Source organism: Pelmatolapia mariae, linkage group LG18, assembly GCF_036321145.2.
Source record: "Pelmatolapia mariae isolate MD_Pm_ZW linkage group LG18, Pm_UMD_F_2, whole genome shotgun sequence".
NCBI lineage: Eukaryota > Metazoa > Chordata > Actinopteri > Cichliformes > Cichlidae > Pelmatolapia > Pelmatolapia mariae.
In genome coordinates this window covers 8,725,873-8,844,847 of record NC_086243.1, presented here as the reverse complement: position 1 = coordinate 8,844,847, position 118,975 = coordinate 8,725,873, and the positions used below count along the sequence as shown (strand labels likewise).

At 40.5% G+C, this 118,975-nt stretch overlaps 3 protein-coding genes across 3 annotated transcripts; 1 reads left to right on the top strand and 2 right to left on the bottom strand.

The window, feature by feature from the left end:
• Positions 1-6,956: 6,956 nt before the first annotated feature.
• LOC134617301 (annexin A13-like) lies at positions 6,957-14,624 on the bottom strand. Its single transcript, XM_063462513.1, has 11 exons — positions 14,455-14,624; positions 13,734-13,809; positions 11,530-11,624; positions 11,275-11,445; positions 11,020-11,053; positions 10,715-10,794; positions 10,236-10,304; positions 8,691-8,792; positions 8,487-8,562; positions 8,294-8,406; positions 6,957-8,174 (listed from the first exon to the last, which is right to left on the bottom strand). The coding sequence occupies exons 1-11, from the start codon at positions 14,467-14,469 to the stop codon at positions 8,055-8,057; spliced, it is 951 nt and encodes a 316-aa protein (XP_063318583.1). The 5' UTR covers positions 14,470-14,624; the 3' UTR covers positions 6,957-8,054.
• Positions 14,625-16,333: 1,709 nt separating this feature from the next.
• On the bottom strand, positions 16,334-98,685 carry LOC134617131 (metabotropic glycine receptor-like). Its single transcript, XM_063462324.1, has 13 exons — positions 97,383-98,685; positions 90,636-90,741; positions 59,507-59,609; positions 50,241-50,452; positions 47,685-47,753; positions 40,281-40,390; positions 36,500-36,738; positions 32,069-32,207; positions 27,796-27,901; positions 24,711-24,857; positions 23,425-23,668; positions 22,390-22,946; positions 16,334-19,097 (listed from the first exon to the last, which is right to left on the bottom strand). Exons 1-13 carry the CDS (start codon positions 98,237-98,239, stop codon positions 18,138-18,140), a joined length of 3,849 nt encoding a protein of 1,282 aa, XP_063318394.1. The 5' UTR covers positions 98,240-98,685; the 3' UTR covers positions 16,334-18,137.
• Positions 98,686-104,359: 5,674 nt separating this feature from the next.
• dis3l2 (DIS3 like 3'-5' exoribonuclease 2) lies at positions 104,360-116,061 on the top strand. The gene is made up of 21 exons (XM_063462190.1): positions 104,360-104,453; positions 104,998-105,736; positions 105,825-105,955; positions 106,173-106,226; positions 106,331-106,432; positions 106,867-107,029; positions 107,802-107,866; positions 108,230-108,459; positions 108,542-108,715; positions 108,846-108,925; positions 109,737-109,849; positions 109,966-110,073; positions 110,167-110,400; positions 110,586-110,665; positions 110,851-111,034; positions 111,132-111,218; positions 111,326-111,473; positions 111,834-111,964; positions 113,591-113,695; positions 113,978-114,082; positions 114,281-116,061. The coding sequence occupies exons 2-21, from the start codon at positions 105,004-105,006 to the stop codon at positions 114,380-114,382; spliced, it is 3,129 nt and encodes a 1,042-aa protein (XP_063318260.1). The 5' UTR covers positions 104,360-104,453; positions 104,998-105,003; the 3' UTR covers positions 114,383-116,061.
• Positions 116,062-118,975: the final 2,914 nt, after the last annotated feature.

Genomic DNA, 118,975 nt, shown 5'->3' with positions numbered 1-118,975 from the left:
ATGGCAGCTGGAAATGGCAGTCTTCTTTTGACTGAAGTTTAGTTGATTCATTTAGAACTTAATGCACTTGCGGAAAAAAGTGTTTTATTGTAAGGTTTATGAGCCTTGCAATAAAAAGGTTGATCACAAGGTTTGTCAAAGCAAAGGAATTTTTTTTTTTTTTTTTACCAGTGGACCATATTAGAAGCAGTAGGCCTTTTGGTTCAGTACTTTTCCAGTGCTTGCCTGGAGTTGTTGCAGTATCTGCATGCTACTTTGCAACCCATCTCTTTACCCTACTTTCCAAACTGAAAGTTTCCATTTGTTTATTACAGGACAGAGATGAATGTCTTGAAATAGCTGATCTGTGCGGAGGTCAACAGAAGTGTCTCAACACTCCAGGTGCTTTGAATTGTTTTAAACATTTGAATATTTTTGTTATGTCAGTGCTTCTTGATTTGCCGCACAACTTATGTATTATTTATTATCATAAATAGTGCTTTCAATAGTTTAGTCAAACATTATATCCATGTCTGAGAATAATTGTTTGTTCTTTTCTTAATTTGTGCTTACCAGGTGGATTCAGATGCCAGGACATGACAGAGGGAGAAGCACACTCAGGAATGTGCGGCCACGGCTACTTCTTCAATTCAGAGATGGATGAGTGTCAAGCCTGCAATGAGTGTGATGGAGACACGGTGGTCTCTCCTTGCACTTTTACCACAGACACTGTCTGCTCTGGCCATACTGCCGGCCACAGTGCCCTCTCTCAGTCCTGGTCTGGAGATGTGACTCTCCAGGGGGAAAAAGGACACATGCTGGCTCAAGCCTTCCTCGGTGTGCAGCTTCACATACAGGGAAGAGGCGATGATCTGGTGTCCACTGAGAGTGGGCAGCTGGTTCTGAGGCAGCATGGTCTCATATGGCTGGATGAGAATCTCTCAGTGACCCATGGTTGCCGCAGCTTCATCCAAGTGTGTCTGCGCATGAACAACACAGCCGGATCTGAAGATCGTGACCTCAGTGGGGTTCGTGTGGAGCAGCGGGAGGGTAGGTCGCTCCAAGGTGTTAGCATCAGTGGGGTAGCAGAGGTCGCCCCAGGTCACATCATATCCCTCTTCCTCCGGAGTGCCACCCACCACTGTAACCAAAGCACTGAAGGTCTGCAGCTGTTCGACCCCTCCGTTGCCCCACTCAGCCTCCTCTGGCTCTCTCATGACACCGGTGCAGTTGCCATGACAGCACAGGCAATGGTCTCTGCACATTACCACACAAACTATCGCCCAGTCTTCCGTACCACCGCCACCTCTGACCCTTATGTAGTAGGACTTACTCATGATGGTCGCGGGATCCGGTTTGCAGAGAGTGGCACTGTGCGTTTTGTATTCCAGCAGGCATTGTACTCGATGGGCCAGGCATGCGTGAGTGAGGGCTTCCAAATTTTGGCATACCTCAACCGTAATGGAACCAGCATGGAGCTGCTCCGTGCCTTTAAACCAGGTGTCCATTACCGAGACACATCAATAGCACTGTCTGGAGCAGCTCAAGTTGGCCCGGGAGACACACTGGGTTTTGAGATTCTCTCTCCTGCGCAGTGCAACGTTCGCTTCTTTGGTGACGAAACGGGTATCAGTATTCTCAGTTTGGTTTGGGTTCCCGCTGCCATTTCTTCATCTCTTTCTGCCTCTGTGGCTAACACCGGCCTTCTCTCTGGAGCAGTTCGTAACAAGCCATTGTTCTTCCACCAGACCAGTCCTCAAGTGACCCAAATGGACCTGCTGGCGAAGGGATCCGCAGATCAGAGACGAGATTTTGTATTCAGAGAGAGCGGTACAGTCAGTGTTGCTCTGGATCTCAAACTCATTCACTCCTGCAGTTTGGTCAAGGTGACTCTGCTCAGACGAAGTGATTTAGAGGGTTCAGGAGAGGGATCGAGGCCTATCCCAGTTGCCCAGCAGGTATCTGGCCAGATGTCTGAGGGCAGCCAGTGGGCCAGTGTGAGTCTGCGAGCGTCCTTCCAGGTTCACAATGGCACTGCGGTTTTCTTTTTACTAGACTGTGTGCGTGGACGAGTAAACCAGATCAGCCATCAAACAGGAAGTGGGGTATCTGCCCTCTGGGTGGCATCATAATGAAAGCCAGATACTATGATGTTTATTCTTATGGTCAAAAACGATTTGACTTTTTGGAGACTTATTCACTTTCCAGAGAGTTACAAAGGAAGATTGACACCACTTTCATCTATTTTAACAGAGAAGCATTAACTAGTAGCTTGTTAGCTTACCCTGACATTGTAAACTAGTGGAAATAGCTTCTAAGATTGTCCACAAGTAATCTGTGAGCACCTTTAAACCTAATACATTTGTTTAATGTAAAAAATAACCAATTAAAAAAATCAACACTTTGTGATTCTTATGGAGTGTTGTGTAGCTAGACTCCCAGTCTTTGTGCTAAGCTAAGCTAACTGACTTTTACTTAAATTGCAGACGTCAGAGCAGTGCCAGTCTTCTTGTTTTTTATTATTTTAGGTCAGAGTTAACTGTACTTTCCAAACCTGAATTTATTCCTTGATTTTTGTTTGCGTTTAAAAGAAAATGTCTTTTAGAAAATGCTAAATGTGGACTGTAGTGTATTTAAATGTAACATTATTCTTTAGCTATATTTATATAATATAACTATTGATATTGTGTCATGATTTCTACATATGATAGCACACAACAACTGTATTCACGCGATCATTTCTCATCCTCCAGTTAGTTCTTCTTTTTTTAGTTCCAGTTTTTCACGTTTCACATTTGTCTGTTTTTTATTTATGTAATTCAGTTTACTCTGTTGACGCCAAAGGAGTTTTAGATCCTGCCAGTGACTACAGCATTTTCTGCTGGCACTGATTCTCATTCAGGAGTTTTTCTCAAGAGCATGTGTTTCATGTTAGCCGCCATTTTCTAAATGGCTGAATATCTACTGCATGCTTTGTTTAATGACCACTTTGTGCATATTATGGACTTAAAGTCACTAAGCCTTGTTGAAACTAAATATTTTAAATAATGTACTGGCTTTTAATCTTAACTGAACTGTAATGAAGTGTATATTTGATGTTTTCTTGTTAATCCAATAAAATCACCTTTGTTGTACTGGATTTTTCTTTATTGCAAACTTTGTTTGGCATGAAGTAAAGTCATTTAAAGTGAGATAAAGTTTGAAAGAAGAACGTTTGGTTCCTTTAAATTAAAACTTTTTATTCTTAATAACAAAGCTTTTTTTAAGCACACTTTGGGGATTTACTTTTACAACATCCCATGGTAATAGCAATAGCTAATGGTAGCTAATGTTAGCCAGCAAAAACTGACACGACACAAACACTGGGATATCGGATTGTTACCTAATTGTTATCTAATCAGCCACTCACATGGCACTAACTCATACATTTAGGCCCCTAGACATCCTAGAGATCACAGGAGTGGACCATCAGCTCACAACATAGATACTGGACTACCTCACCGACCGACCACAGTATGTGAGAACTCAAGGCTGTGTGTCGGACAGGGTCGTCTGAAGTATGGGGGCCCCACAGGGAATGGTTCTGGCTCCGTTCCTCTTCACCATCTACACTACAGACTTCTCCCACAACTCCACCCAGTGCTTCCTACAGAAGTTCTCTGACGACTCTGCAATAATTGGCCTCATCACTGATGGGGACAACAGGGAGCACTGACTGGTGGAGCTGGAGCTGGTGGTAGACGTCCGCAGGCACAAACATCCTCCACTCCAACCACTAAACATCCAATGTATTTACACTAATAGCGGATAGCTACAAGTATCTGTAGCTGATTGTGTCTTTTTTTAAGTGTGATGAGATATTTTGACTAGAAATTAGACAAATATACTTAGTAAAATTTTGAGTTTTTGCAGTGTATGACTCTGTGGTGGCCTCAGCCATCTTTTACGGTTTGGTCTGCTGGGGTGACAACATCTCTCCTGGGGACAGGAAGAGACTGAACAGGCTGATCCGGAGGGCCAGCTCTGTTCTAGGATCCCCTCTGGACCCACTGGAGGTGGTGAGTGACAGGAGAAAGATGGCTAAGCTGTCATCCCTGTTGGACAACATCTCCCACCTCATGTCGGAGACTCTGACAGCACTGAGCAGCTCCTTCAGTGGCAGGCTGCAGCGCCCACGATGTGGGATGGAGAGATTTCGCAGGTCTTTCCTTCCAACTGCTGTCAGACTCCACAACATGGTCACTGCAGATGACCACACATGTGCAGACAGACACACACACATCCCATACACAATTGTAACTGTCTCCCTGATGTGCAATACTACCAAGTGCAATTTTTCCTACTATAACAAAGCATTTTATTCTATTTTGTATAGTGCTTTATTAAATTGTATATAGTATTTTATACTTGTTGTATAGTATGTTATTCTATTTGATCTTATCCTGTTCTATTGTGTTTTTCTTAACGTTTACTGCTCTTAAACTTTCTGCTGTGACCAAAAAATTGCCCACGTGTGGGACTAATAAGGGTTTATCTTATCTTATCCTCAGGGTGTCCTGCATCAGAGTAAGAATGGTTGGTGGTAAGGGGTAACCCTTAACCCTAACCCTATTGCCTGCTCTGATGAGTTTCAATTTCTGCTGAAGTATTCAGATGGCAGGGTCAGAATTTTGCGTACACAACATGATAGCAGGGATCCATCCTGCCTTGTATCTATGATGTCTGTGAGTCACGCTGGTGGTGGTGGAATAGTGTGGGGGATACCACAGTGACCACAGTGTAACTATAGTCTGATAGGTGTTTACAGCATGATAACACATCATGGCACAAAACTCAAAAAAATCTCAAACTTGTTGTCAGTGACAATGTATCAAAATCACCTCGACATTTCCCAGAACTCAATGCAAGTGAGCACCTTTGGAATACAGTGGAATCATCAGTGTGCAGTTGACAATCTGCAGCAACTGTGTGACGCTATCACGCGAATATGGACAAAACTTTTCAGGAATGTTTCCAGCAACTTGTGGAAATTATGCCACAAAGAAATTCGAGGCACTTCTGAAGGCAAGAAACGGTCCAACCTTTGAACAAAGTGTACCTAATAAATTGTCTTGTGAGTGCATATAGGGCTCTTTATATTCTTGCATGCACTAGTCTTATCAAGAGCTTTACATGCTTCAGTCTGAGATGTGGAGACTGAATGCAAAACATGTTTGCTCTGAGTGGAAGTTGCCAGGTGTTTCCTATTACACATCTAAGAACAGAGGATCTTTATCATGAATTTAAACAGTTGAAATTATATTAGCCGGGTAGTTAACCTCCTAATGGATTTCCTATTCACTTCCACCAATGACCCTCAGTCCCAGAGTGCTGCACTTCTTTGGCACAACATCAAAAAAGTGCATAACGATCCTGGGCATATGTTCTATAAAATCCGATAGACCGCTTGATGTTATTATTTCGCTCTTTGAAGTCATGACCCTCAGGTTATGTGTGCTATAGATTATTCATTAAATCAAGACTCACAGGGGATCGGTGTTTTCTTCACCAGAAACGAATAAACCTGAAAAATGAAAAGTTCATGCACAGCTTCTGTCAAAATCCTAGCTGGGAGGCCAAAGAGAAGACGCAGGCATCCGTAGGCTAACATAACAGAAGGAGAGTATGTCTTGGGACAAATTGAAACCACCCGCAGGCCGATGGGTGACTGACTGGATGAGTTACGGTGGGCTGAAGAAGATAAAGGTCAGGGCACTGCAATAGACACTGGAGCTGCGTCCAGCTTGGCTAAGAACATTAGCACTGTGGATAATAGATTACAGATGGATGATCGAGCAAGCAGGAGTGTGGCAGCTAGGTATGGATGTGTCATTGGGCAGTACATGATTTTGCACGGAGACTTTATTATATAACCATAATTTGTTTTGGTATTATCAATTTTCCGGGCTTTCAGAATATGAAAGGACAGGAAATAAATGCCATAACACTAACTAACAGCACATTTATTTAGGGACTGCACAAATATGAGCAGAGACAGAAGAGAGTGAGAAATTAAAGAGAGAAAATAAAAACTATAAAGGTTTAATTTTATGGCTAAACTATCAGAAACTTTTAATGTTTTATTTCACTTATAAATGTGACTTTCAGTCTACATCCCACCCACCATCACACTTCCCCTACCACAACAACCAGCACCAGTAATTTCCCAACAGTCCCTCATTGAAAAATGTTGCAATAGGATCGCTTTCCCTAAAAAAAAATTCAGTATTTCAAAATGTTTTGCACATCAAGCTTGTGTCTATACATGCATGCATGGAAAACAAACCTCCACCTTTGTGCTTTTCTGTGGCGAGTACACAAACCTCAGGCAGACAGATAAATGGCCTGCCAGACCCCGAGCGTAGCACGAGGTGGAAGGTAAAGTGGTCGACATATGGTGCGCAGACTGCAGACGAAGAGGTAGCAAAAATGTGCGCAAAGCAGGTGCACTCTAAATTTTACCCTGATACTGAAACAAACTTCACATCAAGAGAGGAAAAAGGAGAGAGATACAGAAAGAAAGAAACTAAAGTTAGGGGAAGACAAGTGAATAATCGTCCCCTCGTTGTGTCGCTGCATCTGGAAGCACTTCTCACTTGTTTTGAACTTTTTATCCCCACAATCCACTCACAGTTTCTGTGCTCGGAATAAAGTCCCGCTGTTTAAAAGGTGTATGCTGTAAAATCCAAATTTTGTGTGATTTTTTATACACCACACACACATAAACTCTTAAATGATCTCCAAATCAAGGTAAACGTTAAAGCCCAAATATGGAAAGTGGATCATTAATGAACTATTTATTAGATTTGTTATACAAAGCACATTATAATCGGGGGCTAAACATTACCATTAATTTCACTATGATTTCCTCTGATGCCAGTTTCCTAAAAGGAAGCGAATACAAGTGATGCAACACTGCTCTCTGCAGGAAATAAAGAAAATGTCAAATATTTTTGGTGTTACAGTTAAAATTTATTATCACTTCATATTCTGTGTATGCATACCACGTTTATACTTACATTGCAATAAAGTAATGATTACTTACTCCATGTAATGAACTGTTTGCTAGTTAATTTGCTATATGACAACACAGCAACAGTATATTCTGTCACTATTTAATCAGTCAGGTTAAATTATATACCTCAATACAGACACTGAGACAACTATCAAGGGGACTGCACTTCAGGGGTTACAAAACAACGTCTTGTTCAATATTTTGACGATCACCTGTCCTTCTGTGTGGTGAGTTTAGTTTACTGAATGAAAACAGAAAGAAGTCCAATGTGTATAAATGTGAGACCAAGGCAACTTGTGAGCTGCGACTGAAAAGAAAAACTGTGAAAGGTTAAAAATCCCATTTAACATTTAGGGACGTGACTACAAAAAACTAGTACTGTATACTTTGAAACATTCAGGGCTTTGGCAATACTGTAACACATGATTAACAGTGCATTCAGATACAAGAGTTCAGATGTGAAGAATCGGCACTTAAGTGGAGGGTGTTGCAACAGAAAGTAAATTGCATTGCTTTAATATTAAGAAAGGCATCTTTTAGTCAAATAAATAAAGTGACATATCACAGGAAGCTGTATGCTATACATAGCAGCAGCAGCAGTAGCTCCTTAAAGTTTGCAGCTTTCAAATATGCTTGAAATTAAGATGCTGCTTGATGATATTATGATATGGATAAAGACATGAGCTTCACTATGTCCAGTGCACTTGTTGTATTCAAGTTCTATAATGCTGCTATAATTCAGTCAAATAAATATTCAATGCATCTTAACTATATTGGGCTATAACGGTAAGGAAATTCTCCGGTTTTAATGATCTTTGCAACAAAGTGTGTATATAGAGACTATAATATTGTAATGATTGAGTTGTTTTTGGTCCATGCTGTAAAGAGAACTGACAGAGTGAGAAAGAGAGGAAACGGGATGGATTAAGAGAGTGGATGAGAGAAACTGGTAAAGAAGGGAAAGTGTAAGTGTGTTATGTTTCACTGTGGTTAACTAAGGAAGGAGCAGGAGGAAAGTGTTTTAGTGCAGGATCTCAATGAGGAGGCGCTTGAAGTCTCCACCGCACTCAGAATCCAGTGCATCTTTCAGGGTTACGTCGTACTTCTCCAGGTACATGTCCTTCACTGTGTCCAGGTCAATCTGTGGGTTGGCGAAATAAAGAGGATGTCGCACACTTTTAGACTCTCAGACCTTATCGAGGGTATACTTACACTTGCACACTAGGCCATACACTCACACACACAGAGACACACACTTGCCTCAGAGCGGCCTACGATGATACGAATCAGTGTGTCCTCATCGGTGCCCAGTCCCTTCATGGCAGCGTTAAGGCGCCGAGCAAAATACAGCTGTGGGTTCTTAGCGCACCTTACTAAAAATAACACACAAACACAGAGTTACTGAAAATCAAAGATATTTCATTGGCTTCTGAATGCTTGTGGTCTTGCGTACCGAGAGTAATGTAGCAGTCCTTAAGTGTCCCCGTGGCCTCCGAGTCAATGGTGTCCAAAATGTCTGTTCCTGAAAGCTGCAAGACAGCTGGTTAACATGAGACCTGATAACAACAATAAGGAGTGAATGAAATGACAAACGAATGAATAAATGAGCTAGAACAGCAAAAAACAAAAACGTGCAACGATTGAATATAGTACATACCGCCTCATAGGCTTTGAACGTGGCCTGAAGCTGCAGGTAGTTCCTGTGTGTCAGGATGTAGGTGAAGGTGGACTCGTCTGTGCCAAACCTGCCTTCTCCTGCCTGATGAGAACAAAGAGAAGAAAAAATACAACATTTCTAAGAGTATGGATTATCCCTCAGTGTTTTTAAGCAACATAAATTGATCTATTTTCTTCCGCTTATCCAATTCTGGATGTAGGCTATCCCAGCTGTCACAGGGCGAGAGGCGGGGTACACCCTGGACAGGTCGCCAGTCTGTCGCAGGGCTAACACACAGAGACACACAACCATTTGCACTCACATTCACACTTATGGGTAATTTAGAATCACCAGTTAACCTAACCCCACTAACTGCATGTCTTTGGTTCATGTGAGGAAGCGCTGGATTCAAACACAGGGCTGTCTTGCTGTGAGAAAACAGTGCTAACCACCATGCTAGCATCAACATAAATCCTTGACACTTTCAGTCATCAGTTACGTAAGAAATGATGAGAACGTGTTAATTTGCTCAGATGGGGGACAAGAGTAAGTTGACAGTGGTAACATGTGTATTAGAATGACTATAAAAGCTATTTATGTTATTAGACTCTGTAGAGCCATGTTAGTAGCTCTGTGTAACCCAGTATCACAGCAACGCTTGCGTGTAATAAACACGCCGGTCCACCGTGCCTATGTATGAGCAGAAGGAGAAATTTTATTTCAAGCCAACAAGAAAACAATCGAGGAAAAGTGTTTAAAGAGACATTATTAACACATTTACATGTAAATATATATTAGCCATATAGCTTCATCATTTCTGGTATAGAAGGAGGCTGGAATGTCTTCATACTTTCCTTTTATTACGACTTTTTGGCTTTAAATATATTACCTGCCGGTATTCCAACTTAAGCGTGTAACTTAACTTATGCTTGTCCATTTCGCGCTTTGGAGAGGCAAAGCAAGACATGCACTGTATTCCTATTGGGCAGATAATTCTAAATATCGATACTATCTAAACCAACGCTGGTATTGGTATTGGATCAATACTACCGTGATAGGATTGATATTTGTTTCCATAGCCTATAAAACATTTAACCACATTTCCAAGCCTCAACTCATAAAGGGAGGGTGAAAAAGTTCAAGTCTTGATAATGTGACTAACCACTGGTTTTATATTGTCCGTGGCTAAATCATGGAGCCTAATGCATTAGCAATGTAAAATTTACTAAGGACATTAGGTTTCCTAAGTTATTTAGTCACATTTTTGAGGCATTCCTCTAGAATCTTTACTAAAAAAACACTGAGATGCTTCCGTCTGGGGTGGTGGACTGCTCAACCGACATCTGTAGTCAGCGTCTATTCTTTAAAACACTGCATAAACTCTAACTGAATAATATGTGTGATTCTGTGATGTACATGTGATTCCAGGATTACATGCTTATGCATCTAAATCAGGCATCCGCTTACCGACATCAAACTACATCAGTGTGATTAAAAGGGCAAACTGTGTTATGGGCTTTGATATGAAAAAAATTCAACACGCACCTCAAACAGAGATGCAGCATCTTGTTCAGCTAAATCCTCGTCCACCTCATAGCCCTCGTCTCTGCTTGCCTGTAGACAAAGAGATTGGAGGATAAGAAATTAGGAGGGGTTTAAAATGAAAGATGAGGGACAAGAACTTAATGAGATAACAATGATGTGCTCCTGTTTAAGTGGATAAATTGAAAGCCACCGAGCTCTTTGGATTGGCATTGCTGTAGAACTTGAGTCACTTCATGTTTGTCATTTTTTCTGGGGGAAAAGGAAAAGAGAGGGGAAGCAGGAGAGGGTGGGGGCCCTGAAAAAGCTGGAGAGGGAAGCATGCCTAACAATCTAATGAATGTCTCAGTGGGTGAGTCACAGCATAGAAAACAATTCTTCGAGCTATAACCAAAGACAAAAGCTTCTATTTGTCTGCGAAGCTCAGAGATTCAAGAAACAGTGCAAAAGACAATGCATTTCCTGGTTGGAACCTTTTTTACCTGCAGCAGTGAAATTAGGAGGTTCCTCACATCTCCACTGGTATCATCCTCGATATCTGCCTCCAGGTCACGCTCGTTCACTGTAAGGGAAGTGTGCAATGTGAAGTCCGTGCAACAACAGATTTTGTAATGTGATCTAAATGTGGATAAATTCAGACAGCACTTCTGGAAAGAAAACGTGGAAAACACAAGTCACTACACCCAGATGAAATTATAACATTGGTATTCCGTGTGTTAGTTAACCAGCCACACTTTCCAGTATGAAAGGAAAGGAACACCCTGAGGTGACTCAGAGGAAACGTTACCCTGGGCATATGCCTCCTTGTAGCTCAAGATGTCCTGTTGGGTGAAAAAAGACAGCATTAAGATGATGTTTCTGTTTTTCTCACATCTTAGAGCATCTGTTTTATCTTCCTCGTGTCATATCTTCTTATGTATTCTGAAGACAAAACGCAGCACTGTTGCCTTTACTTTGTTACCATTGTGATTTAACTGTCAGCTCTAATAAAAACACACTGCACCAGAACACCGTTTATCCACAGCACCGTCGATCGACAGACCTGATTCGTCGCTGTGCACAAGATCTCGACGAGCACGGCTTCATCCGTGCCAGCCCCCTTCATGGCCTTCCTCAGCTCCTTGGCGAAGTAAAGGCGAGGAGGGTCCAACATAGCCATGACGGCTTTCTCAAAACTACCTGTTAGTTCCTTCTTCAGGACCTCCTCTAACTCCTGAGGAAATACATAGGTCACATGATTTGCAGTTATTCTGTGTGTATGTGTGTGTGTGTGTGTGTATAACATCCAAGTACGTACATCATCATATTTTTCAAAGTAGGCCTGTTTGATCTCCACACGCTGAGCTGCAGAGCGATTGGCCAGAATCTGGATAATGGCCTCCTCATTTGTGCCTGGAGAAAATACAGCAGAACAGACCTGAAGGACTGACTTAGCAATTCAAATGGCTTTATTATCACAGCAATGTTAGACTATTACTGGGCTGATAACATCACACTGACTGAAGTCACCAGGACAGACCTTTTTGTTTCTGTTAAACGACTTTCAGATGAATATCCTTCTCTTAAACATTGGGATAAAGAGCAGACATAGAAGTGCAGATATACACACACAGCAAAGACGCTGTTCTAAGCACTTGCATCAACTCCTGGGGTGGCTGTAGCTCAGGAGGTCAAGCAGGTCATCTACTGATTAGTGGTTAGTGGTTCAATCCCTGGCTCCTCCAGTCGGCATGCCAAGTATCCTTGGGCAAGATACTAACCCCAAGTTGCTCTCTGATGCATCCATTGGAGTATAATTGTTAGTTAGGAAGCCTTAAAAAGCTTAGAAGAAAGTGAATGTGGCATGTTGTATAGAGTGCTTTGTGTACTCTGGGAGAGTAGAAAAGTGCTATATACAAATCAGACCATTTAACTCTCAACCAGGAAGTCTGGTTTGCTGTGAGACAACAGTGCTAAGCGTTGCGTCACTGTGCTGGCTGCTAACACTATAGAGGACGTAACATTTTGATTAGTATTGAACTCTCCAAGTAGATATTTTATTATCCCTAAATCCGCTTCTGCCACACTTATTATAAATCTGTATTTTCTAGAGAGGATTTGCTTATTTCAGTTTGGATTTTATTGAAATAAGCAAGTTTTATTTAGTTTATCTAGAGGTTTACACATTTGCCTCACACGGAAAAGTTTCCCTGTTTAATCTCAGCAAGAGGCATCTGCTGTTAATATCCAACATGCAGAACGACCTGCTGGGATGAGCACTTGTGAATAACGGAGCCGCTGAAAACAGCTTTCAGTTTCTTTATTTTCTGTCATATAAATCCTAGTGTTAATGTCATAATAAGCATGGCCAATGTTTCAAATAATGACATGAGAAAATGTGTAAGTAATCCCAGTGAGCCAAAAAATCAGGTTTCAGACTGCTTCAAACTCTCTTACTTTTGGGTGATGCCACCGAGAGCAGTTACCTGATGTGGTCATGTGAGGCACACAGCACTGGCTGTCAGCACAGAAGCCCCACCCACCTAATGCTCAAACCCTCTGTTTTACAAGGGCAAGCCAATCAAGAGGAGGGTGGTCATAAAGGATGACGAGCTAAAACTGAGAGGCTGCACCAATGCCCAATACCAATAGTAATCAATAAAAATTGAATTGTGAATCATCTGAAGCTACTCTACTAGAGTCCTAGAAAAAAAATAATAAAAAAATAGAGATCTGGAAATGAACAAAAAAGGTCCAGTTAAAAAAAAAAACAACAGTTTGAAGATGTACTCAACCAATGTACCTGAGATATGGATTCTGATATAATTGACCTCAAATACATTATAATCCCTGTAAATGCTGTTTCATAAGAGAACCAAACATACACATCAACAGGGGAGGTTATTAGCTGTGCAAATACTCTGATGCATTGTTTAACGTCACTTTGTTCACAACAGCAATTGTAAGCTGTGGGGAACACTGCAGGCTTGGTGAGAAGAACAACAACTCCAGTGAGCAGGTAGCAGATAATGCCAGTGAGGATTTAGTAACCCAACTGACTGAAGCTTATGTCCACGCTGTGTGAGAGGCAGGCTTTGAAACCTACACCCACCTATCTTGTGAAAGTACCACTGCATAAAGATCTTTGCAGACTATGACATTTGCCTCTCTGTACCAACACCAGTTCTCAGAGGAGTACGCCTCGTACTGTAGTTACATCAAACTTAGCAAGTGTTGAAATTAACTCTCTGTAACACATACAATTTAATACTTTTGATTTTTCTGAGTGCACACACTAAGGGCTGTTATTAGTCTGAAAACTTTTAGTCATAAAAAAACAAATCCCCTTCTTTTACAAATGCTTTAATATCAATTAAATTAGGGGCTATATTATGACCTTACTAAACTGCAATAATCATAATCATAATCAAACACACAAAGAGAGTCTTCACATGACTACAGCATAACTTAATATACATTTCCTGACACAGTAGTTAAAACAATAAACTCGTATGTACTTACCTAAACCTTTACAGGCTTTTCGAATAGCTTTTATATCTGCTGTAACATCAAAGTCCTCACATGGGACTATAGTGGGCTGGAGAACACACAATCGCAGAAAATATTGAATATTCTTAGTGATAAATTCATTCACAGTTCATTCAAAGCAGCCATAACAGGTAACGCAAATCAATCAATCAGTTAATCAATAAGACTGACTCATAATGTTACATTTGAAAAGTGTCGGTATTTAACTACAACTGTAACCTTCTCCACGCAGATGAAAGGGTGAGGTCGTTCAAAGGAGTTAATATGGTGTTACATTCAGGCTCCTGCGGAGAAAAGGGTGCTGCCTGTGCGTGATCGCTGAGTCATGGGGCAGCAGCAGCAGCAGCCTCCTCTCCTCGCCCACCCTTGGTCTAATACAATGCGGCCTTATTGATATGATCTTACAGAAATGCCTTTTTTTCCCTGGGCCTGGCAGGGCACACTCCCTTGCTCAAGTTAACTGCGCCAGCTCTGTCTGTCTTTACACACCACAGGCCACACAAACACAACAAAACTGAAGAAAATAATAAAAGTGACGTCCTCGCGGAGGCTGTAGCTCAGCGTCTCTGCTTTCAGAGTTTGGACCTTCAATATTCATCCTAACACCAAACTTTTAGGCACTCTTATAATACATTTAAATAACTGCGTTTCAACTCGGCTGAGCTTTTGTCATTAGTTATAGATGACCTCTTACCTGCACGTTGCCCATGTCCTCCACACGCACGTCTTTTAGCTATGATCGAGCTGAAGCTAGATGTGGAGCGTCCTGATGTTGTGCTGCTGTGGAGCTGATGTGATGCGTGTCAAAGAGGACTTGCTGTTCCTGCAGGGACGCAGCCCTGTCCGGTGCTGCAGCGATGACATCACCGCGGCTCATTGAATTAGCAGGATGAAACAGGGTGCTGCTGCTGGAGGTAACCTCCCAGTTAACCTTCAACTTACCGCAGCGGTTCTTTTCCTTTAATTCTTATCATGTATTTAATCTGTAACCAGTAACTCTTTCAGAGTCTAAAATTGCACTACAACACCACTGCATTTAACAGTACATCAAGATATTTTAAAAATTTACTAACTTATAAAGTGTGATACAATATTAAATACTGTCCCGGTACCAAAGAGCATTAACATGCTCACACCTCAATGGAAATACAGCTGTTATGATACCAAGTTTGTTCTTCTACTCAGGTAAATTTGTTAAATCTTAGATTTTTATGTTTTGTACTTTGATGCCACCTTGTGCGAGTAAATCCATAGAATATAACCCCAGTCCATTTATTAAGCGGACACTGGATTAAATTAAATTCTGTTTTATTTACATAGCACCAAATCACAACAATCGACTCATGGAGCTTTATTTTGTGAGACCCTACAGTTTTAACATTCATTAAACTGTTTTTTAAGAAGAAGAAACTTCCTGCAGAACCAGGCTCAGGGAGGGGCAGCCATCTGCTGCGACCGGCTGAGGGTGATGGAAAGAAGAGAGGACATTGAAACTCTGTAGAAGAGAGTCAGAGATTAATAATAACTAATTATTAAATGTAGAGTGGTGTATAAACTCATAGTGAGTAAAAAGAGGTGAGAGAAGGAGAAACACTCATGGGAAGCCCCCAGCAGTCAAGGAATATTGCAGCATAACTAAGGGAGGATTCAGGGTCCCCTGATCCGGCCCTGACTATAAGCTTTGTCAAAAAGCAAAGTTTTAAGCCTGATCTTAAAAGTAGAGTGAGTGTCTGTCTCCTGAATCCAAACTGGAAGCTGGTTCCACAGAAGAGGCGCCTGAAAGCTGAAGGCTCTGCCTCCCATTCTACTTTTAAATACTCTAGGAACAACAAGTAAACCTGCAGTTTCGAAACAAACTGCTCTATTGGGGTGGTCTAAGAGGTGTTTAAGATAAGATAGGACCTGATTATTACAGACCTTTTATTTCAGGAGAAAGATTTAAAATTAGATTCTGGATTTAACAGCGAGCCAATGAAAAAAGCTAATATGTGAGAAACATGCTCTCTCTTTCTAGTCCCTATCAGTACTGTCACTCCAGAATTTTGGATCAACTGAAGGCTTTTCAGGGAGCTTTCACAGGGAGCAGGGATTGTCACAGTATAACAGAAAGTCACATAAGTCAGGGAGAACAAGGAGAACTCAGCGGTCTGTGGCCACTGCCTGCTAAGCCATTCTGTCTTTGTGAGTTAAACTTTGTGTCTTATTTGGCAGTTTTATACATGATTGCTACATGCATTCTTATTTTAACTCTTATCAACAACTGATGGGCAAAATAAATATTATATCTCTCCACAGGGTGGCAGTGTTGAATAGCATTAGGATAGGATTTACAGGAGGCTAAATTTAGAACTAGAAAGTGGTAAACACAAGGAGGTGTTTTGAAAAGAAAGGAATGCTGATTTTTTTTTTAATTTAAATTGAAAACACTACTTTTAATGAGTAAAGATTAGCAATTATGTGTGATTTTGTTTGGTTTTTGTTTTCATTTTGAATAGTAAAAAATCTTCAAACATTCAAATCACAGTAAAAAAAAAATAATCAGGGAGAGCCTGGATTTCATAGAAACATTTAATTCAGAGTTGATAACAGAGTATTTACTGTATGTACATGCAACACAATATGGAATGTACAATATAAATAATCCCAGGTGGATGCTACGACAGCTTGCAACTTCTTGGAGCAACACTAGACAGTATAACGAGCATAAAATACACGTAGGTAACGTTCCGTTTCAAGCTGCCTCAAAACATCTGACAGAAATGTGAAAGTCGGAGTGGTGGGTCATGTTTGTTCATCAAGCTTCTTTTTTTTAAAAATATTTTTATTTTATAGAGCCAGACCTCACACAGGGAATTCTTCCCTACGATGCTAGATAAATACAGATTTGAAACAAATCCCACATGCTTTCATAAGAAATGCAAACGTGAATTCTAGTGCATCACGTTCCCTAAATTTTCACTGTCATGCACACACAACCCTCGTGAAGCTGAACTGACTATTTGGTGTGACCATACTGCTTCTAGGTGCCAGTGGTGGGTGGCTGATTACAGGACAGAAAGGCTGGCTGTTGTTGTTGTTGTTGTTGTTATTGTCATTTCTGGACACGATGCTGAGATGGTAAATGACTCATATTCTGTCAGTGAGAAAATGGCAAAGAAAAAAAAAGTTCTGGTCATGCATCGTTGTAGCTTTAGAAATAGAAAATGTGCAAAGATTTAACGGAAGGTGCATTCAAGCAGATGGTAAATGGGCAACTAAGTGATGGGGTGGTGAGGGGAATGCATTATTCACATCATCCACTCTAGTCTTGGTCCTGGTTCTTGAAGGATCTCGTCACAGTTTCAGTGGATGTGTAGATACTACAGCCTCTGATCCAAGAGTCTTTTTTTTTATTGGTTTAAAAAAAGGGGGGGGGGGGCATCCTGGGCAAGAATACAACAGTAAACAAATATCAGCAGACAGGAGAGCCTGATGGATATTTTAGTACTCCTCAACTGTAACTGCGACCATTTGAAACACAGTGCACGTCACTTTGAAAGCATCATGTAAGGAGACGAATACCATAGGCACGACATCGAAGGTTCCACTGTCTTATTTGAGAACACGCTGACCCATAAACATTTAGCTACTGGATGCTCGACAGTATGCCACATGCGATGGCTTTTTTTTAGAAAAAAACATATACTGTATATGGAAAGCTTTTACTAAAACACACAGCTTGTCTCATTTGGCTGCGGTACAATCCTCTGTTATTCCCACGTTTCTCTAATTTAACAGATCATCTTGGTGCCATGAATTATGCATTTGGCCTAAAGATAAGGCATTGCAGCTGTGTCTGGGGCTTTGGTCTTGCTTCTCAGATCTCATTTTCTGTTTATTTTTTCCTTAGGTCTTTTCTCCCTGCTGCTGATCTGATATAAGTAAGTCTCCACTGACTCGGTGCGTAAAGTAGAACATCGTCGGCATAACACGTGAGACCGACAGTGAGCCCAGGTTAAGAGTCGACGGTGCTTTGTGGTGAACGATTGTCTGCTCTGCTCGTAAATACGGGTATTCTTTTTTTTTTTCCAAATGGACTCAGTGTGAAAAAACATACAGAATATGTAACTTTGACAAATGTGCAAGCAAAAGTGTAAAAAAACAAACCAAAAAAATCATTTAAAGTGTTTTTAAGGTTGCATTACTGCATATAAGAACAAGATGGTTGCTGTGTAGCAATTAATTATGTCTGGATTACATCAATAGGCAGCAGAGTAGATGTTCCTTTCCTCACAACATACTTCTCATTAAGGTGACCCACAGGAAACCCTTCTCATGAAATGCAATATCTGTCATCTGGATATGAAAAAAGTACGTTCATTCGTCCCCCAGCAGTCATCACGCCCTCTCCCCAGAGTCCTGAAAGTCCCAGGGGCAAACGTCAACCATTTTCGCCCCGGGTTTATAACTAGTGCTCAAAGAGCCGTCTTTCTTCTTCTCTGGTGATTTTCTAGTCTGAGCCAAGCTGCCGTGCGTGAGCTCGGTCTCCCGGGAGAAAACCTCCGCCCTCCTGACCTCCATCACCTCTGGGTCTCTTGTTGAGCTCCTCCGCCGCTCAGAAACCAGCCCGCCGCATTCCGAAGACTGGCTGACCCTTCTCCTCTCCGACGGAGGCTTGCTGGAGGAGCTCCGCCTTTCTCTACTCTTCTCCCTCCCTTTCTCCTTCTCAGCTTTGTGGTTGGATGAGCTGGAGCCTTTCCGTTTCTTCTTGTGTGAAGTGGGACTGTTGCAGGTCTTCTCCTGCTTAGGTGAAGGTGGGCCGGTGTAGTCCCATGGGCAGATTTCGACCATCAGAGACGGGGGCTGTAAAAGGCTGCCTGTGGACTTGGAGTGGTCTGAGTGAAGCCCTTTGGGTTTCCCATCAGTAGGCGTGACACTCTTCTTACGCCTGATTCTGTCTGGAGAAATGGAATCCGAATCTCCTTTCAGTATGGGTTGCTCATCGAATTCCCAGGGACACACATCCGGCTTGAGAGGAAGAGGTGACCTGGGTGCCCGAGATTTCCGTGTTTCCCTTCCTTCCTCCTTTTCTCCTCCTTTATCTTTGGCGCGGCGTCTGTTGGAAGGAGACTGGCCCGTCTTCTGCCTCTGCTGGGACCGACCACCTTTGGTGACTCCAGAGCTGCTGCTGCTGCCTCTCCGGCCTGAGGTGGTTTCTCCAGGAGCAATGGAAACGTGCTTCTGGGTTTTTGCTTCTGAGGGAGTCTGTGGTTCTTCCAGTTCCCAGGAACAAACCTCGGACACATCATAAAGGTTCCTCCCCGTCTCAGAGCAAATTGATGGCTGGCTCCCACTCACCTGTTGGATAAAGGAGTAAAAATCAAAATGAATGCCAAATCAGTTAATACTACAAGGGGCTCGAGCAAACACTTTCTTAATGTAAGAATTTTGGGGTTAACTGGTTGATTGTCCCTACCAGTGATCAGAGAAATCGCTTTATGTCTGTCTGGCTGTTCTGTACCATCATCATCTCATCTACTTTAAACCTGGTGGGTGTATTGCCTGGCCCTCCAGTGAGTGCAGGGCTGAGTTCAAGACTGTTTTGTTGAGTGGTTCTCATATTTTGGTCAAAAGCTGCTCTCTGTTACCAGTGTTTCCTCTTGAGCGACTTCTGCCTGCTCCACTCTGTGTGGGTGGAGGTGCACACATACACATACATGCATGTTTGTTTGGATATCTGTCAGGACATTCATTCAGATTAATGCATTTTCAAACCTCCTACTGCAAACCTAATTTGAACTTCAACCATAAAAACCAAGTTTTAAATGAAGACAGGTGGACATTTATATTTGGTTCCTATATCACATGACTGCAGTCCCTTATTTTTGTTGTTTGGGCATAAGTAAAAATGTAGACTGTATAAAAAGATGAATTTGTCAACATTACATCACACATTGATTTTTTCAGTCCTGCTGTGAAGCCTCAAGGTGGGTGTTTTCAGTGTTGCCCACTGGTGTTTTGCATTGGATCAGACAGGTTAGAGTTGTGTCTGCACCCACATATGCTTGTTACTTGTCAAACAAAGGCTGAATTAATACATTTGAAAGAGAACATCAAGCAGTAACTGTAACTTGACACTGAATTTAAAAATGTAATTAGGAGATTGTTTACTGAAGTCACAGTGAAAGAGAGATGAAAGCCATTTTCCCTTAGACTTCCTGTCTGCTTATTAACTCAGAAATCATTAGCTATTTCCAGGTCCAAAGAGCCTTCTGTTCCCAAATTTAAACAAATACTGAGACACAACTGAGAGTTAAAAACTGTCCAAATTCTTTTGTTTGTGTATGTCTAGGCATCCATGAAAAAGAGGATTTAGAAGATTTAGCAGCATTAGAAGTTAGCAGAAAGCTAGCTAGGTAGTTTCCATTATAAAGCTGATATATTAGCTATTTCTTAAAAAACTAAAATGTTCAAATTTGCTAAAACTTTGGAAGCAAACCATGACAGAAAAATAAATATCTGCAACATTTGAGCGTTGCCATAAAGATATGCTACCTGTTGGCCTGCTACAGAGCTATTGTTAGGCTAATATAGGGGTAGGGAACGTTAGTCCTCGAGAGCCGGTGTCCCTGCAGGTTTTAGATCTCACCCTGGGTCGCCACACCTGAATCAAATGATTAGTTCATTACCAGGCCTCTGGAGAACTTCAAGACATGTTGAGGAGCTAATTTAGCCATTCCAATCAGCTGTGTTGGATCAAGGACACATCTAAAACCTGTAGGACACCGGCTCTCGAGGCCTGGAGTTCCCTACCCCTGGGCTAATATAAACATGTTAGCATAGGGACGACCCTCAATGCTTGGACCTGGAAACAAGGTTGATATGTCATCACTTAACAAGCTTTTACAACAAGATGTCTTCTTGCAAACAGATGAGTTTTTGCCTCTTGGCCATTAGAAAGAATGCAGTTTATGGCATTTTTGCACTGGCTTCACTTTTCAGACCCAGCAGCTATATCCACCCTTTATATCCACTCTATGGCAGCAACCTGCAATGTGCCTGTTCTGCACAGCCAGGTTCTGAGCAGGTACAATCAATGACTGTTACCTCATAGCCATCCTCAGGGATACAATCTTCCAGAATGGAAACTGTACTGCTCTATTAAATGCAACAAAATGATAATAATAACGATAAATGCTCAAATGTCCAAGGTGCTTCATTTGCATGTCCAGCCAAAAGCAATATAGGAAAAATGTAATGCAAGTTCTAATCACTTTATGGGGAGCATGGAAGCGGTTTCATAATGCTCATGTGCTCCCTACATGTCGTATTTGTAATATTATACACCACTCCAGCTTCCCTCTTGGGGGGGGGGGGGGGGGGGGGGGCTTCCTGTGTTCAGCGTGGACCACCAGACATCCTAATTTGTTAAATGGTTTGTGGTAAGTGCTGGCTTCCTGTAACTTGGTGCTGATATAATCAATATTTTATAGGATCGAGTTCCTAACAGTTACATAGCAGACTCCGCAGATATACGTACCACCTGAGTCTGTAGTGTTTCTTTAGGAGAAGTCTTTTGGTTTTGTGATGTGGGGTGGCAGCCCTGTGGTGCCTGTACAACAGGGACAGACACTTCCCTTCACGCACTCCTTACTGGCGTCCCTGACGTTTGAATTCGACACAATTTAAAGATGTAAAAAGAAAAATACACTTTTGACACACACTATAAGAATGTCCTGAATGTGTTGACAGCTCTCTGTCCTGAATGTGGAAGTGTGCAAAACAACCAGCAGTCTCTGACCTGCTTCTTTCCCTACCTTGCCATTCATCTATGTGTGCCATCTGTGCTGTCTGATTGACCCAAGAGGGTGCATGGCGTCTTTTTCGGGGGGGGGGGGACTGTACAAAAGGAAACCCCATGACCAGCAAACATTTTTATAAACTCTGACCCTGCACTTGACCCAGCACTACTGGACTTGATCTTGCAAGGAAAAATGTTTTTAGGTATTGTTTGAGATCATTTTAAGCCCTGGACTATTTTACAGGAATCCTCAAAACATGACTTCAAATGACTGCTAGTGTAGTCCGTGTCTGCTGCGTGCCATTCACTCCTCTCTGTCCTCCAGTCTTTGCTTATCTCTACTGCTACTGCCCTGTCCTTTTTTGGACATCTGGCCAGATGTTTAAAGAATCCAGCAGTGTCAGTCTTTTAGCGGTCGATTTACCAAAGTCCTGGTCTCCAGGCATAGTCCGATTCTAGTAATCCACTCTTTGCATCTCGTGCCCTGAGTAGCCTGCTTGATAAATTTCCCACCTCATTAACAATCATGAGGAAAACCACTGAGCTATACTGTAGCTTTAGTCTTAGCAAAGGGTCCACAAGGCAGACATGGCATCTTCATTAATGTATGCAACTGAAAATAATGTTATTCTTATTGTTATTATTAAAAAACATAAAATCTTTGTATTCAAGGACGCATAGAAATGTTAGGTACTTTTCTTGATAAATGACTTTATTAAACAATTAATCAGTTAATAAAATTAAACCTGAATAAGTTTCTGTCAGTGGGCTAATCGACATTTAAGCACAAGAGCTACACATTAAAGCTGAATCAATTTCTATTAAGAATGTAATTATGTAGAAAAGCACCTGTTGCTTCATTATGCCCATCTTCAAAGGTGTCTTGGAGTACTCCACCGATTGGCTGACTGGCATCTTGGGGTAATGCTCAGGTGTCTCGTCCACCTCTGACAGCGTCCTCCCTTCCAGTCCCTTCACGCACTTCTTACTGGCATCCTCGACGCTCTGAGTCTTGTTAGTGAGTCCCGGCACCTTCTCCTTGGCACTCGCAATCACGCTCAGGGATTTCTGCATAATGGAAGTGCGCAGGTGCACAGGCTTCTTCTCGTGTGTCAGGTTGTGAGCGCTGGCTGATTTCCAGAAGAGCGGCACGGATTCGGTGGACACGGCTGGCTCCAGTCTCGGTGGAGTCGAAGCTGGTTCCAGCTGCTTCTTGGCATGTTTACGGCCAATGAGAGAGCCCAGAAGAGATCCTTCCCCTACATTCCCAACAGGAGTCGTTTTGTCTCCCGCAGCTGAGCCACTCTGGCTTGCGCCTTCTTCATCCTGGTCGCAGACGTGGTCATAGCTGAGTGACTTTTTCAAGCCCGTGACTTTGTTCTTCAGGGAGTCGTCTCGAGGTTTTCCTGATGGGGGATATATTAATAGACAAGTGTTTTGTAATGTAACTTCTCATCTTTTGACCTGTAAACTCTGGTCACAGCAGAAGATGAAGTTTGATATTTTTTAATTAAGCCTTCAAAGAGATTAAAGATTATAAAAATAGACCATTTATATTTAAATAAAATAGAAGCAAATCTGATCTTTTGCCAGTTTAAGAATTCATATTTAATTTACATTGAGGACGTGAATATGACTTTTTAATCCAGTGTTATTAAACCTTTCTGAAACAATCCTTTATATCAACTATAAAGTGCCATTTAAACCCCATTTATAGAGCTTCTTAAGCAAGACCCAACCAGTCATTGTAATATTATATATAATACACGTTACATGAAGTTTAGGAAAGCATAGTTGGAAAAAAAAGCATGCAGGCTCTCACAATATTTTCTTTTGAAATGACTAATTGGCTCTCTTCATTTCCATGCTACAGCCGGGGCTTACCGTGGTGGCTCGGCTCAAATGGATTTCTCCTCAAGGTGCTGCGGTTGCTGCCATGTTCGCTGCCATCATCACGACTGCACTGCCGGTGTAGGTGCATAGTCTCTGGGATCTCTGTTATCCGTTTCATCAGCGAGCGACCCAGACCCTTCTTGGAGTTGCGCTTCTTTTGAAGGTGAGGGTTGTTGGCAAGCATCTTCTTACATTTGTAGACTTCCAGCTGGGCGTACAGCTTCTTCAACTCATCCTAAAATAAGAAAAAAGTCTTAAATCATAATTTATTGCAACACTCACTTACTTCTGAGTTTAGGTAATAGTTGTGTGGGTGCCAGAAATGAACTTGTGGGCCTGAGCAGGTGTACCATGACAGAAAACTCCTTCTTTTTAAAGAAAAATATTGAAACGTTACTGAAAGGGAAACCAGGGCCACCTGTTAATGGCTTCCAACCATATGTTGCCTGTTTCACCCTTCACTGGCAATATCTTAAGGGAATCGCTTAAGGGAAAAGTGTACATATTTGGAAGAAACTGTGCTTATGAAAGATGGACAAAGTGTTCAGACCTAAACAAAATGAAGCCATTGCTGAAGTTCTTTAAGCCCGCAATATTACAAACGGGGAGACTACTGTGGTCCCACTGGTTTGATGTTGAGAAAAATTTTGTTAAGTTAATAAGTTGAACATTTTATTGATACACTTACAGTCTCAGCAGCTCATTTTAAGTCTTCTTCAATACATCATAGTGCTCATTTTGTAAGTTATGGACCCATTTAATGTCACTCTGATCCAATGAAAGTATGTATTTAGGCAGCCCCTACCCTTTAACTGACAGCTCATTCCAGTATGTGTATACAGTTTCCTCAAATTTGTGTTTAGTTGTACTAAAAGGGGTACAAGTAGGCTGTTTAGGTTTTCTGCTAAGTACCCTTTAGTATGTTTTCTTCCAAGTTTCTCAGTTATTGTTGCAGAGACTGATGGTTGCAGTTGTTAACCAGTTTAATCAGCTAGGGCTTATGTTAGCTCAACTTGACCTTTTTGTCCAAATGTGGTCTCACCCAGTTTCACAGTCACGCATGTCGTGCCACACAAATGCCATGCACCAGGCTTAAGATTGGACATTTACAAACCAAAAGGTAATGTGAGAGTGGTCTAACACTTGTGCTGTGATTTCTGACTAAACCGTGGTACACCAGACATGAAGAGTAAGACAGAAGGTGCCCCATTAAAAATATATGTTGCATTCTGACTTAATGGGTCGATATCTGACAATGATCAACAAGGCCGCTTTACCCGTATATCCTCTGGGTCCAAACTGTGCTCGCTCCAGGCCGAGGTGATGCTGTTGTTGAGGTAGGAGCCAGATCTTCCTATGTCTAGCTCCTCCTCGTAAGCTTCGGTGGCTATATCGTCTCTCGCCTGCGTCCCTTTGTACAGGAACTGAAACAGATCAAGAAGAAGGTTATAAAACGAAATCATTGAAACTACAGGAAGACTGACAAAAAGTTATCATGTGACATGCTGACTATAGAGGACATTTAGTGAACATTATATTGCACTAATTTAGTGACATAGTCAAGACACACTCTATTATCTGTTTAATATATTACTGATTACAGAAGTCAATATTTGCTAGAAAATGATCTTTTACTCTAATTTTAACTTTAATTTTGTTACTGAAGTCAATTATTTTATAATTGAAATTTCTATCTGTCGACAGCAAAACTATCAAAAGTTTAGATTAAAAACCCCAATAAAGAAAACAACTATAAAAAAATGATAAATAGCTCCAAAAGTACTGCAGTATATTTTATCTTGCTATTGATTATTATTTTAATCTAATGCAACTGTGCAAATTGTGCCTAACCAGTTCAAATTTATACAGTTCAGTGTATGCAGGCAGTAATCTCCTCCTCATATGTGATTCCTTCCTGCAGAAAGCACGTTAGTGCTGCAATATTCCAATAATTCAGTAAATAAATGATAGATTGCACCTTGATTTTCATGCTCAAATTGTTTAACTTTGTTCGAATAACAAATTTAGGGATGGCGAAAGGCCAAATATTTAGCCCAGTTTGAAGAACAGATGCAGTTTGAGATTAACATCCTCCCATTGTGCTTAATTATCCCAGTGTACTCAACTCACTTGCACTTCTGAGGTGCCTAATTAAGAAAGAATGAAAGAACAGAGAGTGTTGATGGTGTATTTCATTTCTCACACTGCAGGAGAATTAAATGTTTTCCATCAGACTTGAGAGATCGCACATAAAGACACCCGCGAGAGCGCTGAGCCAAATTACAATAACCGCTAACGCAGTTTGATTGAGTTTAAGGTAATGGTAGCAAACGTGCCTGTGTACATCTGTGTGTTTGCCCATTGCTAATAACAAAGGAACTTAAGATGATTAATGAAGTGTTTTGTGTACAAGCTACAATGCAGTAGTAGCCACAGTGGAAATCACTCTGTAACGCTGGAATGCTTTCCCAGTAAATAAGTCGCACTTACACCCAAGCTAAGAAACGACACATTCTGCGCATGGCTAATGTTTCAGCTGTACACTGCACAAGTTCATTTGGGAGCCTCAAAATCTATTCTGCGCTCACTGAATATATTAGAGTCTTTACACTTACCCATTTAAGTGCACTAGCTCTCAGCATAATGAGAAAAATGTACAGACCACTGAAGAGATTTTTGTTTTCCCAATTGAAGCTACTCTTGTGTGTCCCACAATATATGCGGTATACAAAACAAAACTTGGACTTTACTGGAAGAACGGTCTGGCTTTGTCCAAAAACGTGTTGAAATGAGGATCGTTAAAAGTCTATTCATCTCCTGTACTATTTCTTGATCTCTTTGGTTTGCAGAACAACAAACAAGGAAGATAAATCTTGCTCGTGGATCCTCCAAAATGCCCTTTACACATTTACTGTTACAGCTTAGGAGCTCAGACCTAAAATCAAGGTCAAGTCAAGCAGTCTGTTAATTTTAGTTAATATTATCAGTGCTAGCATCGTGTCATGTATGTGAACCCTGCGTTAATTGAAAAATTTCATTTGCATCACTGTGTGCATCACAGTGAGCATGGACGGGAGAAAGAAAAGACATTTCTAAAGAGATAAGGAAGGAATTTACCGCCAGGCGTTCATGACTGAGGTAAAGGTTACAGAACTATCTAAAAGCAGCCTGATATTGTTGTGACCCCAACTGCTAATATTATTAAGAAGTTTAAGTGTTGCTGGTGGAGGAAAAAAAGAGAGGAATAAAAAATGTCAAAGCATAAAGCAGCTGACCTCTGGGGTAGAGCCCCGCCAGAGCAGGCATGATAGAAGCTTGCTAAAAATATGATGGGAAGTAACACTGCTTCACATCACACAAAATCTAGTGTGGAAACGCCACAAAGAAACTAGGGGTCATCTGTTGCCATGTCGACAGGCTTATGGCTCGGCTCACAACCACCACAACCTGCCACTAAGGATGTAGTTACACTGTAATTAAATGGAATTTTTACGTGTCTTTTATTTGAAATTACAATGTAATAATGTTCACCTACACATACGTAAAGGTAGACTTGCTAGAATAAGAAGGGTCCATTTAATTAGAGGGGAACTACTCCCTTAGTCAAGCTCCATATTACAAAAGTGTTAGTCCATCTTCAGACTCACCCTGTATTTCTATTTCAGGTACACCTTCATTAAGTTTCTTGACTGCATCTTGCACATTTTGGACATTTGCAAACGGACATCTACCCGACTGCCTTAAATCACCTCTGTGGTAGGTTCTCCTGCAGTAGGGGTCTCTAAGACCATGTTTCACCATGACCAGGGTTTGTGGTTTATCAAGGGAAGCAATAGGAGCTATGCTGTCAAATTAAGCTTGGAGATAAAAAACATCAGCCCCACTTTAAAACATTGAGGAGGCTCAGCTGTGTTATGGGGCTGTCTTGAATCTGTGCTGGGCCCAGTGAAATGACAAGATTATGAAAGCTCCTGAGGCCAAACATACTGTCCAGCGTCAGGCAGCTCTTTCTCTTTCTCTCTCACGCTGTCATAGAATCATTTGGATAATAGATTTAACCGAAAAGAGTAGTGGAAAATGTACCTCGAATTAATCCTGTGATCAGCACATAAGTTAAAAAAGTGCTAATTTTAACTTATGTGCTGACTGCTTCTTCTGTCAGTAAAAATCCCACTGCACATTTAATATGTGAAATACACTTTTTATATGTTTTTAATGAGGAGCTTGGTGCTAAAGCCCTAGATTATTATTAATATTTTTTTAATTTGTATTTATTTGCTGAATGTTTTGTTGATCATTAACACAAAGCCCATGAAACTCATAACTGGTGAGATCTGTAAGTAACAACATTGAAGTATTCACCTTAGGTATCAGCAGCAGGGCCAGAGTCACAGACACAGTCAGGTGAGTGTGAGCAAAGAACAACATGAGCATCCAGTCTGGGTGCAGTCCCGGCACCAGAGAGAACCTGCAGAATAGAAAAAACATCAACGGGAGAAATTCTGCATACTCACCAGCAGCCAGAGTGCTCGGCGCATCTGTAAAATACGCTCAGACACACGTACAAACGCAGCATTTAGTCACTCTCTGGACAGCGAGAACAGAATTAAATGTACCACAACCCGAGGCATTCCCCGCACTGTAAACACAGGGATAAACGCACAACTGAGGGAAAATTATAAAAGCGTCTGTTTGCTGGAAAGAAGCTGGCTCTTTTTAAAAGGCGACTTGTGTAGATATGAAAGATCTCTGCAGCCAATACTGCTTTTGAAGGCTTTGGATGCTTCATGCTGTAGATCCACAGGCGACAGGCAATTATAGCCAGCGGGAAAAATTGTCAACTTTGTCTCGGTTGTTAATTAGCATTAATGAGTTAACATAAACCAGTGTAACATAACGGTGACGCTTGTGTGCGTGCTTGTTTTTTAATCATTCAATACTGTTTCCAAGTTTTCCCACGCTGCTTTGAAAAGTTTCTCTAAAAGTTCACAGCACAGAGGAGAGACATTGTTTTCTGTCGCCGTCAACAGAACACCAAATCATTTCATTTTACATGAAAGAGCCAAGTCCCATTTTTGTCACCAGTGACAGCACACAGAAACTATGTCAAAGCACACAGAAGCAATTCTGGTAGCTTGTGGTTCCTTTTAAAAGGTTCATGTCATCATTCCTGTTTATTAAGGCCATTTTAAATCATAGTCGGTATTGTATTCACAAGAACCAGCATGGCTGATTGCTCCCATTATTGTTGGAGAACGTGAATAGTGCACAAAAGCCTAACAAGAGGATCTGAGTAGCAGCATTTTGGCACCAATTTTCCACAAGCAATCAAAGCCAGACACCATGACAGATAAATCAATGAAATTATTTAAGCGGTATCAAGCTGAGTCAAGTGCATTGTGAGTAAAAAAAAGTGTGAAAGGCATTAAATACTTGAACGTGTGTGTTTGACATTGTTTAGAAATCCACCAAGGTGGTTCACAATTCACTGGCTCATTATCTTTTGTCATAATAATCCCAATCATGAGTCACATTAGAATTAGTCCAAAAGAATAGCATGTGTCTGTTTTCTGTGTCCCAACTCCCAAACACACACACACACACACACACACACACACACACACACACACACACACACACACACACACACACACACACAACATATCGAACAACTCCAGCCTTATCTCTGGACTGCAGCAGCATATAGACTCAAAAAAAGGAAAAGAAAAAGGGGGAAAAAACACTCACGAAAGCTCACAATGTTTTATTCTCCAGCAAATGAGAACAGCTTGATTCATAAGTTTCCCAGAGCTGATGAAGGTGTACCCAGTGGACTTTTCAGTTTCTCAACAGATTAAAAGGATGTGATCTTTTCCTCCTTGTACCACAGAGCACAATAGACTGCCGCCCAAATGAAAGAATATTCAATCAGAAACAGTTTTATCGGAGAATGTGTGACAAATGGAATGTTTTGCCCGAGGCTCCTGCGGGCTCTCTGTAAAAGCAGTTTTATTTCTGCTGCAGCAGGACTGACAAAAATGTTCTTCGCTTTGGAGCCTCGTGAGGTCAAAGCTCCAGTAGCGCCTACAGTGTACACAACAGCTTTATTCCTTGACCAACACGTTTTGGCCTTCACCGGGTGTCAATGTGATGACCCTGATGGAGGCCACAAGCCAAAACTGGTTGTTAAAGCAGCAAAGTGTTAGCTAAAAACTGACTAAACGCTCCAGAAGTAACACAGGAACATGTTCACCAGTGCTTGTTTCTGCTGCTTTACAGTGCATCACATATATTTGAGAAACCATTGAAAAAAGTCAATATTTGATATGAGCACCTTTATTCTATAACACAGCCTGAACTCTCTTAGTCAAGTTTTCCTGTCATTTCTTTCAGTAGACTTAGACTTAGAGCTTTTTATTGTCATTCTGCAGTTTCTTGCACAGCGAAATTGGGTAGCTGGACTACAAAGGTGCAAAAGTAAAGAAGAGAAAACAATATACAACGAGGGGAAAAAAAAAAAGCAATATATATGTGTACATATATGTGAGTGAACTATATACATGGTGTAGGCGTAAGAAACACTGAAACAGAAACCTTGTGGGGCTGTATACAAGGGCCGTTGTAGAATATAATAAATAAATAAAAAAGGCTGGAGGGGCTATGGTCACTCAGGGTGGGGATGGTTGCATTAAGAGTTCTGACAGCCCACAGGAAGAAGCTGTTCTTTAGTCTGTTGGTTTTGCACCTGATGGATCTGAACCTTTTTCCAGAAGGGAAGGATGTTGAAGAGGTGGTGGTTAGGATGGAGGTGGTCCTTTATGATTGCCCTGGCTCTGGGGAGACATCTTGAGCTCGCAATTAAGTCCGGGGAGGAGAGTGGACAGCCGATCACCTTCTCTGCAGTTCTTTGGATGTTCGCTGCCTTTTGTTCTGTTCTCTATCAAGATGGTCCCACACTGCTTCAGTAATGTTGAGCTCTGGGCTCTATTGAGGCCACTCTTGTTCCAGTGTGTCTTCCTCCATCCCGTTGTGCTTTTACTGCATTGCAGTGAAAAATGAAGCTCTTGCTATTTTTCTGTGTTCATAATTCTATCAATTTTGATTAAGTGGAGATATCATCTGAATGTCAGGAGCGGTACCACACCTCATTCATGCCCCCACCGGTTTCAGTCTATATATGCCCCCTTCGCCAATACCTGCTGTCCTCATTTTCATGCCCCCCTTTTCCTCCTTTCTTCTATTCTTCCTTTCATTCACTTCTCGTTAGTACATGAGGATCTGCCCGGCCCGGGAGCCACTGCCAGTCCCCTTCAAGGCCTTCCCCAAACCGCAGCACCAGTACACGATCCCTCATCCATCATCGCTCATCGTAACTGAGGATGTGGTCCCAGCTAGTAAAATTATCGACAAGATGCCCAACACCACTGGCTGAAATGCAGTCAAAAACCATGACAGAGCCTCCATCGTGTCTCACAGATGGCTGTAGACACTCACTGCTGTACCTGTCTGTTGTGCCTGGCCTTGTCTGTATATACTGACAACAATTTGAACCAAAAATTAAACATTCGAATTCATTACTCCCTGAGATCTGTTGCCACTGATTTTAAGCCCAGTTCTCGCCGAATTTGGCATATCTCCATCTTTACTCCCCGTTTCCCTTCCTTAGGAATGGCTTCTTGACAGCCACCCTTCCACTGAGACTATTTCTGATGAGGCTTCAGTGCCTCTCTCAGGTCCTGTGTCAGGTTTTGCTGTATTGTTTCTGAAGGCCATGACCTTAAGAAAGTTTTTTAGACCTGCTACTTCTTCTGACCTAGCTGCCTGGTAAATCTGTCATATGAAAGTGGTGAAAATGACACCAATGAATCTGGAACGCCAAAACAATAAATGCTATAAAACATGCTAAAAAGCTCCATGGAGAGATGGAAAACTTCCACCAGGACAGCCCATTGTAGAATGCAATAAACCTTAGGCTGAGTAACTTCAAGGTATTTTTAAGAAATTATAAGACAACTGCTAAATGAAAAGGAACATCTAAAATATTCAGAAAATTGAGCTACATCCCACCTCTGTAAGACACAGAAAGAGCGGCAGGCACAGTCAGCGGCGGGGCACAGAGTTTATTTTAGGCACTGGAACAGTACATCTATGCTGTGTCTCTGCTTGGGGAAGACATTTTTTATTCACCTCCTTTCAACTGGCTTACCCTGCCGTCTGCTGACACTGTTCATTTCCCTGATGAAGGGGGCGGCTGAACTCTCATCTGACATGCTCTGCAGTTGTGAAAGGCGCTCTAACAGACAAATATCTCTGTGATTATGATTAAACAGGTTGTGCTGTACAAAGGGGTAAAGCCATTAAGCTCTGTGCCACTGTTTGTGCCATCTCCTTATTACTCTCAGCGAGATTTTCATCAAGTCAGGGTAAGATGCTCGATTGTTCCGCATTCTTAGCTCTGTTTCATGTGTCTCTTGTACCTTCTGTTCCCACATTTTCCTCTTTTCTTTTCTCTCTTTCAGTCAGTATACAAGAGAGCATAATTGAGCCATTCACATCAGCATATCTCTTCTCTTCCCCCCCCCCCCCCTCCGATCATGACCACCCATGCTGGTTCCATCAAATTTTCTCCACCCACCTGATAATGTGGAAGATGGCCGATATGAGGAGCTCATTGTAGATGGCTACAGCCATGTAACGTGGCTCGTGAAAAGCCGAGGGTACGGTGCGGACAGCGTAGCACAGGTACACGCCCCACAGCAGGAACAGGAACTCAGCTGAGCAACAAAAGACACAAAAATGTTTGAATTTTAGTTTCTATTTGCCACCTAAAACAGGGGGGGGGGGTCATATTTTGTATGAAATTCATCCGCTGTAGCTGACAGTTGCCTTTTGACAGAACAATATACTAAACTTACCCTAAACCTTTAATTTAATCGTCCAACATTTTGGGAAATGATCTAATTTGCTTTCTTTCTATGAGTGAGGTTAGAGGGTCGATACCTTCCTCACAAAGCTGGAACCAGGAGGCAATTAGCCAACCCAAGCATAAAGACAAAAAGTAGGAAAAGAAAACAACTAAAGTGCCTTCCAGCACACCCTAAGCTCACCAGTCAAACATGAATATCTCAGTTGTGAAATTTATATAACCCCCCCCCCCAAAAAAAAAACCCCTGAAATTTGTGTTGTTTACGTGTGGGTGGGTTGTTTTTTTGATTTGCTCGGCTACACTGAAAAAGTAAGCCCTGATGTTAGACTGTGACAAAAAGGCAGAACACCCACTGAAACCAAAATCGATTGCTATTTTTGCGTCTGTGCATGGTTTAAGCGAAATGAGAAACAACACGTTAAACAAACGCCGAGCTCTAAAGGTTGGTTGGACACCACCAGGCTAACCTTTCTACACTTATAGAATTGTACAAGAAAGATTCAACTTCCAAAACCTTAATCTTTTTGTCACAGACTCTAAAATATTAGTGAAAAAAAAGAGAGAAAGAATTTAAAGCTCCTTTCAAACTCCTTTCCATTAATCTGACACCATCTGAATGTGTCAGCTTAATGTCTGAATGAGAACCCTGTGGAGGCTTTGGGCTGACATGCAGAGACTGTAATAAAAGATAAGAGGGGCGTATGAGGGAATGTGAAAAGGCCACGCAGAAGGGAAAGGTGGACAGAAATGCATGGGAGCTTTTTAAGAGTTTCGACCCAGACGTCTCTTTTTACTTCACCACCTCCAACAGCAGCATCTCCCACCATGGGTGACAGCAACACAGAGAGCAGCTTATGGTGGGGCTTGTTTTCTGAAATTCCTTTTTTTTTTTTTTTTTTTACTAAAACTGGCTTTAAAAAGAAAAAATCCAGGAATGAGCTCAAAAGAGTAAGTCAGCCCTGAAAAGCTTGCATATATGAGTTTTCACTTTGTTTATTATGTTTTTTTTGGTCTCACCTCTTCCTCAAAAAGAGAATGAACCACATCATTAGATACCCCTTGCTAGTACCAGTGTTGGATCCCATCTTGCCTTAATTTGTTCTGGTATAGATTCAGAAATGCATTGGAAACGTTACTGTTACTCAGAAATTTAAATGCATGATAGCATCACACGGTAGCTGCAGAATTCTCAGCTGCAATTCCATCACATCCCAAAGATGTTGGGATGCTCTGCTGGAGTGGATCTGTTGACTTAGCAACATGTTCCAGTCTTCCACTGTCCTATTTCACTCTTACCTGAGATGAGGGGTGCCTGGTGTGGTCTTCTGCTGCTGTATTGTGAGATGCTCTTCTGCATACCTTGGTTGTAATAAGTGCTTATTTGAATTACTGTTATCTGATTTACCTTTGCCGTCTATTCAGCATAAAGCAGTCTGGCCATTCTCCTCTCACCCCCTTCATCAGAAAGGCATTTTCACCCAGAGAACTCTGTTTTTTATCATTCTCTGTAAAACCTGCAGATGGTTGAGTGGGAAAATCCCAGCAGATCAGCAGCCATACCACATTCAAAGTCATTTAAATCACCTTTCTTCTCCATTGAACTTTAGCAAGTCATCTTAGTCATGTTCTCATGCCTAAATGCACTGTTGCAATGTGATTGGCTGACTAAGTATTCGTATTAGTGAAAAGCTGAACAGGTGTCCCTGATAAAGTTTGAACTATTCTTCTGGGTGTTGATTTAGTTACTATTTTACAGCATTTGTATTGCAAAAACAGAAATCATTTCTCTAGAAAGGTAAATTAGGAGAAGATGATTCTGAACCGTGGTTGGCTCTTGTGTTACCATGGCAATAATGACATATAAAATGTACAAGTTTCAAATTTTGCATGACTTCCTCATGTTTGCGCTGTTTTCCCCCCTCTATAAAGCAGCTGCTTCTCCGACATCGCGGTGACACATTCCTGCTATCACTGAGTCTCATCTCTGATCTCGGGTCGACAGCAGTTTATGGGAAAGATGTATTTAAAACGCCAGCTGTCTCCACCGTCACAGTATCAACACTTTACAGAATATACAGTGCAGTACCTGTGCACGGCTACAGTAGCTCGTTATCATCGAAAGTGTCAGTGTAATTATATTTTAAAGAACATCAGTTACAAAAATCAATAGTAATTATTTTGAAATGTGAAGGACGGGATTTCTACAGGGTTGCTGCATTATGGAGGTATGAAATTATGACTGGGAGCAATCTAATATATCTCTGTCTGCAGTAGAACAAAACATTATGCATCTTTTACTGCCAGTAAAAAACAAAAAAACCCCCCCCAAAAAACAAGCCAATTTTTCCACATAAAAAATACTTTGTTTTTTATGAGAACTCTAAATGAATATAACAAAGTCTGTCACAGGTCCTCCTGTTTGTTTGAAAGAGCACCGACACCCATGCCAAGGATCACACTGGGATATGACTCCCTAAAGTCTTTACAGTGATTACAGACCATTAATATTTATGAATAGGTCGGTCTATAAACTGCGTAGTGCTTAGCCTCTGAATCGGGATGCATGGAGATCTGCTTCCAAGACGGAAACGATAACAACTCCAACTATAATACAGATTAATTGAGGATTTACAATAAGCGCGTCTCGGTGACATAATCGATAATGTTTCGCATCAGCTCTGCTTTGCTTCACAATTTAGTGCAAAATATTATGTTATGTTCATTTTTGCGCTGACATGCGTTCTCATGTCGAAATTATGACAGGACGAGGGAAAAAAACACAGAAAAGCAATTAGGCTCATTTTCATGAGCATGAAACGCACTGTTGTTAAAATCCTCCAAAGCAGCTTTGCAGGATGCGTCCTGTCCTTCAGTGGAGGCTCAGCACACCGCAGCATGTTTATGCCTGCTGTCAGAGCAGACAGCGGGGCTCCCTCATTTCCCTTCTCATCAAGAACGCACCCCCTAAATACACAACGACACACGCGTGGATGCAAATCATTCCCGCGGTCGGTGCCTGTTCAGAGCGGGGTGTTTGTTAGAGGCTGTCACCGCTAACATACAAACACGGCAGTTCCACCGTCCTGTCTCTGGAGTATCCTTAACTGTCCTTCCTTCACAGGCTCCCTCCTGTTTCCTTCTCTCAAATTCTCCACTCCTGTGATGGTGCAAAACTCTCTCTGCATCGATACCCACATCCCTACAAGTTTCATACTTCACAGGCTCCTTTCTTCTTCTTTCCTGCCACTTCCACTCTCCCTGCCTGCCTGTCTATCAGTCTTCACACACAGGCCGAGCATCTCTCAGGGATCCATCCATTCCCTTCTTTCCAAACAAGATTAGTCTCCCCTGCTGTCAGGCCGGCTTCAGTGAGGTGCACATCACTGCCTCCTGCTTTAAGAATCTGTCTTTAAGAGATTTACTGTAACATACATTCAAGGGCATGTGGGCCTTCACTAACCACGGCTTCCTTCCAATTCATTTACTCATATATTTTTTATTATATATATAACAGACATTTTGACACTATGAGTAAGGCAGAAGATGGGGTCAGAAAAGTTGGGGGACATACCTTTTCTTTACACCACTCCTTTTTGGGTACACGGGCAAGAGGACTGTCTAAACTCAACTAATGAAGATATGGAAATGCACTGTTGCATATTTAAAAAATAAATTCATCATTTAAATGTATATTTCTTTATGAATTTAGGTTGTGTACAATGTTACAGTGAATAATTAGGATAAACTTTATGTTGCATTGAGTACCAAAAAACAGATTTCAGAAACATTCTTGAGTTGAAAATGTTTGAGATCTTTTGCTTTAAGTTACTCTTTAATGTCTAAAATACAAACTTAAATTTAGCAAAACATCAGTTCTCCTCTGGACTACTGTTGCCGGGCAAGTTTTATCATCAACATACATGCTGCTTTTTTTTTCTTTCTAAAAATAAAGTTTCTAAACTGAACTTAATCTTAAGGCTTATCCAAGCAGCCTGAACTTAAACTGTAAGCTCTAAAGCCCCTTCCAGTTAAGTGGTAAGTAGCACTTTCTTTCTATCTGGAAAACGATGCTGTTTCTTATTTGGATTTACTTAAAGTCAGACGTGTGTAATTACAGGAAAGCCGTACAAACTTACTCACCGACTGCCATCATGTAGTCCCATCGGTCCAGCAGACACATGCTGAACTGCAGCCCCTCGGGAGTGAGACCCGCAGCGATGAGAACCTGACTCAGCTCCGGATTCTGGCACACGGAGGACGTCCAGGCCACCAGGAACCACAGCACCACCAGCAGAATGACTAGCAGCAGCCGCAGGACCCGCCAGCTGGTCATGTAAGGTGTCCTCTGGGCCGTGCGGGACAGGAACACCTTTAACACCCTGTGTGGAGCAGGGAGAGAGCGTGAGGCACAAGCCTGAATATCAGAAACGACTGAGAGAAATCGTATGTAAGTGCTGCTCACGCCCCTGGCTGCTGATCACGTTAGCATGCTCATTTGAAATAAAATGAGCAGGGAGAAACTGCTAAATCAGTTCAATTCATTCATGCTTGGTAAATATGTTTGGTTTTGATTCATGCTGTAATTTCCTTTGAGTTTCAGGGAGAAGAGCAGACAGCACAGGAAGTGGGGAGGAAGGATCTGTTAAAGGAGGCCCCTGTCATTTTTGAGTTGTGCTTACATGTCCAACAGAAATCATGCATACATAGTTTATTGTGAATTACTTCCTGATGTCACTGCATCTGTAAAAGGAGCTAAAAATGCAGCATATTAGGCTCATCAGTTGCAGCAGTGTAGGGAACAATATACAACAGCATGTTCTTATATCACCATATATCACCATCTGGACATAGAAAAAAAAGTCTGTTTCAATTTTTTACCCTGCTCATTTGCTATCTTTGGACCAGACTGTGACAAATCTATCTCATCTCTAATATATTCTGTGGGCCTGGACTGGAAGATCTTGCCCCTGGGGCACACTTCCCACTCAGCGAGCTCGGAAAAAAATCAAATTGGTAATTTTGCCAAGGGAACACTCTGGCCGGCCTTTGACCTCCTTCTCCCATCTCGGTAACACAGCCCGGAGCCGAAGAGCAAGAAGCTAAAGCGCGTGTGTGAATAAATACTTCAGCTGGCACACGCAGTAAGACCTGACCTGATGTGAAATTCAGATGTGCTTATTGCCAAGATGGCACACATGTGTGCATACTAAGAGATGGCTGAATTATTGAAATTAAGACTAACTCATGGGCAAGTTAATAGAAGGAGAGTAGACAGGATGTAAGGGAGAGGAGGAGACCAGGAGAGGCTCGAAGAAAAGAAGGGACAGGAGAAGAAAATGTATGAGGCGAGTTAACAACACAGGCAGAGGCTTTTTAACTTTTATTTTTTGCTTTCAGTTTAGTGTTTTAAAGTAAAATCATACTATAATGATCCAAGAGTATGTATGTATATTTGTATCTTCCCTATTTCCTCCTACATAAGAACCAATCATAATAAAACTTTGCATAAACATTGCATAGAGCACTGTGAGTTCCAGCATCTATAAGGCACATGCCTTATAGATGCTGGAACATTTATAAGGCATGTGAGATTTTATATAAATCTCACAATTTTATATATTTGCTTATTTGACAGTTCAACTGAGCACTGAATTGAATTTGAGATTAGAATTGTGTGTCATAATATAATGTATCATAGTGTGATTGTAGCAAAAGTGTGTGTATTTGTATGTTCCATATCGCCCATGTGTTGCACAGGGGTTTGCTATTTAATCATAATCCTTCATAGAACAGTCACAAAACAAACAGGAAATGTCATCTCAAATGGTGATTTTGGTTTTAGTTTACTGGAAGCAGGATTGAAATATTAAGCCAACGCAGAAGTGCCAAAAACAGCATTTCCTTCAAATGGGCGGATGGCTCCAAAAATGAGTCATTTCCCACAGACATCCATGTTAAACTTCCCAAATTCAATCATAAAAATAATAATTTTTCTGCCTGGTACAAAAAATGGATTTGGTCTCTCTATATAATCTGCCCCTTCAGAAAAACTGCTACATGTCCAGCCTACGGTATTGTTTCCGCTGTGATTTTAGTCCATCATTAGATGGTTGTTAGACAACATAATGATGTCATAATATATGTGGCATAATTCATTTTTTGTGGATGTAAATTTGATGTAAAATTAAATTAAAATTAAAAGGACACAGTTAAGTGCCTTGTGAGGCAACTGTTGTTGTGATTTGGTACTGCATAAATAAAACTGAATTGAATTGAACAATGCTGTTATTAAATGTGTGATGTTTATAAAATGATGTGGAAAATGTCAGGGACATATGGACACAGTTCCCATTTGATGTCAATAAAAATAAGATGTTTCGTAAATCATTTCGTAATAACATGACAAACGTTTATGTTATAACCTCATGATGCTTGGAAATTCAGAGCCTTTATCAGGACGTCATGGTCCTGAGTCTGTTGACTCAGTGGTTTTTATTCTTATTACTATTATTTTATGTTTCAGGTTAATTCTTAAGATTTTCTTGTTCTTAGGGTTTGGTTTCTGTTCTGTGTCTCTGTTTCTCCCTGGTCCCTCATCTATGTTTCCTCCCTGTTGCCATATCTGATGTCTGTGTTAAGCTTACGTGTCTTGAGTTTAGTCTGTGTTGCTTCCTGTGTGTCGTTAGCTCTGATTTGTTCCTGTTGTGTTATCATCTGTTCCCCATCCTTTCGTTGTCAGTTTGTGTATTTAAGCCTTGTGGTTCTCTCTGTCTGCGTCGCATCGTCAACGTCATCCACACCCTCATGCTTTGTGTGTTTCCCTCCGTGCTCCTCGTCCCTAGTCTCTTGTCTCCAGGTTTCCTAGTGTTTTGTATTAGTTTCTAGTTTTGGTTTGTTTTTGCAAGTTTATTGTTTGTGGAGTCTTTTTCTGCAACTGCAATAAAGCAGCCTCTTTGAGTTTATTCCTCCGTCTGAGCGTCCTGCATTTGGGTCCTGCGTCCTGCCTGCCACAGACTTATCATGACAAGGACATTTAATGACCACTTTCTGAGACGCTAACAGTTAGCCACATCACATACAGGAACCTGTTTCCAACATAACATTCAGACGGGGATAACATTGTTAAGAACACATTAACACTAACACTCTCCAACAGTTTACACTACAGTTAACTGAATCAACCTTAGCTTTGGTGTATGACAATTATTATGATATTTAGTCAGCTAAAACTAAAAGAATTTAGATAGCTATATTATGACCAAAGCTAAAAAAAACTAAAGCAAAACTTGCTGTCAAAATTAATACTGATTGTGGGACAATCACTAATTGTGGTTAAGCACTAGCGGGGTGGACAGCCTATCCATCCGGTGAGGCTTAAAAGACATAGGGCGATCGTGGTTCAGGGGGTTAGGAAGCTCATCTTGTAACCGGAAGGTTGCCTGTTCGATCCCCAGCTTTGTCTGTCTTGGTCGTTGTGTCCTTGGGCAAGACACTTCACCCTAGCGACCAGAGGGGCCGATTGCGCGATATGGCAGCCTCGCTTCTGTCAGTCTGCCCCAGGGGTGCTGTGGCTAAAACTGTAGCTTGCCTCCACCAGTGTGTGAACGTGAGAGTGAATGAATAGTGGAATTGTAATGTAAAGCGCTTTGAGGGTCTCGAAAAGCGCTATATAAATGCAATCCATTATTATTATGTACAACTCAGTATCATCGGCATAGAAATGATAAGAAATGCCAGAAAGGGTTGACTGTACTTGCGTTGTTCGTGCTTTTTGGACTGATAAGTGGTGTCTGTGGTTGTGCTTTACATGTTCACCTTATTGAAAAAGCAGCTTCAAATTGTGGAGTCTAGAAACTAATGGGCTGCTATGTCCACTGTTTTGTTTTTGTTTTGTTTTTTTATGGCCTGTTATTTACGGTACCTGTAGAGCTTCAGGATGATGGTCCCGTACATGATGGCAAAGCCCAGCAGGCGAACCCACCTCAGGAGGATACATCGAAACACACTGGGATTGAAGTACAGGATCATCACCTACAAAAATGCACAGCAGAGTTAATTTTCACACATCTCATAAACACATCATAGGACTCTGATTATTTTTCATATTTACAGGAAGGAAGTCAGAGACACAAATAAGGTAAGCACACGAGAAGCAGAGTTGGAGGTGGATTTGGCCTCACGAATATCTAACGCCTCCACAGTTCCCTCATCTGTTAGCTTTATGCGGCTCATATGTCAACTTCCAGAGCACGTTTGATGTGAGGAATTTGAGAGCTTATTCCTTTATAGGTCTAGGAGCGTGTTTAGTGATGTTTATCTGCACATTGATTTGCATGTATAGACACACTTGTGTTTCTAAATGTGTACGGTCCAACCTGTCACGATTTGTCTCTCTGAGCGGTTTCAACAAAGCAATAAAGAATTTGCCGATGGCTGATAAAATGTCAGCCTATCATTTTCTGCATGATGTGAAGTTAATTCACACCTATTACCGCTGCAGAAGAGGTTGTAACAGCAGAAGCTGCAGAGACAAGGCTCATGCTGTAAGGATCCAAGCTTCCATTTGCACTTCTCTTTCTACGGTTGCATTTCATTTCATTAGTGTGCAACACAGCGGGAAGCCACATGTTACATTTTCGGTGACCTGAATCCCAGCTTCTGCTCTGAAGATTCAGTCCTGTGACTCTGGCAACGTTCCCACTGAAGCAAAGAAAATACTATCGAAGCGTGACACCTTTCCAACTTGGGGTAATCTCTCCGTTCAGTGTGGTCTGAATGAATACACAAACTTTTTTTGTAACGGAAGGAATTTTGTGTGATCTTTTGTGAGATCGTGCTACGATTGCCAAACTGTTTTGAGACTTTGTGTTGAGGTAAACGCTGACCCTAACCCCGCCTATCCGCTAAAACTATATACATACATGAACAGTAATTAATCAGTAACTACCACTTTCCACAGAGCCATCTTTTTGATTACAGGTCTAGAACGGGTTTCTTTTCAGTCTAGCATAAGGACTAAAAATGTTAAATGTGGTTTGAAAAGCAAACGCAAGTGAGAGTGAAAGACCTGCATCACACTTAGTATCTGTTTCAACAAAATTTCAATGTCTTTTTTTATGTTTTGCATCCGTTGCATATGTTTACATTGCACATGTAAAGTACTTTTGGTGTTATATGTTATAGCTTAAAACTGGGTAATATGTAGATTTATATACATATTGTGCTGTATATAGTAACCATTTATACATAGTATAGTATTTGGAAATATAGTAATATAATATAGCATATTATATTGTAATATAGTATTTGGACAAGTGAATTTCACCATTGAGGGATTAAATAAATTGTACGTCTGTGTCTTTATCATAGCCATGCCATGTTTCTATCTACCCAGCTGTGTCACACTGAGTAAACTATCCTCTGTTTATATCCAATCCTAGTTCTTCCCCTTTATTCCTTTGTCAGATCCTCCTGTTGAACTCACCCCCTCGTTCTGTTTTCTTTCCCTTTTCTGAATTTGGTATTTGCTGAACTTTTGCTTTAGCCAACAAACGCTCATCCTACTTTTATTTTCAACCTGCATGCGTGTCTTGCAGTTGGATTTTCTCCACTACACACCTTGACAATAACTGCTCGAGTAGAAAGAAGACTATACAATTACTCCTTTTTATAAGATGATGCTTTTTTAAAAATATATATGTGAGCCCTATGCTAGACTGCTGGTCCAGGTCTTTAGGTACTTTGTGTGCTGTGGCTGGATTGAACTCAGTGTAGTCAGAACAGGATAGGGAGCTGAAGTGACAGTTTTTCAGTCTGTGATATAGCGCAGCAGAGTAAACAGTGTACAGGTCGAGGAGCTTGTTTGGGGATAACAATGTTATAGCACAAAAATACTTTCTGAATTATATGCTTGGGTTTTTTATATATGTAAGTTGTTTTACAATAACCAAAAACAGAAGGTTATAGCTTTCCAGCTTTTTGTAATCACCACATAATTTCAGACTTATTGTGGTACAACATAATAAGCGGCATAAATGCATCTCTGAGGCGTAAGGCGAGTGATTTATTCCGGCTCTTACAATGCTTTGGTATTCAAAAGACAACAGCCATTTGCTTTAATTAAGCTTAAGTAACAACAACACCTGTAACCTCTTTTCCTTTTTAGAAAAGAAGCAGAACATCTGTGTCAAACCCAGCTGAGCAACCAGCCAACCCCGAGGCTGTAACCGTCTGGCTGTGAGATGCGTTAACAGAGAAGAGAAGCTAAAGTGTAGTGGGGAATATGAATCACAGTGTACATTATTTTACCCACGGAAATGAAGAGCAAAGACTATGGTGCAAAGACAGAAAGATGAAAGGACAGAAATATTCAATCTCACAGCATCTTATGCAGGTATTCAGGAAGTTGAAAGCAGAGCCAAGTCTCAACGTGACTCATAACAAATGTCACAGGAACTAATCTGCAGCTTATTACCTCCTCATCACTGATAATGTTGCTGTGATTGTTTCATAATCAAATACAGTCTTAAAAGTGGCAAGATGAATTTCAGAAATGTGGTTCAGCGAGCGGTTAAACTGTCATAACATCCCTATTTTCAGCCTTCGCTCTGTTCACACTCACTTCAGCTCCGGTATACAGACATTTCTCTCACCTCTTGATTAAAAATGTGACACACTGAGTCAAAGCATGGAGCATGGCACTCACAGGCTTTTCCTTCCATCTGCAATCATCATCACAACCTTGCGGAGTCTGTTATTGGTATGCCGGTCATGAGACACTGGGGAGCAGAGTCCATCTCAGACCCAAGAAAAGGAATTATTGCTCTTCCTCTTTAATACTGCAGCTGATAAATTAATTGATATTGGAAGGCAGGCAGGTGTGTGTCAGAATTGGGGCACTTTAAGGGAACAGCCTGAACATGACTCACTTATCGATAAGAGGCTTGAAGGAAATTTGTTATTTAACAGCTTAAAGTTGCTAACTGCATGTACTAAAGTAAATTTGAATTTTAATTGAATTAATAACAGGTAACATAACAGCATAGACACAATACATGTATAAATAATCCATATATTAAATAAATCCATAAATACACTTGAATGGAATACTATTGCTGAAAATAAACATTAATTAATCCCCAGAGAGGAATCCAAAAGCAAGCCAGCAGTACATGTGATGTTGATGTTAATGTATTGTTATAACTTAAATATAAAAATTTAAACATTTTCTAACAATGTATCAAGTGAATAATTATTGCTTTTTTGTCAGCATACTGTTAAAATAGGAATCTGACGTCTATCAGTTGCCAGATTTATATATTTATTTTAATATAGACTTGGTGTCCATGGTTACATTTGCAGAAATGGTCCTGCATGGGTTTGCATTAACCTAATCCTAATGCAAACCCATCAGTTTCAACTGCAGCTTCACCGTGGAAGCATTTAGCTGGCAAACCACAAGTTCCCAGTGAGCTTAGCACTAACCAGCCACTGCTCATTAAAATGTGCCTGCAAAAGAAGACATTGGTCATTTTTTTCTTTCTTTTTTTGACAGTTTGAAATATTGTATGGAGCAATTTATCTTGAAGACATAGCTACAGTGAGCTGTTATGAAGAACAGCAGCTGCCCCAGCTTCTCAGCAAGGTAACCAACTCCTTTTGCTCCTTTTACTGCACCCTACTGTTAGCAGACTAATGCCACATGGAGCATAAACTCAAATCACTCACAGCTGCTCAATGATGGAAAAAGGCCAGTTGCCTGACTTCCTATAGCAGTGTGTTTTTGCCATCCCAAGATTTCTGACACATAAAGTATGAAACTGCAGTTACGGTTACCAGCGTTAACTAAAATTAACCAAATTAACCAGGACTGAAGACTTCACTTCCACTTTAAGTATACTGTATGCAGTCCTGTAAAAAACTAAGTATACCCATAAGAATGAACGTAGCAGCCAGAATCTGCTAATCAAAGGCACTCGCTTAACTGATCATCAGCAAGTGTGAACACCTAAAAGCAGAAATTTTGGCAGTTTTCTGGTCTGACACATTCAGATGTGTGTTAGCAAAATGACACGATCTTCCCAGCAGATATCCCAGCAAATTCTCGGGAGACGAAAGTGCAGATGTCTGACGATGAAGCACACGTCACATTTGGAGAGAACCAAACAGCATATCACCACAAACACCTCATTCCAATAGTTAAGCACGGTGGTGGAGGGATTATGATCTGGATCATCTTGCAGTGATAGCCTCTGTATACCAAAGTATTATTCACTCAAATGTGGCCATCTTTGTGACAACAAAAGCTTGGCTAAAATTGATGTACGAAAGCAAATCTGCAACCGAATAGCTTAAAAAGAAAAGAATCATCGTGTCAAAGTTCAGACCTCAGTCTAATTGAAATTCTGTGGTGGGATCTTGGAAGAGCTGTGGATAAACAAATGCCTGCAAACCTCAATGAACTGAAACAACGTTGTAAAGAAGAGGAGATGAGAAGAAGATGATTACTACAAGTTATTACTGCTAAAGGTGGTTCGATAGGCTACACAATAATGGGGTGCACTTAGTTTTTCTTGAGTGTACCGTGAAAACGCTCTTTTTCACACTTCACAGTATTTTGAAGGTGATATTAACAATTTGAAAGCATGACTTTTAAATGTAGCATAACATATAAAATCTGAGCACATCCTCCAGCCCTGAGGTTAGTAAAATAGTTTTGAGCGCTTGAGAATCAAAGTTTAAGAGTATAAGAATGCTAGCGCCAGTAACACAGCAGAAAAATACACAAAGAAAAACTAGTTTTTGGAACGGATTGAAACAGACAGAAGTAAAGACGGAGCAAACGTGAACAACATCTTAACTACTCAACAGGTTGTTATTTTTCCCTCCTGTTTCAGTGTCTCTCCTCCTTATGTCCATCCGTCTCTCCTGCCTCAGTCTCAATATAGTCTGTTTTCAGGGTTTGCATCCTACTTGGCATCTTCACCTCATCGCTTCTTCCAGCTTTCTGCTTCACATGACAGCAAAACAATAAATCTGAACATAAGAGCTAAAAGTAGCTCTTATGTGCTGCTCCTTCCACCTACATACCGTGCAAAACAAAAACATGCAAATGGCAAATCCATGCACATGACCACGGGAAAATATGAAGCTTTGAAGCTACCTAAACACACTCATGATCCATCCTCCACTCTGCCTACACACACACACACAATACAGGCAGACAGACAGCGTCACAACCTTCTGCAGTACTACTCATGTGGACTACAAAATCACCGGGGACTGCGATAAAAAGCCATATTTTTATATTGCCTAGAAGAGAAGGTGGCCCTCCTGGTTTGCGTCCAACCTCCCAAGCGTCCTCCATCAATTAATCAGTAGAAGTATTTTTAAAACAAGTTGTGCTAGAACTTGATGGACTGTTTAAAAATGCATTGAGCACCAGAGCAGAGCAGCTGCAGCTGAAGAGGTTTGTGGTGGCAGCAAAAAAAAAAAAAAAAAAATAGGCAACAGCAACAAACGTTAAGGCTGGGAGAGGGAGGCAGACACAGAGGTGAGATAGAGAGAGAACATGCAGAGGAGGTAATCAAAGGAAAACATGAAGGGAGGAGGGGGGTGGGGGACAAGGAGGTAAGGTGGGGGAAAGGAGACCTTCATGTGTGCGAGGATGACAGAGCGGCAGAGTGTTTTGCGGGTGGGGGCTATTTTTGGAACTGGATTATCCTTGGGGTAAACTGGAGTGGATGGATGAATGCAAAAGCAAGAAAGGTGTGGTCACATAAGGATGCAATACCTGCAGCTCTTTGTCTGCTGCAACAAAAAACAGCTTCAGGTTTTTGTTGGTTTTTTTTCATTCAGGGGAAAATGTCGTGCATACGGTTACACTCCAGTAACTTTAGAATAAGAACAAAATCTTTATCCCCAGACTTAGCCGAGCGATTGGAACTTCTTTCTTTCTGGCTGATTTTTTCAGCTATCAGGCTTTGTGTTTGAGAAGAGCAGTGGCTCCACTGTTGGCAGTCTGTGCGAGGATTTGAAAGGAGTGAATTCCCTGGCTACATCAGATCTCTGTGTTATACGGCGCGCAGGTTTCTTCCATCTGCCTCCCTTCTAAAGATGGGCTCCTGACGCAGCACTCCAGGTGCAATGTGGGCTGAGTCCAAAAGTGTAAATACACACATATAGAACGCACGCTGTCACCCGAGCACACGGGCTGGCTGGCACATACAGCCGACGCAGACAGGCAAAAGCACACATGGAAGAGAACGCACTTATTCTATAAGTACGCACCAACTGTGATGTCCAGCTCTCTGTTGTTGTAATGATCCTAACTATAGTACTACTATACTATACTACTACAACATCTAGCTACAACTGAAGAAATGAGCTTTTTTTTAATGGGATATTTTCATATTACTCCAGTATTCCAGTCCTGGGTTGTTGACCCACCGCCTTGTTTATGGACTTTCCAGTTTTGTTCTGTTTTTAATATTTTCTGGTGATTCTTAGTTTCCCTTGCTATTTGCCTCATCACATCTTCCCTGTACCTTTTTGCATTCACCTTCTTTTGAAGTATTTCCATGGACTATCAATAAAACTGAGCTTTGAGTGCCTAAGCCTGCGTGTGGGATCCACATCCACACACTACATGACAAATAGTGGACACTGAAAAATGATTTTCTTTCTTGAAAAGGTTTTTTTTCTCAGCCAAAGCAGACCTTGACCACTCCTTCCCTCTTTTTAAACCTGTAATGCTTAGGATTTGACCATCACACCTCTCTTTTGATATTTACTTTATGGCCAATAACTGCATTAGAAGAGCTTCATAGATGGTGAAATCACGTCTCAAACCTATTTCCATCTGTTTGGATGTATGTGGGGTTTGTTTTTGTTCTCTATTTTTCTTTTATAACACTATAAATGTCGTCCAGGAGAGACTTTTACCAATGCCCATCACTATTTCTTCTCCATCTCAGTGACAAGGGGCTGTTCATGGTGCTCTACAGAGTGGCCTTTAAGCTCAGGTGCAAAATTTTGCCTGCAATGTGCGGACAAAAGCATGCATGCCTCATGGTAATTCATGCAACTGGTCCATCAGTTATTTATCAAATAAAACCTTAAAACTAGTCATCATTTCATGATCACAACGAACACATGCTTTTGTTTGCAAGTTTGTTTGGGCGCACTCTGTCTCTCTCCTGACAAAGCATACCCAGACGTACCCAGCTGCTTGTTTCCCTGAGACTTCTGAGAACTTTCATATTAAAAAAAAAATGAAGTAGCAGTAAACTGGTGGGTGGCATGCAAGATCAATATGGACACTTACTGGGAAGTAGAGAAGTAGCGCACCAAACAAGATGGCTTCCAGCAGAATGAGACCAGATGTACGAATGCTCTGTTAACAAGGAGAGAGAGAGAGAGACAAAAACTCATGAATCAATGACAGGGAGAGCTTGGTTATTTATGGATTGCTGAAGGATACTGAAAAAGAATGATTGGCCTGATGGTATCAGACGCTGAGGCTGCTGACGGGCATGCAAAAGTATCTATAATGTTGCTGCTGCTTGTATTGATATTTGTTCTGGATTTGCAGTGAGCCTTTCTTCACATTCATTTTCTCTCTTGTATCTGCTTTGTCCTTTGGGGCCACCATAGTTTACCTTTCAGATTCTGCTGCTGCAAGTCAGACATAACAGCCACGACTTGCATGCAACTGCAGGAAAATACAAATGATACATCGCACAAATATATAAAATATATGTCTCTGAGTGACGACAGAACTTTTCTGGGTTGTATTTAATTACCACATTACCACATATAAGATTTTTTAATGTCTTTTATGTTAATCCAAAGGCCTCCAGGGACATCTCTTGTGAAGTGAGGAAATATGGGAGATTCTGAGGCAACAACACGAGTCGCTATAAATAGATCACCAGGAAAGATTTAAATGCCAGAGGAGTGATTGTAATTATTATTCTACACTGCAAGGATGTCACATTAAAATGAAGGAGGGCTGGGTATGGTTGATGGTAATGATGTCAGTGTAATAAGACAATAAAAATTACATTAAATTAAAATAAAATAAGATAAAATCAACTGGTCTGTCTTTATTTGGCTTTATTCTAGATGGTGTACAATGGAAATTTGTGTGAATTTGCAATGCTTTAAGAAGCAGCTGTATATCGTAAATGTAGCAATATATTTTTTCCAGTTTCTAAGTTGCATACTGAAATTGTTTGAGGACAAAATCTCAAATGTCCTCTTTTAATTCGTTGAACTGCATGCTGCCAGTGAGGCCAGGGAGGATCTTTTGCTACCGTTTCTCTGATGGCTTAGTACTGTGAAGGCATGATCAGCTATAACACAGCGGTTCCTATTTTCAAAACTTCGTGAGTTTGTCATAATCATTCAGTTTGAATTTAATCCCTGAAACCTTCGTCTTTATTTAATTTAAAATAATTTTCCATGACATTTCACTGACATTTCCAGTTAATCTTTGATATGAAGGAGGTTTCAAATTAGGCCATTTGGCTTTGCAAAACCACAAAAAAGACCAAAATTGAAGAGTAGGGGAGACTGTCAGTGTGTAGTTCGGGATAAGCTCTAAAACTGTTATGCCGTACAATTTCAGCATCCATCCGCTTATTACCATATGCAGCATAGCGTCATTGTGGACCAAATATCCAGGTACACTCTGGAGAGGTCGCCATTCCATGACAGGGACAGTTTAATGACACAGTTCAGTATTATCTTCCTTGTGCGAGTGTGGTCACTTTAGTCTTTAGGTGAAAAAAAAGTATAATGTAATCTTGCAATCTTCAGGTATTCTTTGGGTATTCTTCACCAAGGAGGTTATGCTTTTAGTAGTGTTTGCATATGTGTGTGTCATTTTTAATGTTTGTACTACAGCTTGAAAGTTTTTGAATGAATTCTGATGAAACTTATACGGGTGTAGAGTCAGGTCATGTTAGCACTCTATGAAAATGTGCGTTATTTTCAAAAGCTGACAAAAATTTTATAGCTTCCACATTATGATTCTTATAAGTGTGGTGTGTATTGTTAACATAAAGAAAGTACCTTATAGAGTAAAATAGCATGTCACATGTGACCTCTGACCTCTCCTTCAAGGTCAATAGACTGATCTATAGGTCAAAGTGATTTATAGAGCTATTTTAAAAAAAAAGTAAAAACTATGTGTATTACTGCCGTTGTTTTTATTGACAACACATAGGATTATAGGGAATATATATGTGGATTCTAATATGTTACTTTAGCCTCTTCTTTAAGGTAAAATAAGCTCAAACCTTCATAAAATGTATCTTATCTTTAAATCGTTGCTTGAAATTCTGCTGCCTTTCTTTGTATTTTCAGCATTTAGGAAATGATTCTGGTATGTGGGGATTCTACATATCACTTTATAGTTTGCATCCAAATAGCATGTCTTATTTGACCTCTGACCTCACTTTTACACTTAAAATCTGCCAATTATGTCAAGTATATATTAAAATGGGTTTCAACAAAGCCTTTGCACTTGTTTTTACTGCGCTACAAACGTCTTGAAGTACATTTAAAAAGAACAAAGAAAGCAAAATGAATGTATACAAAACACAAAATGATTCCCTCAAATGTAAAAACTGCCCACAGAGCTAGCTGCCTTGGTGGAGGTTTCCTCTCTCAGAGTGCTTCTAGGCTTTTGTCTATTTCAAATTCTCTCTAAACTTTGCACTGAAAAAAATTGAGATTCTGAGCTTTACTGACTCTACTGACATCACCACACATGCCAAACTCCCTCCAAAGTCTAAACTAAGTAGTAGAATAAGCTGTTAAGCATGTCCCTATCCACATTAGAAAGCATGCAACCGATAATTTGCATTCTCCTTACCTTGTTTCTCCTGAAGTGGTAGACCACCACCATACTGGCCAAGTCCAGCATCATGCAGAGACCCTGGAAGGAGGCCACAGAGAGCCTCAGGGCACCGTCCTCCTGCACCAGGCAGGGCGTGTCATCCCGGCAGTAGGGACAGCCCTCGCGGCACGGCAGGCACTTGCTGGACACGTCGGAGGATTCGTCTCTGTGAGAGCCCTGCTCCTTACCTGAAGATGTGAAAACACTTTAGATTGGTTTCATTATCACTTATCTTATGTTGTTCAAGTTCAAAGAAAGAAAGCCTTTGCAAATTCAAATCTAATCACATCTCGGGACACAGGTCTGATTAGCACTGCAATTAATTTGCATTTAGCTGTCACAGGCTGACTCCTTATTAAATGCTCAGTTAATCAATTTCAAGGCAAAGAAAGCATCAAGCCAATGAATCAAAAAGCCTTGGGGAGATAATTACAAGAATGCAGCCTGTAATTAAGCAAATGATGGATAATGAAGGCGAGGAAGATACAATATTGTGTCACTGCTCTCTTCCTCAGTCTTGTTTGCGTAATTGTTGTAATATCAGCATGTGACACACTTGGATTTGGATGGGGTTTATCAATTCTATCCATGATTTTTTTTATGTTTTTCCCTTTGAGAACATTCATTTTTAGCATGAACTGGTTCCTTTAAAACCTGAATTTAATCAATTACGTGTAAAGACACGACAGATGATGCAAGAAATATAATTCTTAATTCCAGGATATGTCAGCTGCAGTGGGATTTGCAGTCAATCTGTAGCTGAAATCCTTCATTTTTTTCAAACACACAGACATGCAGCTCCTCGAGCAAATGATGTTTGATAAGCATGTAATTCCTCTGTAGGTCCCAGAGCTCATACGGTATGCAAATGCCGCGCAGTTGCACAATGCTTCAGCAGAGCGTGATTGTAAGAGAATGTGCTGAAAAAAAAAATTAAGCAAGAAGTGAATTTATGTAGCCACTGAAGTGGTTTCATTTGGCTGAGAAAAGAATGCATGGTGGTAACTGTGATCTGAGACTCTGTATTTTTACTGTGAATCACAGAGAAGCTGAATTTCAGCTAATATATGTTTACATACGCACAATAAGTGTTCACCATGACAGGATGTTATTTTCTGTGTTTGCGTCCTTATGCAAATTCATAATGAACGTGAGCGTGATTCATGCTGCAACTGGCACAGACTGTCTCATCAATGTCTGCCCTTTAAACTCCTCATACATAGATATGTACATTTATTTACATATCTATTATGTACATTTGTTCAACTGGTCATTAATGCAGATACCTAATCAGCCACTCACATGGCAAAAACTCAATTTATGCCTGCAGATATGGTCAAAATGAGCTACATCAAACTGAAGCAGAATAGGGAAGAAAGGTGATTTAAATGACTTTGAATGTGGTTGTAGGGCTGGACTGAGGATCCCAGAAGCTGCTGATTTACCGGGATTTTCCCACACAACAATCTCTAGAGTTTACAAAGCCACCAAGATATGCAGAAGAGCATCTCTGCACAACACTTGGAACCTTGAAGCAGATGGGCTAAAGCAGCAGAAGACCACATATGCTGTCAGCTGAGAACAGGAAACTGAGGTTCACCAAAACTGGACAATTAAAGACTAAAGATTAAACGTTGCCTGGTCTGAGAAGTCCCAATTCTGCTGCAGCATTCAGATGGAAGGATCAGAGTAAAGAATGGATCCATTCTGCCCTTTCTCAGTATTTCAGGCTGGCATTGGTGTAGTAATGGTGCGGGGGATTTATTTCTTTGCATACTTTGTGTTACTTGAATACCAGCACCTACCTGACTATTGTTGCTGACCATGTCCAGCCCTTTACGAACACAGTATACCCATGTTCTGATGGCTGCTTCCAGTAGAATAGCGCACCATGGCTCAAAGCGCAAATTACCTCAAACTTTTCTTGAACATGGCAATGAGTTCACTGTACTCAAATGGCCTCCACAGTCACTAGATCTCAGTCCAATAGAGCGTGACTGTTAATAAAGGTCTGGGTGGAAATCAATAGTGGTGAAAAAACAAGCAAGAAATGTCTAAAAGTGTTTAAATAGAGTATTGTGTTTACAAAGAGACTAAGTCCAGATAGGAAGAATGTTTTAATATTTAAAAAAAGATAAGAAGATGTCTAAAAAACACTCCGGAGGCCCATGCTGCGTGTACTTTTGACAGTCCCTAACCTCAGCTTGTCAATTTCCATCTACTTTCAAATGCCAGATGTCAATAAATAAGCACCAACTGTGGCGCATGAGTCAAGCTGAGTCAAACCGGACCTTGTTTTAGCCCACAGCCCATTTGTTGAGTTGTTGTTGTCAAACTACTGAGCTTACTCCATTACTGAAGAAAAATGTCCTCGATCGACTTGCTGTAAAGACTGAATTTCTCCGAGTGTTATAAGGTGTGTGTGGCAGGTTTACATTCGACAACCACAGCCCATTGAGGATTTTTGGCGGTGTTGGTTTAAACAAATAGAAAATAACTTCTGGCCCAGCTGTGGTTCACACCGCACACATTATTCTGGTCTACATACTGAACCAAATGGCACGACTGTGACATCTCAACCTGAGGATCACATGCACAATCAATTTAGTCTAAAGTATTCACATTACTTTATTATTGCTTTATTTAAAAGATGAAAATATAAACAGCTCAAAGATGAAGTATGTAGTTACATGCTTCAACAAAGCCCTAATAACCAAAATCAGACGAATGCTGAAATGAATACAATACAGCCACCACCCTCTCTCCTCTGTATCCCAGGGGCTATACAGAGAAACAGCATATTACCTTATGCTGGCACAAGTGCAGTCTTTGCTACATTTCTGTAATACCCATTCTGCCTCAATTGCAATAATGGACATAATGTTAAGTACAAATTAGTTTTGAAAAATCCAATTAAAAATAATACATAAGTACATCAAATGCAAAGGTTTTAAAGTGGGTACTTATTGCAAGATTATGGTGAACTATTTTTTCTTCTTTCAGCTACTCAAGTTAGAGGTTAGCCAAGTAGATCATCTGTTTTCATCTCCTTCTGTCCCGTGCATCCTTCTCTGCCACACCACATTTAGTGTGCATGTCCTCCTTCACCACATCCTATTTCCTCTCTCCCAGCAGCATCATTCTCCCGACACACAGCTCAGTCTTTTCCCTTGAACCCTCCAATCTAAGCTGTTCTTACACTCATTCCTGAGTAACAATGGAAATTAGCATCATCTACATCTGTGTTTGCGTGTGTGTTACGGCTGCCATGATTAGACGACTAGTCACGATTACGTCGACTATCAAAATCATCGACGACTAATTTAATAGTCAAACGCGTTGTTTGAAGCTGTGTAAGATCCTGAAAGACGCAGGAATAAGTAGCAGAATTTAAGAGTGTAATAATGGACTGAAACAGAAGATGGCAGCAATGCATCTACAAGGATGCCAGCTGCCGTTAAATGCTGAAGAAGAAGAAGCAATCTCTGGTATAGTAGCTGTGTCCAAATTTGGAGGCTGCATTTGTAGGCTGATTATGTTACAGCGACGCGACGAAGGCTGTCCAAATTCGAAGGCTCCTCCAAATGCGGCCGACAAATGTGTCCTCCTTTTCCCCAGATTTAAAGGATGGGTCAGGTGTATCCCTCGTGGCCCAATATATCCCAGAATTCGTAGCGCGGCTCAGCCAATTCCAGTTTCCAACAATTGCAGCAGCTACTTAGTTTTAATATTACTATTTCTGGGTCACAAAATAAACTTTTAAGATATTTTAAGGCGAGAATACAGATGTGTAAACTTCAAATATCTGCTCGGTTTATCAAGACATCACATATTTGCAAAAGTGCTCTGACGTTTTCAGAGACGTCTGTTACCCCGCTAGCTCGATAGCTGACCAGGAGGTCAAGGCTCACTGGAGCCGGCGAGAACAGCGAACTCCCGGCACATCGTTTTCAAACCTCCCGCGGTCTTTCGCTACTCAGATTAAACATGATATATAAGTCACTTGTATAACTTATATAGTTATAGTTTTTACACAGCTGAATAAACGTCAAACAGAAAACTGATTAAACACAAGTGTGATGGTAGAGAATTTACTCCAGTGTCCTGTTATATTTTAGGAGCAAAGAGCAGACGGCTAATTTTATTAAACTCCACCGAGACAATCTGCAATCAGTTAGCACATACCTTAAACACTTCGAGCTGTAAGCTAATGATAGTTATATAAAAGCAAATGCATGCTGGTGCAATAAGCTGTAGGTTTTACGTCCAATGGATGCCTGATCTGATTAGTCGACTAATTGCAAAAATAATCGGTGACTAGTCGACTATCAAAATAATCGTTTGTGGCAGCACTAGTGTGTGTGTTATCTAAAATTTTTGTATCATAAATTTGTGTTTGCATTGTCTTTTGTTTGATTTGAAGATCGAATCATTCTCACAGTGGCTTGAAGGCAGACAGAAGAAAGCTTGATTCATTTTTCACACATCTGTCACAGTGGCCAGATGTTCACAGTGATACCACGGCTCTCAGTTTGAGCACAGGCGGTCCTTCCAAACCACTTAAACTACTGCAAGTAAAAAGTGCTTTTCAGTTTGTACATTCTTCACAACTGTTGGTTTTTCTCCCTAATGTTGTTTGTTTTTTGTAATTTTATTTATTTATTTATTAATTTTGCAAAACTGTACTTGCACAGCTTCTTCAGTTCATTGAAGCTGCTGCAAAGCTCACTGCACGCTTTAGGCATTTGCATTTGTAGTGCATAAATTGTATACTCAAATTTCTTGCTTTGGGTCTCTTTGTGTATAGCTGCACAAAGACTAAGACTGATGTTCCACGAGTGGAAATCCGGGTTGCAACCGCAATGCAATCTGAGTCACAGCGATTTTTAAAGAGGTGATCTGCATGGGGTTTGGAAGATGAGTCTCTTCACAGACTGAGCGTTTTGACTACATCCTTCATCACACTGCATTATAATAAAGCTCCAGCTTAGCATATCAACCCCCCTAGGGTGCTGCATTGTTGGAGTCGGGGATGAGAACCACCGCAGTTGAATGATTATATTGCTCATCAGGGCCAGGCTTTCTGTCCGAGGACACTGCAGCGCTTTCAGTCAAGAAAACCGACATTCAAACCCAAAGCACGATCGGGGGGGCCAAAGTTAACGATATATTTGAAAAGTGCAAGTCTGAAAAGCAGAACATCAGCAGAGAAATGATCCAAGGCCAAGAGGGTGTGCAAATTTAGTTTTTCTTTTCTTGTTTCTCGCACCTGAATGAAAAATAAGGAATATTGGGAAAATAAGATCGATTGCCAGAGCTGTAGGACAGGCAATAACAGCTTACTGTTCTCTAAACTGCTCTCCTGAACATCAATTGTCCATATGCAGCGTAGCAAACGCCCCATAAAGCTTAAGATTTCCTCATATATCTCAGAAATGTGCATAGTGTTCTGTTAGGAGATATACTTTAGTGTGCAAGGAGTGCAGAAGGTTGTGTCCTGTGTCCTGATTAGTTGGAAAACCAGACACTAGACTTAAAAGGAATGAAGTAAATGAAACAGTGTGTTTATGTGCGCTAACTGAGGCTGGAAACTTACCTGGCTAACTAGTGCTTCTTGCTGTCTTTCGCTGTGTAATGCTTCCATTACGAGTTGATCTTTATGATGACATTTTTGGTGCTCTTTATTTTTGTTCTTATTGCATGCACATTGTTACAGTCCTAATATGTATATATGTGTTAATCTTTGTGATTGCATTAGAATAAAATAAAATAATTCATCTATCAAATCTTCCCCTTCTCTTTTCCCCCTTTTCTGTGTTTTTATTCACTTGTTTCGTCTTTTACTTTGAGAAACTCGTCTCTCTTGTTTTTCAGTCTTCCTGCCTTTGTGTGTTTTACCTACAATATGTTGTTCCCTGAACTGTGTTACCTGGACCTTGTTTTCACCTTTTAGTATTTGCTCCATATCTTACTTTTCCTCTATGCCAGTTTTCCTTTGTAGATTGTTGCAGGGAATTCATTCTCTGCCTTTTGCTCATTCTCTCTGTAAAACCTAAAATTTGCTGGTTTTCTAGGTTGACCCTTGCTTGCCTGCTCCTAACATACTCTGACGTCTGATTGCTTGGACTGGGAATTTGTGCAGTGAAACTTGTAAAGACTGATTTTTGCTCATAAGTTGTGCTTTTGAGTCCTCATTTGCCTTCATCGGGTGTTACATAATTTTTTGTTAATCTCAGATTTTGGGGGTTATTGAATTATCGCAGCTCTCTCCTCCTATTTATTGAACCTAGCACATTACAAATTCCACCCAAAGCAGAGCTGGACAGTGTTACATTAACAAAACTCCTTTCTCATTATATCTCAACTCTTATTTGCAAGCATCCTTTTAAATGCATCTTTAGTTTGTTAAATGTTGAATGTTTTCAACAAGAAGCAACCAAACCACACAGGGTGCATAGGATTATAGAGTTTAACTGAATGATAGAATGACAACCTTTATAAATATTTTTAGAAAAACATTATAATACACCTTTTAAATAACTTTTCCCCCAGACATGTGACTTTACTGCTCCACTTGTTCCATGTATTATCAGATGTAAATATCCTGTAACTAAATCACCTAAATATCGGTAAACTATCAGTCTTGCTGACTGATGTCCCACTGATATCAGTAAAAAGATTACATTTACTAATATTTTTCAACAACTTTGCTAAAGCTTCAAAGGTATTGAAAAATTATATTATATTATTGTTATATATTATATTATAATTATTGTAATTGTTTGCCTGGAACAAATGAAGGACAGAGCACAATAAAAAAGAAGAAATATTGGCATCGCTATCAGGTAAAAGACAAATTTGTTTTCAGCAAACTTTTTATTTTAAGCATCTTTATTGAAATTTACAAGACAGTTTTTTATAATTTTACTGTCTCTGCATCTCTATTATTAGAAGTCTGAATGTGCTGAGTGACCGCATGAGCAACTGGTGAGACCCTTTTTGCCTGCTCCACAAGCACTGGTCATAATCTTTCAGCATCATATCAGGTAGGTAACTGTTAGCTATATGCTTTCAGCTACATAAAACAGACGTCATGCTTTTCCTTATTTTCTGTCATTCTGTAACAATGATGGATGCACGTATTAAACATGACCAAAATGTCAAATAATGTGATCAGAGCCAGAAGCTCAGACTTCAGACTGTTCTAAGCGCTCTAATCTTGGCTCTGTATCATGTCAGTGAGATTGGATATCCTTAAAGTGATCATCTCAGGCACACAACACAGTAGCCTGCTGTTCAAACCTTCTGTTTTAAAAGGGGCAGCTGATTCAAAGAAAGCGTGATTGAAGCGAGCTGAAACAAATAGTTTCAGACACAGGATAAACTAAGGCTCAGTATATAATATATGATTATTTTGAGCTTAGAATCAATCAATAGAAAACAAAAGAAATATGTTCCCTGTAATATGCTTATACAGCTTTCTTAATTCATTTACGGCCATCTGAGGTCAAAGATGCTGTTTCAGAGGAGCTAAACTGTCACGGCCCCAGGGTTTGCTCTGTATTTGAGTTTCTGTCTCAAGCTTGGGTTTCTGTTTTGCTGTTAGAGTTTAAAGTTTGATTTGTGTTTTCGTTGGATTTCCCTTCTCTGTTTCTGCCTTGTCTTGTTTCTGTGTTGATGCCTTGGTTCCTGTTTGTTCCCTAGTTTGACGTCTCATTAAGAGTTAGTATTTACATCTGTATTAGTTCTCTTATTTGCTGTTTTACTATGAAGGTTTTTTTTCCTGTCTAGGTTAGATATGTTTCCTGTCTGTCTGATTGCCTTGATTACTTTCACCTGTGGTGATTATGCACACCTGTGGCTTTCCCATTTTATGTCTATTGCCTAATCAGACCTCTGTGTATATACACTCACTTGTCACTTTATTAGGTCAAACCTGCTAGCACCTGATTGGATCCCTTTTGACTTCAGAACTTTCCTAATTCTTTGTGGCACAGATTCAACAAGGAGCTGAAAACATCGCTCAAAGATTTGGGTCCATATTGACATGATAGCGTCACACAGTTGCTGCAGATTTACGTCAGATTGACACCACATCCCAGAGGTGCTCTACTAGATTAAGATCTGTCATTTGAGTGCAGTGAACTCACTGCCCTGTTCAAACCATGGATAGATACAGGGCAAAATGGATCACTGGTTTCACGTCGTTTACTCAAAATTCCAACCAAGTTGCATCAGTAACTGAGAATCATGAAGCCAGACAATAATTTTCCAGTCTCCCATTTTGGCGATCCTGTTTGAATTCGTGTTCGTGGCATCTGGTGTGGTCTTCTTCTGCATGTGCTTCAAGGTTTGAATGTGCTGTGCATTTAGAGATGATCTTCTGCATACGCTGGTTGTAAGAAGTGGTTATTTAAGATACTGTTCCTAGAGACAACTATGCAGGAAAATCCCAGTAGATCAGCAGTTTGTGAAATACTACTTTAACCAGCTTGTCTTGATTGTGTCTACATGCCTAAATGCATTTAGTTGCTCTGGTCAATTGATTAAATATTTGTGAAGGAGCAGTTGAACAGTTGTACTTAATAAAGTGGTGTTCTTTGTGAAGACATCTGTTAGGTTTCCCCCTATTTTTGCACCTTGGTTTCTGGTTTTGGTTGCATGTTCATGTTTCATACGGTACTTTTCATCGTCCACAAAGGCTTGCCTCAGTGTGCAGAATCTTGCATTAGGTCCTCTCTACTCCACACTGTGACACTGCCACCGTACGCCCTTTGAGAACAGAAAACCTGACAGGCATAGCAACAGTAACCGTGGAGGGGTACGCAGTCTGGCAAATGGTCAAATAAAATGGGACTAAACATTTATTCTAATTTATTCCACCTTGTGTTCTACGTCTACACAGCCGTCACACAATCCAACAGGTCTGTGATTCGGAAGCCACCTGTGGCTCCCACTAGAGCTCAGAATAGAAACGTAGTAGACATTTCAACATAAGAACAGTCAAACTCCCTTGACTGGAGCTTGAGGTTTCATAACCTCACAAACCCCAGGATACCCTTTCAAAGCTGTAACAAGAATTTCAAACAAAATGTGTGACTGTCAGCTCAAAAAAGGTGGTTGTTTTCCTCTTTTTTCCATAATTCCCAGAAGCTTGCTTTTGCAAGACTCAAAGTTTTGATCTGACAGCTCACTGCAATATGCATTATTTTATTATTATTACAGAGAGCTTTGTAACCTACTTTTAAAGCCATTGAGCGCCACTCGGCTCGGATGGTAAAATCCTCTCCTGCACTGGCACTTGTACTTGTCCAACACAAATCCATGGCCAACAATGGGAGTGCACTGGAGGAAAAAGAACAGAGAGAGACAGGTGGAGATTAGTTTAAAACAAAAAAGAAAAATCCCTTTCCTTTGGTTGTAATCAACAGGATTATCACAGGAATGAGTTGCATGACTAAGAGCGAGGAGATGGTGGAGGAAATTACGTGAACATGAAACAATAGGATGGAGGAGGATGAAGATGATCGCTCAGCCGACTCAGCTCTGTTTGCTTCTTGAATCCAAAAGCAAGTGGGCGTAAAATCATAAATTCTCTCTGGTATTTTCGATGTCAGAACCAGAACAAAACACACACACACTGCAATAATAAAAACAGATGCAAATATGAATCTATTTTGTCCCTGAAGCTGAAATGATTAGTTAGAGAATAGATTATCTGATCAGCAAACATCAGCAACGCTTTTAAGCAATAAAAGATCCAAATTCACTAGTTCCAGCTTGTAAAGTTATGCAATAAGATTGTTTATTAATTTCTAGAAAAATTATCTGCAGTTATCAAGTCAGTGGTGCAGCAAGGAGGTCCTGGGTTCAAATGTGCCACCTGGGGCCTTTCTGTGTGGAGCAGTGTTGCCAAACTAGCGACTTTGTGGCTATATTTAGCGAGTTTTCAGACCCCCTTAGTGACATTTTTTCTAAAAAGCGACTAGCGACAAATCTGGCGACTTTTTTGGTGTTATTGGAGACTTATTTATGACGACTTTTTGATGTGAAAGCGCATATCGCTTTTACTCTCAACAAGCAGCGGGTGCTGCCGTGGGCACCTCGCCCGTTCCAAAGCGCTCACGGGCGGAGGATAGTCCTCCCCCAGCTGCTATCAGGGCAGAAGATGTTCACACCTATGCGTCCAAACTGCAAATGAATCGCGCATGAGCGAAACCGCTGCTCCCACACTGACTGTAACGCAGTGAGTTCTTCTTTTACTGTTATGCTGTTTTGTGGATCACAAGGTTTAAAACTACTTATAAACAAACATACACAAAGTAACTCCACCAGAGTGCCTATTTCGGGTCACTTTTGCCGGTCCAAGCCTGGACAAAGGAGCAGGGTTGGAATTGTGACATTAAAAAAAACAATAATTACTAAAAGAAATTTAATTTGTAGTTCTAAATAAACTCTAAATGCATTTAGGACGTTTTTTACTCCCTTTATGTCTCTTCCACGATGTTATTTCTCTCTCCAACAACGTAGGTTACAATTACATTAGCACGACCAATTATGCAAATTAAGCGATGACGTCATTTAACGACTTCTAGCGACTTTTAGGACAGCCAATAGCGATTTTCCTTACTGAGGAGTTGGCAACACTGGTTCTTCCTGTGCCTGCATCCAGCCTTTAAGTCTGATGTCCCTAAGTCACACGATCACTGCGGCATCACTGAGAGTTAAAAACTGTCTAATTTCTTTCATCTGTAATAAAATGATCAGTGTGGGTGCTTTACCAGGTGTAACAATTAAGTTTAACATCCATGCATCCATGAAAACCGAATTTATGAAATTCAACAGCGTTAGAAGTTAGCAGGTAGTTAGCTCGCTAGCTTCTATCTAAATATAATATACCATGTTCTGACTGAGGGATTTCCAAAACAAATTAAGACGTACAGCTCTGCTATCACTTCTGACATAAATGAAGACAGGAAAGTAAACAGCAGTGACGTTTGTAGGGTTACTGAAGTTTGGCAAGCTGGTATATAACGATGTGCTATGTGATCACTAGCGACACAGCTATGTTAGCATAACATAAACACAGTGAAGCTGGAGGATGAACGCTAACTTTTTTCCACTCAATAAAAGTTAATGTGAGGGTTCCCGATGGTTAGGGACAAATACAATCGCATGGCAGGATGCTGTAAACGGACCAATCTTCAGTCAGGAGAACAACTGAGATAATCCATCCACAATACGAGGTTAGTCATTAATAAAGTGCTGCATGGGCCTAGTTACATCTTAAGGTTTTAAAAACTGAGCTTTAAAATGAATAGCGGTAATAAAACCTGAGAGAGGCCGACAGTGATCACTGACTGTTTTTAGGGGCTTGTTGAGATTAAATAGAACAAGATACAACGCATTAAAACATGTTAAATACACAACAGCCTTATTAAATGCTGAGTACTTTGGGCCCGGAAGCAGGATTCATCACGTCATCACTTAAAGACCGGATTGGTTCTCTCCTGGTACTCGAGCTTCCTGCCACAATCCAAAGACATGCACATTAAATTAACTAGTGATTCTAAATTGGCCATAGGTGGTTGTCCTGTCCATCACAGGCTTGGATTGGTGTATCCCACCTCTTACACTAAAACAGGTGGGATAGGCTCCACTTGCCCTGCCAACCTGAACTGGACCAGCGGAAGAACTGAATGGGGGATAGTTAGTAATTACATGCCATCTCTTTCTGATAATAAAGCACTGAACTTTGATAACTAATCGAAAATCACATATTTGTTGCCGTCTACATGGACAGAAAATTTAATTATTACGTTTATGCTTGGGAACCGTACTGTTGTATAGGAATATAACCAGAAAACAACTGGCAGCCAGCTGTGTTCAGTGACAAAGACTCATTCAGACTGAAGGCAAAATGTTGGCAGTCATCTGCATTTATAAGTTAGACAGCAATTATTTGCAAGCTGTCAACAAGCAAGTCAAATTGTATCATTTGATTATTTTGGTTGCCTCTCATTAGGCGACCTATGCAATTGCCTTGCGATGAAAAGTGGTTGTGAGCATGCAACATCCTCGAGCTCTGGGCAACCATTAAATCACCACAAGTTGCAATCAGTCGCAGAATGTGAAATAAATTCAGTGTAATCACCAACCAGTTAAGCCGATGTTATCTAAAAATGGCGGTGCATGAAATCGGCCCTCTTCTTCATGTATTCCCAGACTGTTTTAGTTTATTTAATAAAAAGTTATTTGGTGTCCCTGTATCAACACGACATCGTACAACACTGTCACATAAAATATATGTGACCCAACCCCATTATTTAGATAGTCAGTCTTTTGATGTATTAAACACAAGAATTTACACTAAGTAACAGACGCCCCCAGGGGACAATTATAACAGTGGCACTAAAAATATTAGAATAAAAACATGCTTTAAAGTAAACATGTGATTTAGCTTAATGTATATACTGTAGTTTAAATTCTTTTAGATGTCTGGCATCAAGTTGTGTGCTTTTTTAAATTTTGTTTTTATAGAAGCTTTTTAGTTCAGCTGAGTCTTATGCAATCACCTACAGGTATATGTCATCAGACTTTCTATCAAAGTTGTTTCAACTCAAAGAGATTTTATACTATAAAGTATTCAGCGATCAGCTGCTTTATTTTAATGGACGCATTTGATATAGCACAGCCTTCTTTCTAAAATGTTAGTAGAGTACAAGATGCTTACATTGTGCCCATGTGGCTCAGGGGTAATTGCAGCCCTGTGTTACCACAGCAGATCTACCACCCCAGATCAAATCTTGTATGCTACCTAGCAACAGACTATATTTGGATAAGTTGCTCAAGTTAATTTTTCACCAAGAACCTAAAGATTAACTTGCTGCAGTCACCTTTAACTTTCGACAGCAGAAGAAAAATACTGTGTATTCAAAAATTAGATTTTATACCTCAGTGTAGTTTTTTTTGTCTTTCTTTCTTTTTTGTTCAAAACTTCTGCCATAGTAAAATGAGCCTGCGGCAGAGACACACAGACAGAGAATCCTACCGAGCATGTGCAGGTTCAATTTCATCTTATTTCTGCTTGGAGATGGAATTGCTCCAGGTCTTTCCTAATATGAAATCAAAACTAGAGGCACTTTTATTGTGTTGAAAGTATTCTTCAAACATTAACGCTTTTAGCAATTCTGGCTTCAAAATAAGCATTAGCTTCCCATTGTAGTAAAGCTATGTAGAGCTTCCGAAATATTTGGACTTATAGCAAAATATATTTAAGATCTGGCTCAGTTCTAGCATGAGAAAAGGGTGCACAATTTATAATGCTGAAGACTGCACACGGGTTTCAGTGCTTCACTGAGTTTTCATCTATCACTGAAATGAAAAATCAAAGAATCTGAATCATATAATGGGTCCCAGGAGTTAACACAGATGGCACTATCTTAATATAGTTTACTGTTCCTACTGTATGTGTTTCTTCTCATGGCCGCTGCGTTTGGTCTCAGTTAATAAAGTTGTTTCATTGGTGTTATTGAGTCTCCTACATGTTTCTCTGCGGCACAAAGCAGCAGACGTCCCAGTTACAAACATTTCCGGTGTCAGGGGAAATCACAGGCCCTTGCCAAGTAACAGGGAAACTAATTAATATCTAAATTAAGAATTAAGGGTTGTTTGCAGAATTTAAGTGTGCCTGCATAATTCCAGCTTGCATTTATGACTGTGGGAGCAACATGAGCTTAGAGACCTTCTGGAGCTTAAACACACTTAACAACACACATACACACAGGCACCACTGTGGACACTATACACTCATGTGAACGCACATACTTATACCAAATAAAGCTGCAATAAATTTCACATGAACATTCATAAATAGTGTATTATGTTGCATGCCTGGTAAAAAACAGCATCCCCTGCTGCTGTGGAGAACAGTCAGATTGTATTCACAGCCCATGAATCACCCACTGACTAATTCATTTTATATTCATATTATTCAAAACTCAACTCCTGCTTGAAGTGTGTTTTTGAGAACAATACTTATTTGTCTTTTGGTTGTGAGTTGCTGTTTTCACTTTATTTAGCTAATCAGTGGAACCAGGAGGAAAAAAACTAGCATAGCTATGTAAAGTTCACTTTTTTTAACATCACTGGTTAACTGTGCAAGTTAAGGGTAACATAAAACACGATGTGTCTTTGATATCATCTGTTTTAAATGATGATTGTAGGTATATCTTTTAAAAACAAGGACACAGTAGCTCTTTTTAGCACTCTTTTACTATTTATGCTAAGCTAAGCTAAGCTAACTGCCCCCTGATTGTAGCCATACTCTGGTTTAAGCTTTCTAATATGTGCTTAACAATTCAGAAATAATTATATTTTTTCAAACTAATTTTGACTACAAAATGCATCATTGGATTTTCAACCTTGCTACTTCAACATTCAACCTGATCAAGGTAACGGGCGATTTGGTAGTTCGTTTGCACAAAGCCACGCTTCAGAGAAATGCATTTCTGATTAAAGGTTATATAAATCTAGTATAAAAATATTAAAATGTGGCAGTTCAGCTGAACTCTACTTTAACAACATGTCCTTTTGGATAATGTTTAGTTTATTTTTTTCTAAAGTAAGCACAGTAACTGCATGCCAAGGCTTTCTCCTGAACGAACGCACTGATCAGTTTTATAAAGCTGACAAATAGCCCCAAATCTCCAAACTGGGGAGCAGCAAGCAGCAGGGATGATCTGCAGAGGATATAAATGTCTGAACTGAAGTTCAGTGGTTGGGAGAATAAACAGGTACAGTAAATCATTGCTTCCACGGTGCATCGGTGTAGACAAACAGACCTGGGAGTTACGATGCTTCCATGTTTTCTGTTTTTGGAAAACAGTATGTGAGCTTTACACCTCAGAGACTTCACCTCTTTCTGGCATTTCTCCTATGAGCTACAGACTGAGTGACTGATAGAACTTAGCAGGTACTGCTTCAAAATGTGAACTGTGCCAGATGGGTATACTTACAAGTTATTTTGGGTTTAGTGATGGAAACCAAGGACATTTGTGCCATGTACAAATGTCCTGGTAGCATGATATGTGTTTTCAGTCCTTTTTCTTTTCCCTCTCAAACTTTTCTACCATCTTTATTTTTATTTCATCACAACTTGTATCATATATATGTTTCGTTTTATTTACATATATAACGCTAGTTAACAACAGTCATCTCATTTCATATAGTTAAGTAAAGATCCTGCAGTGGAGAATCCCACAATCTGATGATTCGTTACAAGCAGGTGCTTGTGAGAAGAACTCTCTTTTAACAGGAATCAGCCATCTGCTTGGTGAGTGAGAGTAAAGGATCATAGAGAGACAACTAAACAACAAACAGGACAAAACACAAACTGAGACAAAAGTAGACAAAATAAAATGTGGCATATAAACGCATGGGGAAGAAAAGAGATGAGTGCAAAAGAAATGATCATGGCATCAGAATCCTTGGTACAGTAATTCATGACACTGTTTCCATGTTTATCGTGTATATTTGTCAGTCTGTCTATGTCATGAAATTTAAGGTTACAGGATCCAAATGCAGATTCAGGACTCAAAGGGACAAATATAATCAGGCCTCATCTTATCTTAAAGATGTCATAATCCCATATCATTCCAAATGAGCCCTTCACTCTCAGAATCCTGGTTTACTTGTGGTTCCTGAAATATTTAAAAGTAGAATGAGAGGCAGAGCCTTCAGCTTTCAGGCTGCTCGTCTGTAGAAGAGCCTGAACCTGAATCCTCCCTTTGTAACACTGCAATAGGCCTAGACTGCTGGGAGCTTCCCAAGATGCTGTGTTTCTTGTTTACTCCCCTTTTTCACTCACTATGTGTTTATACACCACTCTGCATCTTATCATTAGTTCTTAATTTCCATCTCTCTTGTACAGAGTTTCTTTTGTCCTGTCTTCTTACCATCATCCCCAACCAGTTGCAGCAGATGGCTGCCCCTCCCTGAGCCAGGTTCTTCGTTTTTTTTTTTCCTTAAAAGTTGTTAAAAGAGTTTAAAGTTGGAGCTTTTCCTTCCCACTGTTGCCAAGTGCTTGCTCAGAGGTGGTCATTTTATTGTTGCTCTTGTCTTCACCTTACAATATAAAAGCACCTTGAGGTCATAAACTGGTAGTTCCTGTCCAAAAAAGGCAGCAAACAAAAGGTAGTCCAAGAATATAATGTTGATTTCCAAAAGGCAAAAGCAGACGATCTGACAAAAACTGAAATGCAGACAAGGCTGTTTATACACATGAAGGCAATCAGGAATCAGGTACAGGAGGGCAATGAGACGCAGATGTAGACAATAAATAAATAAAACTAAACACATCCCAGCAAAGACACATTTCATTTTGATAGAAATCATCTTCAGATATTTCAGCAATCTAAAGATTTTAAGTGTTTATGCTCAAAATATTTTCAGTATTACAGCTCAACAAGCAAGATGCACAAAGTATCTAGTAAAATTTTCGGAGCATAGTGTAATACATATTACACATTTTACTTGCGTTACTGTTTTGTAAGACGTAACAGTACTATTGTTGACTAAATGAATGTGATTTCAGTTGCACAATTTATGTTTGTCAAATCCTTTTAGAATATGGAACAAAGGAAATGGTCAAAGTATTCCGATGACCCCACTCTGTCATTCTAGTTACTAAATGATTAAATTAGTACGTTGTCGTTCGGAAAAAGGTGTTTCCACGTTTCAGAGTATTTGGTGTTTCCAGCGTGGCAATGTTTGCTAATGATCAGTAAACACACAATATAGCTGCTCATGCTGAAATTATTCATTCTGTGTGGATCATGAATGCCTGTTAAAATGTTCATGGCAATGCATCCAGTGCTGCTGAGACATTTCAGTTTGGACCAACGTGGTGGAGCAAACAACCAACTGGCCAGCGCTGTCACCCCTCGTGCCATACTGCTCGAGCTAAAAATAGGTTTGCAATAGAGGAGAGTGTCTCATTCTCTCTCTAAAAGTGGCAAAGCTGATTCACTATATCTATGCAAATAAAGTAAATTTAGTGGCAAACACATAGTGCAAAGAAAGCATGGGCACGCACACACACACACACACACACACACACACAACAACACACACACGTAGCATTAAAGGTGTTTGACTTCTCTACATCCCCGTGGGTAGATGAATCATATTTCATGGTCTGGGGATTTCTAACTTCAAATGTCCCAGCAATTGTGTTGTTGCTGCTTGAGTGACTAAATCCTTCAACAGTGTTAGGATGCTTTCTCAAAATATGCCATTTGCATGCAAACCCCTTCCTTTGTTTTATCAGGTTTTCCATACACAATAGCAATGGGAGCCCAGCACGTATTAAAACTGCAAACTGAGGCAGAGCAAGCTACAGTTCATCTACTGCTGGAGTAAATCTGTGAGCGTTTATTTGCCTGGCTTCTCTCTCAGGAGATAAGCATACCTGTGGAATTAAAGTCTACAATACACAGGAAGAGGCACTTTTTTTTATTCCTCCAAAAAGGAATTAGTCTGGATCATGGCCAAAATGTTTGGATGGATGGATATCAGCCACAGAAGCAGACTAGGCATGTGTTATGAACTTTTTTTTTTTTGCTTACTCCAAAGGAAGTGAAGACTCATTAAGATAACATATACCCCGGGACACTGAGGTAGGCAAGGATGAAATATGATGCTTTTTTTTAGATCTTTATTGGGCTCCCAGCATCCAAATCGTTGCATTTATTAAATTCGACTGTGCTTTCACAGCAGAAGCCGTCTCTGGTTCCCCAGTGGATTGTAAGACACAGCAAACAAGCCTGTAAAATAAGTTAATTGCACATGTTTTAGGCCTTGTATGAAAGGTATGGTATTGCTGTTTTGTGAGAAGAAAAAGCAACGTTTGAAATGTTCGATGGGTGAATTTAAAATTTCACACGTGGAACAACCTGCCGCAGTTATTATCCCGTGCACAGAAGATTGAACGAAATCACTCTACAGGACTTTAGGGGTTCTGTGCATTTGCCCATAAATCTCTCAGAACTAGTTCCCAGGAGTATAATACAGAAAACACGCATGTCGTGCAGAAGATTGACATGGACCATCAAAACTAGATTAATGTCACCAAGGACTTCTAAACTGCCTCACAAGCACACAGCTCCATATGTCTCCCATCACCAGAGCTGCTCCTGCAAAATTATATATCCCCATGCACACACACACACACACACACACAGCTAAAGCCAGAGAATTTAATGGGGCCAAGGCCAGCCTGGCTTTTTTTTTTTTCCTCAGCCACTATTAAAGGGCTGTGAAATGGTCGCTTGACGTGTCTCACTTTGATGGATTACCTTGATCAGACTGCGTGCTCAAAGTGAGAAAGTATTTTATAATTGCATCTTACTTTCGGCAAAATATGTGTGTGTGTGTGTGTGTGTGTGTGTGTGTGTGTGTGTGTGTGTGCGTGTCGGAAGTGGGGGGTCAATTTCACCTTTATATTTTCCTGGAAAACTTGTCTTGAATTCAAGGTTGCATTGCCAATCACAGAAAGCCCAAAAGCTTTATTTATCATGTGGAAACACCTGATCTTTGGATTTTCTCAGATCAATGTGAGCTACTCAAATATAAATTATGACAAACTTTTGAAAGGAATGTGTTTTTTTTATTTTACAATACAAATGAACTATTGCTAACATAGGCTTTGGAAAAAGAACCCTTTGAATATTTGAGCTCGGCCTGTTTTTCAAGAAATATACTTTTCATGCCACTGCACTAATAAGACTGCATCCGTTTGTCTTTTTCTGATCCAATACAGGTTTACAAGGTGGGGGTGACATCCAGGGCACTGAACAGGCTGATAGTCTAACACACAGAGAATGACAACCATTCATACATACAGGCAATGTGGAATCACCAAGTAGCCTCATAACCCCATCCATGTCTTTGGACTGTGTGAAGAAAAAGAGTACCCAGAGACAAATGACAAAGACACTGGGACTAGATTCAAACCCAGGACCTTCTAACTGGGAGGTGACGGTGCTAACCATTAGCCACATCTAACATCCTAACATTCAGTACATCAACCCTGCTTGCAGATGTTCATCATTTTTCGTGCTTGTGCAACATAATGACATCTGTTTGCATTCCTGAGCGAGCTGCCAAACATCTGAGTTCAGTGTGATTATCACAATGTTGGCAAGCTCCAAAAAAATAACAGAAAAATCTGTATAACTGATTTACTGTGAGAATTCTATTACAGGCAAAGTACTTTATTTTCACACGACATGTAGTTCAACTACAGTGATGCATCATTTTCACTTTAGTGGATTTATGTGATTATTTGCAATTTTCTACTGGTACAAAATGATTAAAAAAAACAAAAACAACAACTGATGGGATGCAGTGAGAAGGTCTGAGGTTTGGCTCTATTGGCCTGCTGGGTCCTTTCTGTGTGGAGTTTGCATGTTTTCACTGTGCCTGTGTGAGCTCTCCACGGGTGAGCTGCATGTCTTTAACTCCCACAGTTAAAGACATGCAGGTTAGGTTAAACAGTAATTCTAAATTAGCCACACTGTAAAATATAACTTGTTGTTTCAACTTAAAAATATGAGGTAAAGGGCTGCCTTAAAATTTTAAGTTAAGTCAAGAAATAGAGTTTGTTCTTATAACACAAGCAATTGTTATCTTAATGAAAAATCACATGTTGTCTAAACTTTCATCTTAGTTTAGTTGACTGAGATTTATTAGTCAGTTCAACTCCTTTAATTGTCATCTTTACTTGGGAAAACCCTTTCAGCTAAATTAAAATAATCTATTGTTTAAACTCTTGTCCTAGTTCAGTTGACTTGGGTTTTTTAGTTAATTCAAATACTTTAGTAGTTCTTTTAACTTAGGAATCTATTTTAGCTTAACTAACATAATCTGTTAGCTAAGTTGATTTAAGTTTATTAATTAACTGAGCTCCTTAAGGTAGCTGAGTGAACTTGTAAATCAGTTTCATTTTAATTATCAGAGTTGATTGACTGGATGTAAAGAAAAATGTGTATTAAACATCTTAAGTTTTGTTTTGGTTTTTTTTTGGCTTTCTAACATCCATTTCAGCAAAACTACCTGTTAGGTTTATCTTAGATCTCAGGTTTAAATATCTACATTCCTTTAAATTAATTTTCTGTTGTTTACAGAAAAAAAATAAAACCCCACAGATTCCATTAAAGTCTATCTGATCATTTCATACAGAAAGTTTGTTTTAAGAACATGACAAGACAATTACTCATGAGCACCCAACATTCACCATTTATTGTGCCATCTTAGTCATCTGAGAAACAGAAAAATCAGTGACGTAGCTCATCAGGCTCACAATCCATCAAAACTCAAAGGCTGCTCCCTGTGAAACAATAAATTTGAACTTGGTCTTGAGCCCAGTTTGGGTGAAGATGAAATTCTGACCAATACTCTAGGAGCAGTAGTGATTCTTGTGAAGTAACAACATAAAGTCTGCATTAATGTAATGTATCAACGGGACACTTGCTATTTTAGAAAAGTTATTCTTTACATTTACAAAATTTTTAAACTTCATTGTGCTCAGTCACACCTGTTAGCATAAAACTTGAAATATTAAAATAGTACAAAACCTTTGATAAGTGACAGTAAAGATCAGTTTATAACAACTAAGACATCAAACTCTTGTATTTGTCTTCGTTTACAATTGCAACAAATTCCACAGAACCAATATCTCTGAAAATGACTGCATGCTTCTGAAACATTTGATAATATGGATATTTCAGAAACATTAGTTTGAGTCTGCTCAATTGCAAAACAAAGGAAAAACTACTGACTTGCATGAGATAAGCATCTGCAAAGTCCAGCATTATATTGTTGTTCACATAAGTTTCTTAAACCATGAACAAATGAGTAATTGTCTAATCTGGAATGTAAAGTGTAGTCATTTAGTGACATACAAAAGTGAGAATGAGAACTTGCAAGAATAAAAAAACAAACAGTAAAATAAAAACTGTCCTTAACACTAAGGATCATACAATTACAGTTCTGCATGGCTTTCTGCAAGAGTCTGTTTCTTAGACCATGCACTAGTGAGATGCACTGCCTTCCACCAATGTTCATTAGGATGTTCTGAATGACTTCAAAGATGTCCTTAAGTTCCTTTGGATAGTGTATGTTGAGGGCAAAAAGAAGGCCCATCAGCATGGAAATGGCACTTGAGACATCCCTCAGATTAGACAGGATTACTGCTGCCTCAAGGACAACCAACACATCGATGTCTTCTTCTTTCACCATCGCAATGCCAACTTTCATCCTCTTAGAAAACGTGTCTTCAATACCTGTCGGCTATAAAAGGGTTCAAAGACAAAAAAAAAAAAAAAAAATTACACAATTACAATTACACAATATCCCGTGTGCTTAACAATTCATGTCTTTCCAAAGAAGAGCCATACTGATGCTTTGGATGATGGTGATTGGCTTTGGGTAACACTTATTAGTTGTTAAAGTTTTTTCAGAATGAGATATGCACCCCCATGTTACAAATCCATTTCTTGCTTTAAACAAAGACCATGTTCATAAATAACTGAGCATGTCTTCAATTGCAGAATTCAAACAAAATTTTCAATTTAAATGGTAAATGGCCTGTATTTGTATAGCGCTTTACTAGTCCCCTAAGGACTCCAAAGTGCTTTACACATTCAGTCATTCACACACATGGGTGGATGACTGAATCGTGACTCAAGAGTTGACAGTTCGTCTTATAATTGGAAGGTTGCCGGTTCGAGCCCTGGCTCCGACAGTTTCAGTCGTTGTGTCCTTGGGCAAGACACTTCACCTGTTGCCTACTGGTGGTGGTCAGAGGGCCCGGTGGTGCCAGTGTCCGGCAGCCTCGCCTCTGTCAGTGCGCCCCAGGGTGGCTGTGGCTACAATGTAGCTTGCCATCACCAGTGTGTGAATTTAAATCTACTTATGCTAAATATTGGCTGTGCTCTAAACCAAATCTGGCTGAGAATACATGAAATGTGCAAACTGCAGCTACACTACAGGATCAGATTATGGCTCCATAGACAATGCTTCTTTAATCAGTTTATTGATTAAAGTTTATTTTTTCCCCCTATATTAACAGCATGAAAAAAGAGCATATAGACATGGCTGAACAGGTTGCATAATTGGCACTGAATATCAACATCCACCTTTACCCAGCTGCCCAGTGACTCTCGGCCAGTAACCTTTAATTGCTTACCCAGTCTACACAGTCTCTTTTCCAGGGTCCAGGACATTTCACCAAAGTATTGCCCCCCACAGCTGTAGCAGCCACTGCAGCCCCTTAAATATCCTAATATCTCTGCCATTACAATATACAATGTGAGAAATCAAACGTAAAGCTGAAGTGAACAGTACAGCAGCGAAATGTCAAAGACCCTGGTGAAGACATGAATAAACACAAGACACTAATAATATCAATGCTAGCTTGCCAGTTAGTTTCTCTGAAACCCAGACCAAATCCAGTGTCAAAGATCTTGTAATAATACATTTGGTGAGGAAAAAGTACACATGTACTTTTTAATTTAAAATCCACTGTGGTGCTGTCATTATTAAATTTACTAAAAGAAACAATGCTAACCTTCACAGTCTTGAAAGTGTGTGAGGGATCTTCCTTTAGAAAATGAGGTCCTCTGTCCTCTTCCTTTGTGTAGGGCTCTGGTCAAAGAAGTCAAAAAGAAAACAAAAACACTTTTTAAACAGTGTTTATGAAGCATGTAGACAGCTCCAAATTCACAGCTTTTTGATGCATAATTCCATCAATATATGATTATCATTGGAGATTTTGAATCAGGCTTATCAGGACATTCAAGTAGAATATGATATCCAACCTACCACCAATATACATAGATTCTGTAAAAGTTACCACACTAAATGTCCAGTTGTGAAATATGATGACGGACTTTACTTATCAGCTTTCTTTCAATGAGTTCATCAGTTGAACTGGATAACCTAAAACTTAAACAAAGGATTAGATTTCGCAGTTGAACACTTACATCATCTCCGAAGCATCTTATGAGCCTAGTTAGCCTTTCTATGCCGCTCTTGATTTTGTACAGCTCCACGAACCTCTCCATAATGGTCAAGCACAGCAAAAAGGAACCCTTTCAGGTCAACAGATGTAAGACGGGCAAATTCTGCTTCAACCTGAGCAATAGAAGAAGAGGGGTGGAGAGTACAGGCAGAATTAAAAAAAGATTCTTTGAGACCCAAATTTAAGCAAACAGTCATCTGAGGCCCATTAGAGAAAACACAAACACACAAAAGCAAACAAACAAAAAGATGCACTTTACCTGCCGTTCAGCAAACAAGGAAGTTCAGAGAACAATAAGCTCTGTCTTGAAATCTTTTAAAGTAGAATGATTGTGAAAATGACTTATGTGATGTAAAACTTTAGTAAACGTGCGATTAAAAGAACACTGAGTAAAAGGACAAGTAACAGTTTCCTTATTCCTCAGATGTTTACCTTGATGAGCAATACTGTTTTAGTCCAACTGCCTCATTAAAGTTACACAACAGGCTTTTTACATTAAAGCCAGCAAGTCCATTACATACTCCCTTTTTAGATCTGAAATACTGTGCAGATTCTGTGTATATGTAGTGGACAGCAATTTACCCCAAAGAGCGCAAAGTTTGCAAGTCCACCTCATTTAAATGACAAAGTCAAATGTGATCATCTAGACCTGTGAAAATAAATTAATGACAAACTTGCAGTTATGGATGTTATTACAACCACAAGAACCTAAACAGTCTGCTCCATTGCTTTTGTTAATGAATCATTTGTTGGTAACACGTCTGAATATTTAGTTTATGCCACCTGCATGTGATCATCAATAGTGCCATATTACTTCTTAAGAAGTACCCTGACACTACAATCTTTATATCATTTGTTCTACAGAGCTATTAAATTACAATATAATCTGAGGTGTTTCCAGTATGACAAAATGCACAAATTGTAACTTACCATTTGACTCCACTGACAAAAATAAATCCCCAGCATCAAGTTTGGCTTCACAGACCTAAAATAAGTAAAATAAAAATATATGTTATAATTATATTGTTTTCGCCATTTATTCATGTTTGCTAATTTTCTGACATATAAACAATGTTAGTTTTGTTACAATACAGAGAATGCAGTTTAATTAAAAGGTAAATTATGCAAAAAAAAAAAAAACTTCTGCAGTATACCATGCCAAAAATCAGTGTCTCTGATGCCAATTATTTTATCACTACAGCTCGTTTAGTATGGAAACTCACACAATCTAGTCATACTGATCACAAGAGTTCAAAAATAAGTCAAAATAGTGAACTGTTGTTAAGCATAAAGCATTTCAGGGTAACAAATAACTGCACAATATAATTAAAGCAAAAAATAAGCACACTGGAGGACTATCTGATAAAAACTAATATAATGCTGGTTTGTAGACCATATTTTGTCTCTGTCCTCAGTGCACTCTTGCAGCTTAGCATGCAGCAGTTAATAACACCTTAAGTGATTACATAGGGATAAACAGATGACAACAAGCATCCGAGTCCTGCCAAAAAGGTCTTTTTGAACCCAGCCAGTTATTGGAAATATTGCCAAAATGAACTTCCACCAAAATACAACAGCCTGTGAACTTGAAAGGAATTTACAAGTACAGAGACAATATGAAATAAGCTTTATTAATTAGCTGAGTTAGCTTGCTAATATCGCAACAGTGGTTGAGTGCACAACCTTAAAGCTAGCGGCACAATACTTGTGATTTGCTCAGCGCCACATTAAACCCATAAAAAAGGCCATATGTCAGTTTATTAGGTCAAGTTTGGTCATGACACACAAGCTGGACCTTGTCGGCTAAAGTTACATTAGCTAAAGCAAACATTTCGGTAAAAGAGAAAAACACACGTCATGCCATAAATTCAAAACATGTTCCAACTTTTGTAGCTCTCTTTCCTTATAGTTATAACCAATGTTACTCACCTTGAAAGCATATTCCAAAGAAGACGATTAGAAAACGTCCAAGTAAAGTGAGCATGTCGTTAACCGCCAATTCCCCATGATGCACCTCGGTAGCAGTCACGTGAGGCAGTTTTGAATCCTGCTGTGCTCAACTTACCTGCATTGTCAAGTTCACATAAGTTTCTGATTTAGCTGGACATGAGTTTTCAAGTTAGCTTTTTTTGGTGTAATTGGGACGTTTTTAACTTGTAATTCTATGTTATAACAACAACTTCAGTCATCTATCGTCAAACTGATATAGAATAATATGTTGAAATAACAAACAGCTAGAATTACATTTTACAGTGCAGAGCTGTGAATGTGAGTGTCAGTGTCTCTATGTGTAGAGCTTATACCCCACCTCTCGCCCCATGACACCTGTGACAGGCTGCAGCCCGACCACGACCCAGAATTTAATAAGCGGAGAAAAATGGATCGATGGATTGAAAAATAACAATGTTTTTATTCTTTGTTTTTGTGTGCCAATCTGTAAACATGTTGATTTTATCATGAATTTGGACGTTTATGAGTCTATGGGGACTAATTCCCTTTCGTCCTGTTTCCTTACCCTCACCTGAAAGCCCGTCGCAGCAGATGGCCGCCCCTCCCTGAGCCTGGTTCTACTGAAGGTTTCTTCCTGTTAAAAGGGAGTTTTTCCTTCCCACTGTCACCAAATGCTTGCTCGTAGGTGGTCGACTGGCTGTTGGGATTTTCTCTGTATTATTGTAAGGTCTTTATCTTACAATATAAAGTGCCTTGAAGTGTCTGCTGTTGTGATTGGGTGTTATATAAATAAAACTAAATTCAATTAAACCTTCTGAACCAGTTTTTGGCAAGCTCTAATTACTAGAATCAAAAAGAGCAGCAGCATTTTCTTTGATCAGTTAATGTATTTTTCCCAGTAACTACCAAAAAAAGCTAATGTGGCGGTCTTCACCACCTGTACAGTAACATCTCTCCCATCCAGCCTTCTTCTTGTTTTTGCAGATATTGCAACACTTAACAGCTAGCTAGATAGCTAAAGATGATGTCCTCTACCTGTCCCAAACATATAAATCCTCATACAAATTGTTAACATAGAGGGGTGATTCAAAGGTATGGGTAAAAAAAAGTCAGATGAGAATTGATTGCATAATGCTGGCTTTACATGAGGACCAAAACAGGGCCCTAGGAAGGGAAACTGTGCCTGCAGTTGTCATTCGATAACAGCGAATCTGTCGTCTTTAATTCCAGGAAACTAACTAATGTTTAAATCTTGGTCTTCTAAGTCATGGTGTACCACAAAAATACACGTTAAGGCTGCTTTTGCTTTAAAAATGTTTGTGAGACGAATGTCCAAACTCAGAAAATACTGTTGCATTCATAACAACCCACTATCACCTGGTGAGTGCAGTGTATGCCAATCTTTCCAACAAACAAAACCACAAGTCGTAGTGCCAACCTGAGAAAAATACCACATGACGTTATCACACGATAGACTAGGTATCAAATGCAAAACATACAACATGGAGGTGAATACAGTTTTTTTTCCTTGCTGAAGTACTGAAACCTGAGAATAAGTTATCTGTCACTTTCACATAGAGGCCCCCCATGTTTGGACTGCAGCCCATGGTACCTGTTTCACATTTCTCACTGTGCAATTTGATAAAAAGCTGTGAACACGACACCAAGATGGGAGTTGGCAAGAGAGGAAAAGAGGCAGAGAGAAAGAGACAGAGAGAGAGCACTCAGCGTCCCTCAGAGATCTATAAATACCCTGAAAGCATTAAACCCTAAAAGCATTACAATCACTCTGTCCCCTGGGCAGAGAAGCTGCCTGCTGTTGTTTCACAAGACTACCAGCTACTGAAATACTGGATGTCTGAGGAGAGGAGACCTTGGACTTAAGCCTGTCTGGAATTTCTCCACCAATTTAAGAGGCAAAAAGTGAGATATACAGCCAGTTATTGATTGGTGGCATGTCGCTGTTACAGACAGTGCTATGACTATGGAGAGAGTCACCGGGAGGGCTGAGCTGAGTGACACTTAAAGAACATTAAGAGGGACAGAAATGATAGGTCTGTAAATTCAGAATTTAAGGGCTGTGATCTATATTGAGAGCAAGAAATTCACAATGTTACCACAGATTTTCTGAGCAGCCTTAGGAAATGTATCAGGAATGGAACGAAAGTCTCGCTTGGCATTTTAAGACTTATGAGATGAACCCTCATGTTTTCCCACACAGACATCTGGGTGGGTGGTCTCCAGCTCCCCACATGGACTCGTCTGGGAGGCCTTACTCAATTAAGATCCAACTGCTGTTGCCGACTTGACAGGCTCTTGCGTTTTGCCGTGGCAGCCGCCGAGCTGCGGGCAGCAGATTAGAGAGTGAATGGTGTTTCTCTGTGGAGGATGAATCCTCCCTGACGCCTGTCCCTCTCTGCTGTCATTCTTAATTCCTCTCTCCCCTTCTCATCCTCTTCTTATTCCTATAAGCGTTTGTGTCTTCACCATCCCTACTCACTTCAAACCACGCATCATCAACCTAATTAAGGATTAAAGAAAATTATTTAAGATGATTTTGTAATAACAATATGGAGGGGAAAACTGGTATTAAAGAGCTACAAAGATCTGCTACAGAGTTTATTTCAAGTTTCAAAGACACTACAAAACAAGCCTTGAAAATTCTAAATATAGGAGAAGAACATCAAGCCCACTAAAATCTATCAGAATAGGACTGATACACTGCAAAATGTATGCCTAAATCTTAGAATAAGGCAAAAAACACAAAGTTACAGTATGTCAATTCTCCCCACTAGATGTCAGCATCCTTCCCAATTCAAGTGCAAATTCCTAGCTAAGGTGGCTGCTGGAGGACAAACAACTCTTGCCCCTGTAGTGAGAGTGGGTTGAAAGGTCACTGTTTACCTCAGCTGTCAATATATATCCACGGTGTTAGTGAAACTTTCTCTAAAGTGGTTCTGAACTCTGTGCACTGATGCTTAGTGAATAAACTCTCATACAGCGTGATTAAGTATTAAAACTGTTTATCAGAGGGAAAGCGTCATTTTTAAGACACTCAAGCTGACACTAGCTGTCATAACATTAACTTATAACCAGCTGTTGTTGTTGTTTAGCTGGCTTGTCGCCAGCTGTCGGGAGATGGGAGGGTGGTATGTCTACTCTGCTGATAATAAGTAACTGCAACAATATTGGGAATCTTCTTTGATGACGGGGATCACTTCTCAGATGACAAAACATAGGTATGATCCTTCATATCTTGAGTCTGAGGGTGCAGACATGAATTAAAACTTGTCTCTACGGCAGACAAACGTCTCCGAGTTCTCGTCTCCTGCGCCTTTGGTGTACTACGTATATAGCCACAGACAACATCTCAACCACTGTATTCAAGGTGGCATGGTGGCTCACACAAACTGGCGAAACAAACAGTTTTCCTTTTTTTCTATTAAATAAAGTCACAAAACAACTGACTGTCCCTTTAAGACAGATGCTACTGCAATTGCTAGACCCTGGGTCCTGAACTCACATAGCTCCCACTTGCATAGCTGTCAAGCAAAAATAATATGACGTAAATGTTTGTTTGTTTGTTTGTTTGTTTGTTTGTTTGTTTGTTTGTTTGTTTGTTTGTTTGTTTTACAGAATTGGAAAATAGAAAAAAATAACCAGGTATAGAACGCTGACGGATGACCTCTGCAAAGCAGCTCATTACGACTTCCTGGATTCAGTGCTAAAGTCCAGAAATACTGGATTCTAAGTTCTCAGTACAACTTCATAAAACCTTTTCCTTTTTTAAAAAAACTTCTGGTCCCACATTTGTAATGTTTAGTCTCTTCATTTACTTCAATTAACATCAAATGAGCTGAGCACAACATCTTGCAGTGAATATTGAACAGCTGTTACATTTACTGAAATTAAAACAAAGAGAGAAGACTGATACTGGCATCTATGGCATCAATAAAAACACAGCAGTTTGTTATTAACTAATAATTAGCTACTGCATTAGCATTACGAGGAAGCTACATACAATTACAGCCTATTACATATCACATTTTTTTATGTTCTCTATTTATGAAGTTGATTTCTGTTCAGATCAGTAACATGTCTCTTGGGAGACATGATTACAGAAAAGAATAATTTTACTGTTAAGCTTTTGTGAAGTCAAATACTGTAAATCCTGTTAACCGCACAGAGCAGCAACAGCTACTTATTAAAACTTTATTGAGCTGGCATGCCTGTTACTTTCTGACATCTGTAAAATGACATACTTGAATGTCTCTGTGCTCCATACTATTTTCACTGAAATGTTAAATTGTAAAGCTTTTTATTGGTGACCTTGAATCTTCCCTTAGTTATGTTGCTATAGGTTCAGGCTGCTGGAGAACTTCCCATAATGCAATAAGCACTTCTCTTTCACAACCCTCTTTTAACTCTGCAGTTGATTAACTTTCATCTACTCTCTCCTGTAGTTTAGATTTTGTCCTGTTGGTTGCTTGTGGAATCACTATTTTCCTTTTCAATCTTTTTTTACATTCGCCCACTAATAAGTTGAAGTTGGGGGTTAATTTAAAGATGGCTGCCCCTCCCTGAGCCAGGTTCTGCTGGAGCTCTCTTCCTGTTAGAAGAGGGTTTTTCCTCCCTGCCATCTCATCATCAGATTGATGGGGTTCTCTGTAATATTGCAGGGTCTTTGCCTTACAGTATAAACCATTTTGTGATTGTAATATAAATAAAACTGAATTGAAATCTGTTATTTTAAATAACTGAAATATGTAACATTTCAAGCCCTGTGATACCGTGGCAACATGCACTCTAGCTGGAAGTCTCAGCAAGCTAGTTCTGTTGAACTTAATAAAAGCTGCTGATCATTTTTTATCAGAGCTTCTTCTAAAGTTTGTTTCCCACTGTAATATTTTCTTCAAATCATGCATTTGGTAATCTGGACTGTGTCAGTCAGACACAGCCATCGATGCTATATAACATACCTAATTCAATAAGATGCGTCTCAACGGTATGAGAGGGCTCATTTGGAAAGAAACCGTTAACTTTAAACAGTCATGAATGTTTATAGGATCACCCAAAGTGGCAATACTCTGTGATGATATGGTTCAGTCCATTAATGTGAATTTATGCTTATTACATTGCCTTCAGGGCTCTGCAGGAGGAAAAAAGATTTTCTACTATAAAGCAAAATTTAGCTTAGCTCCACAGCAAAGCTTGCTTCATTAAATTGAGGAATTATTTACCTTAGCTTGAACTTCCTTAATGCAGCTTTGAATTTTACTCCTTATGGTCTCTTTGATGATGAAAAAAGCAAAAAGAAATAAATGTAAACATGTGCATGGATTGCCGAATGGTGTACAGATGCACTAAGTCTTCAAACACTTCATCACAGCTTAGGCTGTAGAGCTTCACACTTCCCTGAGGAGAGATGGAGAGCCTCTGGCTGAACAAAACAGACAAAGGACTGCGAAACAGGAAAAGACTGAGCAGAGCAGGTTACATTTTGTCTTCTCTGCTCCCAAAATCACCCTTTTTTTCAACTTCTACTGTTAAAGCAAGTAAAAGGTAGTCAGGCGTCTTCTTTTTCTGACAAATAAAGTACTTTGTATTGTAGAAAAATTTGCATAATCTTTACACCTGAACATCCTTCAGTGGTAACATCTGCACAGGCTGTTGCCGTTTCCCATTTAGCTGGGTATCCTTTTCCTTACATACAGTATTTATACTGAGTTTTAGACTTGTGAAGCTTAAATCCTCTTCTTCCGCAGCAATGTGCCAGGGTTGATAAGGACACCAAATTCCACACAGTGAGGCAAAAGCAAACATTTATGTTCATGTCCCTTTTTTCTCACCCCATACGGTCTGATTGTATTGCAGAATGGCCACATGTGTACAGGTAATTAATTTTTGAGAATAGAAGGACTCGAACATCATTATAAAAGGTAGCTGAGCAGCAGCCAGAAATAATGGTGCTCCTCTGTCCAGCAAGGTTGCTGAGAATGGTGATTTCCCTGTCTCTCCCTGGAGGTAAACCCACAAATTAGGGTCTGCAGAGAGTAAGTGTGAGCACTGGAAGAAGTTTCAACAACCGCCACAGCATTTGAAGCAGCGGATGAAGAATGGTGAATTCAGTTGGCCACTTCATACAGTTATTTCATGTGCAGGGCTAACAAAAGCAAGCGAATCACATGTTTTTTTTTTCGCAGGTTTTTTTTAGCCTGTCTTTTTGCCCTCCTCTGAGAAATTGGCAAGAAAATGGAAACATGGATAAGCGGTACGGCTGTTAGAGTAAGCAAAATGGAAACAAGAGTGAGCTACACGGCAGATGAGTGGGGTGTAATAGAGAAATTTGGGAGAAAGTGAAGAGCCACGGAAGAAGAGAGTGTGGAAAAGAGGAAGAAAGGGAGAGGAGGAAGCATGGCTGATTGAGGAGAGAAAGCCAGAAGAGAGACAGAGGGGGTAACCCTCTTTGGCTGTCACAGCAGTTTACACTCATTAGTAGAGCTCTGCCTTTGAAGCGCCTTATCTCCAGTGGCACAATTCACAGGATGGGCAGAGAAAACGCACACACCGACAGGCAGATATGCAAACATCCCGCACACACATTAACATCTACTTAGATTAAAAAATAGTACACACAAAAGAAAATACATAAACCTACTTATCTGCATCCAGTCACAAATCACCCACACTAATCATCCTCTAGTCTTCATCTAATTATATAAGCAGTGGCTCCTTATGTAAGATGCTTCCCCTACGACTGACTATCCATAATGCATGAAGTCTTGTATTTGGTTCATGGTGACACATCCTACCTTCCTCCTCAGCTGCTGTATCTGGGCAGACCGGGAAAGAGACCAAGGAGAAGGAGGGGAAGAACAAAGCTTAACTATATAAAGGAAAGAAAAAGAATGACTGCCAGCAAAAAGTTGCCTTAAGGATAAATAATTCATTGGTCAGTTAATGTACACTTACAATCATGTTTTGAGTATATTGTTTGGCATTTTTACATATTTTGATTATTGGAAATATAATAATAATGACTTAAAAATACAATATAAATACGTTTAAAGTACAAAATATGATGCTGCTATTATAAACAACAGCATAATTATGGAAGTTAATAGAATTATTACAACATGCACTTTTGTTTGGGGTTTTTTTCAACTCAAATTTACAAAGACATACTTAAATTAAAGGCCATGTTACTGTTTTAGAATCACTGGTTAAATGCATCTCTTACTATAAGTATCGCAGCATATGTATGTATATCTGTTCCTTTACTCCTCCTCAATCTGGCTAAACTTTAAATTTAAACGGCCAACGGCACCAGGATAGTCAACACCTATAAAGCTTTTGTGTTTGCTTTTTAAAAAAATAATTATAACATTCAAATCCTTACGAATCATATATGCTGTGTGTAGTAGCTGATCTGAAAATGAACACCAGCATTACGTATACGGTACATGTGTATTTTGTTGATATCACATGTACCTTATGTGTAGCTTGCTTTTAAATATTTTTAGGTTAAGTAGTTTTAGTGCAGGGACAATTTAGGATAACTGTTCCTACATACATATATATTTATCATGTAATTAAGCAGTTAATAAGCCTTCTTCAAAGGGTGATGCTAATAGTGCCTGCAATTGATTACTTTGTCTTATACATTGAGTATGCAGCTTGCAAAGAAGAAGAACAATAAATATGTTTTTATTATAAATTTGTTTGATGTTTATTAACAGTCATTTTTGCCATCTAACTATATGCAGCTATCTAATGAACATCAGAAGAATAAGATGATAAATTAACATAAATATGTCTGTCTTTTAAGGCAGGTTTTTAGTAGTGGAAATAATATAAAACTGCATATGATTAAAATTTTAGTCATATAGAGCTTTTCACTCCAAGTGAAATTTTTTGAACAGGAACACGGAACAGGAAGGTTTTTAGTGCAACACCATACACTGCTTTACAGTCAGTTTCACCCAGGAGCTTCTAGCAACCACACACGAGATATACAGTCAGGTCCATAAATATTGGGACATCGACACAATTCTAACATTTTTGGCTCTATACACAACCACAATGGATTCCAAATGAAACGAACAAGACATGCTTTAACTGCAGACTGTCAGCTTTTATTTGAGGGTATTTACATCCAAATCAGGTGAACAGTATAGGAATTATGACAGTTTGTATATGTGCCTCCCACTTCTTAAGGGACCAAAAGTAATGGGACAATTGGCTTCTCAGCTGTTCCATGGCCAGGTGTGTGTTATTCCCTCATTACCCCAATTACAATGAACAAATAAAAGGTCCAGAGTTCATTTCAAGTGTGCTGTTTGCTTTTTGAACCTGTTGCTGTCAACTGCCAGGATGAGATCCAAAGAGCTGTCACTACCAGTGAAGCAAGCCATCATTAGGCTGAAAAAACAAAACAAACCCATCAGAGAGATTGCAAAAACATCAGGCGTGGCCAAAACAACTGTTTAGAACATTCCCAAAAAGAAGGAACGCACTGGTGAGCTCAGCAACACCAAAAAACTAGGAAGACCACGGGACACAACTGTGGTGGATGACCAAAGAATCCTTTCCCTGGTGAAGAAAACACCCTTCACAACAGTTGGCCAGATCAAGAACACTCTCTAGGAGGCAGGTGTATGTGCGTCAGAGTCAACAATCAAGAGAAGACTCCACCAGTGTGAATACAGAGGGTTCACCACAAGATGTAAACCTTTGGTGAGCCCCAAAAACAGGCAGGCCAGATTAGAGTTTGCCAAACGACATCTGAAAAAGCCGTCGCAGTTCTGGAACAACATCCTGTGGACAGATGAGACCAACATCAACTTGTACCAGAGTGATGGGAAGAGAAGAGTATGGAGAAGGAAAGGAACTGCTCATGATCCTAAGCATACCACCTCATCAGTGAAGCATTGTGGTGGAAGTGTCATGGCGTGGGCATGTATGGCTGCCAGTGGAACTGGTTCTCTTGTATTTATTGATGATGTGACTGCTGACAAAAGCAGCACAATGAATTCTGAAGTGTTTCGTGCAATATTATCTGCTCATATTCAGACAAATGCTTCAAAACTCATTGGACGGCGCTTCACAGTGCAGGTGGACAACGACCCAAAGCATACTGCAAAAGCAACCAAAGAGTTTTTGAAGGGAAAGAAGTGGACTGTTTTGCAATGGCCAAGTCAATCACCTGACCTGAATCCGATTGAGCATGTATTTCACTTGCTGAAGACAAAACTGAAGGGAAAATGCCCCAAGAACAAACAGGAACTGAAGACTGTTGCAGTAGAGGCCTGGCAGAGCATCACCAGGGATGAAAGCCGGCGTCTGGTGATGTCTATGTGTTCCAGACTTCAGGCTGTGATTGACTGTAAAGGATTTGCAACCAAGTATTAAAAAATGAATGTTTGATTTATGGTTCTTATTCTGTCCCATTACTTTTGGTCCCTCAAGAAGTGGGAGGCACATTTGCAAACTGTTGTAATTCCTACACCGTTCACCTGATTTGGATGTAAATACCCTCAAATAAAAGCTGACACTCTGCAGTTAAAGCATGTCTTGTTCGTTTCATTTGGAATCCATTGTGGTGGTGTATAGAGCCAAAAATGTTAGAATTGTGTCGATGTCCCAATATTCATGGACCTGACTGTACATTTTTGCTGAGCGACCTGCCATTACTGACTGGTCTTTAGGCCTGGGTGACTGGGGCACTCTTTTTTTTAAACTGTATGTATATGCTTAAATCAGAATCAGAACACTTTAATAATTAATCATTTAAAGCATTTTATCTACCTCATATCCACAAGCAAATTTAGAATCGCCAAATAATCACGTATTAGTTTTTATATTTTATATGTAACATAAAAAATCTCCACACAGAAAGAGTGGGGTTCAAACCAGGAACCTTCTTGCAGTGAGGTGACACAGTTTACCACTGCACCAATTGCAACTCGTAGGCTAACATGAATACTTTTTACAGCTTGGCTGGTGATAATTACAGTCCAAATGATGCATCATGACATAACATTTTACAATTTGCAACTCAGATGAAGTTCAAAGCTGCAGTAGCAAAGGTCAGATAATCCAACTGATAACCACCCCCTAATTCTAAGGGGTACTCAAAGTTAATTCTATTGTTGGAAGATACAGTAGTACTACGGCAAGCAAAAAGGGGAAAAAAACTTAAAAAGTGCCAAAATAGTTCTCAGAATTGCAATTTGGCGATAGAGTTCATAAAAAAGCAGTCAAGCTTAGTTTATTAGATATACCATTTGGATACATTACAGACAATAAACCTGCCCAAACCTGTTTTGCAAAACTGCCTCTAAACAAAAAAAGGCATTCCACTGGAAAAGCTTTTTCTCCCGTATGCAAAATAAAGAGAGGAGGAAAAGCTGCAGTGTTAACATAAAAGTTGATCATCTACAAACTGACTAAACCATTACATCACAGCAACAGTGAGAAAGTGGGTGTTGTGCTATTACTTTCCAAACATTCTGGAGGAGACACGACGCTCCATCACATTACAAGAGACTGTTTCATTATTATGGTTTCACTGTGAGACAAAGCCTCGGGGTATGTTTGTACTGGATGGTGGAAAGCAATGAGCCTCACATCAACTTTCCACACCCCATTTCCCACAAAAATGTATTTAGCAGGATTTAGAAATGAACTGTTGTTTAATAGGGACACTGGGACAAAGAAGCACTTTCCCCTTGCTTGGTCCTTATTGTGACTGTGGTATAGCTGCTCAGACACTATATTAGCAGCCAGATCATTTTCGTTAAGGCTTAAGCCTGCACTCTTTTCAGGCTTTGATTTGAAAAAGAAAATTGAGGTAAAGTCCCCAAAGAACTACATCCAAATAGGGGTAATGGGCTGGCTGAATTGTGCTCGGCAATAAGCAATTAATTACATCAGGCAGGAGAAAAGAATGAAATGAAGAAATGAAATGAACGAGACACTGAGAAAGAAAGAAAAGGGCAGGGGTGAGAGTGAAACAAGAAACTGGACACGTCGCATTGGAAATTGAAAACCGTAAGAAATTGCTATGAGATAAACACAAATGCACTGTTTGTAAGTCATGTGCTGCCTCGCAGAGTATTAAGTCAAAGACAAGCAACTTATATTCCCTAAGTGCTCAGTAGCGTTTAAAGACCAGCTAGCAGCGTGCTGTTGGGTTATATTTACTGCAGAGTCCCTTTCCTTTGCTACCATGACAGCTCTATATCACAGTTTCACATGGTTCTCACGTCTCTTTATTTATCCTCAGCTATCTTTATTTATCTGACAGTCTGTGCATCGAACACCTTCAGGGGAATTCAAAATGCCACTGAGCATTTCTACATTAAAGATACATTAAAAGAAATATCTACAAAATGCTATAGAGGCATGCTAAAATGCTAAGCTTATAGCGTGCAGATTAAATATTAGTTTATCTCTGAATATGCAGATAAAAGTGGGCAAGAGTCAAGATTTGTTGTACCAGATACACTATATTGCCAAAAGTATTCACACGCCTGCCTTCACACGCATATGAGTGACATCCGATTTTTAATCCATAGCGTGTGTGGCTATAACACCTGAAACTGTTCTGGGAAGGCACGAGGTTTAGGAGTGTGTTTATGGGAATGTTTGACTATTCTTCCAGAAGTACATTTGAGGTCAGACACTGATCAGGACTCTGTGCAGGCCAGTCATGATCTTCTACACAAAACCTGCTCATCCATGTCTTTATGGACCTTGGAATGTGCACTGGTGCGCAGCCATGTTGGAAAAGGAAGGGCCTATCCCCAAACTGTTCCTACAAAGCTGGGAACATGAAATTGTCCAAAATGTCTTAGTTTGAAGCATTAAGAGTTCCTTTGACTAGAACTAAGGGGTGAGCCCAGCTCCTAAAAATCAACCCCACACCATAAGCCCCACTCCACCAAGCTTTATACTTGGCACAACGCAGTCAGACCGTACCTTTCTCCTGGCAACCGCCACACTGCACTTGTCCATCAGATTGCCAGAGAAGCATAACCACTGCTCTAGGGTCCAGTGGTGGAGTGCTTTACATCACTGCATCCAACATTTGCATTGTGCTTGATGATGTAAAACTTGGATGTGGCTGCTTGGCCATGGAAACCTATTCCATGAAGCTCTCTACACACTGTTTTTGAGCTAAACTGAAGCCCGCGTGAAGTCTGGAGGTCTGTCGCGATTGACTCTACAGAAAGTTGGCAACCTCTATGTGTGTTAGCATTCCTAGCCACCGCTCTGTGATTTTTCCATGGGCTGCCACTTCACGGCTGAGTTGCTGTTGTTTCCAATCAGCTTTACTTTGTTATAACAACACTAACAGTTCACTGTGGAATATTTAGTAGTGAGGATATTTCACGACTGGACTTGGTGCACAGGTTGCATCCTATCACTGTACCGAGCTGGAATTCACTGAGCTCCCGAGAGCGACCCATTCTTTCACAAATGCTTGTAGAAGCAGTCTGCATGTCTAGGTGCTGGATTTTATACACCTGTGGCCATGGAAGTGATTGAATGCATGAATTCAGTGATTTGGATGGCTGAGTGAATACTTGTGACAATATAGTGTAATTTATGCTAGACTCATTGGCTCCACACTGCCCTCCTTTTTAAAGTTCTCAGAGAGCAATCAGCTGTAGCGTGTCTAAATAAATCCTATAAGAAAAGCCTGTTCCAATTGTGGATTTCATTACTCTACGAAATCATCCGTGGACAAGATTGATGATATTGTTTCTTGGTCAATATTTGCTCTCTCTATGAAAACATTTGTAATATAAAGTTTTAATTCTGTGCTGTTTGCCAGTGTCTTAATTTCTGCTCTCTAAGCTCCTCAGTACATTTCAAACAACAAGAGAAAAACAGCACTGCGGATTCAAGATGGCACTGAATCACTGGCTGCCGCTTGGCCAAAAATATAGTGTGTGAAGGAAATTAATCATAGAAGCTGTGAGCTCTTCGATGGCCGTCTCAAACTGTCCCTCCATGACGTTTTAAGTCCAACTGTATTGACAGCATTTTGAAAGCAAATGTTCTGAGCAAAAAAGTAAAAGCTTACAAGTGTGCAATGGCACTGTGACTTATTTTAACACACACAAAAGCCGCATGTGCACATATAAACAGGGCACACACCTAGCGTAATTCAAAGCATTTTGATGACAGTGATCAGACTCGGACAGCTTAGCCTTGCTATCCTTGGCAATTAAAAGGCTGCCAAACCTAAAGTCACAGCCACAAAACAGAACAGAAGATTCTATCAGCAACAACACTGAGATTTCACTAGGCAACATACAGGAGACACTAGTTTATATAAAAGTGTAGAAGAATGCAAACATAGAGATCTGTCTCATCTGTATATCCCCCCCACCTACCCGCTCTAATGCTCCATGACAGACTGGTGATGAGTTGGGGGAGAAGCGCACGCAAACAAAGAGCATGGTCAATAATTCATCTCATCTTGCTGCAATCCATTACACTGCATTTATTATACATCATATGGGCAGCAACATGCCATGCACGCCCGAGCAGTCACTCTCCCATGCTGGAGTCAGACAGGCTCCCTGCAAAACATCACGCGTTGGCACCGACACAAGCGAGGTGGCAATTACAGAGGCGGGCCCGTGCACGCCGCACCCGGACGCTCAGACAGACACAAATACAGAACTACCTCATCGTTCTCTGTCTCTCTGACGCTTCAGAAAGAGACAAATGTGATGAATGTCTGCCGCCGGTTCCGTCACACCGGTCACACAGATGAGAATGCTTTAGTGTGGAGAAGGCACACACATCGCAGACAGTCCTGCAGGACTCTTAAGTCAGTAGGCGACAAACTACTTTGTAAATTAATGAGTTTTGTTCCACTTATCCCCTTATCTTGCTTCTACCATGAGGTTCATTTTTGTTTGTTTGTTTATTGCTTCATGGCTACTAGAAAAGGTACTGGCCAGTGGTACCCCTCAGCCTCCTAGTAGATACACCTATGGTATCAATTTCAAAATCCTAGATGACTTCCTTGTCAAGTTATCCCATTCAAGGTTTTAAGAAAACATGACCTCTGAACCATGACCTTAAAGCTGAGATCTCTCAGATTTGGACTTGTCTGAGATTTTTAGCAGATGCACCTGTGGTAACAGTGTGAAAGTCCTGCATCCCTTTGTTGTCAAGTTATTACACTGACAACTTGGGTGTCCATATTGCCCGCCTGCCAACTATCCACCCACCTGACAGGGTGACAACAATACACCATCAGCCTGTTACTGCAGAAAGGTGAAAAGGGATGTGCATCAAAGACAGTGTTTTTGCAAGTGCTGTGCTCAAAATGTTCGAGATCAATTAGGAACATGGTAGTGTGTAAAATTAGCCTTATTGTTGTACGACGGCCATGAGAATGGTTGTGAGCAAATTTCTGCAAAACCAAGTATCATTCCCTTCAGCCTTATCTACACCTTCTGGGTGGTGCGAACCTAAGCTGGAGAACAGGGAGCATAATACCAGAGATGTTATAGAGAAATCAAAGAGAGGTACAACGTTACAGAGGCTGCTCTTTTAACATAGTCTTTAATGAATAGGAGTGAATGGAAAAAGAGACTTTATTTTATTGACGTTTTTTTACTAATGTACTGTAGCATCAATTGCACATTCAAAGTGAAATGAAAGAACCATTCATCTCCACACAGAGCAATCTTAGAGATTTTGCTGCTGCCTGCTTATTGTATGGTCAGCTCGTCAATACACCCTTCCTCTGCATCACTCTGATGTTGTTTGTTTGTGCCTCATGGTGAATAATGGAATGATGTCAGTACTTATACTTATGGAGAGGTATTAAACTGCAGTTAAAAACTTTTTTTAAAATATATAAATAGAAATATAGTATGCATGTCGTGTCCGAGAAAGGTTTCAAAGGAGGGCCAGCACAGAGCAGCATAAAACATCCATTCTGTACCACTCCTCACAGACAGTTTCACACATTTACAGTAACTGTGGCTGAGTGAATGGAGAACATTACTCTTTGGGTTTTGGTCAGTTATCTGATGCTCATATTGAAGGCACATGATCAAAGGCAACCTGCGTTGAGAGGAAAGGCAGCGAAGGCTCTGTGAAACAGCTCATTCGAGCCTTTAAGTAATCCTTCAAAGGTCCATTTATAACTCAACTGTTGCATTCAAATTCAATGCGAGGGCTTAGAGAAACAAATAGATTTTGCTAGAATTAACAAATAGGTGAATGTAACTCCAAAATGAATTGCTTTCTTTGGTAATACACTAGAATGACAAAATGCATAAGAGAAGTAGCAGCAGACCCACCTCCATGCTCGTGAGATTACAGCGGTGGGTCCCGCCGAACCAGCCACTGTTGGAGCACTGGTCAATGTCCACATCCTGCAGGTTCACGTCCACGCGGACAACGCCCCTGTCAGAGAGAAGGAAGCGGGGAAAGAGTCAGGACAAGAGTGCAGAAGAAAAGAGGGGAAGAGGGAGGTAGAAATATTGAGAAGAGTAAATAAAAGAAACAAATGAAATTGAAGAATCAAATGTGTTCAGCAGAAATGGAAGAAAAGTGAAACAGAACAGGAGGGAAGATGAGAACAAGCAGAAAGGAGGCGAGCGGAGTAAACAGATGCAGGTGAGGTCAGAATGAAAGGGAAGAAAATTAAAAACAGGAAGGAAGAGCAATGCTCAGGGGAAGCGAGGTTAAAGGTTCAACAAGCAGGAGAAGGGAGGTGTAGCCGAACGGGAGGAATATGAATAAATTGAAAGGGAGAAGAATTAAGAGTGATGGAGGTAAGTAATGAAGAAGAAGAGAGAGAGAGACAGAGGTAAGGAAAAAGAAAAAGAAGCAGGGTCAGGTTCATAATGTGCCACTTTTCTTTCCAGACACTGAGAAATTAATAACTAATGCTTTTAGTGTCAAGACTGCATTGCCTGTTGCCTCCAATTTGAGAACGCTAGCTTTCATATTTTCTGAATTTGGTTTCTTTGTTCTTGTTGCGCGTTGAACACTTTCACAGATTTGTGTGGACCTTTTGGGTTGCTGGGAATCCTGTGCAGGATGCTGACTGTGAAGGTTGCCCCGATATGCCTCGCTGCAGTTTAGCTAGAATCTGGTTGTCAGGCCATTTCGCCTTGACTGATGGGCCTCATCATGTGCCTCATCAGCTCTGCTCACTACAAATACTGTATCCTGCCGCTTTATTTTCTGCTTGTTGAGCCGCGGACAAGTCAAAGACAAACAACTTTTGTTCCAGAAGATCATGGCTTCTCTTTTCTGTCAACAAATGCAACGCGATGACTAATGCGACGAGTCAGCTGAAGCACGTTTGTGGCTAATAAGCGCATAAATCTGAATCGCAAAGTTGCCATGACAACATACTGATGTTTAGGAAGTTAACTAAGAATCATTAACACTAAACACAGTAGTTTAGGCTAATGGAAATATCAGCAGTTTTCTCATTTTGAGAACATTTTTCACCTGATGGTAACTCAAAATTAAAAATTAGAGGTCACCCAAGCTGCTATACACAGCTTCTAGTTCCACGACAGCTGAGTGCTATAGTTTTTAAGCACATTTGTTGGACGGCTTTCAGCGGTGGATTATTGCACATTTGGTGCTCTAGTGAGCTTTGAGGAAGCAGGCTGGTATGTTATGAATAAAAGTAAACTACAATCTGATCCCATGCTTCCCTGTGCAAATGCCAGTGTAAAGTTTTTAAAGGCAGTATTTATGTGGGGTGTGTTCTCTGCTCCCGGGCCGTGTTCACTATCAGATTCTGAGGATTTTCACACCAAAGGTGAGAAATACTCTTGTTTTCTTGCTGCGCCTGAGACCCGAACAAGTTCAATACACGGAGACTGCTGGCCTGTGCAGCAGTGAGCCACTACAGATTCAGACTGTGGAGTGAAGAAGGTTAAATAAACTGGTGAGGGATGTGACTGAAATACAGCACAGCCCGAGACTTCAGCTGGTTCACTTCAGCTAAGTCAGTGTAGCCCACAGTGAATAGATATCTTTGTTTATGACTCTCTATCTCCCTTTTATCATGCACACTTATAAATAATGCCTGGTTTTCTTTTATTAAGCCTTTTATTAAACCTCGCTGTCAATTCCTCCACTCCTTTGTGGTGAAGTGGTGCCTGACACCTGTTACCCCCCTCCCCCATCTGCCTGGTGGGAAGTGGAACAAACAACCGCAGAGAGAGGCTTTGGCTACCACCTCTACTCGAGTACACAAGAAAGAAAAAGAAGCAAATTTGTTTACGCCTGTATGTATTTGTGTGCACTCGAGTCCTTTACGCAGGTCAAGGCTTGGTGGAACGCAGAAGTAAAAACTGAGAGATGTGAAAAAGCTTGGACGTGTGCAAGTTAACATGAGGCACAAATTTCTTAGAGTGAAAGAAACATCAGGACAAGCACTGCATGGGGGTACAATTTGATCATTTCTGCTACAACATAACAAATGATTTTGAAGACAAATGTACGCCTATGCCTGAGTACCACTAAAAGAGTGATTCTTTACATTTACACAGCATAGATGGTCCTTTATTTCTCTGGGATGATTTATTCTTCCTCCTCTCACTAGCAATCCATCAAAACCATTTAGCCACCCATTAAGGCTTCATGATAACCATCAGTCACTTCCAAGCTATTTACAAAGTGCTGCTCTATACTGCTTAAATTCTGATTTCATAAATCCAGCTTCTTCACAGCGACCCTTCCAATGAAATGATTTCAGATTAGGCTTAGGTGAGCAATAGATGGATAAGCTGCTCTCAGGTCCTGTGTCAGGTCTTTGCCGAATTTTTTCGTGTTTCTTGAGGAGATGACTTACAGATTCTGTCTGCTGTAGACAGTTTTTTTAGGCCTGCCACGTCTTCTTTTCTCCTCCACTTGTCCGGTTTCCTCGATTTTTTTTTTCCGCACACAATGTGGAGATATACCAATTTTCCAGCTGATAGTGCTGCAGGAATCATCATTTTGGTGCAAAAGGTATGATTTTATGTCCATCAAAATGTGTTATCTTTGCCATTTTCTGTAGATTCAGGTAAAGAAGCTGGAAAAAATTTATGTGTTTGTCATAGTCAGTGGAAGCAGACTGTGTGGAGTGTGAATAGTGGACCCAAACGCAGACACAATGGAACATGGAACGTAACTTGATTTAACAAAAGGTGAGCTGTTTAATAAGGCTGATGAAAAGGTACAAACAAAGGGCAAGGTAAACTGATGCAAAACAAAACATTAACCTAAACTGAGTAAACTGAAATAGAACATGAAAAACCCTGACATGAATACATGAATGCATGAAACCTGGAAGCATGGCGTGAAACAACAGACGACCTGACAATGAAACATGACAGCAGACCATGAAACACAGGGGAACACAGCTTATACACATGAACATGACGCCACAGGGGAAGCAAAACACACTGAACATGGAACACATGACTTTCAAAATAAAACAGGAAACATAATGGGATACAGACATGAAACACAAAAAGGGTGAGGGAGACATAAACACAAGGGGGAATCTGATAAACAATGAACTATAACTGGGCAACCTAGGCAAAACAGAAAGAGCTTAAGATAACTAAATGAACTTAAACATAAACCATAAACCATCATAATACACTGAAACTCAAAGCGCCGAGTTAAAAGACCCAGGATCGTGACAGTGTTGCAACAGGCTACAGGTAAGAAAGTGCCTAAAGACAAAATTTAAAATAGGTGCTTTGCTAAGTTGTCTGCTGTGTGTGGTTCATTCCTTGAGTTAGGTGCCTTTTTCTATGCTTGAATGAATTTTTGCTTGAAAAAGTGGTCAGGTACGAGGGCTGAAAAAGCAGCTAATGTCCAGAGAAAAACAAAAAGACCTTCAAAAGCATGAAGAGCTACGCTCAAGGCCACTTTTAAAACTTACAAGAAAATCTGGCTCATTGGAAGCAAAATATAAACAAAGGAAGGGCGTCACAAGACTTTTGCACAGTACTGCAAGATAGAGACGGTGGTTATGCAATGACATTATCTGTGCTGTTGTGTTGATGACAAATAGCAAAAGTGAAAATTTAGAGAAAGTCTTTATTTTTGTTTTTCTGACAGATTTGCACATGATCATTTATATCTATGTTAGCTACAATTCAGTGCCGCTCTTTTCTGAAGCGAAACAACTTCGGGTATGGTTTCTATAAAAGAAAGAAAAACATGAAATGAAATCTTATAGTATTTCCTTATAATGACACAATATCTTTTTTACCATCCTATATAAAAGTGCTGGAGGTGAGGCTGCTGGATTCTTGTCGGGATTGAATTATTTTATTCTGGTTTTGATTTACACATGTCAAACTTTTGCTTCTTCCACTGCCTTGTGAAAGGCAGAGCTGGAGCCTAGTCTGAAAGACAGACAAAAATCATTGGACAGAGCCTCTCCTCTTCCCCTCATTACCTCACAAATTTACATCAGACTCAAATAAGAAGAAGAAGAAAGAGCAACAAGGTTTCTTTGACACAGAAAGTAGAAGACATGGAGGCTCTGGCTTATCATCTCCACTACCTTATGCGTTTCTGTCCAGAGCCAACAAACTTTCTATTTTTAGAAATGTCATCGCAGGAGTGAGATGAGTCGAAGAAACAGCATAGCACAACTCGCATTACAGAAAGTAGAGGGAGGAGAAAAACATCATGAATCTGGTTGTGTACTTGCAGCCAATATTTATCCTCAGTTACAGACTGTATTTCTCTGAGATACACACTCAGGTTTTAAACACCCACTTTATTATTTTCCCTCTTAACTTGACATTTCCCTTGGCTCCCTTTGCTGACTCCACAGTCAATTTTGACAAATGCCAAACTATATTACTAAAAGTACGGCAGTTATTTCTTGATCTTGGAAACTGGAAAGCTCTGGGGGTAAAGACACTAAGTGGACCCTGAGTTTTGACTTTTTCAAAATCGCTATTTCTGAGGTCTTGACTAATTTTAATCCTTACCTTTACATCAACAGGTCAAACCCCCCCTAACAGTGCATACCTCATAGAGTTTCCATCTCTATTCATTACAGAGTTTCTCTAGAATCCAGCATCCCCTCTATATTCATATGAAACATCACAAATGGGATTCAGTGCATGACTTAAAGTATCTGACTTGCCTTCTTCTAAATGTCACAAATCACAGTGACTTGTAAAATGTCACAATCATTTAAACTCACTCAAAACCCTCTTGGCTGGGCTGGAATAGGCAATTGATTTAATTATGAATTCATTCACTGAACTGATTTAATCACACTTAACATTTTCCAGACGCCTTAGGCGACTGACACAAGCGCATCTCCCATCTTTCTCAACTAGTTAAACATCCTCATCATGACAAGTTGATGGTTTAAAACGGGCAATATCCCGGACATGACTCGAATCCTTTTTTTGGAGATGAACAAGCCAACGCAGGCAGACTGAGTCATTACAGCAAGCTGAAGCTACCCTATAAGACAGATGCTTAACTTTCAAGCAGCTCTAACAAACATCTCTGGAAATTTGAGGTAATCTGAAAGTGTGGACCATGCTGATGCTGATAGAAATTCATTGTGTAATAAGAATCAGCCATCTTCAGATCCTGCACAGAGATGATTGCTGTACAATTCTCTAAAAAGCCCAAAGAAGCCCTCATCACATCGTAACACTCTAAGCATTACTGTCCCTGGAGCAGGTAGTGATGCAGCATTTTGCTCAGGGACACATCACCAGGGTGGATGCATGCCAGGGTGAGGCCCGAATCACAAACACAACACTGCTGCCTATAAACCACGAGCACTGTGCATCACAGTGTCATTCCAATTTAATTAGTCTTGCTTATTATGTAGTGACAGTGTAGGGATATTTTACATGTGTAGGTGGATCTGTGTCTGTGCATTTACACTTGTGGATCTTTATATTAATGATGACAGAGGTTTCATGTGATGATGTCAGCAGATATAACACTAATGCCTGTGAACCAAAAGCTCAGGCTTCCGGTTGACTGAACACATTTTCGGGGAGTTTTTCTCCCTACTCTTCACCTTGCATGACATCAGTCCAAGACGATGTCCTTAACACGGGCATCTCAGGGACAAAGATCTTGCTAAGTTACAGCAACCATCCACCTGGTTTTCAAACCTTCTGTTCATGAGGGAAAACCTATCAGAAGAAAGGAAGCAGATGAACTAAAGGGCTTCACCAAAGCCCAGAACAGGATAAATAAGGATTATTTTGAACTGTGAATCATGGAAAGCTAGAGTGCAAGAATAAAAATGCAAAGCTAGAGTTAGCACAAAAGCTAAGTAAGTAAATAAGAGTAAGAGTTGGATGTGTGTGTGTTTACCTCAAGTTTACCCTTGTTGTAAATTTTCTTTTTTTTCCTCTCTTAAAAAATATTTATCATCTTTCAACTTTATTTTTATTTTTTTCTCCCATGTTATCTCACATTAGCGACACTTAGTGTGTGAGTGATACATTGACTTATGCACCGCAACTTAGACTGATGTAAGGGTGAAGTGCACCTGGACCTCTGAGTGGTTTCATCTTGTAGTAGAGATTTCATTGTTTATTCATGGTTTCATTGATCTTCTCAGGACACTCTTGGACCGCAGCCTTGAAATACGAGAGCTTTAGGTGTTTTGATGCACCTAAGTGTTACCCACAAACACGCACGCGTGCACACTTCTATAGATATCCTCACTTACGAGCACTGCATAAAGCCTGCAGAATTCATTAGAGTGCTGGCTGCAGCAGGGATGCGTGCCTGTGCCTTGACAGGTGAATGAAATGTCTAGGTAGATCTGTCAAGGTTCTTTTTAACTGTCTGCTTCTATTACAGCAGTAGGTGGATCCATATTTATATGAAGTCTCACAGAGGATTATTGTCAATTAAATGCTGTTAAAGCATTTCCATAGCTGACACTGATTATCTGATTAACTTTAATTATTTCTAAGATATAAAGAAATAAATACTTTAACATGTGTGAGCTGTAATAGAACATTAAAACAATTTTTTCTACATTTTAAGGACAAAAAAGTGGCACTTCTCAGTCTCACCTGAACTCTGGCGCTGAGTTGCTCTTAAGTCCATAGAAGCCTGCAGACAGGGTGAGCAGCCAATAGGGCACAAACGTTCCGTGTTCACACTCCAGGTATGGCGCAGACCACTTAATTTGGTTTTTGTCAAGGAGATAAGCGCCACTCTTGGAGCCCGATGCCTCCGTGATTCTTCTGTGCATGTGTGGTCTCCTGCCGTCCCTGAACTCATTAAACCAGTCAGTCTCCGGACTCCTGCCCTTGAGGTGACGGTGCGCAGAGCCGGACAGGTCCTGTAGTACCACTTCATTCTCGGTTCTCGTCGCCTGGAGGAAAACGTGGGGCCCTGGCGTCAGCGCATCCGTGTGCAAGGTCACCACTGCCCTGTGGATTTTAGGATCCCCTTCGAGGATGCTTTGAACCAGCGCGTGGTACCAGTGGATGTCCCTCCGCAGGGTTTGCTCCCGGGACCTGTTGGCTTGCAGGATCATATTCAGGAAGTTTGTGGCGTGCGCCACAGTGTCCAGAATGCTGTGGAGGGAATAGTGGGAGGCGACGTGGAGGCCGCCTCGCAGGCTGCTCAGCTCGTACCTCCGCGAACAGTTGACCTGTCTAAGCGCCGATGAGTCCCCGGTGTGCAAGAAAGCGGTCACCACCCTGGGCAGGTCCTCCTCGATTTTGTGCGCCACCACCGTGCGCTCGGTGGCTGGTACTGGGTAATAGGTCGGATGGTGGGCTGGCTCCCTGTTGATGTTTTGGGTGCTGAAGACTGGTGGGCTCTTATCGTCGCGGTCATTGTCAGACCACTCCACATAACCGTAGTTTGAACCCCAAACGAGCCCTGTTTGCAGGAGCAGCGGGACGACTAGGAGAGCCATGATTCGTTGTCACAGGCACAGAGCAGACACCGCGTGGACTTGGCAAAGTGTGGCGAGCATCACCAAAGCCACTCTATATCTTCTGCCGCTTCAGGAGATCAGAAACACTTTCAAACACACGCCCGAGAATGTCCTGGATTTCATACCTACGACCAAGCATAAAACGGCAAACGATTTCCTCTTGTCATCTTTGCATCTTTCAGAGAGAGCACACTTTTCCTCTCTTCTGTTAAAAAAACACGCAGTGTGATCTAAACAGCTGCACAGACACGAACCAGCCTCCTAACTCATGAGAAAACCACACGGACTCCTCACCAGCCCGCAATCCAGGGGAGTGCTCGGGTTCTCCTTCTGTTTTTACTCCCGCTCGGAGAAATCCATGTGAGAGGAGAAGAATGACAAGGGAGAGAGCAAATTGTACTCGAAGTTCCGTCCCTCCCAATAAAACCCTAATAGGCCACCTCGAGAGTCGCCCACCGGCGTGTGTGCTGGTTTCTCATTGCCGGTCTGTCTGAGGTGGGCGGAGCGTGGGAACGACGAGAGCTGTCCGGTGCTGAAAGTAGCGCCCGTAGGAAGAAAAGCGAGGGAGGCTGTGGTGATGAAGAGGAGCCCTGAGTAATGAAGACGGAGGAGCAACCTGGCAACTAGATTTACTTTGTAAATGAAAAAAAGAAAGAAAAACGACTGCGTGAGTGTGTGAGTGAGTGAGAGAAAGAGGGGCGGGGGGGGCTCACATATAGTTTAAACTGTGATTAATTATATATAGACAAAATGTCCAAAACTGTGCATAAAGCAGAACATTACACACATTACAGCCACAATTTTTTCTCAAGGGTTACATTTCTAATCATCAACCCAAGCAGCACCATGTATATTAGCCAGGTGTGTTCTAATATACTATGTGTGCGGCTGGGAATCGCAGATCCACGCTTTCTTGGGTCCGAGTCACGTAAATTTCGTCAAGAGAGGGCAAACGACACGGTGTGTCTGCAGATGTCCAGATGCCTTCCGATTTTTTACTTTTTTTCGAGCGTTAGGGGCACTGAGACATTACAGTATAGCCTAATGCACTAATTTCAAATCCTTCAGGGGGACTTGAAAGAACTATAATAGGACCGAGTGCGCATCTGTGCGCGTCCAAGCGCGCATAATCCGGGCCTCACTCACGATTCTGTCACGGTACATTACCCACAATGACAGTGGTACCACCACACAGTGATTCTGCCATGCGATACATTGCAAGACAATTTGTAACTGAAGGAGACTTTAGCATGGCTACCCGTTAAAACAGAGGGGAAAGTCTGGGATGATCTGCTTATCCGCTGGATTGTTGTGTCGGTTTTTGTGTGTTACTGTTTTTGTTATTACGGATAAATAATGTAGCAGTGCAATCATTTGCCCCTATGGTTTGGTCCCTCCCTTACGAGTTCTCCTTCATCAACTTATTTAACTCCCGCACGCTTTAATTCAAGGGTTTATATTTGGAACCAGTGCTGATAACATATTGCAAGAGGAAGCCGGTGTGATACATCGCTGCATCATATTTTGTCCCACGCAGCAGTGAGTAAATAAGAGAGTGGGCATTCCTCTTTGTGCTGCTTTCCTGTGTTTAGACACTTTATGAGTCCATCTGGGGACTCGTTTATGTTCACGAGTGCGTGCGCACGTGTCCATGGGGCTGATCGGGAGTCATCCCCGGACTGTAAATGGGTGGTGCAGAGTGCACCTCGCCCGGGGTGACTCGCAGGCCGTTGCCATGGCAGTGGAAGGTGACGAGGCAGAGATCTCCCCCATGCTGTCCGCTGCAGCGAGTGATGTGGACTGCGGCCTGTCTGGTTTTACACAATCTACAGCTACAACTACTGTACGAACTCACCACCACCTCACCGCTCACCGCCAATAAGCCAGATGAAAACATGAAAAACAGACGTTCACGGGCAGACGTATAACCGGTGATGCTCACAAGAGAGTGCGTGTAAATCAAAAAGAAAAGGTGTGTTTGTGGCAAGCATGGCGAATGAACGGGGAAGTCCAGAGACACAGAGAGAGAGAGAGAGAGCATCTGAGCGAAAGAGACCGTGCAGAGTGACTGCTCCTGCCCCCACTATTTCATCTTCTTTTACAAGCTGCACTGGCTCCCCTGCTCTGATAAATATTTGATAGGCATTTGCTGCTTCATCTGCATGCTTTACAACTTAGGGTCCATACAACCGCAACACGGTAGCGGCTGCTGTACCAGCTGTGCGCTCTCACCCACGCTTCCTCTGTTCTCCCAGAGGTTCCTTTAGATTTTCTCAGAAGAGAGCAAAGGAGGATAAAAGGCTCAGGAGCAAAAAAATAAATAAATAAATGAAAATTGGGGGTGCTTCCTCTGCTGCTTGTTTTTCTTCCTGCACTCAGGAGTCTGTTTCTTTCTGCCACACCCATGCAGCCAGCTGCATTTGAACTCAAACTATTGAGGTTGCAAGGTGCTGGCCAGGGTTTGGCAGAAGCTGTGACCTTTTGAAGGAGAGTTTAAACGTAAGCCTGTGATGAAACCCAGGCTGGAGAGGGCACTGAAAGAAAAGACATGATAGGCGTTACTCACACAGTGTGTGGATTTATCCCATGAATCACAGAGGAGTTTATCGACAAGGAGCGAGTTTTCTGAGATTTGTTCTGAAATGATATCAAGTCATCTGTTCTGATCTGCCTCAGGCATGTTTACATATAATTCTAATCTTTATGCATGAATGATGTACTTTCACTGATGCAGTTAGCTATCACACCAGCATCACCTGCTATTAAAGGCTCCACCTTCAGTCACATCTCTCCATCTGTGCTGATGTATCTGTAGAAGCTGTTGAGAATGTCACAAGCTCTATAAATTGGAAACGGTTTTAGACCTCAGCCCGTGTGGAGGTATAGTGAGAGCACAGGGTGATGAGGATGAACTTGTGTAGAGAAGAAAACAAACTGCCACTGCTTTCAGTGTTTGGTTTTATGTGAAGCAGGTCGAGCTCTGCTGCCCATCGGAAAAAAAAATTCTGCCAAAATCAAGTGGCTCTGTGTAAAAAAAAATTGGCCATTAAAACTGAAATTAGGCAAATAGAGGTCCACTTTTAAAATAATACATGTACAGAATCCCCTTCCAGCTCAGTACAATCAGTCACAGTTAAATGCCAAGGCTCTGGCTGCCAAATCAACTGCGGTTCCCTGATAAAGATGAAAAAGGCTGCCCAAAAGTGCTACTGTATTAATTTCCCATGGTACAAGCTGCCAAAGGAGGGACCATTTCTCAAGTGATGCTGATGGGGGGAAAAAGAAAGAAGCCATTTTCATCTGCAAATATCAGTGCAAAGTTCCAGATGGATGGCCCGATCTTGTAGTGAAACTGTGTCTTACAAAATGTAAAATAAATACATAAACAAATATCCTCAATGTCTGTGTTTGTTTTTCCAGTTTTTTTTTTTTTATCAGAAACACAAGTAATGCAGGTTAAAAGAAAGAGTCTGCCAACAGTTCATCACTGTTGATGTTGGTAAATGCAGCATGTCTTTCGTTCCTCAAGGCTCATTACTTTGCCTGTCTTCTTGAGCATGTTTGTATGCATCTGAGGTCCTTTGCTCATATCGGTGCAGTGTTGTGTTATTATCACTACTATTATGTATTATTGTTTTATGTGTTGTGCAGATTAAATCCAGCACTAAAGTACTGTTCAAACCCCCTGACTGTGTCTATCAGTGCAGCAGAAGGTGAAACCTAATTAATTCATATCACACCATCAACACAATAGTGCACAGATTTCAGGCCAGATGTTTCCAGAAGCATGTGTGAGAAAATGTGTGCATTGTGATGTTGTCAATAAAGCCTGCTACGGGTGAGGTTAAAAGCAACCAAGCTGTGCACAAATATCCTTTTTGATGTAACCCCTGCTCTGCTAACGTCATTTAAATATGCCAGAGATACTCTGATCTCACGCATCACTCCAAAGTGATCAACTGCATCCAGGACTGAGGATGAAGCGTGTATAGGTGCTGCAAAAATCAAGCTGAGAAATGACAGCCTCATTTACTTGTTACCCACAGACGTCTGAAAGCCTCATCCAACTGCACACACACACACACACACACACACACACACACACACACACACACACACACACACACACACACACACCAGCTTGTGTTTTCTCAAAAAGACGCAGCCACATGCTCTCCCAGAGGAATTGTGCTGAGGGACATTGTATGTGCGTGCACTCGGAAAAAGCATTCATAAGTTGTCTTGTACTATGGAAGCGAAGCGAGCGTGAACAGACAAGTGTGAAAATCAGTTTGTCGGGAGAAAGAAGAGACTCTCCAGCCTTTAGTTTAGCTAACTTGGATCTGTGATCCAGTAAAATTACACACACTCACATGCACATAAACGTGCCTGACAATTTGGTTTACTTTTTTTTTTTTCCTTGCCATCTTCATTACACAATCTAACTTGTTTACACAACTGTCACACAGATCCTGTTTGGTTGGGCAGTAAAGTTTTGTCTTTGCTGCCATCTGGAGGTGCAGCTTCATCCACTTTTTCTATTGAGAGAGCTGAACTCTCCCGCTTAGATTTCTTCTCCCAGAATTAACTGTTTAGCATTTTAGGCTGTTCATATGATTGCAAATATCTAATCAGCCAATCACACAAGAGCAGCTCAGTGCATGACAGACAAGCAGACATTGTCAAGACAACCAGCTGAAGTTCAAATGTATCTCTCTGATCATTGAGTAAAAAAGAATTAGGAAGAAAACGCACATGTATTTTCATGTAAAGTACCAGATATGTAATCATATATGTGTTAGTGTGTGTGTGTAAAGAAAGAGGATGAGGAGCAGGTCAGCAATAAGTAAGACTTAAGGAGCTGGACAGCCCCAGGAACAAAGGTTGCCCTTCTCTTCTGAGCCCTACAGCGTGAGTAGAGAAGACAGCATCCATAAGGGAGCCACTTAAATACAGGCCACAGGGTACATGAGGGGTCTGCCATATAATCTGCTGCTCACACTGACTGGAGAGTCCAGTGGTTTTAGAGCAGGCCTTGACAGTGTTCTACAACTGATGCATGTAATAAAGACTGATGGGAGTGCAACCAACACATAAAGGAGAACCTTCTAATGATCTCTATGAAGGAGGAGCAGAATATAGCGAGGGTGATTTGTTAAAAATAATTGAGCTTTCCCAGGAGATTCAGCCATGACTGCTTTGCTGTTGAATTTCAGTTATTTACCAAAGGCTAAGCCCTAATACTCGTACTCATCTGTCAGCAGGTTCCTCCGTGAATCTAAATGACCACCTCAGCCAGTTCCCTCTATGTGTTAGAAAAGGTCCAGACCATCTGCCCGGTCTTGTTCACATTCAGCTCCAGGCCTGACTCATCACACCAATCCAAAAACACAAATAAAAAAATAAAACTGGGCCTAAAGTTACAAGTTTTTATTCTTGGACTGTACCTTTGACTCATGGGGATTACTTCTACATATGCTGAGCTTATTACTTAGCACACAAATGGGACATTTTGTACACACCTTTTCTTTTTATTTATTTTTTTTTCATTTAACCTTTATTTAACCAGGAAGATCCCATTGAGACTAAAAACCTCTTTTTCAAGGGAGACCTGGCCAAGATAGGCAGCAGCGAGTGTCTCACAGTTACAGAAATTACTCAATGAAATCACAGGCAGCAACAACACACATGCACAAATAAATTAAAAAATAAAAAAATACAATAAAATTCAGTAATTCAGTTCTCCTCAGTATCCTTCCATTTGTAGCAGACTCCTATAAGTCTCAGTACTTGGCAGCCATCTTACTGAACTTGGTCAGTTATATTAATACATTAGCCTGTCTGAATTAGCATTAATTTCAGTGGACATAAACTGCGGTGCCTACATACATTCATTGATCACTGCTTTAAAATGAACTAATAAACAAATAATGTAACAGTTTACCTACTCTGCCCAAAATCAACGCTTTAAAAATGCTTTTCCCTGAAGGTTATATTGCTACCACCATTTTTTTTCTTTTTTTGCTTTTGTAAATTCCCCCGTAGAGTCTGTAGTTCTGACTCAAATAGCAAAATTTCCCACAGCCCTCAAAGGTAGCGTGAGAATAACCATTGATAACGAGCGCGGACGTGAACGTATCAATTAGCCTTTTGCTTTGGGAGACGTTACATCGATTTCGTCGTGGTGAAAGAGGTAATGTTTAAGATTTCCAGTTTGACAGTCTTTATGTCCATGTCCCACTCGTTTGTCGTGATAACTGTCGCGGTCGGTCTCACTAAAAAGCGCTTAAACCGACACCTGCCGTTGAAAGTCGCTAGCTAGCTGATGCTAACTAGGCGGCGTTAACAACTGTTAGCTAGCGTGAGTCAACTGTTATGGGCTTCTTTAGATTTGCTTAGGGCAGAGATTATTAACACGTAAATACCGGAGACAGTGGCAGACTACAGATGTTTCTAGCTAATTATGGTTAACTAACATTATTTAGTTAACTTCCAGCCGTGTCTCGGTTTGTAACACTGTTTATAGCGTATTAATATGAACGATAAAGTAACTGTATAAAGTTACTTCATTATATATGGACTCCAAATCAACTACCGAGTTGGGGAGTCTGTCATTGTATAACAACCTCCTCTTTTAGTCATACTTTGAATTATACCGATGGTTGTTCTCTAATAAAAGCTGCGTTGTGAGAAATTGAAGTGTGTTGGCTTCAGTGTGTACTTTTCTCTATTTACAGGGACTGATGGATTCCCCTCGGAAGGCTAAGAAGGCTAACGTGAATCGAGAGCCAAAGCACAGCCAGAATCAGTCAAGCAGGCCTCCTCAGAAAGATGCCTATGCCAGGCTTCTTAGTCAGCACCGCAGCAGCAAGTTCAGTTTGTATCTAGAACAATATGCAAAGGATTCGTCCTCTCAGAGGGAAGACAACGGGCCAAGCCCACAGCTCAAAGCCCAAAGTGACAGGGTCAGCATACCAGCACGACAAAGGGACCAAGTGTTTAATGATTTCTCTGACTCAAGTGACTTCTCCCCCTCCTCTGTGAAAAGTAAAGGAGGAGAGAGCTCATTGTCTTTGTACATGGAGAAACTAAACACTCGCAATGTTCAGCAAGACTGCGAGAGGAGGCAAGGTGTGTTTGATGGGCAGCGGAGGGGGCAGAGAAGGGATACCGCCACCAGCCACGACGGAGACGTCGAGTCTGGGGAGGAGCTGGGTTCTTTAAAACCAAATGATGCAAAGAAACACCAGAAGCAACAGCGAAAAAACAAGGATTCGAACAGAGATGTCGGCTCAAAAGAGACCGATCAGCCTGGTGGACGTCTTCAGTCTCCTAAGAAGTCAAAGAAAAAAAATCTGCCAAAGCACCCAGAAGATGAGAAGATTAGAGAAGGCACATCAAAGTGTGGAGTTGATGTTCAGTTGTTAAGTCCCAAGCCTCCTCATGGTCGTGATAAAAACGTAAAGCAGCCCAGAGGTGAGTTGTGGCTTACCATTGTAGGGATCGTATTTTATGATCATTTAAATTAATAGTGGCTTTAATTACAGAACTGTTTGTTTTTCAGCTTCAAGTGCCAATTCTCCTGCTGACAAGGGTAAGAACAAAGGAGGCAGAGGATCAAAGAAGCAAGTGTTTGATGCTTACATGACCTCTGAGGAGGTTTCCCATGGTCTTAAAAGAGGAGAACTTATTCAGGTATAAGCATGAGTTGGAAGTTCATTTCTTTCAGTATTGCTGATCTTACTCGGTAATAGTCAAGTGATACAGACATAGGAGTTTCATCATTTTATTTTCAATTTTATAAATGCATTTTGATCAGGTTTCTAAATCAAACGCTCAGTGCAGAAATGATATTGTTGAAGCAGTGGTTATCTGAAAAAAATGGTTTGGTTATTTTTTTCTTTGTCTTTAGGGTCAGCTGAGAATAAACCCCAAGAAGTACAATGAAGCTTTCGTTCCGTCTCCTGTAAGTTGGCGTGGCCTCCCATCAAACAGAATGAATTTGACACATCATGTTTTGCTGCCTCAGTGACCTTGTTTAATTCAAAATATTTCTTTTTGTGTTCACAGGATGATACACGGGATATATTCTTAGATGGAATTGTTGCTCGCAACCGAGCACTGAATGGAGACATAGTAGTTGTGCAAGTACTACCTCGGGAGCAGTGGAAGGTAAACGAATAATATTTCTGGTGACATATATGTGCAGAATTCAAGTTTTTTTTCTTATGAAACGCTCAGATTTTAGGAGGTACATAAAAACTTTTGGTGATGCTTTTCAGCGAAAGTTTTTTGGTGGCAGACTTAATTGAGAGAGAAGCACCTTTGAACAAAATGAAGTCAAGCATTGAATTGTTGTTCTACTGGTGTGGGCAGGGTCTGAATATGTACTGTCTTTATACGTTATATGTTTGCAGTTCCCACATGCTAAACATTAACTCAGTTTTTAAAGGTATCCAATAACAGACTTTGTTTTATACACACTTGTACTAAGTTTTAATTTTTTTTTTTTTTTTTTTTGCATGTTTTTATTTATGGGTTGGGGGTTTTTTGGGGAGGGGGTTTTTGTCTGTTTGTTTGAGGTTTTTTTGTTTGTTTTTTGGAAGGTTGTGAGGTCAGATACTGACTGTGAGGGTGCCAGCGAGTCAGACACACCCACTGTGCAAACAGCTACGAAGAAGACAAAGAGCACTCCCAGTTCTGCTGTTATTGTGGAAGAGCAGTGCAGTGACCGGGATGAACAAAACAACAAATATCAGAATATATCAGGTAGTATAAATACACTGGTCACTGCAAATAATTATAATTAATAGCTGCCGTATCACACATTGCACTTATTCTGTTGCAAAGCAATTCAACTGTACACGTCACAAGTTCCACCTTATTTATACCAGGTTTGACTCCCTGTTGCCTTCAAACCTTAATTAATTATTTCTGGCATAGATTCAATAAGGTCCAATAAACAATGCTTTTTTTTCTCAAGAAAAACCAATTTGAGCTTTGTTACATAGAAGATGGGTAAACTGAGGTTATAAAGAGATGGACATGGTCAGCAACAATACTCATGTAGGCTGAGGCAATTAAACCATGCTCGGGTTTCACTACAGTCTCCAAAAGAGCGCCGAAAAAATGCTCCCCCTGCCATTACACCACCACCACCAACAGCCTGAACTGAGGGAAGGATGGAGCCATGCTTTCATGTTCACGTGATTACTAACATATCAGTAGATTTCCAGCAGCTTGCTGCATTCATGAACCAATCCTTCTCGTTTGTCTGTATTTACATTCATGCATGGAGTGGTTGCACAGAACTTCTACAACACACTAACGCTTACCCTACATGACATTAGTAAGATTATTTATTACTTCAAAGGCAGGATTAAATGGAGAGTAGCATTCCAAAAGCAGAAAGACGAGACCTCGACGTGAAACCAAAGTTAGACCATTATTTATTGGTCTAAATTGAGTTTGTTTATAACAACAAATGTCTGTAAAGTACAACTAATACTTGTTAATATTTCTCTTGATGTGATGGAATTAGGAGAACGTCTGGGAGAACCATCAACACCACGTTCCAATGGAGAGATACTCCAAAAGACAGCTAAAGTGAGTTTCCATCTCATCTGTTGCGTTGAATTTTTAAACTAACATTTCTCTTCCTTTTCACAAACAAAACATTTAAAAGGGAAAAAAAAATCATCTTTTTTTTTTTTTGCCTGCTTGAGATAAAGCAATTACAGGGCTCTACAGGACTACGTTGTATGAGTTACAAGTACAACCGGAATTGTATCATTTGCCTAACTCATGTAAATCTTTTCTAAAGCTACTCCAATCCTATGCTAAGTTACTGCAGTAACAATATTCTAAATGGGCCATAAGTTCTTCTTGTTTTTCTTTAGCAGTGATTTGTCACTTCTCAAGTAAAGGACATTTTTCAAAGCGATCGCTTCCCTTCAATCTTTCTACTAGGTGGTTTACATTGTTGAAAAGAAACACTCAAGAGCTGCAACTGGCTTCCTGAAGCACTTGCCAGACAAGCCCTTCGCCTTGTTCTCCCCTGTGGACCACCGGGTGCCACGGATTAATGTTCCCCTTGCTGATTGCCCTGAAGATTTTAGTTCCCGTCCGGGTGACTACAGCAACACCTTGTTCATCTGTCGGATCACGGACTGGGCAGCGGACAGCAATTTTGCAGAGGGGTAAGTGTTATAGTCGAATAACCCGGGGAACTGTTAACTCTGGTTTGAGAACTCTGCTGACACACTAAATCTTTTCCTACAGTCGACTAGCCAAGTCACTGGGACAGGCTGGAGAAATTGAGCCAGAGACAGAAGGCATCTTGATAGAGTATGAGGTTGATTTTTCTGAGTTCTCAGACGAGGTGTTGGACTGTCTTCCCAAGAATCTGCCCTGGACCATCCCACCTGAAGAGATGAGAAAGAGAAGAGACCTGAGGTAAGACTTTGAAGCCCAAATACGTTTGTCGTTTTTCTTTTTTCTTTCTTTCTGTATTTTATGCATCTGCATCTGTTTTTCCGTCAGCCTTTTGCTGATTATTTCATAATTCAATGTTTGTGATGTTTAGGAATGAGTGCATCTTCACAATCGACCCAGCGACTGCCAGAGATCTGGATGATGCCCTGTCCTGTAAACAGCTGCCAGATGGTAAATTGCTAATGCTCAGTGACAGTGATGATGTCTGACAGGGGTGGATATAGCTCAGAAGGTAGAGCAGGTCATCTACTAATTGGAAGGTTGGTGGCTGCTCCAGTCTGCATGCCAAATTAGGGTGTGGTGCATTGGTCATAAGTATCCTATTCTATCCATAGCCTGTACATAAAAGATGGATGTAGCTTCTGGCTCTGAAAAGGGAAGCCTATCCAGAAATGCCTTAAACCTGCATTCTTGCTAATGGCTACTAGGCGGTGGTTCCTTTGCTTCCAAGCAGATTATTTTTTTATTATTATTATTATTTTTTAATAAATAATATTTTGTTACCCTGCTGAATTTATTTTCCAAATCACTAATTTCAAGTCTTTGGTTAATACACACTTTAATAGAAACTATCATTTTAGTAAATATGGTCCCCATTTGAATAAAGAAGGTGGATAAAGCAAGGTTTTATGGTGGGCCAGACTTCTGACTGAAGTTTGTCACAGGTATACAATGGGACTGTGTATTTCTGTGCGCTTCCTTCTCACCTCCAACCAGTTACAGCAGATGACTTCTGCACCCTGAGCCTGGTACTTTAGGTCTTCTCCTGTTAGAAGGGACTTTTTCGTTCCAACTGTCAAGTGCTTGCTCATTGAAATCTCTTTGATATTGTAGGGTCTTTATTTTTACAGTATAGTACAACTTGACATAGGTGTTCTTTTGTGAACAAGCATTGTAATAATACATTGAATTGAAACCGTGCAGTAACTACGTGCACCTTCTATAATACAGTCTGTTGTCCTAATTTTTCTGTCTGTGGCAGGCAACTTTGAGGTGGGAGTTCACATTGCTGATGTGAGTTATTTTGTGGAGGAAGGAAACTCTTTGGATGTCATTGCCAGCCAAAGAGCAACTAGTGTCTACCTGGTTCAGAAGGTAAGTACTCCCCGAGGCTTTTTTTTTTTTCCATTAATTCTCAGTTGTCAGGGGTTCATTTAAACTGTGACTTTTTTAAGTTCTCAGCCCTCAGTGTCTGTCTCGTCACTCTCCAGGTGATCCCCATGTTGCCTCGGTTGCTGTGTGAGGAGTTGTGCAGCTTGAACCCTCTCGTCGACCGACTCACTTTCTCCGTTATTTGGACGCTCACACCCGAGGGAAAGGTATATAACCTGATATAAATGCATCTGATGTTGTGTTGTTTTTTGTTTTTTTTTTCCATTGACCCATCTGTTTGGTTCCGCCTTACTTGTCAGATCTTGAATGAGTGGTTTGGCCGCTCAATCATCCGCTCCTGTGTGAAGCTGAGTTACGACCATGCTCAGAGCATGATCGAGGCCCCTGAGAAGATGTTCTCTGCTGAGGAGCTGCCACCCGTGGACCCCATGCACCCTATTGATGAGGTCCACCAAGCTGTGCTCAACCTGCACGCTATTGCCAAGAACCTCAGAGCTCAACGCTTCTTAGGAGGAGCGCTCAGACTCGATCAGGTTAGTGTGGGTGTGTTCTTTGGATTATGAGAGGAAATACTGTTGTCTTTACTCTTACGCTTAGTGAATGTTTGGAAAATATGTTTGTATATACAATGTTTTATTCTGGGCCAAAGGAACTGGCTTCAATCTTAAATTACTGCAGCTTCTTGTACTGAAGTATATTTTATGTTTAATGGTTTCAGCTGAAGCTTTCTTTCACTCTGGACAAAGAGACAATGATGCCTCAAGGTTGTTATATTTACCAATACAGAGACAGTAACAAGTGAGTAAAAAGGACTTTTCTTTTTAATCAGTGCCTGAATAATCTGTCAGTAAATTTAATGACAGATGGGTTTTGTTGGGGTTTTCTTTTTTTTTTGTCTCTGTGCTGTTTAAAATCTCAGTCCTATCACAGTCTTTTCTCCTCCTTTGACTGTTAATCTCTCATTAATAAAACCTGTTCTCCAGGTTGGTGGAGGAGTTCATGCTGCTTGCTAACATTGCCACAGCCAACCACATTTACCGCAAATTCCCCGAGTTGGCCTTGCTCAGGCGCCACCCTCCACCCAAAGCCAAGATGATGGATGAGCTGCAAGAGTTGTGTGACCAGCTGGGAATCAAAATCGACCTGTCTTCTGCTGGATTACTACACGTCAGTACCCATAATGCATTGGTATCCAATTGCATTCAGGGTTTGAAGTTCGGTTAGAGTAAATTGAAAACCTTCTTTCTTCTTGTTCAACATGCAGAAGAGTCTCAATACTGCTTTTGGTGATGACGAGTACACAAGTGCCAGAAAAGAAGTCCTCACCCATATGTGCTCCAGACCAATGCAGGTTAGTACTCGTAGTTAGTACTAGTATGATTTAGAGCAGAAAAAAAAAACCTGTTTGTATTAGTTTTGTAGTGTTTATCTTTAACCTGGTTCATTTGTCTTTCCCAGATGGCGTTGTACTTTTGTACAGGAGTCGTGAAGGAGGAGCAGAATTTTAAGCACTACGCCCTCAACGTTCCTCTCTACACACACTTCACATCACCCATCAGGCGCTATGCTGACATCATCGTGCACCGGCTGCTGGCTTCTTCACTAAGTATGTCTCTTTTCCACAAAAGGCTCTTTCAGACACGCACGCTGTCTTTTCAGACAAATGACAGAATTTCTATTGTGTGACATTTCTGGTTGACAGTGAGGAGAAAGGCACAAAAGAACCTCCAACATCGCTCTCAGTCGATGTATTGTTTGTTCTTTCCTTTTGGTTTTTTTTACTAAATAAGTAAAATGTATTTATAAAGCACATTTAAACACCTTTCATTGATCAAAGTGCTGTAACAAAGCATGTATATCTCTACACACACGAGCATGTAACTGCACTGAGCGAGAAAATCAGTGTCACTTAAATTTGTGTCCATTAATTCTGATACTCATGTCTCCGCTGAATATTTGTATACAGAATGTGGGCCTCGAATAAGCCTGTCAACAGCGGAGGTAGAGAAACAAGCGTCACACTGTAACGACAAAAAGGCTTTGTCCAAGAAAGTCCAGGAGCTCAGCTCTGAGCTCTTCTTTGGAGTCTTTGTGAAGGTGAGTGACCAGATCACAACTCGCTAACAGCTGATGACTACCAAACCCATTTTTTGGTGTTTTTTCCAACTCTAATAAACACAGTATCAAGATTATAAGCGTATACGTCAGTTATGAAAAAAAGAAATTCATAAAAGTGTTCAACAATATACAGTGGTCCCTCGCTATAATGCGGTTCACCTTTCGCGGCCTTGCTGTTTTGCGGATTTTTTGTTTGTGCATTTTTGCATGCTTTTTTTTTTCTTTTTTTTTTAAACAGCGTGTTGTTTTCTGCGTCCTGATTGGCTGTCGACCATTGTCAATCAGTCTCCTCCATGCCGTGCTTCCTGTACAGTACAGAATGCATTCAGCTTGTCAAACGTACATAAATTTTCAATCGCTAGCAGTATGACTCTGAAGTGCTGTACTGTATGTTTGTAAGTTTTCTCCCCAACGAACACAACAACGTTGATGAAACGTTTAGCATCGTCAAAGGCACCTGCGGTAGCACACAGAAGGCAGAGGAAGATGCTCTCGCAGCTGCTCTATTCCCATGTTCTCGACCTGAAAACAGGGTTTGATCTTTGGTTTCATTCTATAATACTGGACTTATTTTTCTATGAAGGTTTGAACTTAGAGTGTTTAAAAAAGAGAGAAACGTGTGAAAATGTTCATGCCTGTCTAAGAAAAGTGTATAAAGTGTGTAGTGAGGGGTTTTACAGACTTAAAACATCTATAATAATTGTAAAAACTAAAGCTGGCTACTTCGCAGATTTCACGTATTGCGGGTTATTTTTAGAACGCAACTCCCTCGATAAACGAGGGACCGCTGTAAAATGAAACGATAAAGGGGCTTGCTATGGCTCAGGAAGTAGAGCTGGATTGGTGGTTTGGTTCCTTATTTTATTTTATTTTATTTTATTTTATTTGTCCTTTATTTATCCAGGTAAAAAATCTCATTGAGATTAAAAATCTCATTTTCAAGAGAGACCTGGCATCATGACAACAAAAGTCAAAATACGCATACCACATAAATATACAACGTTCAAAACAAATACAATATCCCATAACAACATGTGCAAAATATACAACAACAGATCAAACCAAGAGTACATTAAAAACAATCACACTGAGTAAAAGAGCAACTCTCTCGTTCCTTTAAAACAGACTTAAACTCTCCCAAGGTTCCTTGGGCAAGATGCTGAATTCTGAGTTGTTCCCAGTGTGTTTATTAGAAAGTGAAGGTGTGTGAATATTGGCAAGCACTCAGACATAGAAAACAAGTGCTTGTATAAATGAGGCATGTTGTATGAAGGCTAGGAACCAGCCCATTCACCATTACTGCTCAAATCCAAAAGGTCAAAGATAAGAACGTCACAACACAGGAGCACATTTAGAGCAGAGTTCATTACATATCTTTATATATCTGTCCTGGTGGAAGCAAGAAGTGTTGTAGATTTTTAACATCTTAACAGAGAAAAAAAAAGTAGGAAACCATAACCCAAACCAGTGTTTATTTCAAAATGTTTTTTTGTTTTTTTTAATTACCTGTCTTCAGCTAGATTCCTAAAATGTGAAACGAGTTGAGACTTAGTTTCTTAAGCTAAAGATTCTTTGTATTTGCATCCACCACACGCATTTTTGCAGGAGTCTGGCCCGCTGGACTCTGAGGCCATGGTGATGGGGGTGCTGGATCAGTCCTTCGATGTGCTGGTGCTCCGGTACGGAGTTCAGAAACGCATCTATTGCAAGGTCAGCTCCAACAATGTGTTTTACAATATGATTTTTTTTTTTTCATCAAAGATACCAATTTATTCCCAAGTCTTATTTTTTTACTTTTTAGTAATTAAGAGATTATGCTTTTGACTGTATATAACTTTCAGTTCTTTGCAGTTCTTACCATGCTTTTGCTCAACACTCATATCTCACTCGGGAGAAAGAAATGAGACTGTCGTATGAGAGACAGAGCAAAACAGAACTGTCCCTTTATTACTTTATTAGAAACAGCTGAAAACTGTTTGTTTCCACCTTTAGTCTATCACGGGCCTGGACGCATTCCGCCATCGTAAGGTGGGGAAGAAATCGGAGCTGACACTGCTGTGGACTGCAGAGGCCCCGGAGGATCCGCCTGTAGAGCAGGTGAGAGCCACAAACACGAGCCTGTGACTATGGGTACTCGGGAGAATAAATGCCAAAGCACTGTTAAGCACCCCACATTTATTTGTTTTTGTAGACTAGTAGAGTAGTGTAATAAATTTTGGTTTGCATGATTACAAAATGTCTTTGAAGCCAGTTGAAGGAGTGGAATGAATAAATCAGCATTTCTTGTCTGTTCAGGTCATTTCAGTCTTCACTTTGGTGGAGGTGCAGCTCAAGTCCGATGATGCGCCTCTGAAATACAGCGCAGTGCTCAAGAGACCCGAGGACAGCGCATCATAAACGTACAAACACTTGAATGGAAGTCAGGAACATTTTCTTCTGTTGGTTGCTAGGAATAACATTTTATAGAGTGTAACGTTGGAAGCAATAATTCAGTCAGATCTGAGTCCGATTTTAATTTCAATCTTCTCCAGTTGTGTTTTTTTTTTCATACTTTTAACTCATTTAATGCAAATAGCCCACATGCATACATTCAGGGTATGTTATAGGATGTAATATTTTTAACCTGTTGTCATACGGGACTTTGCTTACAGCTGTCCTGTGGCTCCGTTCCTTTGTGGAATCAATGGAAGAAGTTCAAAATCTATGGTAGACATACTACGTGGCTTTAAATCTGAATTAATTCAATATTATTTTTTATAATTTAAGATTCCAAATTGAGCTCTGACTCAGGTCTGACGGTGAAAGAATGAAGGCAGCAGTGAGTTCTATTTTGCTGTTGATGGTTTGGTGTGACTATAACCGCTATACACATTCTAATATGAGAAATCTGATTTTTAACCATTTTTATTTGAATGTTGATGAGCGGCTTCCTGATGTTTGAGAAGAGACGATGGTTTGTATTTTGCTAGGCATTCGATTTACCACACCAGTGACTTGTGACCGGCTCTGGTTGTTTTAACTTGTTGCCACAGTGAAGCTTCACAGGTCAATCGCAGCTGTGATAGCAAGGTGTGACACCTTGATTAATTCAGATTATCAGAACATGTACACTAATATACTAACTAATATTCACATGAAACAAAAAAAAAGAAAAGTTCTCAGGCTGACTGAGAAGTTTTCTTTGGATTCTTCTGATGTTGTGTAATGGTCTCAGTCATTAAGTAAAGCTCACAGGACATTTCTTTGCTCTGTTTTGTGAAATAGGAGCAAACGTATTGCTCCAATCCAAAGAAAGTTCTTGTTGTTTTTGGTTTTTGGACTGGAGCGATATGTTTAGACTAAGCTTGTCTTTAGTCAGGCCAAAGCTTCTCTTTGTTTTTACTGCAAAACACAGGGATGACCCAAGTGTGAATTGCTGCTAAAGATGTTGACTGCCTCGAGGTCTTAATGAATTATATGTTTGCTCATGTGTAGTTGTGTTTTTATGCTGACATTTGATTTGGTCAGCACAAATGATTAATGTACCTCAATGATATTTAAATATCAGCCTTCCTTTTATCCGCTCAATTTAATTTGATCGAACAGGGACTGAACTCTGGAGCAGCTGCACATTTTTAAATGGAGTTGGGCCCCACATTTTCTTTGACTCAGTCCCTGTGCCTCAATTTAGTTCTCACACCTGATTTTGATTGAACTGTGTGATTAGCTGCTGTATCTGCACGCTTTCTCGTCTATGTCAAATCCATTTTGTTTGCCTTTTTTTTTTTTTTTTTTTTTGACAGATCTAACAGCTGTCTTTTTATACAGAAGTGTTTAGTTTTACATGTACAGACAGTACTTTAATTTTAAATCCATGGGTACAAAGCCAGTACAAGCCACTGTGTTGAAGAAGTAAGATGTCTGACAAAGTTTCCTGTCACATTTAAATGAGGCAAACATTAAAATCCAGTTTATTTGGGTCTCTGGTTATATTGTCACATGTAACGTCTGGTCAGTATTCACTGTGCATTGATGATATGCTCTGTACTTCCTCCAGTGCAATATATTTGATTGTGTTTAGGAAAATACAAACATGAAATCCAAACTGTGTGTTTTGTTGTCTGTAAATTACTTTTATCATGCCTGCTTTTTTTTTTTTTTTTTTTTTAAGTTAATGGTTGTGATGATTGTAACTAAGGAAAGGAACTTCTAATCAGACATTAATCAGCTGCTATTTTGGGGTCCATTAGTATATCACCATTAGCACACAGGCACTGCCTGCTTCTGTTTAGTTTATATAGCAAACAACACAGATTTTTTTCTTTCTTTTTTTTAATTGCCAAGGAGTGTCTTAATTTGTGATAAACGTACTGCAACAGCTCAAAGATAAGATTTTGTCCACTGTAGTTCACCACCATGCAACAATTGATTACCCTGCCTTCATAAACTACTGATAGTGTATATCCCACACCCTTTCCTTGGGTTGAATATGGCCTTTATCAAACTGAGGGGGGTTGTGGTTTTTTGTTTTTTTGTGTGTTGCATGAGGTAAAATAGACAACACGCTGGTGATAAGTGTAACATTTGTTCAAATTTGCATATTTCCCTGAAACACTGGAAAGAAAATGAGAGCTGAAAGCTTGACTATTGGAGTAAATTTCCGAGAGAAAAATCCTGTATTGGTGATGATAATTAGAGTAATAATAATTAATAGTCCCCTGTGTCAGAATAATTTATTAATCCTATAAACTGAGTTGTCATAGCAGCATACATACAACGGAAAACAAAGCAATTATAAAAGAAAGAAGTCTAGAAAAAGAGATAAATATAAAAAAAGATTAAAAATATAAAAACACTAAATGTGAGAAACAAAGGGTGACAGCGGGACAGTGCAGGATCTGTGAATAACTTAGAGGGGATCTAGGCAGGTAGGGCAGGATGACATCTGTATAATTTATTTTTATTTTACTCAGAAGAAACTTGGCTTGAAGGAAGGGGGCAGAGAACAAACATGAGACAGAGAATGACCTGCGAGGGCCCAATAAAAAGTCAAGGATTATTTTGAACTATAGATCATGCAAAGCCGCTTTAGTGGAATCCGCTTCTATGTAAATATAGTCTGAAATCTTTATGATCGTTCCACCTTAACCTTTGTGTCCTGTTTGGATCAAATTTGAGTCGTTTTGACACACAAGGTTTCCTCACTACTGCTTGGAAAGTGCTAGTAGTTTGTGGACTAGCTGGTAATGTTGATAATAAATGTGGGCTTTCTATCATTTAACAATGAAGACAGTGGTTAATGAGAGGGTTATACACGGGTGTCTAATAAATCCCAACACTTTTTCCTTTTAATAGAATTTATTTTAAATCATTTCTTGTACGTTTTTATGCTTTAAACGGGTGAAATTGTGTGAAAATGGATGTTATTCACAGAAAAACGAGTGTTATAAATCCTAGAAAATCCACTCTGTATTCTCTCTGAAACTTAAATTAATCATCCATTCATTTATGTCAGACTATTTATACATTCTAAGAAATCTGTAGGTCAGATTTACGTGTCAGCACTGAGGGAGTGTCTGTGAAGGAGTTCTTGGCCAATACTGTGAAAGCATGAAGTATGAACAGTATGTAAAGGTTAAACACCTTCCTAACTCGTCACCACGAGGACAGAAAGAAAAACAAATATCAGGCTTATATAGGTCTGAAAAATGTATTTCTCTTGATATTGTTGCTGGGCTCTTTTTCACACATTCACACTGCCATCTTTGAGCTTTTTCCCCCAACCTACCTACAGCACCTCTACCTTTTGCCCCATAGCCTCAGGACCATAATGTCATTGCAGTAAATGCAAATAGTCTGCAAACAAAGTCAAAGTCACCACAAACCAGTGCAAATACCGAACCACAGCAGCAGTAAAAACCTAGACTCAAGGCATTTTATAGCTAAAAACCCCACCTTTATTTTATATGTATGAGGAACAGATTTTCATTTAAAATGAAAGCTTCCTGATATAATCGTCTCAGTGCGTCAGTTCTATCGTGTCATTAGGAAAATAGTCAAAGATCAGGCTGATGACTAGAGACCAGAAGTTCACCTTTCTTTCTGACGTCATAAGCAGCCAGGTTTGAAGACAATTAAACCACACCCCATTAAATTACATAAGCATTGCTGCACTGCCCATCTGTGGGAGGTTACCCAGAGCCATGCAGCACTGTCGTGATGAAGCTTTTACGAGGCTTTCCATTCTTAACTGTGACTGGTTTGCAGGGAATTCCTTATCAGAGCTGAACGGGCTGACGCCTGTGAGCAATCAGCCAAGTATACTGTCATGACTTTAAACCCATGAAACTTTAATAGCGACTCAGGATTTCCTGATGATTTAAGGAACAACTTCTGACTGCCAGGAAAGATTAACTTCTTGAAGACCCAGCACGGCCACAATGGTGGACTCCCCACACCCTGTTGCGTACAATAGGGTTTAATTGATAACAAGAATGCTGATAATAACACTGTTGTGGCAGAAATCTGATCCCTCTCCAGTCTAATCTCATATTTACATCTTTATTGCAGCAGCAGGGAGATGCTCAGCTGTGTCTTCTAGAATTTACACAGGCAGGGTCCAAAGTCTGAATATACATCCATCCAACATGACACTGCAGTGATCCTGGTAAATCCACCACCAAGGACGTTTATGTAAAATATCCTTTATGTCAACATAATAAACTTATTATCTTCTTATTTAACTTCTTATTTAAACAACATGACCTGCACGATTTGTTGATTTCAGCAGGTTGTGCATTTTAAGATTTGGTCCTGTACAGTAGTAGTGGATGTAGTGGATGTAACCTGATATAAGCTTCAGTAGGAATACTACAAGTTCAAGGTGAAAAGCTCCCCTAAATTGCCCAGAAAGACACACATCACTCCACTGTGACAAGTTCCTTATTCACTTCTGAGTAAGCGATCCATTTCTCTTCTTCCTCTTACAGTCAGTCCAAAGTCAAAGCGTCA

Bases quoted from the DNA above. Each gene is read 5' to 3' on its own strand.
- LOC134617301 (XM_063462513.1), bottom strand. The intron at 10,795-11,019 runs GTAACGTTTCCT...CTTCCCTTACAG, and splicing joins CAAGGAGGCATATGCCCAGG to TGAACGAGCGTGACCTGGAG. The intron at 10,305-10,714 runs GTAAAAAAGGTT...CTTTGTCTACAG, and splicing joins TCCTAATTTCACTGCTGCAG to GCAAGCAGAGACGAGGGCTA.
- LOC134617131 (XM_063462324.1), bottom strand. From the start codon at position 98,239: ATGGCTCTCCTAGTCGTCCCGCTGCTCCTGCAAACAGGGCTCGTTTGG. The intron at 47,754-50,240 runs GTAAGGAGAATG...CCTTGTTAACAG, and splicing joins ACCACTTCAGGAGAAACAAG to AGCATTCGTACATCTGGTCT. The intron at 40,391-47,684 runs GTAAGTGTCCAT...GCATTTTTGTAG, and splicing joins CGCTACTTCTCTACTTCCCA to GTGATGATCCTGTACTTCAA.
- dis3l2 (XM_063462190.1), top strand. From the start codon at position 105,004: ATGGATTCCCCTCGGAAGGCTAAGAAGGCTAACGTGAATCGAGAGCCA. The intron at 107,867-108,229 runs GTGAGTTTCCAT...TCTTTCTACTAG, and splicing joins TACTCCAAAAGACAGCTAAA to GTGGTTTACATTGTTGAAAA. The intron at 111,965-113,590 runs GTGAGTGACCAG...GCATTTTTGCAG, and splicing joins TCTTTGGAGTCTTTGTGAAG to GAGTCTGGCCCGCTGGACTC.